General features: G+C 41.1%; 5 protein-coding genes across 8 annotated transcripts; 2 read left to right on the top strand and 3 right to left on the bottom strand.

Moving 5' to 3' along the window:
• Nucleotides 1-450: 450 nt before the first annotated feature.
• DHX16 (DEAH-box helicase 16) lies at nucleotides 451-24,483 on the top strand. Of its 2 annotated transcripts, XM_087708565.1 has the most exons (20): nucleotides 451-679; nucleotides 3,084-3,355; nucleotides 3,437-3,584; nucleotides 4,967-5,023; nucleotides 6,339-6,593; nucleotides 7,881-8,105; nucleotides 9,510-9,698; nucleotides 10,947-11,057; nucleotides 12,077-12,192; nucleotides 13,406-13,616; nucleotides 15,019-15,117; nucleotides 15,211-15,363; nucleotides 17,411-17,551; nucleotides 18,655-18,817; nucleotides 19,046-19,164; nucleotides 20,136-20,203; nucleotides 20,837-20,999; nucleotides 21,932-22,093; nucleotides 22,801-22,974; nucleotides 24,232-24,483. In XM_087708565.1, the coding sequence occupies exons 1-20, from the start codon at nucleotides 476-478 to the stop codon at nucleotides 24,358-24,360; spliced, it is 3,159 nt and encodes a 1,052-aa protein (XP_087564691.1). In that variant the 5' UTR covers nucleotides 451-475; the 3' UTR covers nucleotides 24,361-24,483. The 2 variants fall into 2 exon arrangements, with proteins under 2 accessions (XP_087564691.1, XP_087564693.1); XM_087708567.1 differs by lacking the exons at nucleotides 451-679; nucleotides 3,084-3,355; nucleotides 3,437-3,584; ... (1 more) ...; nucleotides 6,339-6,593; nucleotides 7,881-8,105 and adding an exon at nucleotides 10,351-10,417 and having other exon boundaries at nucleotides 9,558-9,698.
• Nucleotides 24,484-27,679: 3,196 nt separating this feature from the next.
• CUNH6orf136 (chromosome unknown C6orf136 homolog) lies at nucleotides 27,680-39,043 on the bottom strand. 2 transcript variants are annotated; one of them, XM_014058878.2, is made up of 6 exons: nucleotides 38,850-39,043; nucleotides 37,112-37,618; nucleotides 34,597-34,685; nucleotides 30,003-30,200; nucleotides 28,193-28,262; nucleotides 27,680-28,042 (listed from the first exon to the last, which is right to left on the bottom strand). In XM_014058878.2, exons 1-6 carry the CDS (start codon nucleotides 38,991-38,993, stop codon nucleotides 27,896-27,898), a joined length of 1,155 nt encoding a protein of 384 aa, XP_013914353.2. In that variant the 5' UTR covers nucleotides 38,994-39,043; the 3' UTR covers nucleotides 27,680-27,895. The 2 variants fall into 2 exon arrangements, with proteins under 2 accessions (XP_013914353.2, XP_087564694.1); XM_087708568.1 differs by lacking the exon at nucleotides 28,193-28,262.
• A 3,709-nt stretch (nucleotides 39,044-42,752) lies between these two features.
• ATAT1 (alpha tubulin acetyltransferase 1) lies at nucleotides 42,753-79,794 on the bottom strand. Its single transcript, XM_014067916.2, has 12 exons — nucleotides 79,478-79,794; nucleotides 77,636-77,696; nucleotides 76,165-76,256; nucleotides 75,154-75,214; nucleotides 71,954-72,067; nucleotides 70,428-70,529; nucleotides 69,853-69,898; nucleotides 66,282-66,353; nucleotides 63,888-64,107; nucleotides 47,603-47,700; nucleotides 44,721-44,775; nucleotides 42,753-43,355 (listed from the first exon to the last, which is right to left on the bottom strand). The coding sequence occupies exons 1-12, from the start codon at nucleotides 79,585-79,587 to the stop codon at nucleotides 42,995-42,997; spliced, it is 1,392 nt and encodes a 463-aa protein (XP_013923391.2). The 5' UTR covers nucleotides 79,588-79,794; the 3' UTR covers nucleotides 42,753-42,994.
• A 1,625-nt stretch (nucleotides 79,795-81,419) lies between these two features.
• On the bottom strand, nucleotides 81,420-91,634 carry MRPS18B (mitochondrial ribosomal protein S18B). Its single transcript, XM_014067918.2, is given in 8 exon segments — nucleotides 81,420-83,381; nucleotides 83,793-83,852; nucleotides 84,448-84,514; nucleotides 84,942-85,010; nucleotides 85,731-85,828; nucleotides 88,584-88,734; nucleotides 91,508-91,612; nucleotides 91,614-91,634. Coding segments are annotated over 8 exon segments (786 nt in total). The 3' UTR covers nucleotides 81,420-83,166.
• Nucleotides 91,635-92,252: 618 nt separating this feature from the next.
• Nucleotides 92,253-113,931, top strand: PPP1R10 (protein phosphatase 1 regulatory subunit 10). 2 transcript variants are annotated; one of them, XM_014067914.2, is made up of 20 exons: nucleotides 92,253-92,385; nucleotides 92,797-93,158; nucleotides 102,896-103,010; nucleotides 103,407-103,493; nucleotides 104,066-104,201; nucleotides 104,441-104,492; nucleotides 104,614-104,691; nucleotides 105,144-105,317; nucleotides 105,487-105,592; nucleotides 106,590-106,699; nucleotides 107,212-107,312; nucleotides 107,408-107,555; nucleotides 107,816-107,977; nucleotides 108,693-108,939; nucleotides 109,942-110,017; nucleotides 110,472-110,672; nucleotides 111,122-111,236; nucleotides 111,511-111,618; nucleotides 111,771-112,346; nucleotides 112,739-113,931. In XM_014067914.2, the coding sequence occupies exons 3-20, from the start codon at nucleotides 102,907-102,909 to the stop codon at nucleotides 112,846-112,848; spliced, it is 2,691 nt and encodes an 896-aa protein (XP_013923389.2). In that variant the 5' UTR covers nucleotides 92,253-92,385; nucleotides 92,797-93,158; nucleotides 102,896-102,906; the 3' UTR covers nucleotides 112,849-113,931. The 2 variants fall into 2 exon arrangements, with proteins under 2 accessions (XP_013923389.2, XP_013923390.2); XM_014067915.2 differs by lacking the exon at nucleotides 110,472-110,672.
• Nucleotides 113,932-114,395: the final 464 nt, after the last annotated feature.

Genomic DNA, 114,395 nt, shown 5'->3' with positions numbered 1-114,395 from the left:
ACTGCAGTCTAACACACAGAAAATGTATTCGGGAAGCAAAATCCCTGATTTCAAAACAGCTGCTCTTGAATGGAATTCAAGATTTCCCTATTTCCAAAGGAATATCTTTCTTCATCAGATAATAGCTCTCTCTCTCTCTCTTTCTCTCTCACAAACAGACACACACACACACGGGAATTCTGGGAGTTGAAGTCCTCCAGGCTTAAAGGTTGGAGACCTCTGGATTAGATTAGAACGTAAGATAGGCTGTTCCCTGGGCTACTGGACTTCAACTCCCATAGTTCCGTTATAGAGACGGACAAACCCGAGAGCAACGTAACGTAACCCTGCCTTTTTTAAAACGTCGCTTTAAGATGACGAAAGCTTTGCCTTTCTGAGCTTGCTGATTGGCTCCCAGCAGCACGAGCCCGGAAATACTATCACGTAGTTCGAAAAGCCGGGGGGGGGAATTGGGGGGGTTCAGCATCCCGCTGCAATGGCGGGAGAATTGGAGCGCTGGGTTTCGAACCAGCTCCATACCCTTCTGGGGCTGAGTGAGCGCCATGTCGTTGCTTTCATGGTGGGCCTGGCCCAGCGGAGCCGGACTCCCGAGGACTTGCTCGATCGCTTAGAGGAGACCGAGACGCTGCGGGTGACCGAGCCCACCGCGCGCGCCTTCGCCCAGCAACTCTGGGAGCGGGTGAGACGGTTTGGCAGTTGAGCGCGCGACCCACTTCCAATAGCGGGATTGAGGCATGGGAGTGGGGGGGAGGTTTGCTGTGAGAGGCGGGGCTAATCCAGGGGCGGGGCTGTCGAAAAAGGGGTGCAAGTGCACTATGGAGGCAAAAAGATAATAATATCCAAATTGGTATTAACATTTTACACAATAAAATGTAAAAGGAGATTCAACCGAGAAATAAGGAGGAACTTTCTGACAGTGAGAACAATCAACCAATAGAACAGCTTTGCCTTCAGAAGTTATGGGAGCTTCATCACTGGAAGTTTTCAATAAGAGATTGGATTGCCATTTGTCAGAAATGGCATAGGGCAGTGATGGCGAACCTTTTTGCACCGAGTGTCCAAACCAGAAGACACATGCATGCCTCAGAAACCCAAAGACCAGCTGGTCAGTGCGCATGTCGGTGCCAGCCAGCTGGTCTTTGTGTGTGACTGAGCACCGGAAACCCAAAGACCAGTGGCTGGCACATGCATGCCTATTTTTTGAATGTTTTGGGGACTGTTTTCAGAATGTTTTTGGCACGAAAACGACGCTGAAAACAGCCTGTTTTTTGAGCTGGTTTCTGGTGCTCCGGGGCCATGAAGACTAGCTGGCTGGCCAGAACTCAGAAGAGCAGCTGGCGACAGCACGCGTGCTGACAGAGGGGGCTCTGTGTGTTACCTGTGGCATGCATGCCATAGGCTCGCTATCACTGGTACAGGGTCTCTGGCTTGAGCAGGAGGGGTTAGACTATAAAGTCCCTTCCAACTCTATTAATCTGTTAAACGATAGATGTAAGCTTTTCTCCGAGTGGTCAACATTTTTTCCTCAGATAAAATGGGAGGAGTGGAAGAGAGAGTGGTTGAGCGTTTACACCAGATTCTATTTCTGGGGACATGATGGAGAGTCCCCAGATGTGCGTATCGGGGTCTTAACTGCTGCTGAGAGACGCAAAACTGCTTCTTTAAAGCTGCTAGGAAGACAAAGCAAAGGAATTGTTGATTCCCGTTTTTTCAATATGTTGGAACAAATTCTCTTTAGCTTTGTGGGCTAAAGCAGGAGTCACCAACCTTTCAGACCTCAGGGACCACCAAATTCATAATTTTAAATCCCACGGACCACTAATATGATTTTTTAATGAAGATAAATAGTATTTAGTGCGATATAAAAATGCAAATAATTTTTTTGCGGACCACCAAAATTTGGGATCCAAACCAGTTTGTCCTGAATTTTGTTTTGCGTTTGAAAGCTTGCAACAAAGCTTCAATAACCATCAAAACTACCAGTCATATGGGACACGGTTGTTATGTAATAGTAGTTGGTGTCCCCTTTCCCTCCCCTTTTCTAGTTTCTTCCTTGAGCATGACTTTCAAATTGTAGACCTTTTTTCACTGATTGTGCATGTATCACTCTGACACCTTTTCCACTGAGCATCAAACAAAGAAGCTTCAAAGAACAGTAATTATAGGTAATGATTAGAAGGAGCAAGAATGTGAAAGTATTGTATTTTGATTACTTGAATCCACTTACTAAATTATGTAGAGAGTAAGGAAGATGACCTTTAGAGATATACAGACAGTTGCCTAAGCATTGTTGGTGGTTACTCCCTGATTCATTGAATTTTAAGAAGGAGGTGATACAACACAATCATACTTCACAAGTTTCTGTTATTGTAGATCATCTAAATAAATAATTTTCTTTGTGTGGTCCACTTAGTGTGGTTGATACATTCCTTGAAAATTAGGAAATCTTAACCAGGAAATGCACTGATTAGATGGACACAAACTGATAGCTATCACCGTGCAGATGATGGGAGTTGAAATTCAAAATTTCAGAAGGGCACCAACATCACTTTTTACTGACTTCAAACTAGTAGTAATTCTCCAGCTGGAAATGGAATGTATTATTATTTTTTCTGCAAAAACTGATTCTTTGATGGTCCCGCTCTATAATAAGGGTGGATGCATCAGATTCCATTAATTTTACTTTCTTTAAGAATTCAATAAGAAATAAATGGAAGTGTGAAAATAATATATAGCATTTAGTAATTTTGTGTTTTCAAGTATTTCGCATGAAGTGCCTAAGGGTTATCTGTAGAATATCCCATCAAGTTGTCAACAATAAATGGATGGTAAAGACTTAATAAGGCATCCGATTAATGAAATCTTGGCAGAAGTAAGATGTGAACAGTCCTGTATTCAATATTTTACTCAAAATTAATTCAATATTACATATATACTTGGAAAAATTGGGAAAGCCATGTGTCTTCTAGGCTGGTGCTAAGGAATAAGAGCTACGTTCTCAAATGGTTTATGTTGGGTATGTGTAGAAATTATAATGTTTTGGAGTTTTAACTGATTTGTTCACTTTCCCCAATGGTTGATAGGTTCCACACCAGGTGCCGCAGGAGCGTCCAGCAAGATTAGCTGAGCAACAGGCCTTAGCCTTGCAGGAAAAGAATCGTTCATACACCCTGTTGGAGGACAGTGATGATGAAGAAACCGGTAAAGCAACAGCAGGCCGAAGCTCAAAGCGTCATCACCCCTCACAAGGTCCTGAGAGCAAGCAAAGGAAACGGCACAAACACCTGAGGCAGCGCAAGGAAGAAGAGGAAGACAAAGACTCTGATGAGAAGCCTAGTGGAGAGGACACGGGACGGTGAGCATCCATCTCTTGCAAAAAGCAGAGTTGTGAGAAAAATAAGGAAAGCTGCAGACATTCTTGCTTTTCTTGGCCTAGGATTCCAGAGGAGGATTCAGAGGATGAATGGGACCGGAGTGAACGAGAGCGGCTGCAGGACTTGGAAGAACGTGATGCTTTTGCGGAACGTGTGAAACGCAAGGACAAAGAGAAGACTCGCAATATCCTCGAACGATCAGACAAGAAGGTGTGGTCTCTGCCTTTGGATTTTGCTTTCGTAATGGGGCAGCCCTTCTTGGTTGCATTTGTCCTAACTGTTCTGCCCATTCTTTTCTTATATCCCCCATTTTTGCATTAGGAGCATTTCACCTGGGGCTGGAAAATTTAGGTAAAAAATGGATATTGGAGAGCTATATGCACCTGCAAATATATACACACACACATATCTGTACCTGCATATCATTATGAATATCACTGCATATATATATATGATGATTCTGTTCAGGCATAAACAATATACAGTTTTTTTAATACAACACTGCTTTTTTTTCTAGCCATTCTAGCCAAAAAGCAGACTTGAAAGAATGTAGACAATGTTTGGTAAAAGTGGAAAACCTAAAAAGATTCCTGAATATGTTTTTGGGAACAGGAATCAGACATAGTTCGCTTACATATCTTTGTAGATATCCTTTCCACTTTCTGGAGAAAGTGAGAATAGGAATTAAGGAAACTTGTGCAAAATTAGTGAACTGTCTGTGTTAATTTGCAGAAGTTTCAGAACTTTGTATACAATTTAGGGTTTTGATTTATTTTTAAACCATGGTATAGTTCTTATTCAACATTGTGCAAGACTAATGGCTAAAATTTTAATGCTGATTCATTGAGATATGGAATCTTTTATTTCAGTCCTGCTTTGCAAGGCCTTCATTCCCAATATGGAAACATGTGACTGACTCCTTTTCAATCACTTTCAAATCTCTGCTATGCCAGCTCCAGAGTTCTCATGTTTTGGCCTTTGGTGGTATTTTCTTCCTCTTCTCATACCTGAGAAATATACCTAATACTTATATTATTTAGAAGAGGAAGTTCCACTTTCTTGCTGAGATTATTCCCAACTTTTCTGTAAGTCTCTGATAACTGCTTTGTTGCATGTCTAAATCTATAGTCCTAAAAATACAGGTAGTCCTTGACATATGACTCCAATTGAACCCAAAATTTCTGCTGCTAAGTGAAACTTTGTTAGGTGAATTTTGCCCCATCTCTTGCCACAATTGTTAAGTGAATCACTGCAGTTAATAACACGGTTGTTAAGTGAATCTAGCTTCCCCATTGACTTTGCTTGTCAGAGGTTTGCAAAAGGTGATCACACGACTCCAGGACACTGCAACTGTCATAGATACTAGTCAGTTGCCAAATGTCTGAATTTTGATCACATGACCATGGGGATGCTGCAACGATTGTGTGAAAAACAGTCATAGGTTACTTTTTTCAGTGCTGTTGTAATTTTGAACAGTCACTAAATGAACTGTTGTAAATTGAGGACTACCTGTATTGCATCTAGCATTTGTTAACAAGTATTTTTGGAACTGCTGTGTTTTGAGTTATTATTGTATATTTGTTTCCTATTAGGCATATGAAGAAGCTCAAAAGCGCTTAAAGATGGTAGAAGAGGACAAGAAATTCATGGTAAGAGCTTGATTTTGTCATTGTTTTTAAAATAAAGAATAATTTGACAGTGAACTACAATGAGGCATTGATGGAATATGGGAGAGTATAAAAGAGACACGGGAAAAAAGTGAAGAGACATGGGAAAAAAGTGAACCAAATTGTGTGCTAGACTCCTGATCAGCAAGCCTGGTCTTTAAGCAAAGGAAACAGTAGAAAGTTTTTTTTTTAAATTATCTTTTTTGACAAGCCAACAAGACAATAATGAAAATGTTACAAGAAAATGTTGTTATATTTTTTCCATGTTATAAACTTTTAATCTACTTATGGCCAAAAAGCACAACTAGCAAATTAGAAATATAATCTAATATTTGACATTAGGTATACTAGTTTAAAAAGTAAAACTCATTGGTGTGGTGCTCAAAACCTAGTTTTTATAGCCATAGTCTGGCTATTATCTCTGTAGTTTTAGGTTTTTCAGATGTGAGTAAAATGTTAACATATTCAAAAGACTCTCTTCCTGTTTTTGATTTTAGAATAAGACAGATAATATCCTGCAGAAGACTCATACAATTCATAACACAATGAAATATGATCCACTGTGTCAAAATCAGTATCATTACAGGGGCAAATTTTTTTAGAGATCAGGATTTTAAAAAAAAAATATTTTGAAAAGGCTATTTTGTGCTTATTTAAATATAAACTATTAAGATATTTATGGACCTGAAAATTGTAATTTTTCAAAAGTTACAGGTGAACATAGAATTTTGACTTTGGCCATTAATTACCATGTTTAATTATCAAATCATCTTAGTTTTATACAGCAAAATATTTAGGTCATACCCCATGGAAAATAATCAGGATCAATGCCAATCTGACTAATCTTTGGATCATCTTATAAACTATATATCTGCAAAAGATTCATTTGAGTTTTCCCGAAGCAATCTTTGTTTTAAAAATGTATATATGCAACCAAAATATGCTTAGCCAAGCCTGCCTTTTCAGAGGGTATTCTTTAAAATTTCACTAGTAATTGGGCTACATTATTATCTGCAAAGGTAATCCAACTTGGAACTCCAAATAAAATTTGAGATGCAATGTTTGCATTAAAAACCGCTGCACAATGAAATCTGCCTCTTGAATAAAAAAATCATAGCCACCATAGTAAATTTTGCTTTCAGAAGTATTGCCTTGCAGTGATGTTGCCAGGACAGAGCATGATTAAATAAAATGCTCAAATAAGAAATGAAAATTGGGCTTTCAAATTTATTTTTAAAAACAAAATCATTCAGACTGTAACGAGGATAAAAACTCTTTTTCTCTTCCTATACGTCAGATTCCAGAACTACGTAAGAAATCCCGTTGGGAGTATTTAGCCAAACGAGAAAAGGATAAAATAGAAGACTTGGAAGCAGAAATAGCCGATGAGGAGTACCTCTTCTCTGAGCAAGAACTATCAGCCCTTGAGCAGCAGGAGCTGGAGTATAAACGCAAAGTGCGTGACTTGGCCAAACAGTACAAACAGGCTGGAGAACAGGAGAAGATGGAGAAGCACAATCGTTACTACATGCCAGAGGAGAGCCGCAGCAAGGTAAGGGGGGGGGGGGTGATGTGTGCAAAGTTTGGGGCCAGGGATGGGTGAGATGGCTACTTCCCTCTTATGAGTGGTAGATCGAAGAAAGGACATAAAGTATTGTTTTCGGGTTATTTGTTTGTTTGTTTGTTTATTTATTTATTTATTTATTTATTTATTTATTTGTCTTGTATGCCGCCCACTCCCGGAGGACTCCGGGCGGCTCACAAAAGACAAGGGAAAGGGGGGAACAAAACAAAGACAACATATTAAAAACAAAACCAACATTCACAATTTCTATGGAGGTAGATGCTTCTCAGCTCCCCCCAGCCTGCTGGAACAGCCAGGACTTGGTGGCTTTGCGGAAGGCCGGGAGGGTAGTAAGGATCCGGATCTCAACAGGGTTATCCCGGTGGTAATCTCCAGTTAAACATTTGCAATAATCAGGGGTAGGAAAGAACTCTACCTAAGATAATCTGCAGGTAACCAGAGACCAACATATGGGGCTAAATTGCATCTAGATACCTGTTGGCAACCATTGGAGGATCTGCATCACTGCTGTAGCATGTTTTCCATTGCTGAACATCAGTAAATACACAATTTGCTTCACTTGGAATCAGCTCAATAAACTGAACATGGAAGACCAAATGTTCGGTAAATTCTGGCTTTTGTCTTCACGAATATCCACCAGGGCAAATAGGGGACTCAGAACAATCCTTATCAGTCCCACTATCTGAAATACTTTATTAGCAGCAGCTTGTATTTTTTGCAATGTTTCTTGCTATCCTTTTATCATTTTTCTGGACTTTTTTGAAACTCAAAGTGTGCCTATATTAAGAGCAGCTTCTCTGTCTTTCTGCTTGTTGGTTTATTTTTTGATCCGATGTATTTTCAGATTTCATATCTTAGCCATTTTATATAACATTAAAAACAAAAACAAAAAGTTATGCATCAGAAAAAACAAAAGAAAAAAAATCTTCCAGAACGTAAAATCCAGTTCTTCTCTAAATATTTTTATTAGCTTTTACTTCTGCCGCATTAGATTAAACCTCTGTGTCTGAACCCAAGCACTGAAGTTCAGGCCTATTACTTGCTGTCCTTTTCACGGGATTCTGGTTCTTGGGTCAGTAGATAGAATGTACAAAAAGACAAGAGAGTTCTAATGCTTCCTGAAATTACACACACTTGGGGATATAACTTTATACTTCTGAAGAAAATGTGCAAAAAATACTGCACTGTTGAACTAAAACCTTGGCTATTGAGCTGCTGAATGCACTGGTGATTCTCTTTGATTTTGTCCTGCAGAAGATTCCTGATCGTTATGAGGAGCCCCAGGCAGAGGATCACATGGCTCCAAGAGATGAGCAGCGGCGTTGGGAGGAAGACCACATTGGGGCAGCTGCTCTCCGTTTTGGGGCCCGGGACGCCAATCAGCGCCATCCACGCAAAGACTATGAGTATGTGCTTGAGGAGGATGAGATGATCCAGTTTGTGAATGCTGTGCAAATGCGGGGCGCAAATCAGAACAAGGTAAGAAGGTGCAGGCTGGGAAATAGAGAAGATGAGACACTAACATAGCCAAGAACTCCTAGTGGAAATTCAGATCTTGTCCCTGAAAAATACTTATTTTTCTGGGATGTAACGATCAATTTTATTTATTTCATTTTATTTATTTATTCAATTTCTGTAGCTGCCCAACTCAATGAAGTGATTCTGGCCAATTGATTGGAGCAGAATTCACCAACATTTTCGGGTTGGTGGCCTGGAGTGTGTGGGGGGGGGGAGGAAAGTGGGATTATTTTGTGGGAGGGGCAAGCATGTATGTGTCCAATGTTCACAGTGACGCTCGCGCAAGTGGAGCCGTGACGAAACTTGCATAAGTGGGGCTGTGGCAAGTCTCACGTGGAGATGCGCGCAGTGTCAAAGCTAGTCACATGGCCCAATGGTGATTGGCCCACGGTCCAGTACTGGACAATGGCCTACAGATTGGGGACCCCTGGGTTAGAGATCTCATGGACAAATTAAGAGTCTTAGAAGCAAAAGCTGGGCAAATAGCTCTGCCTCAACAGAAGGAATTCTAGAAAATGGGAATTGATTTCGATGAGTTAGTAAAAGGAAGCTATTTATTAAATATTACAATAATGAGAACATAGATAAGGAATCTAGGATTTGACAGTAGGAGGGAAGTAGAAATAACAGAATCTTGTGTGTTTGCTTTCCTTTCCCCCTCCCTCTTAAATCCCAGTGAGTCAAGTAGGAGCCATCCTGAGTCTCTTCCTAATATTATATCCATCCCCATGGCTCAAGGCTTGCTTCTGTCCTTTTTGGTTTTGTAACAGCTTCTGAATATTTCCCCCAAGGCCATCACTCTCTGTATTAAAGTGCTGCTTAAATATGGGTGGCCAAAGGAAACTCTTGCAGCTGAGTCAGACTTACTAGCTTAATATCTCTATAGAATAAATTAAGGGAATCAAACAGGTGGGTTCCGGCTGCTGCTACTGCTGATTTGCTAAGGGATGCACTGCGTGCGCATGCACAATGTAACAAAAATTGTTCTGCACATGCGCAGAAGGCAAAAACAAGATGGCAGCACCTATGGTGCCGCTGAGAGAACCATTGATGGGTGTAGCAGGCCTGGATTGCTGCTGGTTCCAGTGACCCAGGCAGCCAAGTTTCTACCAGTTCGGCCGAACCAGTAGGAATCCACCTCTGGAATCAAATAGATTGTTTCTGGGTTGTTATCAAGCATTACGAAGGATTGCGCCTGACAGCTTTGACAGGTAAACAAAGGTAAATGCCATTGACCTACAGTGCCTCCCACATTCTGCTTGCAGTATCAGTTTTGTCCAGGGATAGGAAATATAGAAGCAAAGAGACTCCAACAGTTCTTGTTGATCCAGGGAAACTTGTCTATCTCTGTTTCCTTGGTGCCAGGAGGAGAAGCCAGAACTGTCCCAGGCTGAACTCAAGAAGTTGTCTATCCAGGAGGTGCGCCGCAGCCTTCCTATTTTCCCATACCGTGAAGACTTACTGGCCGCCATTGCTGAACATCAGATGCTGATTATCGAAGGGGAAACTGGCTCTGGCAAGACTACTCAAATCCCACAGTATTTGTGCGAAGAGGTAACTCGATAGGGAAGGGGGAGAATAATTAAATACAGGAGTGAAGGAGATCCATGGTGAAGCCTACAGGAGGGAAATACTGCTTCTTTGGTCCCTACTTCATGCTAGGTATTGGTGTTCTAAAAGCAAGGGGGGCAAACACCTACTTCTGTAATCCTAGACCTGCATACAATATTAGGATTCGGTCTGCACTGCAATTTGGTTCTCCAGAAATGCTCACTGTGCTGCGGTTGTCTTTGGCTGGACTTCAGCTGTCCTGTTCTCTCTCTCTCTCTGCCCCAGTGCCTTTATCTGGAAATCATGGTAGTCACTGGTCCATGGTTGCTCAGGCTTTGAATGGGGTATGTGGACATTGTTTTGAGCTACAAATAAAACTCAAGGAGATTCCAGCTTTTAAAAAAATTGATCCATAAAGATTTTTTCCTCATTTCTGCCCTCGATTCCAAATGAAACTTAGGATTTTAAAACTGTTACGATTGCAACAGTGGGGCAAGAATCAAGATGAAAAAATGCACATTAAAAAACAACAACATCCCCTCAAATAGGTATTTATTTTATAAACTGCTCCAGTTGTTCAAGCTTTGGACAGTGTATTTATAAGTAAATAAATGAACCAAAAAGTTAACATTAAAAATGAAATTATCTTTCACAGCCTTCACGGCAAGCCAAAACCCCACTGAAAAACAACACTGTTAAGTGCCATCCAGAACTTTAGAAGGGTAGGTAGTATTTTCTACAGCGCCTGTGTTCTGATTTGACCACATCTTGCCTTTTGACACATTCTACAAAACCCACATTTTGCTGCCCACTCAATACAAGTTGAGTATTTACATTTCCAGAGTTGCCTTTGAAAAACGGTTTTAGATTTTAGGAATATTTAAAATGTGCATGTACTAAAACTTTTGAATCAGTGCTTTGGGATGATTTACACAGAGGAAACAAGTCAATTTTTCATACTTGACAAACCCCAGGTGTTCCATTGTCTGCTTATTAGTATACCCATAAACAATTGAGTGTATAATCCAATGACCCCAGCAGGAAGAGGTTTTAGCAGTGACACAAATAATTCTATGCACACCCATAAATTATTGAGTGCGGCTATGAACTGCTGAGTTTATAATCCACTGTCCCCAGCATGCATAGTATTTTAGCTCCTACACAAACCATTTTATGCACATAACAGCTTTGGTATTGAGATCTTGAATCATGGAGATTCGCTCTCTCTCTCTCTCTGTCTCTTCCTAACAGGGTTACACCAAGAAAGGAATGAAGATTGGCTGTACTCAACCCAGGCGAGTCGCAGCTATGAGTGTTGCTGCCCGTGTTTCCCAGGAAATGAATGTCAAGCTTGGAAATGAAGTATGTTTTGAAGAGGGAGAGGGGAAGGAACAAATTTGTATAGTTTATATTAACAATCATTTTAGCCAGTTTATAATCCCTGATCTAATTTTGGGATGGCCAGTAATGATTTTAATGGCAGCCAATATCGGTGGAGAAAAAGTTGATTCTCTGGCCTGAAAACATTCACACTCAAATAGAGCATGCATTATTCACCTATAGAATTCAGTGCCACAAAATGTAGTGATGGGTACATTGAAGGACAGGTGTATTAAGGGCTTTTGGTTTTGAGATTTCAGTTTTATTTCTGGATTGGAGGCAGCATATCTCCAAATACTAGTTGTAGATGTACAGTGGTGGAGGAGGGATATACCTTTCTCCATCTTCTTCTCTACAGAAGCATCAAGTTGGCTGATCCAGCAGGGCTACTTATAAATATAAGCATTATCCCAAACTTTCAGATAAAAATCAATGTGTCCCTTGTTCACCCTTATTTGCCATGGACCTGAAGGCAGTGATGTGTTGGCCATCATAATACTCATTAGCCTCATAACAGTATCTATTTCTCAAGGTAATACAAGCATTACTATTTCCTTGGAGAGGAGATTGATTTCTGGTGACTTCTTGGATATATCTATTTAGTTTTCTTAGCAACAGTATGAAAGTGGTTCACCAATGCCATGGTATATGCTCAAAATTCAGATGCTTGCAACCGGTTCATATTTATGACGGTTGCAGTGTCCTGGGGTCATGTGATCACCCTTTGCAATCTTCTCACAAGCAAAGTCAATAGGCAAGCCAGATTCAACAGCCGTGTTACTAATTTACCAATGGCAGTGATTCACTTATCAACTATGGACAGAAAGCTAAATTATGGCAAAACTCCCTTGCTTGATAACATAAATTTTGAGCTCAATTGTGGTTGTAAGTTGGGGGGATATTTATATTTCTTTGGAGGCTGCCTTGATTTGAATTAAATAGAATTCCTGGACAAACGTTGCTCTGTGGGTAATAAAGACAGCTCTGTGCCTTTACCACAGGTAGGATATAGCATCCGTTTTGAAGATTGCACTTCAGAGCGGACAGTGTTGAAATACATGACAGATGGGATGCTGCTCAGAGAATTTCTCACTGAACCTGACCTGAGCAGCTACAGGTGAGTAACAGCAGTGGACACTTGCACTAGTGGCTTAATCACAGGGATGTTTGTTTGTTGTCAGATAAATAGCTGAAGTAGCTTTCCCATAGCAAATTAAATTGCACTACTCAGATCTATTTTAGCTCAAATCTTGCCTGGTAGTCAATGTGACTAACTATAAAAATAACTATTTCCAAATTCCACAGAATACAGCTAAATTTTAAAATGCTCACTGAATAAATTCTAATGAGAATGAGTGAGCAAAACCATACCTATGCTATGGTTTTTCAAACATGAATCTGAGTCCAGAGACCAATTTCAATTTCAATTTATTAGGTGATATTCAGCAGGTTCTGACCAGTTCTGGAGAACTGGTAGCGGAAATTTTGAGTAGTTTGGAAAACTGGGAAATATCACCTCTGGCCCTGCTCCCAGTTGTTCTCTGCCTCCCAAGCCCCAGCTGATTGGGAGGAAATGGGGATTTTGCAGTATCCTTCCCCTGGAGTCATGGGGAATGGGGATTTTGCAGTATCCTTCCCCTGGAGTCAGGTGGGAATGGAGATTTTACAGTATCCTTCCCCTGCCACACCCACCAAGCCATGCCCACAGAACCGACAGTAAAAAAAATTGAATCCCACCACTGCCAGAGATGTCCTTTTGGAATCTGTCCCCACCCGAATGAAGAATGAATGTTGTGTACTATTTTACTCTTATGTATTGTTTTATGTTTATTGTTTACACCCCCCCTCCCTATTTTATGTAAGCCGCCCTGAGTCCCCGCGGGGAAAAGGGCGGCCTATAAATATTAATAAAATACAAAAAATACAAATACAAAAATTTGCGTGGTAAGCTGGATCTAGGGCAATAAATGATATTTCATGTGAGGGTCTCATTTTAGAATTGCTGCAGAGTGCAGTCCATTTTAGAGCTTGCTTTAGGACAATAGTTGGAAAGATGGTCTCCGCAGTTCTGAGAGTGGTGTGCAGTGTGGGATCATAGTGATGAGTAATGATCATTTAATGAGTAAGCTATGGTTTTAAAAGAGCTAGATTCAAGGCTGATCTCCTGCTGATTCCTTAAAATTGTAGTCTCTGTAGTAGATTGTAAATTGTAGTCTTCCTTCCTTAGTTTTTTTTTTAAAAAGCCAACAGGGGCCTGATTTTAAACAGACCCAAGATTAAAAACTCCCTTGCAAATGATTAGAAATATTGCTTTCTGGCTTGCTTTCTAGCGTCATCATCATCGATGAGGCTCATGAGCGCACACTGCACACCGACATCCTGTTTGGCTTGATCAAGGACATTGCTCGTTTCCGGCCTGAACTGAAGGTGCTGATTGCTAGTGCCACCCTGGACACCGAGCGCTTTTCCACCTTCTTTGACGATGCTCCCATCTTCCGCATCCCAGGGCGCCGTTTTCCTGTTGACATTTTTTACACTAAGGTTAGCAAGCCCTAAGTGTTTTGTGTGTATATATGTGTAAAGGGCTGAGGAAACAAAGTGATCAACCTCGGTGGATGTGGATGTGAGGAGAGCATGTAAGATTTCTAGAATGCCAATTCCTACATCCAAACGTGTATTTATATGCTTGTAAGCTGAAGTTGTAGATTGTACCACTCTTCATTTTTATAGTCGTTGTGTGCTGCCGCATCACAGGCATCCATCATAACTGGATTTCATTCTGTTCAGGTTTCCTAACTTGGCTTATCTTTTGTACAGTCATTATTTCCTACAGGTAGTCCTTGCCTTACAACCACAATTGGGACTAGATTTTTTCCAATACCCTTGTCCTATAACAAGTCTTTCTAGTCTCACAAAATTAGAGCAAAATGAGAAAATCACCTATAGAAGAAGCATATCTATCTAATCTAGAGAAGAAAAACTGAATGAGGAACAAGGACAAGCAATAGTAGGAACCATTAAGGGAGATGAAGTTGTGTTTATTTAACTCAAGAAGAGTTACAGGTAATCCTCAGTCATCCTACTGCTCTACTGTCCTTGTCATCCTCCGTTGATCTTCGCCATCTTTCGCCTCCCACTGCTGCGAGGTCTGCCTAACTTGCTGTGCCAGACCTGCTTCCCAAAGCCATGTCCGGCCTTGTCCAAATCCTATGGAACCTCGTCCAAATTGCATGCAGCCTTCTTGCAAGGCTTTGGAAAGCTTAAAAGCCTCAAATCAAGGCCACACACAATTTGGAGAATGGTGCACACAGCCTTGAAAAGAAAGGCTGACGCAGCCAACAGCTGCCCCAAAAAGGTCAGGTCAGACATGCCTCATCAACAATGGGAGGAAGAAGATGGCAAAGGTCAGCTGGGGAGGGCAGGATCAGAGGAGTGCAGGTTGAGGCAGCGGAGTGCAGGGCACCAAAAGGACAGAGATGCAAAGGGAGATAAATGGGAGAGTTGAGGTGCCTTTGTGGGCAACCCACTAAACACTCAAATGTTGATCACATGCAGTTATAGCAATAGCACATAGACTTATATACCGCTTCACAGTGCTTTTATAGCCCTCTCTAAGCAGTTTACAGAGTCAGCCTATTGCACCCAACAATCTGGGTCCTCATTTTACCCACCTCGGAAAGTTGGGAGGCTGAGTCAACCTTCAGCCTGGTGAGAGTCAAACAGCCAAATTGCAGGCAGTTGGCAGTCAGCAGAAGTAGCCTGCAGTACTGCACTTTAACCACTGCGCCACCAAGGCTCATTATAGCTACTCACATGGTGTAACTTTGGGGATTAACTCTCATTTGTTCAGCACTGCCGTAACTTTGAATGGTTGCTAAACAAATGGTCACTAACTGAGGACTACCTCTAATTTGATTGTTCTCCCTCTGCCTCTTCCCTATAGGCACCAGAGGCTGATTATTTGGAAGCCTGTGTGGTATCGGTGCTTCAGATTCATGTAACTCAGCCCCGAGGGGACATCCTTGTGTTTCTTACGGGCCAGGTAAGCTCTTGTATGTTTTCTCCTAATTTACCACCATTACTTACCAGTATTGTAGTATAATAAACAGAGCTTCACTTCCATTTTTATTGACAGGAAGAAATTGAAGCCTGCTGTGAGATGTTACAAGATCGTTGCCGGCGCTTGGGCTCCAAAATTGCAGAACTTTTGGTCCTTCCAATTTATGCTAATCTGCCCTCCGACATGCAGGCCAAGATCTTTGAACCAACCCCACCAGGGGCCCGGAAGGTAAAAGCTGGTTTTATAAAGCAGCAAGGGCTAACCTGTGCAGCTTTCATTATTTAGAGCAGGGGTCTCCAAACTTGGCTTGGCTCCAAACTTTAAGACTTCAACTCCCAGAATTCCCCAGCCAGCATGTTGCCCAATTTGGAGACCCCTTATTTAGAGAGTTGCATTTGAGATGTTTGGAAAAGGACAGGGTGGAAAACTTTGGCCTAAGTGTTGTATTTGAGGAGATGCAATTTCAGACATCAGTTGTTTAGTATTCTATTTTGTTGCTTGAAGGGAATAAATATTGGGAGGACCTCTTTTTGATACTCATGTACTGTAGATAGTTGAAAGAAGATGAACATTAGGGGTGTGCACAAAGAGAAGAGATTTTGTTTTGAGAATGAGATAAAACAGCCAGGTTGGCAGTGGTAAAAGAACAAATTCTGAATTCCTCAAGTGTTATATGTTCCATTTGCTGAACAGTTCAAGTATTCACTGTAGAGACAATAGGAATGCAAAACAAGTATCTTCCTGTGGTGGAATAATAATGTCTGTTGACTGCTATCTAGTTAAATTGAAGTCTTTTAAAGCCTGCTTCCCTATGCCAACTATCACAGAAGCTTAACAAAGAGCAATACTCTATATCGCATTCAATAGAGACTACAAAAACAACAACGGGGAAAATCACACCTTTAGCTCTTGGCTTTAAACCAACTCTCTCTTCATATTGTCTATGAATAGTGCTAATCTCTGTATTTGCAGCCTGCAGGAATGCTAACAATAAGGAAACACATTGTGCAATTAACATGCAGAAAATTCAGCATCAACAGAACGTGTACAACACAGAAATAAAAGCAACATTGAATATGTATTTTACCAACTGCAGCCTGAAAGCTTGACAGCATGATTAATAATGCTTATGTAATGTACACAATGCATAATGTATTTTCATTTGCCTATTGGCTGCCTACCAACAAAAGAAAGCATAACACATGCACAACTCTTGCACAAAATAGAACCTCTAACCTCCCTAGAGGAAAGGATTTTTGAAAGAACCATACATTTGTCTACCAGGCAGCAAAATTTCAGCAGTACTGACATTTGACATTAGCCTTCCCAAATTGCCTTTGAATCTAGGTGCAACATCTTGTCTGACTTGGATAGATCAGGGATTGCCTTCCAGCAATAGCAACATTTGCTTCAGTATGTACTTAAACAACTTTCCCCTAACCCTCCCCCCTTCTTCTTTCATCTCCTCTCAAGTCACTAATACAGACATGTAATTGACCTAATACACTTTAGTGACTGTCCTGGTTTTAAAGAAGGAGTGGGAAATCAGAAACTCAATCACTACGTGAAAGAAAAGGACTCAAGACAATCAGATTTTTCGCCTCCATAGTAAATATATTTGAAGCTGCTTTACCAAGACCTACAGTATGCCATTTCTCTATATAGTATTGTTTATTTGTATTAGCTAATTCTTGGACAGAGATCTTTCAGAGACTTGTTTCCTAGGATGTTTTTAATGAAGAAATCAGGATTAGAGTTAGACCGCCTTAATCAGCGTGGTGTTCTACATTTTATTTATTTGTTTGAACAGTCAATTTGAATCATGGTGACTTAAAAAAGTGTAAAAACTGTCTGAAAACATCCATGGTAAAAAAAAAAAAAAAGACATGCACTATATAAATAAGCTACAAGAGATGTTACAGCAAATAAATTAGCTAAGATAATCACCTTCCAGCTAGCAGGTAGGCCTCCTTAAGGCCCTACAGAAAAGTAAGGTCTTTGCTATCTTCCAGAAGACCATCATCGAGCTTCTAGAACAGCGTTTCTCAACCGTGGCAGCTTGAAGATGTGTGGACTTCAACTCCCAGAATTCCCCAGCCTTCAAGCTGCCTTGGTTAAAACATCTTGTTCCATGGTGTTGATGCCATGGCTGAAAAATACTAACTTCTGTTTTGAGCTCCTTCATCTCATGGAATTAAGGTACTATAATTTATGATATTTATAGTATAAGTAGCTACTTTACACAATCATTTATGAGTATCTCTTCTCTCCTCAGGTTGTTGTGGCCACAAACATAGCAGAGACATCACTGACCATCGATGGTATAATTTACGTGATTGACCCTGGGTTTTGCAAACAGAAGAGTTACAATGCTCGCACGGGCATGGAGTCCCTCATTGTTACCCCCTGTTCTCGGGTATCTGGTATCAGTACTTTACTTCCCCATTCCCTTTCCCATCTAATCTATCTCATTTGCTGAACTTGAATGTCTTCAAAGTTATCTAAAGCTCTTATTTAATCTGGTTCTCTTATTTGTGTTGGTGCTAATTCGTTTGCAGGAAGTAATTTATTAAGAATGTAGTTAACCTGGAAACTGTTCATAAAAACCGCAGAACAATGAAAAATCATCAGGGATTTATGATCTCTGATTCTGTAAAGCTATGAAGTTGTGTAGAAATCCATTCTGTACTATCCATGTAATGGTATTCACCAACCCACCAATGCTGAAGCTCTAACCCTGCAGGGTCCTTAAGAACAATAGTTAGAATGTGTGCATAACATATAGATCAAAGCAAGGGGTAGTTCGGCAAGGATTGTTAAGAGAGTATTATGAGTGTCAAATAAATTATCTTGTTGAATCCTGTGATAGTGGAACATTAATAAAAAATGATTAGAGCATCTCTTCTAATTGCAGTCTCTGAATGTTGAGGAAAACTGGAATTTTCTGAAATGTAGATTTTTGAACTATACTTTATTCCTTGTGGACATTATAATATTACTAAGAACTTTTAGAAATGTATAGTGGTGGTGTGCTTGAGTAGATTTTAACAGGCTTACAGTTTATGCCAATCCAAATAAATACTGAGCGGCTTAACATTTCTGTCATATGTAAATGTTAAAATAACAAAAAAATAAACAAGTCAGAATATATCTAATTAAATCTAGATGACTCATTATCTTAATTTCACTGCAATAAAGATAAATGGTGAGAGAAACATATTTATTGCCATTTACACTGTGGAATTTAAGATTGTCTTAGTTGGGGAACCCAATAGGTGCTTTTTTCAAGAGGCAACCTGACTTTCTGGTTTTTCTTTGAAGACGTTTCACTTCTCATCCAAGAACAGCTTAGAGCTGAAGAAGCTTCTTGGATGAGAAGTGAAACGTCTTCAGAGAAAAACCAGAAAGTCCAGTTGCCTCTTGAAAAAAGCACCTTTGGGACAACCATGTCCTGGATGACTGGGAATAAGCAGTTTTCACCGATCTCAGTAAAAACACAGACTTCATATTCTCCATCAGGCTTCTGCCAACCAAAGAGCAGGCCGGGCAGGCCGTGTGGCTGCAGGGAAGTGCTTCCGTCTCTACACAGCCTGGGCGTACAAAAATGAGATGGAGGAAACCACAGTGCCAGAGATTCAGAGAACCAACCTTGGCAACGTAGTGCTTCTTCTCAAAAGCTTAGGTGTGTATTTTGGCAGTCCTGGGTAGCAAAATATGGGGATTGCATGCTCCATCCTAGAATATATTTACAAAGATTTCCCACAATGGAAGTTGGATCATTTTTAAGGGCTAAATTTCAGTAGATGCATCTTATGATGGAAGATGGAAATACCTAGGCTCAAGGTCTTGTAGAAACTAGAAACCTGTATATGCAATACTTAGTTGGATTGTATTTCTTCTCTTCCTTTAGGCATCAATGATTTGATTCACTTTGACTTCATGGATCCACCACCCCACGAGACTCTAGTATTGGCGTTGGAGCAGCTGTATGCCTTGGGGGCCCTCAATCATCTTGGAGAACTCACCAAAGTATGATTTCTTATTCAAGGCTATTTTGTCAGGGCAGGACAATTATTTTGAAAGCAAAGTGATTGTCTATCAGTGGGAGTGAAGTTAGAAGTTGGAAAAGAGACTGAAGCTTCAAATTTGTATTCAAATCCAACTATACTTTCTAGTTACTTCTTAGTTTAGGTTCCATGGAGACAAATTATTTTCATTGTGATCTTCAAGGATAGCATAAAAGAGGCCTTGTCATTATTGCATCAACAATAACAGGAAAAATTTCTGTTCAATTTGATTTGAGCACTAAAGTGTTCTATTTTAAGTAGGTGGGCCTGAATCAAGATTACTTTTTTGTTACAAAAGTCATCTAAATAAATAAATAATAGCAATAGCAATAGCAATAGCAGTTAGACTTATATACCACTTCATAGGGCTTTCAGCCCTCTCTAAGCAGTTTACAGAGTCAGCATATCGCCCCCACAGTCTGGGTCCTCATTTCACCCACCTCGGAAGGATGGAAGGCTGAGTCAACCTTGAGCCGGTGAGATTAGAACCGCTGAACTGCAGATAACAGTCAGCTGAAGTGGCCTGCAGTACTGCACCCTAACCACTGCGCCACCTCATAGATAGCTATATCTCAGCTCAGTGTACAGTTATTATGAGGATAAAAGACTGAGGATATATGAAGCTTTGAGGAATTTAGAAGGAGGTACCTGGTTGCAGAGAGGGGAAACAGAAGTGCAATGAAGAATGGAAGATATTTGAATGTATTGTACCTGCATGTCCCTTTCTATACTTAAAAAGGGAGGTCTGCTAGGATGGCTAGTGATCGGAACAGATGTCACAGATATCATTAATTTGTTGCACACATGACTTCAAAATATTTGGCTAATATACTTCAATCAGAAATGGTGTTTTAACTTGTGGGAGAAATATATTACACTTGTGAGTTTTTTTCTCCTTTAATTGAATTTATTAACTCTGCGTCTTGTATTTAGTTGGGCCGGAAGATGGCAGAATTGCCTGTTGATCCCATGCTCTCGAAGATGATTCTAGCTTCTGAACAGTGAGTCCTTATCTGCTGTGTCTGGCTCCCCCCCCCCCCCTTAATATGTTGATAGTGGCTTTGGCCTTGTTCACATTTGTTCAGGAATCACAAGGGCAGCATACTGTATCCATCTCCTATTTTTTAAATTGAATCCTTAATTCTCTATTACATTCCTCCCAGAAAATTCCAACATATTTGAACAACGGTGATTATGTAATTACAAAAATCCTACAGATCTAGAGTATTTCTAAAATTTAAATAATAAATTACAAGCGTAAAATCATTCCTGATTAAGTGTGGATAGAATTGAAAAGAAATTATTATATTAAAAATGCTTCCAATTCCTGAGTAAAATTTTAAATATTTTATCTTCTTTTTAAGAATCTATCTACCTACTTGATATTAATTGTAAATTGATGTGCTTCTAAAGTTTCATTTGATTAGAAGGTCTGATTTAAATTGTGATTTGAAATCATATTTTTGTTTAGCTTTTCATTAGTTTATTGTTAGTATGTCTCCTCCTCTCAATCTATCTGTTCCCCTTTTTTCTTCTGAAGTCTTCTGATTGCTTTTATTGCTTTTGTTCACTTTCACTTCATTTCTATCACAGTAAAACCCAACATTATTCTTTCTTTACTGGAAATTCCCCAGATACAAGTGCTCAGAGCAAATCCTGACCATTGCGGCTATGCTTTCAGTCAACAATGCCATTTTTTACCGCCCTAAGGACAAAGTAGTTCATGCTGACAATGCCCGCATGAATTTCTTCCTGCCTGGTGGAGACCATCTGGTTCTTCTCAATGTTTATACTCAGGTGAGGACAAAATGTCAAGGCCAGCCTGGCAACCTGCAGATTTTTAGAACTGCAATTCTTAGAATTCCGAGTAGGGAAGAATATTTCATATCCTGGATAGTAGAGGTGGGATTAGTGTATGATGAAAGTTTCAGTAGATGACTTTAAATCATGGCCAGCCTTGCATTTATTGTAGAGTTGTATATCAAAGATTCCTTTAAGAAAAAAAAGAGGATACAACAGTCTAATCAAAGAATTACTAAGGAGAAAACCATCCCACCATCAAAATTGGCAATCTACTGTATAAACAAGGAGCAAACCCCACTTCTGTCTAGAACTGATGATGCTACGTAGTTGAGAATACATATATTCTCTTCTATTGAATACTTTTTATTCCAGAGGTCATTCAGAAGGATGATAAATAATGTTTGCTTCTTCTCTGTGTTTTAATAGCAGTTCTAGGATATTAATGTGAGATTTTCCAAAGCTCATAGGGCATTAGGTTCTACTTTCAAGAGATACAAAATGGGTGTTTTCTGGGACTGAGGGCAATAACTGGTACAGATAGGTTATTAATAGTAGAGAAAATGTGGGACCTGCTATGGTGGTTAGAGATAGGGATAGGCCCTACCTACTGGGTGGAGGAGGCCTTAAGAGGCCTGGTTCAGGGCCTGCACTAGGCCTTCCTCACTCAAGGCATCCCATGCGCCACTTAACAACCTGTGCATAATTTAACCATCACATTGGGAGAATAGGGGTGGGGGTTGTTAAGTGACATGCTTTACTTAATGTCTGTCATGACTTCCGACTGTAATAGGCTGGCTCCATTACAGTCATAAATCAAAGATTACTTGTACTCAATACCGTGTAGTCAAGTCACTGAGAATATGGTATTCCTCACTTGAAATTCCAGCAAGCCTTTGATCTCTATTAATCCTCCCCTTCTCTCTTAGTGGGTAGAAAGCGGTTACTCCATGCAATGGTGCTATGAGAATTTCATCCAGTTTCGTTCTATGAGGCGGGCTCGAGATGTGCGAGAACAGCTGGAAGGGTTGATGGAACGCATTGAGGTGGATATTACTTCCACTGAAGGGGACTACATTCCTATCCGCAAGGTAAAAGCACTGTACACCTGTTATTTTCTTTTGCTTTGGGTTTCCAAAATTCCTTTAGACAAGCGTATATGTATTTGGCATATCCATCTAATTTAGAAACCATAACAATCACATTGTCAATCCTGAAGTGAACCTGGCTGGGCCCATCTTTTAGGCTTCAGGGCTGCCACTAGATCGGAGTGGGTGGAAAATAGCTGGGGTGTTGTAGTCAAAATAAGAAGTTTTCCTGTGGGAACCAAGGTCATTCCAACAAGTGGCTGGGAGAGGAGGAGCAAAGTAACCAAGCAACTGGCCAGCACCTCGATTGCACCATGTGACTGGTGACTTGGGGAAGCAGGGAAACTTTTTCTTTTAATTAGGTGAAAACCATGGGAACTTTCAGAGTCGGTTTTCCCCAGTTGTGCCAATATCTAATAAAATTGTCCTTTGAAGGATCCACCTGCCTCGGAGTTCTGCTTTCTGTGGGTGCATAACTTGGAACGCTTACACACACATTTTTTAAAAAGATTGATTTCTAAATTTGCAGAAGATACTTTTTAATGTTTGTTTATTAATATATTTTTAACTCTGTTTTTCATCAATTATTTAATCTACAGTCAAAATAGCTTATTTTGTGTTATTTAAATTACAATACAATGAGTTATATCCAGATACCATTTCTTTCATTGTCTACCTCACATTTGGCCCTTCCTACTCTGTTTCTATAGGCTATAACAGCCGGTTTCTTTTATCACACTGCCCGGCTAACCCGCAGTGGTTACAAAACGGTCAAGCATCAGCAGACAGTGTATATCCATCCCAACAGCTCCTTGTTTGAAGAGCAGCCCCGCTGGATCATTTATCATGAACTGGTTTTCACCACTAAGGAATTCATGAGACAGGTGAGTTAAAACCTTCTGAAGAAAAAGTTTCTCCTCAGAGACAAAATGTTATCTATGCTCAAAGGAAAACCGATATGTGAATATAGCAGGTGCTTTAGGTCAAATAAAAATGTTGCCTTTAAGCGTTAGAAAATATCCATTTTTGAGAATTGAAATAGAGGAAGAGCTGAATACTTTGTGAATTTGTAGCGTTTTATTGTAGGTTTCCTACTGAAGTGTCAAACAAGAGGTTTGTGTAATATGGAATCAATTAATTGATTCTGGCCTAACTCAATATTTTATATACAAGTCACTTCATGTTGCTGTTGCTGCAACGGTAAAGACAGAGGTGACTTCTCATTAGTGGATTAAATGATTAAAAGAGCTGGAGGATTCAATAATCGGGTATTAATGGGACTTTTGTGGAAGAGCAGTTCTGGATTTCCTTTACAGCCAGTTCAGTTAGCCTTATTCTTACATCCGACGCCTCACACTGGATCACCTTTCCATGGCCTTTTGACCTAGCTAATATGCAGGTCAAACTGGCTACGGAACCAGCTTCGCCCCATCCACATCAGCCCATCCTGCTCATTCAAACAGGGAAGGTATGCTAAAACCCTATCAGTCAAAGAATGTAAACTGGCAGAGCTAAGAAGAGGGCTTTCTCTGCCGCTGCCCCTGCATTGTGGAACACCCTGCCCTCAGATGTGAGGAAATGCCCCAATCATTTCACCTTCCACAAAGGGGTCAAAACTTGGCTGTGCAGCCTTAAGTGGGGAACACAAAGGCCCACACAACTATGGAGCTGACCGGCCCTATGAGAACTCCCCCCCACCCCTCACTTGTATTAACAACTACTAACTCCCCATCTTTGAGTTTTTCACCTTTGGAAACTTTTATAATGTTGCTTTTATAATTATAAAAAAAATAATTCCAAATTATTCTGATTTTAATGTTTAATTTTATTGATACTCCGCACCGCTCAGAGCCCTTTTTTGAGGGAAATGGGCAGTTAAGAAATATGAAATGTTTATCATTCATCCACCCACCATTCTCATCTACTGTATGTCTATATCTATCTGTCCATCCATCTCTATCATCCCTCTCATCTCTCTCCTATCTCTCTCCCTCTCTCTCTCTCTTTATCTATCCTAATCTAATCTAATTTAATCTAATTAATCTAAATTTATCTAACCGTCTATCTAAATATGTCTGTGTATCCAAGAGACAGTGCTGAAATCAGAAGCCTGGCTCGAGCTGCTTTTGTGTTTTCTGTAGGTGATTGAAATTGACAGTTCCTGGCTGCTGGAAGTGGCCCCTCACTACTACAAGGCCAAAGAACTGGAAGATGCCTCAACCAAGAAACTCCCCAAGAAATTGGGCAAGACACGAGAAGAGCTGGGATAAAAGAAAAACTTGTCTTCAGTCCTGACCATTCTGGTGCTGAATAGCACCTTTGGACACTTTTTTGTAGAGCTGTATAGTTTTGCTGTTACTCAGAGGCATAAAATAAACCCTTTTTTAAAATAAGCTCCCTTGTGTTATTTGCTTGCATTTTCCTTCTAGACAAATTTAATGTTTGTTTTAACAAATCAATTTCTTCTTTAAAAAGACGCATACAAGAATGCATACAAACAGAATTCAGTGTTCAAATCATCTTCAACATTTAAAGACAACATTATACCATTATTGTCTTTGTATCCTGCCTTTTTGTGGGATGTAAAGGCGGCATCCATGGAATTTTCTCTCATTTTATCCTTATTAATTGTAATTTTTGGACGTAATTATTACCATAAAGACCTGTAAGTTCAATGGCTGAATAGGCCCTTGAATCTCATTCTCCTATTTGGGGCACTTTGAACCTAGCATCAAGCTAAGACTTTTAATTCCACTAAAATAAGCAATTAAGTACTTTGATTTTTCTCTATTTTGTTGGATGAGGGGGTAATAAGCAATAACCAGTTATGCATGACATTGAGAAGCTGCATTCCCACACCTGCTAGAAATCTTAATAAATCTCAGTAGCATATCATATACTTTTCCATAATTCAATACCAGCAAGCAGAAAATCTTAGTAGTATGTAGTGTGTTTGATTCCATGCACCTCTCACAAAGCCCAAATTTGTGTGTTCAAAGATGCAAATACAACACACAGAAGAGCACACAGATATGTGTTACAGGTAGCATATTCTGAAAAAAAATGGAAATTTTGTGAGAATATGCTATCTGCAATACATATCACAAGTTCAGACTGAAGGAAATTTTCCATTCCAGACAGACATATGATTAGAGGGTATTATGCAACAAACCAAAATAAGCTCTGTTCTTCTGTTCTCCCCCCGCCAGGCTTTAAACACACGAATGTGACAGTCTCGTTCCTGTTGAAAAGTGAGCCTTGGGTTTATATTAAATATTAGATTTATAACACAGCAAAACTAACATGTTGGTAGCTTTCTCAAGGAATTGTACAATTTTGAATATAAAATTATCAGAATGTTGTAATGTTGAAAACAAAGCTGCCGTTAGTCCTCAACGTATGACGATAATTGTGCCTGAAATGTCTGTTGCTAAGCGAAGCAATTGTCAAAAGAATTGCAGCTCATTTTACGACCTATTTTGCTGCAGCTGTTTACATGAATCATGTGGTAATTCACCAAATCCCCTTTGACTCTGCTTGTCAGAGACTGGCTGGGAAGGTTAAAAGTGAGGACCATGGGACAGTGCAGCTGTCACAAACACATCAGTTGCCAAGTGTCAAATTTTGAGCATCTGACCATGGAGATGCTGGAACATTTGTTCAGCATGAAAACTTTTCTTTTAGTGCTGTTTTAACTTGGAATGGTCGCTAAATGAATGGTCGTAAGTCGAGGACTACATGTATATTTAACCGAGCAACACAGCATTCTGATTTGAAGTAGAGCAACATGGTCAACACCTTACCAGTAGAACCGAAGCATGGGAGAGGTTAGTAAAATACAGGTAGTCCTCGACTTACAACCACAATTCAACCCAAAATTTCTATTGCTAAGTGAGACATTTGTTAAGTAAATTTTGCCCCATTTTACGACCTACCATGCTGCAGTTAAGTGAATCACTGCAGCTGTTAAGGTCATAACACAGATGTTAAGCAAATCTGGCTTCCCCATTGACTTTGCTTGTCAGAAGGCCACAAAGGGGAATCACATAACCCCATGACACTGCAACCGTCATAAATGAGTCATTTACAAAGCCTCTGAATTTTGATCACATGACCACGGGGATGCTGCAGTGAAAAGTGTGAAAAATGGTTCTAAGTCACTTTTTTCAGTGCCATTGTAATTTGAACGGTCACTAAACAAACTCTTGTTAAGTCTGGGACAACCTGTACATCCTTTGTAGCTCTACTTCACCACCCATCCATACATGTGCCTCAGAGACTAGGAAGAAGGCGATGGCAAACCTATTCTGAAAAATCTGGCCAAAAAACTAGTCAAGCCTGACTCAAAGGCAGTAAGTTTTACATGGAGTTCAATCTTCAGAATTAAAGATTCTGGTGGAATAATGGGTTTTCTACTTTTTTAGAGTTCTAAGATCAGAGCTGCGAATAGCCATGTAACTATTGGACAAAGCAGCAAGACACACAAAACTTTGCTGTGCACAATAGCATTCATCTGGATTTTTGCAGTCTAAATAGAATAGAATAGAATAGAACAGAACAGAATTGGAAGGGATCTTGGAGGTGTTCTAGTCCAACCCCCTGCTTAGGCAGGAAACCCTACACTACTTCAGACAAATGGTTATCCAACATCTTCAAAACTTCCAGTGTTGGAGCATTCACAACTTTTGGAGGCAAGTTGTTCCACTGATTAATTGTTCTAATTGTCAGAAATTTTTTCCTTAGTTTTAAGTTGCATCACTCCTTGATTAGTTTCCACCCATTGCTTCGTCCTCCCCTCAGGTGCTTTGGAGAATAGCTTGACTCCCTCTTCTTTGTGGCAGCCTCTGAGATATTGGAACACTGCTATCATGTTTCATCTACTCTTTTTCATCAAACTACATAGACAGTTCCAGCAACTGTTCTTCGTGTTTTAGCCTCGTCCCCTAATCATCTTTATTGCTCTTCTCTGCACTCTTTCTAGAGTCTCCACATCTTTTCTACATCGTGGCGACCAAAACTGAATGCAGTATTCCAAGTGTGGCCTTACCAAGGCATTATAAAGTGGTATTAACACTTCACGTGATCTTGATTCTATCCCTCTGTTTATGCAGCCTAGAACTGTGTTGGCTTTTTTGGCAGCTGCTGCACACTGCTGGCTCATATTTAAATGGTTGCCCACTAGGACTCCAAGATCCCTCTCACAGTTTACTGCTACTACTACTACTACACTACTACTACTACTATTGAGCAAGGTACCTCAAATCATGTAGCCCTTTCAGTATGCTTTTACTCCTTTCGTTTTTCTTACTGACTTTTTAAAATTCCATTTAGCTTCTTCTTCTTCAAAGGTTCATTGTGACACTCATCCTCCATTTCTTTTTTCACGTCCCAAATAGCCTGAATAGCAGAGCTACCGCCGAAGGAAAGCAGCTGTGCTTACACATTTTTCACATCTATGAAGAAAGTTTTGGGGTGAGGGACTTCATCGTGATGTTTTATGGATAGCAGGCCTCTGATCTCATTACGGATGATCGGAGGTAAAATCAATTGCCTCCTGGCAGTATCTTTAGCCTAAGGCACAACTAGGCATTCTTCCAATGTAAACTTTTATTATTATTATTATTATGTACAATATTAGATTGCAATCATCTTTACAGCATTTACTAGTGCAATGAACAGCACCAACATGGGGCAACATCCACACTATACAGAAGAAACACAGACATACAATGAGTTGTTTAGTGGCATCCTCCCTATCAGACAGGTAGATGAACCAAGAGAGGTATTGACAGGAAGGCAAGGCTTTTAACTGCCCCCTATAGAATCTTGATGCCCCTTGCTGCTAACTAGCCACGGCAAAAGTGATGGCCTCTGGTCGGACAGTTCCAGGCCCAGCAAAGAGGCTACAGCAAGGTTCTTTAGCTTGTTCTGAAGTGGCTGGGAGGGCATGAGCTGAAAGGAAAGAAAACACAACATTAGTTTCCACATATTTGCTTTCTTGTCAAGATCCAAGCAAAGGTTTTGTTTCTGGAGTGGGGGAGCAGTTGGGAATCAGGCCAGTATCACCTTCTGCAAGCCTGTTCACCACGCTCAGGAACTCACCTTGCTTACTTTGTGACACTTAATTAACCCTTGTGGATTTAAGAAGAAAGTGGAATAGGCATCATAAACTCTGGAAGAGGAATGAAACGAAAATTAGCCAAGCAAGACCATTCTGCCGTCCTCTTAAGACAAATACTGAGGTAGAATTGTAATATGTTTTGAGTAATCGGTTTTACTCTGTCCTAAAGGGCTTGATTAATTTTAATTGCACTTACATCACCGGCCAATAAGTAGAGCAAATCAGCCCATATTAAGGAAGGACCAGCTCTGATGCCAAAAAGGGAATAGTAAATCAATAGAAAAGAATATTTGTAGCTCAGGGTTGAACGGTGGAGTCTCTTGAGCTTGGTTGTTCTCTTGCAGACATTACGCAACTAGGTAACATCATCAGTGTTACTGCATTTGCCCTGAAGATGTTACCTACTAGTTGAGTAATGAAATATCTGTAAGAAAACAACCAAGCTCAGAGAGCACCAAGGAGTCCACAGAGAAAGGACTAGATAGAAGCAAGACTAGGGCATTCTATGCCTACCACATTTTTTGGAGTATAAGACGCTCCGAAGTATAAGATGCACCTAGCTTTTGGGGAGGAAAACAAGGGGGGGGTGGAAATCTGCCTCTCCCTCCCAGCATTTTGCCTCCTTCAGGGGTGAGTTGCTGCCAGTTTTACTACCGGCTTGCAACCCGTGTGTGTGTGCTTTTCAATGTAAATTGTTCTTCGCACATGCGCAGAACAATTTACAGTGAACTGTGCACGTGCAGTCACTAAAAATCAAAATGGCAGCAGCCCAGAGGCAGCGAGGGAACCAGCTCGGGCATGGCAGGCCTGGGGCACTGCTGGTTCTGTGACCCAGGGCTGAATTCCACTACCGGTTCAACCGAAATGGGCTGAACCGGGAGCAACCCAACTCTGGCCTTCTTGCAGCAAACAGTACAGAAGATATACACTGTTTGTGGTGTTACATTTCAGACTATACTTGTACAGATGCTGTTAAAATTGATGTGGCTTTCTGGAAGTATCTTTTATTCTCCGATGTTTAAAAGAAGATACAATAGCACTGGACCTCTTCAGGTCAAGCATTTATTTTAAAAAGCTTCTTCATTTTGATAAGTTGTCTAGAACAACAATAAAGCCGTCTTTAAGAAATAAGTCTAATAATTTGAACATATATTTGAACATATATAACCCTAACCCTATAGGCATTTATAGTCATTGACATCGTATTTTTCAGAGTATGATACACTTTTCCCACACTAAAAGAGGGTGAACATTTGGGTGCTTTTTCGAAGATTTTTTTTAGCCCTAATGCCAAATGAATATCTGGTAGGCAGAATTCCCCCCCCCCCCCGAAAACTAAGGTGCGTCTTATACTCCAAAAAATACGGTACCTCCTTGCAGCAAACAGAAAGCAGCCTGTTCCAGTTTAGCCTGATTAGCACAAGAAAAAAAAAACTGCCTCTGCCTCCCAGCAATTTGCCTCCTTGCAGCAAACAGCCCATTGCATTTTCACTTTCAATTTCAGTTTCAGCAGGTAACTCCTGATGATCAGCTGTTTCAGGCTGCAGAGATTGCTGTAGTCTATTGCTGCCTCCGCGAACCCCATTTTCCCATTTGCTGCAAGGAGGTAAATTGCTGGGGGGCAGAGGCCAAAGGGTAGGGGCCGGTGGGTGGGCAGGGCTACATTTGGTGTATAAGACACACCCAAATTTTCACCGTCTTTTTGGGGGGGAAGTGTGTCTTATATTTTGAAAAATACGGTACTTTTCTATTTCAGCCTTAAGGTTTACTATCCCATCTGAGGTGCCTCACCTGTAAAATTCAGGTTTATTCCTGAAGAAACGCATCAGGAAGACATGGAAAGGCAGTCCTCTAATCCGCCACCGCACTTGGATGCTCCAGTTCTCAGGATGTTGCGTCACCTTCATCACCTCTAGGTGCATATGAATAAAATAGTTCCAGGCCACAAAACGGCACAAGATAACAGCCAGTTGATATAGCATTAGGCCACTGGTGGTAGAAGTAAGAAGAGAACAGTTCGAATTGGGATGGAATTGTATCACCTCACGGTGAAAAAGGCTACAGGGAGTCCTCAACTTATGAACATAACTGAGCCCAAACTCTCTCTTGCTAAATGAGACATTCGTTAAGCGAATTGCGCCCCGTTTTACGACCACTGTTTTTTGCCACCACTGTTAAGTGAATCGCTGCAATTGTTACTAACACGATTAAGAGAATCAGACTTCCCCGCTGTCAGAAGATCTCAAAAGATGCTCAAGTCATCTTGGGACACCGCTACCGTCACAAATATGAGTCAGCTGCCAAACATCTGAATTTTGATCACGTGGCCATGCAGATGCTGCAACAGTCGTAAGTGTGAAAAACGTCTGTAAGTCATTTTTTTCCTAGTGCCATTGTAACTTTGAATGGTCACTAAACGAACTGTTGTAAGTCGAGGACTGCCTCCACTTCCTTATCTGCACATCAATGCACCCTGCATGCATGTTTAAATAAGTCTCTCACTGTGGATTTCCCATATGCATCGAATTATGACTTATATATCTATTTCCTATCTTGTCCCATGTAAGACTGATAACTACAGCAGGGCTCCCCAACTTTTCCCACTTTGCGGATTGGGGGGGGGAGGGAGGGAGGGAGAGAGAAGATGGTTTGGCGCGAGTAGCGGGCAAGCCCACAACTCCATTTGCGTGAGCAGCATGCATGTGTGCTCCCACTCATGCAAATGGAGCACTTGTGCACGCACTCACCCACTGCTCGAGCCAAGTGGGGATGTGCATAACTTCGTGCGCATACGCTCTCTATTTCCACGGCCCAGTTGCAAACACCTGACGGCCCACCAGTGGGCTGCAGCTCACAGGTTGGGGAGCCCTGGATTGCAGGTAATCCTTGATTTACAACTGTAATTGAACCTAACCATTACTGTCATAAGTAGTAATGATTGTAGTCTTTTTTGCAGCGGTCCTAAAGCAAATGCAGCAGTCACTTGGTGATTTGATTGTTCGCTATGGGCCAGTTTTTAGTAAAAGCATAGTCAAACACCCCAGGGAGAGCGACATCTAATTTCGAACCATCACTAAGCAACCTGACTACCTAAATCAAAATAACACATCCTGAGTTCTTATCTCTGACTACAAAAAGATTCCTTCTAAGTATAGTAAAGGCAGTCCACATTGACAGAGTTGTTTAGCAAACATTCACAGTTATGACAGAGATGAAAAGGTATCTTTGTGACCAATCCTCATTTTTATAACTGCAGTTCTATGGTGCTGGAGAAGACTTCTGTGAGTCCCTTGGATCAAACCGCTCAGTCCCAGAGGAGATCAACCCTGACTGCTCTTTAGAAGGCCAGATCCTGAAGATGAAACTCAAGTACTTTGGCCACCTAATGAGAAGGAAGGACTCACTGAAGAAGAGCCTAATACTGGGAATGACTGAGGGCAAAAGAAGGAGGGGACGACAGAGAATGAGGTGGCTGGATGGAGTCACTGAAGCAGTAGGCATGAGCTTAAATGGACTCCAGAGGATGGTAGAGGACAGGAAGGCCTGGAGGAACGTTGTCCATAGGATCACGATGGGTTGGACACGACTTTGCAACTAACAACAGAGCTATAAAGAAAAGCTGAAGATGCTTGTCCCTGTAAAGGAAAGCACAGTTGCAGGTTCACCTAGCCATCAATCTGCTTAATGACCAAATTGTGGGTCCCAATCGGGTCACTAAATAAGGACTACTTGTATTTCCTTCTCAGAAATAAGAGTAGCATAGTTGCAGCTACAGCATTGGGAAAGGAAGACTGAATTTCCCCCTTCAACAGGCACTCACGACTATAATAAAAATTATATCTGTAGTACCGATTACAGTAGATTAAGAGCTGTGTTTTATTTTCCAGAAGATGCCTGGAAACACAAAGAGCATTTCTGTCTGCAACATCTTAAAGCAGCTTCATCTTTTCTTAGGATCATGTGACAAGTTGCAATTGAACTCAAGAAAAATCGTGGCTGCTTTAATAGGCGACTGGCTAGGCCCGAGGACTGCACTCCTATCTTCTCCAAAGCAGTTTGGGATACCGAATCTAAAATGCTGGATAGTCCACAAATCATTTACGTATTCTTAAACCACGGGTACCCAACCCCTGCTCTGTGGACAAGCACCGGGCGGCGGCATGCCAGAAACCAGTCCACACAAACAAGCGAAGACCCATCCGCAGGATGCAGACAGCATGCAAAGCTACGTCCACTCCGATTGCGGGAAAACCTCTCTATGGAACCAGTCCCTGGTGCCCAAAAGATTGCCGGGGGCGGGAGGGCAGGGACACTATTCTTAAACTTTAAAAATTAGTTATATTGGGGAAAGAAGCAGCAGCTTTAATGAATCAAGCAGATGACAATATACATCCTTACTATTAATGAAATAAGGGTTGCAGCAGCTTTTAAAAGTACTTACACTATTTGTCAGAAAAACTATAAAGCAGAGAGTTATTGTAGCAACTTACAAAATGGCACATCAGTAGGAAGTGATAGCCCAAGACTTTTTGTTATGCAGCTGCCTCCTACAATATACTCTTAGATGGTGAAAATTAGCAGGTTTTCTTCCAGCATCAGTGCTATTCATGAAATCTTTAATTGGATAAAGTAGTTGCTTTATTGGCTAGCGTTGCGAAGGATTCCGTTAGAACCACTCAGAATCTATGAAACCAATTCCAGATGCTTCCCTGATGGGTCTTTTGCCTTTCCTGTCATGCCAATTGCTAATAATCACATTTTACGTAGCAAAGAAAGTGTATAATTTGTTATTAAAAATTGCACACCTTCCTTGCTATGCAAAATGTGATTACTTATCATTGTCCCCATAAATGGGGAAAGGGCTAGGGCACGGGTGTCAAACTCGTCATGCCACGTTGCCGCCAGGTGATCTATCGCAATTTTTCCCCCCTCCATGGAGCTGGGGTAGGCGTGGCCTGAGCGTGCCAGTTTGACACCCCTGGGCTAGAAGAAGTCTCACCGACTCCCTCAACTATGGACAATGGGAGTAGGGGAGGATAATATTGTACACATTTAGCAAACAAAATACATGTACTGAAAAGAGGGCAAGTTCTTACCTCTCTCATGATTGATGTTTGTTTTATTTATTTGTTTATTAAATTTATATTGCCGCCTAGTCACCCATGTTGACTCAAGGCGCCTTAATTTAAAACCATATTAAATAACAATAAGACTAATAAAAGAATCAGATAATATAATAAAATCACACACACACACACACACACACACCCCTAGGGACAGCAGATTCCAGGAGCCATGTAATGGGCTGCATCCAGCTCTTGGTTCCCCAGGCCTGCTGGCAGAACCAGGTCTTCAGTGCCTTCCGGAAAAGTATGAGAGTGTGGGCCGTTCTAATCTCTGGGGGGATGATGTTCTAGAAAGAGGGAGCCACCACAGAGAAGGCTCTTCTTTTGGGTCCCACCAGGTGTATCTCCCTCAGGGATGGGACCTGCAGGATTCCCTGCCCCCCCGCTCTGATGGGTCAGGTAGATGTGACCAACAAGAGAGAGATAACCTGGTCCCAAGCCATGAAGGGCTTTAAAGGTGACAACAAGCATCTTAAATTGCACCCAGATGCAAATCGGCAGCCAATGCAGTTCCCGTAGAAGAGGTGATACATGTACACACTGGGGTCTGCCCAAAATCATGCGGGCCGCTGCATTTTGCACCAACTGGAGCTTCTGGAAGCTCTTCAAGGGCAGCCTCATGTAGACGTGTTGTAATAGTCAAGATGGGATGCCTTGCAATAGTTGTGTTCAATAGTGGGTTTCGGCTCCCGCTGCAATTGGTACGCTGCAACGGGAGCCGAGCGTGTACCCCGGACACGCACGCTGCGCATGCATGCACACCCACTGCCTGCGACGCTCCAACTGCTCAGCAGAACGTTGTGCAGGCGCTGTATACTGCCCATGCGTGCGCAGATGGCCCATTTCCTTCAAATACAGGTAAGAAACGAGGGAGGGTGGGCAGACCCTCCAAAGCACCTTTCCAGTACGGTGGCTGCTGCTTCCGGCAGGCACCGGTACACACATATCGGGGTGTACCGCCTGCAACCCCACCACTGGTCATGTTGCAATAGTCAAGATGTTTTGCAAAGATGGTTGTGGATCAGATACACTGGCCATAGTTTTCTGTTTTCTAAGATCAAGGCCCAACTATAAATTTTAGTTAGATCTGGGAAACTTTTCAAGGGAAAAAAATTCCCCAGCTCTTCCATAAATATAGACTGAATTTCTCTCTAAAATGCTATAGATATTATGGAACTTTTCACATTCAGTAAAAGACAGACAATCCAGCCATCAGATATTCTAACTTGCCACCCTCCTTCCCTGATTAAAAGACTGACCGTGTTTTCAGATGCAGAATCTCATTGATGAATTCTACGTCCCGGGAATACATTGCATAATTATGAGTCCTTGAAAAAAAGCCTGGTAACTGGAGGGATGGGAGAGAGAACAAGAAGAGCAAACCAAAGTGAGGAATTTATAGCTCAAAAATTTTCAGAAATCCATTGACAACATTTCGCTTTGAGAGTTTTATGCCTATGTTCTGTCTAGTATAGACAAAACTAATTCTAGTTAAATTCTAATGCCTCAACTTTCCATGAATAGGAATGCAGATTTCACAATCTTATTTTTTATTCATGAATGTGTGTTGTATCAAGCATTAGTTAATAAGGATGTTGGGATCCTACATGCTTACCTGAAGTGCCTGCATCAGCAGCTTGGACTGTACAAATAATTTTCCACTATTGTGGGTTTGGGGGGAATATAAATGTGCATAAATCGAGACCTTTGGGGGATATTTTTGGAAACCAAATCAAAGTTTCAACTGCTTGCAGAAAAGACTGATAATAAACTCTCCTTAAGATAAATTCTGTTTCTGCAAGCTTTCAAATTCAGTGCAATATATTTTAGACCACCTATTCCATCTATAAAATAATTTAGGTATTTAAGATAGACAAAACTATTTTGCAAACATTAGTCTATGAAGTCAAATATTCTTTAGATTAATAACCCACTTAATCATCTGCTATGTAATCATTTTACCTGCAGATTTAGTATGCTTTGAACTACACTGCCTCCTCAAATAATTGTCTTGTCATTTCCTATAAAATATTAGAATGAACAGCATTGTAGCTCCAATGACTCAGTGATATTTCTAATCACAAATATTAAACAAGCATATTGAGTCTTGTATAGGAGATGATTAAAGCAAAAACCATTATTCTTCCTCTGGTAATTAGGAAATGCAGGTGTGCTATGGCAGATAATTAAAAAAAACACACACATCAGTGCTAGCCTACAAATTGCAACAAAGGGTTAAACCAGTGGTGCAATTCAGCTGGTTCTATCTGGTTTGGGCTAACCAGTAGCGGTGATGGCGGGAGGCTCTGTCCACCTGCCCGGACCTCATCACGTCCTGTTTTTGACATACTGTGCATGCCCAATAAGGCTTACCAGTCCAAAGCAAAACATTAAGATAGCTAGTTGCTTTGAAGCGATCCAAAAGAATTTTGGGATCTTGGGATCTATTATAACTCACTCACAATTTGTATCTTGATATAGCAGAGTCATTGGCCAAGCCAGTAATCTATTTGAATACACCTCGTAGAAAGGAAGGATAATTTTATACTTTAAAAAAAACAACACTGAAGAGAAGGAATTTGTCATTAAGTACTGTACTTACAAGTTATTGAAGGCGTTTACCAGTTACTCTAAAAATCATATTTTATTGTATTGTACTATGTTTTCCTGAAAATAAGCCCTCTCTGGATAATAAGCCCAATTGAGCTTTTGAGCGCATATGCTAAAATAAGCCCTCCCCTAAAATATTTAAATGCATGTGCAGCCAGTCTCTGCCATTTCCTGGGGGGAAGGGAGGGGGAACATGCCCCACGCGCCCCACATGCACCTGCCATCCACGTGGAACGGTTTCACAGAGGCCATTCCCGCAAACCCTAGCTACCACACCCCTTCTCTTAATGGCGGCCCCAAAAAGAGCAGCAGGCTCAGCAATGCTAGGGCTGGCAAGTGTGTGCCAGAAACAGAGACAGCACCTCCGGCCCTCTCTGGATCAGCTGATCTGCCGTCCGCGGTTAAGGGGCCTCCTACACCTCAAAAATAATAAAGCCTCCCCAAAAATAAGGCCAAGGGCTTATTTTGGGAGGTAAAAAGAAAATAAGACCCTGTCTTATTTTGAGGGAAACACGGTACTTAAAATTATGTATATTTCTATTTCTGGCTGCTGACACAATTTATGTAAGGTGGGGATTAATGGTATGTATGAACAGATGAGGTTAGAAAAGATCACCTCTTTCTTAGGAATTGCTTGAACCTCAGAACTAACAATGAACCACAAACCATAACTCTCTCATTTGACAAAACTGTCTCTCTTATAACAGTCTTTAGGTAAAGGTTCCCCTCGCACATATGTGCTAGTCGTTCCTGACTCTAGGGGCGGTGCTCATCTCCATTTCAAAGCCGAAGAGCCAGCGCTGTCTGAAGACATCTCCGTGGTCATGTGGCTGGCATGACTAAACGCCAAAGGTGCACAGAACACTGTTACCTTCCCACCAAAGATGGTCCCTATTTTTTCTAATTGCATTTTTACATGCTTTCGAACTGCTACGTTGGCAGAAGCTGAGACAAGTAACAGGAGCTCACTCCGTTAGAACCGCTCAACTGCTGATGTTTCTGATCGACAGGCTCAGCGCCTTAGCCACTAAGCCACCGCATCCCGCTGATCACAGTCTTTATCTAATACCAAATTCATAATCAATAGTCTCCCAGCCGTCCTACCATTCTACAAAGGAGAAAAAAAATGTAGTTTTCTAAGCAGCAAAACAGCAACACTAGTACCTCTTCCCGTAATTTCTGATGCATGACTTCGAGGTGCTCCTCCATGTCGCGGTTACCGCTGGTAGGCGAAGTGACCGGGGAGGGAACCCTGGAGGTGGCTTGGAAAGGCGCAAGGGATGCAGGTGCTGCCTCCGATGTTGGATAAGGTAATTGCAAATGCCAGTCATGAAAGAGACTATACAAAGAATCTAAAGAAGCACTGTCCAGTCCTTCGCTAGGCCGTACACTTAGGTTACCCTCTTGCCTCCCATTCTCCAAAATGATGGCATCTTCCATGCTTTCAGGGGGGGAGGAAACAGCTGGATGGAAAAGGGGCCTGGTCTCCAGGCTGCTGAATTTCAGTCCATATTGGATTACAGTACAGTTTTCTGCAGAAGGGTGAGACAGAGCTGGAAGGTGAGGGGCAGCTTCTGACAGCTTCTTGGAGAATAAGGAGGGAAAAGTCAGTTTTATTGGCGTGGAAGAGATAAGCTCAGGGGATAATTTATCCCAGGAGGCAGCCACATCCTTAAAAAGAGAGAGAGAGAACGAAAGATTATTTCAGAATAATGAATCTAATCATCCAAAATGTTGTATTCTGTGCTTGGCAACTCTGGAAGGCATCTTATTTTCTACCTGGGCTGTTTGATCTCACCTGACAGGTCTAAACAGTGACAAGCCTTCTTCACAGGAAGTTTGCTTTTATCTGGGTAATGCATACAGTGCACAGAACTCATTATTTTGCAGAACAGAATTTTGGTAATTAAGGAAAAAAACTTTGATATTTAAATATATGCTCTATTTGGTTGCTTGTTTTTTTTTAAACTATTATTAAGGGCCAACCATAAGATACGCATTTGCCATAATTTATTCTATTTCGAGAGAGACAAATTATCTCAGATCATTGGGATGCCATAACATGAACGATTCTGCACCATACGGGGAAAAATAAAAATTTAAAACCGGCTGGTGAAAATGAAAGTCAAATCTAACATAAGGCAAGAACCCAGCAACCATTTTATAGGCAAAAAAATAATAATAATAACTTTAGTGAGCACAAAACAAGTACAGACAGAGTTCCTAGCATGGTAGGCTGATTTGACCAGAAACAGGAATGAAATACATTCCAATGCAAAGATCTGGTTTTACTTTTCCTTTACACTCTCTGATTTTTCAATGGTCTATAAGCAGTCGTACTGCAAGACTAAAACTAATTTCATTCAATGCAGCTAATCCTATATTATGCCGGGATTTAATCACTACCCCTCAGGGGGTCACATCCACCACCGAGGAGCAATTTTTGGGAAGGCTGCCAGCCACACCTCCTAAGGTTTTCCGCTTTTTTTACCCGCAGGTTACACATCTTTCCCTGCAATGTCAAAGCAGAGCTTCAACCGGATCAGCCGGGCGAGCTGTCACCGGAGAAGCACCGGAGGAGGATGTGTGAAGTCCCGGGCAAACCTTTAACCACGCTATAATCCTCCCTAGCTCAACCCCGACCCAAGCAAGGACCAGCCCGGCACCGCAAGGGAGATCTGCAAAGGGTGACCCATTAGCTCACAATCTTAGCCAATTTTTTTTTTTAATTTGCAAAGGATCCAATTGCTTCTGCCTTCTCCCCGGTCTGACGGTGTCCCCACCCCACCGCACCGCTTCTCTACAAGCTTGCTCCTTGCACATCCGCCCCTCCCTCTGCCCTTCTTTCCCGCGAGGATCGGGGATGCCCGGCCACGCCCGGGTCCCGCCGCCTTTCACTCACCCGCGGCCGCAACCGCGCCGGGTGGCAACAGCGCGCCGAGTCTCCCTGGCCCAGGCGGAACGGGCTGCTGCTGCTGCTGCCGTCCCACCTCCAGGAGCAGCGGGCGCCCACGCGCAGGGCCGCCTTAGGGCTCCGCTGGTACATGGCGCGCGAGCGCGAGGCAGGCGCCTTCCACGCGCTGGCAACCCTCCTCCTCCTCCTCCCCCACCCCCCCCAGCCCGCGAGCCCCTTGAGCAGCGAACCCCGCTGCTTCAGCCGGCTTAAAAAAGGCCACGACGCCTGCGCCAACTATTGCGCAGGCGCACGTCGCCAGTCTCCTTGACCGAAGGAGGAAATGATACGCCCGCCGCAGACCCGGCGTGAACTTGGCGAGGCGAGTCCGTACAAACCACGCCTGCGCACTGAGAAGGTCGGCGAGGGCTGCCGTTCAGACGTCCCCCGCTGCTTTTTCCCAAGCGAGACTTCCGGTTCTTGCCTGTAATTTGTGGGGAGCCTTCCGGGCGGGGAGAGTGAGAACTCTGAAGTTACACGTGCACCTTGCAAGGAGTGGACTAGAACAGAACTAGAAGGGACCTTGGAAGTCTTCTAGTCCAGCCCCTTGCTCAAGCAGGAGACCCTATACCATTGCAAATATCAGCGTGGAAAGGCATCCAGCGGTTTTCCTCATCATTTTTTAAAAAATTATTTAGTTTATCAAACATGTACAAGATAGCAGGCACAAGTATAAACATGGACATGAACAAAGGAAATGAGTACAAATAAATGAGGACAGTAAGACAGGGATGGAAGGCACGCTAGTGCGCTTATGCACACCCCCTTTACGGACCTCTAAGGCAGTGTTTCTCAACCTTGGCGACTTTTAAGTCCTATGGACTTCAACTCCCAGAATTCCCCAGCCAGCTGTGCTGGCTGGGGGATTCTGGGAGTTGAAGTCCATAGGACTTAAAGTGGCCAAGGTTGAGAAACACTGCTCTAAGGAACGGGGTGAGGTCCACGGTAGACAGTTTAAGGTTGAAGCTGTGGGGGTTTGAGGCTGTAACAACGGAGTCAAGTAGAGCATTCCAGCCGTTGACCACTTTGCTGCTGAAGTCGTATTTTCTGCAATCGAGTTTGGAGCGGTTTACCTTGAATTTGTATCTATTGTTTGCCCATGTAGTATTGAGGTTGAAGCTGAAGTAGTCATTGACAGGTAGGACATTGTAGCAGATAATTTTATGTACTACGCTTAGGTCAGACTGAAGGTGGCGTAGTTCTAGGTTGTCCAAGCCCAAAATTTAAAGTCTGGTGGCATCAGGTATTCTGTTGCGAGCGGAGGAGTGGAGGACTCTTCTTGTGAAATACTTCTGGACCCGCTCGATTGTATTAATGTCCGATATACAGTGTGGATTCCAGGCAGATGCATTTGGCATTGTGAGACTGTGTCCTCTGTCAAAACCCAACGCTCCTAGCTGAAGTCATCTATCATTCTACACAAAAATCGTGGCTGATGAATTTGCCTCTTCTTTAAAAGAAAACACAACTTTCCTTTAAAAACCTAATTTTTTGATGATGTCAGGGCACGAGTCATTCTGGAAATTAAGTAGTGAGACCTTGACTTGGAGCTGCAAAGAGTTAGCAGCAATGGTGATCTTTGTGATAGACCTCTCTCCATACTTAATTATAATATCCTTTCTGTCCCACAAAAAAGAACATTCCCATTATTTAGATGAAGTGCCTCCTTGCCACTGATAGTTAATATACTGCCCCATGATTGCCTGGGCTACTGTCCAGATGGCATGCACAAGAGAGTTTTGCATATACTATTGCATTGTTATTTTTATCAGTGGTTGCAACTTATTAATTTTCCATCGTGACTGATCTGGTGAGAACACTCTATTTTTATTACCAGAAAAAAAGCCTACTTATTTATTCATTTAGCACAGGGGTGTCAAACTCGATTTCATTGAGGGCCGCATCAGGGTTGTGTTTGACCTTGGGGGTTCCGGGATGGGTGTGGCCAGTTTGACACCACTCATGTCAGGGGTGCCAATGGTGGCCTGAGTGCTCTGCCAGTGAAAATGGGCTCCCGTTGCTGGTTGCGATGGCCGCCTACAACCCTCTGCCAGGAAAAACAGAGACCGTGCGGGCTGCATGCCCTGCCAGCTCTGTTTTCGCTGGCAGAGGCACCACGGGCCAGTCCTTTGCTGTTTCCAGGGCAATCCCATGGGCCAGATCTAAGCACCCCGCGGGCCGTATCCAGTCCCCGGGCCTTGTTTGACACCCCTGATTTAGCACATTTCTATGACTTCCCACTTTTCAAATGATTCTGAGCAGTTTAAAAGCAATAAAACAAACATCAACAAGGTAACCAAACTGAGATAGTTGTAGTTCCACTAAAGAAAATATCTAGGCAGGTCACCAAATTTTGTTTATGATTATCTTGAGAAGGATTTGGATTTACTAATGGTAATCTCTGTTGACTGATTTACTTCTGCTCAGACAGTCTGCGAATTCTATTAATTCTCTGTTCTTTTCGCCTTTGTTTTGATTTGGCTGAAATGTAGTGTTTTCAATATTTTGGTCTTCAAAATAAGTTTAACTGCATACAAAAATGTGTGTGTGTGCGTGCATGTATGTATGTAGACAGAGAGACATTGATGACCCTAACACATCTCTAATATTATTACAGGTATTCCTAATACATCCACCCATTAATACATAAAACAACTAAGAGGCATTACACTTCCTAATTTTAGTCCTGTTTTTTATACAGGCACAATTAAGAGTGTTTTACTAAACTACATCGCTGTTTCGTTTGGTGTCAGCAGCAGTGCCTCAGATAGAAAGTCCATACAGAGAGTGGTAAGGAAAGCCGAGATTATAGGAAGCTCATTTCCTGTTATTCAGGATCCTGCACTCGGATCCAGCACATAAGCGCTATGTGCTTAGAACTCAAAGCCCTGTTAAGATACCCCACACACCCACTTTAGGGTCTGTTTCTGTTGCTCCTCCCACTTCCCCCCATAAGCGTATTTTGTCATATCATATTCTATTAAACCTCGTTACTTAAAGGGATTTAACAAGGATCAACAAAGAATGAGAAATGCCGGTTTTATTTCAATCAGCCTTTTCCAATTACATCATGTAAATTGATGTAGAGCAATTAGAAATTAAAATAAACCGAACTAGAATGAGATCTGAATTTAGATCCCAAAGTGCTAAATCCATTTTGATTAAATTGGATATTTTTATTGCACAAATCCCTTCCAACATTTTCTTATTAAGTCAAGACAAAAGCACAGAACTCTAGCCTGTCCTTCCTTAACATTTAAATAAATTCAACATGGCACACTATCTCCAAGTGAGATAACTTAATTCAATTCTATCACATTTTAAACAATATGTTTTAAATCTGCATTCAAGTTTCCATGTGGGTTAAATCCCCAAGTTTACAGCATATGCTAGTCTATAAATCTGTTTTGCTTCATTCTCATTTGGAGACCTATATTTGGCTCACAAATTTTGAAAGAAAGGGGGAGAAAGGAATTTGAAATGCGATTTCAAATATAGTAACAGCTAACTAAACAAACTTCCATTTGCAAAGAAGAAATTAGAAGGATTTCAAAATGGAAAAAAAAAACTAGCATAAACAAGACCATATCCTTAAAATACAGGCAGGTGTGAGGAGGTCTCTGAATTACAACTTCTGTACCCTTCATCATTGACCATGTCAGCTGGAGCTGCTGTCAGTTGTACTTTAGCATTGTCTAGAGCAGGAGGTCCCAAACTTGGCAACTTTAAGATGTGTGGACTTCAACTCCCAGAATTGCCCAGCCAGAATTGCCCAGCTTGGAAATTCTGGGAATTGGAAGTGCACACATTTTAATTTGCCAAGTGTGGGAACTACTATTCTAGAGGGCCAGATTCACTTCACCCCCCCCCCCCCAGTGTATGGAATGAGCAGCAAACAATACTAAATGGCTTCTACTCTGATCTAAGAAAGCACACCTAAGAAAGGTTATGCTGCTACTTTAGTCAGATCTAGTGACAGAAAACAGGAAGACTTCAATAACTAATACTTCAACAATGCTGCTGGCAATGTTGTCTTACTTCCTATAGACAACATTATCTGTTAACTCAACAGCCATGATTTTGGTCCATTTCCCTTACCAAGGTCTAGTATTGCAATACAGATACTTGTGGTGGATCCACTTGGCTTCATGAGGACTTCCTGCTACTATCCACAGTGGCTTCCCCTGGCATGAGTTTGGGGCCAGATTGTACTTCCCCTTACTCTGCTTCAGAAGAATCCTGGGAACCTGCTGGTTACTTTTGCAAATGGCATTCTTGTAAGGGACTGTGAAAGCATTGGAGTTCTTCGTCATTTCCCAAAAGGCTGAATCACCAAGACTTTGAGCATCCATCATGAGAGGTGAAGATTCTTCAGGAACATGGGCTGACTCTTCCATCTGCCTAATGATCACAGGTTCTGGATCATGGGGATGGCTCAGAGCAGGGTCTTTAAGTCTAAGGGAGAGAAAGATCAGTTATCTAGATAGATCAGGGAAGATTAAAAAAACAGGTAGGTAATTATACAGGTAGGTAAGTATAATTGTGGGTGTCCTGTATAAAACTGCCCCACCAGAGCAGGAAGGTAAGACATGTTGAACATCTCAACTATTAGAGAAGTACATCTTGTGGGAACAAGAAAAAGGGCTCTCTCTGTAGAATATCATTTTCCTGGAGCAGGGGTCAGCAATCTTAAACACTTAAAGAACCATTTGGACCCATTTCCCACAGAAAAGAAAAAACCTGGAACCACAAAACCCTTCCAATGCCTATTAACTGAGCGCCCACAAAACTAGCATATGTAGTTGAATTAAACGTTCTGTTTTCTTCTGAAACTTTTCTTGGATTTATCCATGGTTGGCCTACCGGGGTTGAAAAGCTCAATAAATTGCGTGCCAATGGGTGTCGCACATTGGCAGTTGTGACACATATTTTGAGCGACAGCTGCAGCAGAGGGATGAAAGAGCCACATGCAGCTCCAGAGCAGTGGGTTGCTGACCCTGCCCTGGAGATGGGACGACTGACTCTCATCCTGATATTGTTCTGAAAGGCCCTAAAGACCAGCAGGCTTGAAGATCAGAAATTGATGTGAAACCAATCAAGTGGCTGATTTGATTATATTTGTCATCCGGTGCATGTTGGATTGTGGATTAGTAATGTTGCAAGCTGCCTAGAGTGCACCATGTTTGAACTGAGTGGGTATATAAATTTGTTTAATCAATCAGGTTTATAGCTTTTACAGTGCTTTTCTACCTCAACATCCATCGGCTAAAGTGTATTCGTTTTCTTATTCCCATAGTAGGAACTGCTGAAGGGGAGAAAAATCCAGAAACTGTCATGCAGAACATGAATGAGAGTTGCCCCAGAAGACTGTACAAGAAACAATCGGTTCACATAACAAGGGGACAGATGTTGGTATCGTTTCCTAATGGTAAGAGCTGTTCAGCATGGAACTGCCTGACTTAGGAGGTTGTGAACTCTCCTTCATTGGAGATGTTTAAATAAAAGTTGGGTTGTCCTGATTTGGATGTTATGTTAGTGGATTCCTGAACTGCTTTACAAGAGTACTAATTGGTGTAAATGTAGTTGTAGCTCCACATATTTGGAAGGTACTGAACTGGGTTGGGGAAGGCACTGTAATTTTCCAATTCCGATCCAACTGTCGCTTCATAGTCGGTCTCTTTAGTTCATTTCCCGTTATTTATTATAGTGTTGTGCTTATAGTATCACTGCAGGCTGAGCTATCAGTCAAGCTTTTGGACCTTCCGTGATTCTCTGGAAATGAAGATGAAAAGAACTACAAAGAGAAAGGGAAAGACTTACTTGCTGTCTGGTCTCAGAGTTGCTTTTGGTGAATCAGAGTTATTCGTTATATCCCCTAAAAAAGTAGGTAGAAGCCAGGTTCAGATATCATTTTACGAATGCATGCTAATATATTGTAGGCTCTTTGTTCTGTTCTGAAAAGGCCGTTTAGTGTGCAAAAATTAAAGAATGTTCCAGATGAGATTTTAATTATATACCGTATTTTTCGGAGTATAAGATGCACCAAGATTTTGAAGAGGCAATTTTTTAAAAGAAGTTTTTGCACTCTGCAGACCTCGCGAAAACAGGCCCGTTTTTTTTGTCCAAAAAAAGGGCACGCATAGCCTTTAGGAGGCTTATAGAGTGCTTCTGAGGGCTCCCCCCCCCAAAAAAAAATTGAGCAAAAAACAGCCCGTTTTTCACCGAAAGAAAGGGGCATAGCCTTTAGGAGGCTTATAGAGTGCTCCTGGGAGCTGGTGGGGGGGGCAAAAACAAGCAAAAAACAGCCTGTTTGCTCCTAAAGGCTATGCACGGCCATTTTGGTGAAGGGGGCAGGGTTTCGGGAGGCCAAAAATGCTGTATTCAGTGTATAAGATGCACCCAGATTTTCACCCTCTTTTTTGAGGGAAAAATGTGCATCTTGTACTCCAAAAAATACGGTAATCATTTAATTGTATAATCAATCAGCTGCTTGATGAATGATCAATGGGGAATAGTGTTCTCCCCTCAATGCGTTTGCGGGGTCCGGCTTCAAACTGTAGATTGCATCGTGACTGTCTGTAAGCAGAGGGCATATATCGGCCCAGTATTTGATTTTTTAAAATATAAATGATGCTGTGCTTCAATGTTTAGATGGCTAGAGCCCTAGACATAATGCACTCCTGATACATACTGTAGTCATACATGCAATTGGCCCTTTGAGGACCGCCATAATGCTGATGACGCCCTCCATGTAATTGAGTTTGACACCCCTGGCCTAGATATTGATATTTAAACCTGTCTTTTTAACATATTTTATTGGGTTCTACTAATTTAGTTGAAATGCTAATATGTATTGCTAGTCCGTGGATGATATGCCATATGCTAAATAAATAAATTTGCTGCTTCATTAGAAGGCCAAATCCTGAAAAGGAAACTCAAGTACTTTGGCCACCTAATGAGAAGGAAGGACTCACTGGAGAAGAGCCTGATGCTGGGAAAGATGGAGGGCAAAAAAAGAAGGGGACGACAGAGAATGAAGTGGCTGGATGGAGTCACCGAAGGAATAGGCGTGAGCTTAAATGGACTCTGGGGGATGGTAGAGGACAGGAAGGCCTGGAGGAACGTTGTCCTTGGGGTCGCGATGTGTCAGACACGACTTCGCAACTAACAACAAATCTTCTCCTGCTGTAATCTTTCCATCTTTCCTACTTTTTTCCTTACAGAAAGCTGGTGAGTATCATTAACAATCCTCTGCCTAAGCTGGCCAAACTGGTTTTATGGCAGGAAAACTACAAGCTCAAATACATGCGTTTGAACGCCATTAAATAATCTAACTCGCAAAGTGGACCTTCCACACACAAAGGAAAAGTTTGAAACATTCAAGAGCAATGTTCAGTATCTTGAGAATCCTAAAATCTGCATTTTTGTTTTGAATGAGCATCCAGGATATTGTTTTCTAAATGAGCAGCGACTACTTTAAACACAGGTCAGTGTACCTGTCCCATCTATGTCAGTACAGGTAGTCCTCGACTTACAAACACGATTGAGCTCAAAATTACTGTTGCTAAGTGAAACATTTGTTAAGTGAGCTTTGCCCCATTTTACGACCTTTCTTGCCACAGTTGTTAAGTGATTCCCTGAAGTAACACAGTTTTTAAATGAATCTGGATCGCATGACCCCAGGACACCACAACCATCGTAAATATGAGTCACTTGCCAAGTGTCTGAATTTTGATCATATGACCATGAGCATGTTGTAATAGTGCCCTTGTAACTTTGGTCATTAAATGAACTGTTGTAAGTTGGGGACTACCTGTATTATACGATAGAAGGATAAAGAGCCACATTTTCCACATAGACGTTCCATCTTTCATTCTCAGTTAATGAATCTACTTAACAGAAGATATAATGCTGCCTTGGCTAGATGGACCAAAAAGATGATCCAGAATAAAGAAAATTCTTGTTTTTTAACAAACAGGCAAGCATGATAAACATCTTTACAGGCTTGAGGATACTTTGCAAGTATTTGTTTTAAAGTGAATCCTTTGCAATAGCCAGGGGCAACCTCTGGCCCATGGCCCTAGTCATTGGATGAGTGCATGTTTCATTGAAGTCATTTTGTTGTGGGCGTTTCACGTTTTAGGGATTGTTGTTTTTCCTACCTGTTGTTTGAATGTGGCCCCAGGCAAAATGCAGACTTCACTCCCCAAAGCATTCACATCAGTGCTTTACGTTTTCCCAGACTGTTAGGTAAACGGCTAAGTCTAAATGTGAAAATTTCGGTGGTCCTCGAGTTATGACAGTAAAAAGGAGCCTACTCATCACGGTCGTAACTCATGATGGATATAAAGCAAGTTGTTTGAACCTATTTTGCAACCTTTTTTGTGGCGGGTTATTAAGCAAATGGAGTGGTCATTAAGCAAACCAATGGTTTGCCATAGGTGCAGCTTTGCCCCAAAAATGGAAGTAAATGCCAGTTTTTGGCAAAACCATTGTAAAATGTGGCTATGTGATTGCGGGATACTGCAAACAGCCATAAATGTGGTCCAAGTTACCAAGTAATCCAAAATGCAGTCATGTGATCCAGGCGGAGGAGGACTGAAAGTTGGAATTTCGAACTCAAAGTGGATTGGTCAGAACTTTAAACACTTGCTAAACAACCTTTCTTCTCCCCCCCCCCTACCTCATCAGCTGTCACTCACTTGTTCTTTTCTCTGGCTCTTCTGCACTTTCAGTTGAGTTGTTGAAGCGGCTGTAGGACCACTTCTTAGCTATCAGGCTGTCCTTTTCAGAGCTCCCCCTGGAGGATGGGAGGGGAAAAACAAGCAGGGGGTGGAGATGATGAGGCAAGCAGGAAGCAACGGGTGGGACAGGAGCATCAAGCCAAAATGCAAGAGGACAAAAGATGTGCTGCAGGAGAAAGACGCATGAAATGGAATCAAGACGGTAGGCCACAGCTTCCTTTGCTCAGGAAAGTCTTATGGTATTTTTATACCTCACATCAGCACATCTGAAAACTTCATCCATTAAAAAAAAAACATCGTCCACTAGTACTATCCGTCCATCTAAAAGTACATGTATATTATGCTACAGCCTTGAAAAAGAAGTACCAAAATATGTACCATTAGCACAACAGATGCGGGATATGTCTGGGCATAAGGGAGCAGAGAGAGAATCTCAAGGATTTGGGAAGACTCCTTTTAAGGTTATAACTGTTGGAAGTAGAACCCACCATCATTTTTGGACGCACCATGCAAAGTTAAGAGTGGGGGGAGGGGGCTTGGTGCTCTCTGAACTTGATGGTTTTCTTGCAGACATTTCATTACCCAAACGAGGTGCTAATTAGGGTACTGAAACATCTGCAAGAAAACCATCAAGCCAGGGGTGAAAACCAGCAGGTTCTAACAGGTTCTGGAGAACCTGCAGCGGAAATTTTTAGTAGTTTGGAGAACCGGCAAATGCCACCTCTAGCTGGCCCCAGAGTGGGGTGGGAATGGAGATTTTGCAGTATCCTTCCCCTGCCACACCCACCACGCCACACCACTCCCACCAAGCCATGCCCACAGAACGGGTAGTAAAAAAAAATTGAATTTCACCATTGCATCAAGCTCAGAGAGTACCAAGTACCTCTCATTTCAACCAGAAATATGCTCCTTTAAAGAATCATTGGGGAAGACCCTGGTGCTTTGAAAATCAAAAGTGATTGGAAAAAGACACTGACAGCAGACAAGGTGTGAGGTAACTCTTGTTCATGACAAAGCCATCAGCTAACAAGAACCTTACGAAGCAGTTACAACAGACAATCCTGGCAAAATGATATCACAAAGAACGAGGAGTGACTGAGCATCATCGGTCTCACATCGGTCGGTCAACCCAGGCTGATACTAGGTATTGTAGACTTCTGTTAACCCAATGCAGGTAGTCCTTGCTTACTGAAAGTAACTGGGATCAGGAACTCCGTTGCTAAGCAAGCAGTCGTAAGACACATCATGCAAGTGCACCAACTAATGATGGCAGTTCCACCAATCTCACTTGCTACTGTTAAGGCAAACTCTTAGCAGCATCCCACGGTCACATGATCATCATTTGCAACCTCATCCTGGCTTTCCCATTGACGTTGCTTATTGTGGAAGCCAGCAGTGAAGGTTGCAAATGGTAACCCATGTGACTGTGGAATCTTATGAAGTTGTAACTGGTTGCAAAGTGCCTTAATTGTGATCATTGTGGGGAGAACAATAACACTTAGACTTACATACCGCTTTACAGTGCTCTACAGCCCTCTCTAAGTGGTTTACACATTGCCCCCAAAACCTGGGTCCTCATTTTACCCACCTCGGAAAGATGGAAGGCTGAGTCAACCTTGAGCCTATTGAGATTTGAACTGCCAAATCATAGGCAGCCAGCAGTTAGCAGAAGTAGCCTGCAGTACTGCACTCTAACCACTGTGCCACTGTGGCTCATGCTGCAAGAGCCACAACTGTAAGAATCTTAGAGGCCCAGCAGGTATTTTGCTTGCAGCAAGCTACAAGTCAGCTGATTAGCTGGAAAATTTCTAGTGTTTTATGGGACTACAACTATATGTAAGGTGGTTGTTTTTTGCTTTTTCACTGATAAGTAGGGTGAAAACTGTCATGAATAGGCACAAAGGCTATTAACCCTTACCTACACACACAAACACAAACACCACTTAATGTCCACCGCCCTACTTCAGGTGGCTTTACCTGCTGTGCTTACAGCTAAAAAAAGGCCTAATTCTGCTCCACAGGTTTAATCCATGACACCTTCAATCCAAACATTGGGAAAGTGAACTCTACCACTGTTGACTACAATGACTGGAAGGAAGGTAGCGGTAATCCAATTCAATGGAAGGGGAAATATCTAAGTAATGGACTAAAATCTCAGGATTCATTACCATGTACTTCCCTTCTGTATTCTGAATCTGTCATACATAACAATCTATTTTTACCAGTACAGCAGATTATAAGGTAGCATTTTATAAATCGAATGCTTCTGCTTACAAAAATGCATACTGCATATCCCCGATTGCAGTGCAAACAATTCCTGAGGCTCTATTTTTTTTTCTACCCAAAATTGCCTTGCCGCGGAGAAAGAATGCAAGATATCAGGAGATAAATTAGAGTCACATCTTAATCTGTTTCTTCCCCCACTTTTCCCCCTTTCATACTATATCTCTTCAATCATTCTGAGTGAAGGTATCTAATGAGTGATTAGAACATCTCAGTTTTAAGAGCGACTTTTGTGGTTTTGGGCACAACGAGCCCTATGGCGCCGGGGTTAGAGTGCAATATTGTAGGTGTTAGTAATATAATCTAACAGTTGGGTTGGCAATATATAAATCATGTAACAATGTTGTACCTGTTTCTTTAACTCATACTGTAAAATGTGAGTGATTGCTCTTTTCCTCAATCGGCCATAAGAGGGAGCCAGAATGACAGTTCTCTTTTTGTTAGATGCTGGGCTGATCTGATCTGAGTGTTTTGGAAGCTGGCTGTTAGAAAGTGCCGTGAGCTATTGTAAGCTTTGCAACTGCTAGCAAACTTTGAATACTGAACTGATTATATGATACTGGACTATGTTATTTGGATTATCCCTTAACTGAAAGACATTGATGACTGACTGTCTTATCTGTGTATGACTTGGACTGTTTGATGGACTCTGATACCTCTATTTCCACGAAAGTAAAAGCCTATTTAAACTGCAGTGTCTCTGTATGCTGGTTTGTTGTGTTCTCCAACACAACTCTCACAATGCTTCACTGAACGTACTTGCTCTCCCAACGGGGAGCTTACCTAACAGTAGGCAAACTCTGCCCACAGCCTGGAGTTTGATCCTAATAGGGCGCAAGGTTGAATTATGTTTCTATCTGTCCGAGGTTAGTAAAATGAGGGCCAAGTTTGTTGGGGGCAATAAGCAAACAATACTGACATTGTAAACCTCCCACAGAGGATTGTAAAGTGCTATGGGGGCAGGAGCAGCATATAAGCCTAAATGCTATTGGCATTGCAATATCTGTAGCTCTGGTGTAGGATGAGGATTCGTTCTCTAAGCTGGTGGGTTGGTTTCCGTTTTGTTACCAGGCTAGGGAACATCTTCAGTAGAGTTTAGGGGATGCCCTAAGTCAGTGATGGCGAACCTTTTTCTTACGGCGGCATGCCAAAATTGTGCCCGTGCGTACTATCGTGCATGCGGGTGCATCCATTCAAATCTCCCCACCTCCGTGCATGCACGTGTGACCCCCCCCCCATGCTTGTGTGCGACCTCCCCCCCACGCATGTGTGCATGAACTGCTCCCCAGCCTCCAGAGGCTTTCCTGAAGCCTGGGGAGGGCGAAAACCGCCTCTGCCGGCCTCCCAAAAGCCCTCCAGAAGCTAGACATGGATTGTTTCTGAACTTCCGGTTGGGTCGTTGGGGGCATTTTTCGCCCTCCCAAGGCTTTGGGAATGGCTCCGGAGGCTGGGAAGGGCAAAATACAGCCCCAACAGGCCAACCGGAAGTTCGTTCCCGAAGCTCGTTCCCGAAGGCTGGGGAGGGCAAAAATGGCCTCCTCTGAACTTCTGGAAGGGTGAAAAATCAGCTGACAGCTGATGTGCCACCAAATATGGCTCTGTGTGCCACCTGTGGCACATGCGCCATAGGTTCACCATCACTGCCCTAAGCTTTTGGCATTGCTAGCAATTTCTTGAGTTTGCCTTCCTGTAGTGTCCCAAGAGATCTCCATCTGTGTTTGTCCTTCCGTGACTCTGCAACAAGTGTTACACAAAAGACCATCCCAAGGGGGCGCATTTTATAAGAAAGCAAACCCAGAAAGGTTGCTGATGACCACCGAACAATACAAAGCTTCTAATGGTCCATCTCCTCCAATTCTTCAATGGGCCCGTGTTCATGTGTTGGAAGGGTGGGCCTCGGAGAAGTGGGCCACAGAAGTATAGCAACCGTTTACCCCAGAAGATAATTGACAAAAAAAATACAAAGCCACACGTTGTAATGTTTAAAAAAATCCAAACTTTTATTATTATTGAAATGTAAACAAAAGTTCATTATTTGTTCATGCCACACACTGAACAGCCGAAGGCAAGTCAGGATCTTGGCTGTTTTGATCAGAAGGGATGGGGGACCAAGAAGGTAGAGTGGAAAACAAAAGGCTGCTGGAAAACTGCTGGACCAAAAGGGGGGAAGGGGAAGCGTGAGAGAGAGAAAGAGTTCTCCACAAATGAACAGAGTTGACATCCAATACAGCCTTCCCACATGGGGAATCATGGGAACTGGGTTAACACCTGTGGGGGTGTTGGGGAACCTCAGCCTATGATGTTCTATAAAGAAGCTTTCCTTCTCAAGGGGCTGCGAGGTTGGCTTCCAAGCTTCTTCCATCGGGAAAATGGAAGGCAGGAGAAATGCAATACTGGATCAAATGGGTTTGTTGGAGGGCCCAGTTAGATGCTTTGAAAATGGAGAAACCAGCAAGGTTTCAACAGCAGCTTTCTCGTTGTGCTTCGTTCTCAGCACCAAGTCTTCTGACTTTTGAGTATCGTACCCTGTCCTTGGCGGACTAGTTCTCCGGGTTTCTAGTATAGAACAGGGGTGTCAAACACATGGCGTCATGTTGTCATGTGACATATCACGACTCCCTCCCCTTCGCTAAACCAGGGGTGGGCGTGGCCACCACATGACACATCCGGCCTGCGGGCAGCAAGTTTGACACCCCTGGTATAGATGGCGAAGCTCAGTCTCACTCAGGTGCCTGATCTCAGAGGAAGTGATGGTCAATTCAAAAGGAGGGGGAGGCGGCGGCATTTGGCTTCAGATTAATCATTCAGAGCCCCCAGGATTTTGTTAAATAAGTAGCGGGAGCAAATATATTGGCATTGGGGCAATAAACAGGCCTAAAAATGAACTCTGGTGAAAAAAAATATCTGAAGATGTAAGAACACAGAGAACAAATTAGTACTGTTCAAAGGCAAGAAGGATTTTACTATCCTGATTTCAAATCAGTTACTTTTTTAGTCTAACCTTTCCCCAAACTGCTTGGAAAGATCCCAGAGCACAGATCTCCCAGCTTGTTTCATCCTTGCAGGATGAGGAAAACTGGCTAACGGAGAAATAACTTGATCCAGGTTATCCAACAGGCACCATAACTGAAAGGGAATTCAGCCTAAATCTTCTCCCATCCTGTTACCAATATCCCCCCCTCCCCCCCAATATTCCTAACTGGTTCCATAATGCAATTCTTTTCAAACCTTTTGTTCTTCAGAATCTCAAGCCAACACAACTACTCTCACAATCTAACACATCCTGATGTGTTAGTTGGCGTCTTGGTTGTTCTTCCACCTGACACCATCTGGCCTTAGACTACAGTGGCCACTGCAGTAGTCCTAGCTGGCACAGCAAACACATCTGTGGAATTATACAACTGGACAGGATAGGGAGGGTTAGTACAAGTACCAACCACACAGAGAAAGCTAACCATTTGTTAGACTAATTTTTCCTCCCCTGGCACAGTGTTTGAATGAACTTGGCACACATTTGCTTCCCCGCTTTCCTTTCCTTATAACAGAACATTTGATTATAATATAACAATTCTGTTTTCCGCACCTGACTCCTAACAGCTTCCTCTTGACACTGCCTACCAATTCTCCCTTCCGTATTTAGAAATCTGGACTCTTAATCTCTGTTCCTAATTTTTCATTTCCTTCTCCGAATTCCCAAAATCTCTTTCCATTTTCAGATCTGAAAATGACGCTCAGCGTTTCAGCTTCTCCTGCTTTTGAGGAGCATGGCAACTGTTCTAGGTTGAAAACACCAAACACATCCTTTTGACCTACAAAGCAAACACCTCAACCGTGTTGGGGCTGACCAAAGGGCAATAACCTATCACAGGCAGAATAACATTGAAAAGACAACATATAAGCACAAGCAACTGACCACACAACAGAGAAAGTCAAAGAAAATGGCACTGGGCTGAAACAGCAAAGGATTTAGCACTTGTATTTCCTCCTGGAGTTTATGGATTAGATTACTGGCTAAGGCTTCATTCTGTACAAGCTATAATAGGATCCACATGGTTCAAAGCTTACCTTTTACAGGTAGTACTTGACTTACGACATTTTGTTTGGTGACCATTTCAAGTTACAATGGCACTGAAAAAAGTGGCATGATTGTTTTTCACTTACAACCTTTGCAGCATCCCCATGGTCACCTGATCAAAATTTGATCGCTTGGCAACGGGCTCATATTTATGATGGTTGCAGAGTCCCAGGGTCACAAGCTAAGTCAATGGAAAACCCAGATTTACTTTACAACCGTGTTACTAACTTAACAGCTGCAGTGATTCACTTAACAACTGAAGCAATAAAAGTCACCAAATGGAGCAAAACTTGCATCGTTCCGTATCTCAGTTAGCAATGGAAGTTTTGGGGTTAATTGTGGTCATAAGTCGAGAACTACCTGTGTTCTATCATTCTTCCCAAGCCGTGGCAACTTCAGTGGCACGTGAAAGGAAATACGCACGTTAAGCTTCCAACAAGCTTAACATGCACTGTTAAATCCACCGTGTTTCCCCGAAATAAGACAGGGTCTTATTTTCTTTTGACCCCCAAAACAAGCATTTGGCCTTATTTTCGGGGAGGTCTTGTTTTTGAAGGGCAAGAGGTGGCGAGCATGGTCACCTCATGGCTGCTGTTGTGTTGCAATATTTTTGGGGAGGGCTTAATTTGGGGGGAGGACTTATTTTAGCGCATGTGCTCAAAAGCTCGATTGGGCTTATTATCTGGGGTCTTATTTTCAAGAGAACAGGGTGATAGAATTGCAAATTAAAGCAAAAATTCCGGCCTTCTGGGACCACCATAATGTTGTTGTTATTGTTATTAGTTTTACCCCCTTTTTAACATACTTCAGTCAACTCAAGGCAGCGAGCATACCCTCTTGCCTATTTTATTCACAACAACCCTGTGACGTGGGTTGGGCTGAAAGAGGACGACCAGCCCAAAATCACCTAGCCGATTTTCATGCCTAAGGGAAAACTAAAATTCACATTCCCCCGACTTTTAGGTCAACACCTTTACCACTACCCCAAACTGACTCTCTAAGTCATCTCCAAGTGACCAAGTCATCGCCCAGAATTACGGAAGGAATGTTTGACTCTACTGACCTTTGGTGATGCATTGGTTAGAGTGCAGTACTGCAGGCTACTTTTGCTGACTGCTGGCTAACTGCAATTTGCTAGTTCAAAACTCACCAGCTCAAGGTTGATTCAGCCTTCCATCCTTCTGAGGTGGGTAAAATGAGGACCCAGATTGTTGGGGGCAATAGGCTGACTCTGTAAACCACTTAGAGAGCGCTGTAAAAGCACTGTAAAGCGGTATATAAGTCTAAGTGCTATTGCTATTGCTACTCTGCAAAGGTTTTTGCACGACTCTCAAAGAAATGGATCTATATTCAAAACAAAAGCGAAGGTAGTAAATAATTAGATTCATGGGCCTGTAACTTCCATCAACAAAAGGGTCATACCTGACTACATGGGTCATGAAGGGACAAATTACCTAAGTAAGAGCCTCATTTTGTGAGGTGGGTGTTAAGAGGAGAACATGATACCTTAGTTCCCTTAAAGTACTCACGTGGTCCTCAGCTTCCTCTAATCCCAGCAAAATGCCCAAAGGGTCAAATTCTTTGGCTCCCCCAATCTGGAAGGCTCTGGGGCCAAAGGAATGACCTGTACACAAACCACAGTTATGCAACCCTGTCATAGATTTCATGTCAGTTTTAGTAAATCCTATTTTGGCTCCTCTCTCTTTCCCATCTCCTATTACAACAAAGGAAGCCTCCCTAAATACTGATGTGAAGAACAGCGCAGTATTTCTGAACCTCAGCAATTTTTAAATTGTATGGATTTCAACTCCCACAGCTCTCCACCAGAATTATGGGAGTTGTAGTCCTCACAGCTTAAAGTTGCCGAGGTTGAGAAGCACTGCTCTAGTTGAAGAGGAGCCTTCCTAAGCTCCTAGGCCAGGAGTCAGCAACCTGCGGCTCTGCAGCCACATGTGGCTCTTTCATCCCTCTACTGCGGCTTCCTGTTGCCGATCGGCTCTACAATTGATAGGGCTTTCGGTTAGGACAAGTAGAGGAAAAAGGATGCCGTGCTAGGAGGAGACTCTATGGTGGGAGAACCGGACTTCTGGTCAGCTCCAGAATTGAACGGGGAGCTTCCATTTAGGACCCTTTTTGGTCTTTGAGTGTTTAAGATTGCTGACCCCTGCCCTAGGCCATCTAGTTAAATGTATCTAATCTCGAGAATTGCTGGCTATCAACGTAGTAACTCAAGAAAATGGACTTGCTCTAGAGTGTTTCATGTACTTCCTCTTCCTCTCACTTCCATCCCATCCCTACAGTGGGGCAAAAAAGTATTTAGTCAGCCACCAATTGTGCAAGTTCTCCCACTTAAAAAGATGAGAGAGGCCTGTAATTGACATCATAGGTAGACCTCAACTATGAGAGACAAAATGAGAAAACAAATCCAGACAATCACGTTGTCTGATTTGGAAAGAATTTATTTGCAAATTATGGTGGAAAATAAGTATTTGGTCACCTACAAACAAGCAAGATTTCTGGCTCTCACAGACCTGTAACTTCTTCTTTAAGAGGCTCCTCTGTCCTCCACTCATTACCTGTATTAATGGCACCTGTTTGAACTTGTTAGCAGTATAAAAGACACCTGTCCACAACCTCAAACAGTCACACTCCAAACTCCACTATGGTGAAGACCAAAGAGCTGTCGAAGGACACCAGAAACAAAATTGTAGACCTGCACAAGGCTGGGAAGACTGAATCTGCAATAGGCAAGCAGCTTGGTGTGAAGAAATCAACTGTGGGAGCAATAATTAGAAAATGGAAGACATACAAGACCACTGATAATCTCCCTTGTTCTGGGGCTCCACACAAGATCTCACCCCGTGGGTTACCACATGGGGGGACCTAGTGAATGACCTGCAAAGAGCTTGGAAATATGTAACAAAGGCTACCATCAGTAACACACTATGCTGCCAGGGACTCAGATCCTGCAGTGCCAGACGTGTCCCCCTGCTTAAGCCAGTACACGTCCGGGCCCGTCTGAAGTTTGCTAGAGAGCATTTGGATGATCCAGAAGAGGATTGGGAGAATGTCATATGGTCAGATGAAACCAAAGTAGAACTGTTTGGTAGAAACACAACTTGTCTGTTTGGAGGAGAGAGAATGCTGAGTTGCATCCAAAGGACACCATACCTACTGTGAAGCATGGTGGTGGCAACATCATGCTTTGGGGCTGTTTTTCTGCAAAGGGACCAGGACGATTGATCCTTGTACAGGAAATAATGAATGGGGCCATGTATCGTGAGATTTTAAGAGCAAACCTCTTCCATCAGCAAGGGCATTGAAGATGAAACGTGGCTGGGTCTTTCAGCAGGACAATGATCCCAAACACACCGCCTGGGCAATGAAGGAGTGGCTTCATAAGAAGCATTTCAATGTCCTGGAGTGGCCTAGCCAGTCTCCAGATCTCAACCCCATAGAAAATCTGTGATTCCGTGTTGCCCAGCGACAGCCCCAAAACATCACTGTTCTAGAGATCTGCATGGAGGAATGGGCCAACATACCAGCAACAGTGTGTGCCAACCTTGTGAAGACTTACAGAAAACATTTGACCTCTGTCATTGCCAACAAAGGATATATAACAAAGTATTGAGATGAACTTTTGATATTGACCAAATACTTATTTTCCACCATAATTTGCAAAAAAAATTCTTTCCAAATCAGACAATGTGATTGTCTGGATTTGTTTTCTCATTTTGTCTCTCATAGTTGAGGTCTACCTATGATGTCAATTACAGGCCTCTCTCATCTTTTTAAGTGGGAGAACTTGCACAATTGGTGGCTGACTAAATACTTTTTTGCCCCACTGTATGTTGCCACTGGCACATTCTGGATCCCAGGAGAGCCTTAGTATGTATTTCAATGCAGCCCTCCTAACTCTGACCCTCCTAGCATTGGATCAGAACTGAGAGATCTATTTTGGCTTTCCAACTATATCCAGCCTATGTTAAGTATTACATTGCAATGGCACTGATTTTTAATGATTCTTGCAGCGTTTGGCAGGTTTAAAAAACAGAGTTCGCATGTGGCTTGTGAGGAATCAAGGCTGCCCATTCAGACCTTGGCACATGCTTGGTCTTTCCACCAGATCCTAAGATAATGACCATGATTTATTATCACCATTAGTCTTTTAAAATGACAGAGAACTCAATGGTAAATTTTGGTACCAAAATCCAATGTACCAAGTCCAAGAGAAAGCCTTACAGTACTTAAATACAACCAGGTTTTATAATAAATAGTAAACTTTGCTGCAGAGCTAATGAAAAGAGTAAACTTCTGCTTCTTTCTTAAAAAAAGACTACCAGCCACGTGCTTTAACTCAGCCCTATTTAAAGGGTTCAAAGGTACTTTCAAGACCGACCAAGACAAGCTTGTCAAAGAATATTTCTCATTAGATTACATGTAATCTCAATATGTGTGTTTGAAAGTGAGTGAGACGGGGAGAAAGAGAATAATATGATTATAGGGAAAGACAGTATCTAGCAGTTTTTCTTTCCCTTGGTCAGGAACTGTGTATCTAAATTTAAAGTAAATTTAAACTGACAGCTGAACACTGTCCTCTTATACATGGGTTTTTTTCTCATTTCCATGGTTCATTTCTGAATCCGAGATCCTATGGAGAATCATTTTTACATCTTTTCGTAAACAGAATGTCTTTTAGGTTGAAATAGATTACTTGCCAAACACCAGTATATAAATAAACCTCAGTGAAATATTAATAGTATAGTAGCTCAATGACAGTTTGTAAAGCTTTCAATTACGCTCTTAATTTTTTTTCATTCAAAATCTGATGAGAAATATTCCTTTGTGATCTTACTTAAGATTTATCTACACTTTCTATTAACAACCAAGTAAATAAAAGGCAGGTTTCCGACCTGCTACAAACTCTCTGAAACCATTTACTAGAGCCAACAACACATGTACCAATGCCTCTACTAACTCACATTCAACTCTCTGAAAAAACAACATACATTATCTTCAAGATCTAAAGCCAATACTAGAAATGGCCCTCATCCACAAAGTAGCAATAGTATCAGTACTAATTAAATAAAATAAAACCTTTACTGTAAAAACCATCTGGCCCACATCTGATACAGTATAAGAGTTACTCCTTTGGCTATCAGGCCCCCCAAAAAGAGAATCCTTATGTAGTTCAACAATAATTTATGGCTGACAACTAATTTACCCTTTCCATCTTTAGGTTCCAGATTTCCCTTCTGGACGCTTGTATTCTGTTTCTTTTTTATTGTTCTTGCTCTCTCTTTTTTTAATCTAAGGTACCCAGAATCATCTGGACTTGGGTGCCCTCTAGTTTAATCTAATTTAGATTAAATTAAATTAATTTAGGCATAGTGCGGGTCATTGGCAAAATCCATGCTGTAGCAGGCATCCATTTATATTACCGTAATGCCAGGTAACAAATCAGCACTAATCATTTCCAGGCTGTAAACTTAAACCAGTTAGAACTAAAGGATTTCTTCATAAATAGTTGGATCTAAAAGACAAAAGAATCAAGTGGGAGAATCCACTCATCCCAATCACAATAATGTTCCACTTAAGCACTTTTGGAAATTGGGATGTTAAAAAAGTGAAACTTTTAGGCACACCTAATGTTATATAAATAAACCTACTTCTTTATAGGCTTGTGCCCATCCATATAGGCTGTACCTATAAAGCTTATTAAAAAGAAGAGAATGAAGAAACTGGATGAAATTCAAATCTTGCTGCTAGAAAGTGCTCAAGACACAAGTAGAGGCCCAATGGTTGGGGAGACATAGCAGAAACCGGCGATCAGTGGCTGTTTTCAGAGCGGTTCAGGGAGCTGGCAGCGGGAGATGGAGGGTGGGGAGAGAGAGAGAGAAAAGAAAGGAAGGAAGGGAGAGAGGGGGTGGGGGTATTAAGAAAGAAAAAAGGAGACAGGTTAGATCCCAGACTGAAGAAAACCATCCGTCCAATTAAAGATAATAATAATTTCTCTGTTGAGAACAATGACACTACCTATAAATTACAGAATCGTTACAGATAGTCGTCAACTTACAACCATGAGCCGCAGTGGCGCAGTGGTTAGAGTGCAATACTGTAAGCTACTTCTGACTGCAATTTGGCAGTTAAAATCCCACCAGGCCAGGGGTGAAATCCAGCAGGTTCTGACAGGTTCTGGAGAACCAGTAACAGAAATTTTGAGTAGTTCAGAGAACCGCTGGTGGAAATTTTGAGTAGTTCAGAGAACCGACAAATGCCACCTCTGGCTGGCCCCAGAGTAGGGTGAGAATGGAGATTGTGCTGTATTTTCCCCCTGGAATGGGGTGGGAATGGAAATTTTGCAGTATCCTTCTCCTGTCACGCCCACCAAGCCACACCACGCCCACCAAGCCACGCCCACAGAACTGGTAGTAAAAAAAAAATGTGAATTTCACCACTGCACCAGACTCAAGGTTGACTTGGCCTTCCATCCTTTCAAGATGGATAAAATGAGGACCCAGAGTGTTGGAGGTGGGGCACAATATGCTGGCTCTGTAAAACTGCTTAGGGAGTCTAAATGCTATTGCTCTTGCTTATTGAATAATTTATTCAATAAGCCAAACATAAGAGCAATGTGTGAATGAAGTCAATGAGTTCTCAACAGAAGCAACTGCATGATAAAAACCCCACAAAATTATGTGGAAGCAGATTTAGGTCAGCCTGTAAAATAGGTTTTTGTTTAACCAGATTAATAAATCTGGGTCACCAAAATGGCCAAAGTGGTATTGCATATTAGACAAATACACACAAATGAGTGATTTCCAATCCAGGATTTTCCAAATGCGACAAGAAAATATATTTGCAACTTGGTATCCTCCAAAAACATGGGCTGACATGTCCCATCATTCCCAGCCAGACCAGCTAAATGTCCCTACAGCTGAGGATTATGAAAATGGTAGTCTGACACTTCTGAAGGACGTCAACTTGGACTTTGGTGAAAGTATTTCTCCTAAAGCTCCTTCCACATCTTGCTTCCCAACATGCTTCTTCCCAGCATCAAAGTCATCACAACATGCCACTGCAAGCTGACTGCCAATCCAGCCTTCTAAATCTCTGTTTAAAAAAATCCTTGGAATATTTTCAAGTGAAAGTGTTGGCATTCAGCCTTCACTGCCTTCACATGGTTAAGTAAATCATTAACAGCCACAGAGGACAGAATGTAAACAGTAAAGGAAAGTGTCAGCTGCCACCTTCTGCTTTACTGCTATATAGTGATAGACTGCCATGAAGTATGAGGAGGGGGGAATAAAAGGAGAAAGGCTTAGGGGAAAATGAAATTAAGTGCTGTATCTCCTCCAGATGCTGCCTCAAGGGTCACCCAACTGGAAGAAGGAGGGGGCCACCTATGCCATTAAGTAAACATCTTGCCTGAATCGGATTGATTACACTGGGAATGGACAATGGGAGGTAGCTAAGGGAGGGAATAGTTGAACTTAGGAATTTTGGTGAACAATATTCGCTTCTGCCTTTGCATTACTGCAATATACTTGACTTCTTATAAAACTATAAGAGCCGAGGTGGCGCAGTGGTGAAAGTGCAGTACTGCAGGCCACTTTGGCTGACTGTGATCTGCAGTTCAGCGGTTCAAATCTCACCGGCTCAAGGTCGACTCAGCCTTCCATCCTTCCGAGGTGGGTGAAATGAGGACCCGGACTGTGGGGGCAAGTTGCTGACTCAATTTGCTAAAAAAATTTGTAAACCGCTTAAGAGAGGGCTGAAAGCCCTATGAAGCGGTATATAAGTCTAATAAATAAATAAATAAATAAATATACCTTTCTCCACAAATGGAGCCAAGGATCGTTTCTATTTAGAGGTTTAAGTGATGGCAGGTCTGACAGAAAGTTTTTAGTATCGGTTAAGAATTGTAACAAAATATGCAAAATAACACATGCAATGCAACATGGACAGCTAGAAGATATACAGGAGGAAAACGGAATAACAGAATAACAGAGTTGGAAGGGACCTTGGAGGTCTTCTAGTCCACCCCCTGCCTAGGCAGGAAACCCTACACCATTTCAGACAAATGGCTTTCCAACATCTTCTTAAAGACTTCCAGTGTTGGGGCATTCACAACTTCTGGATGCAAATTGTTCCACTGATTAATTGTTCTAACTGTCAGGAAATTTCTCCTTTGTTCTAAGTTGCTTCTCTCCTTGATTACTTTCCAGTCATTGCTTCTTGACCTGCCTTTAGGTGATTTGGAGAATATCTTGACTCTCTCTTCTTTGGGGCAACCCCTCAAATATTGGAACATTGCTTTCATGTCTCCCCTAGTCCTTCTTTTCATTAAACTAGACATACACAGTTCCTGCAACCGTTCTTCATATGTTTTAGCTGTCAGTCCCCGAATCATCTTTGTTGTCCTTCTCTGCACTCTTTCTAGAGTCTCCACATCTTTTCTACATTGTGGTGACCAAAACTGAATGCAGTATTCCAAGTGTGGCCTTACCAAGGCATTATAAAGTGGTATTAACACTTCACGTGATCTTGATTCTATCCCTCTGTTTATGCACTGTGTTGGCTTTTTTGGCAGCTGCCGCACACGGCTGGCTCAAAACAATGAGTCCAAATTCTGTGCTCAAAATTACAGTTATTGAATAAGCCACTGTATATTCCCCCCCTTTTTTTTCTTCAACTAAACAATTTTAGAACATTTGAAAAGAAAATGAAAAGATCTAAGATTCTGTGGCATTGATTCCACTTCTTTTAAGCCAAAGATTCTCCATGGGACCTCCATTGAGCCGAGGTGGCCGAGGTGGCGCAGTGGTTAGGGTGCAGTACTGCAGGCCACTTCAGCTGACTGTTATCTGCAGTTCAGCGGTTCAAATCTCACCGGCTCAAGGTTGACTCAGCCTTCCATCCTTCCGAGGTGGGTAAAATGAGGACCCGGATTGTTGGGGGCAATATGCTGACTCTGTAAACCGCTTAGAGAGGGCTGAAAGCCCTATGAAGCGGTATATAAGTCTAACTGCTATTGCTATTGCTATTATATTTGCTGCCACTCTGGTTCACAGATTACCTAAGCCAGAGGTACCCAACTCCGGGGCCACGGCCCACAACTGGGCTGCAGCCTGTTTGGAATCGGGCCATAGAAGTGGCGAGCGAGCTCTACTTATGAAAGCAGCGGATGCACCCGTGTGCCCATTGCTCATGCAAACGGAGTTGCGCATGCGTGCTTTCCTGTCACTCATGCCAAACAATCCCCTCTCCTCTCCCCACCAGTCCTCAAAGCCGGAAAGGTTGGGGACTGATGACCTGAGCAATCAAGTTTTAGTTCCACTATGCTGTGATCATGTGATTTCAGGAGAGGAAGCGGCTTTATGATTAGTAGGCAGCAGTAGGAATACATTAGGCAACAAGAAGGAACTGAACCAGAAAGATAATTCAAGTGTTGCTTGGCCATTAAAAGTTCATCCTTCCTCTTTGTGCTTTTAAGAGTTGAAGGACTTCTGTATGTGACTGGAAGCAAAAGGAGTAAACGTAGCCCATGTCCATAGCATTTAAAAGCCGAGGTGGCACAGTGGTTAGGGTGCAGTACTGCAGGCCACTTCAGCTGACTGTTATCTGCAGTTCAGCGGTTCTAATCTCACTGGCTCAAAGTTGACTCAGCCTTCCATCCTTCAGAGGTGGGTGAAATGAGGACCCAGACTGTGGGGGCGATATGCTGACTCTTTAAACCGCTTAGAGAGGGCTGAAAGCCCTATGAAGCGGTATAGAAGTCTAACTGCTATTGCTATTTAAGTGCCTACTGCAGGATTGGGGTTGCAACCTCCCATTAGCCCTGTGAGCAAAGCAGAAAGTTGCAAAGTGCCTCTCCCTTCCTACCTGGTTCTCCGCCTCTGTGAAAGCAAGTTGCCCGGATCACCATTCATCAAGTGTTGGGCAGCTGCATGTGGGGGACAGAGGCGCAGGTTCTTCAGCAACTCTTGCTCGTTGAGAAAAGGTTTGAGGCAGCCTCGCACTGGAGAATTCCCCACACTGCTAGAGCGGGTCAGTGCCCGAGACTGGTTGAAGGGCCAAGGTGGTTCAGTCTCTTCCTTCAAGACTACAAGAAAGAGGAAACAAACAAAAGGGAAAATACAATTCAGTTCTTAACCAGATTTAATATAACTTATCAGACAGGAGAAGAGCAGACAGAAATTTACAGAAATAAGATTACTGCCTAAGCAGGCTTACGCTTAGCCGACTTAACATAACCCAGTAGTACACAGAAGATGAATCTGTCTGCTAATCTAAATCTTACTGTCTACTAATTAGTTGTGGTAGAATAAAGAGTCACAAGAGGGAAGGGTTCCTTCCCAGAGGACAAAGAGACTTTCTGGTAGGCAGGAAAAGTGTGAAGGCAGAGCCTCTCTGGCAGTTCACAGAGTGTATGTAATAGTTATACAGATAGTTGATTTAGTCTGGCAAAATTCTGTCTATAGGTGAACAACAAAGAAATCTTTCTACTAATCTCATCTTACTAGTCTTACAGTTTAATTAAAACACAGAAATCACAATCTTTATTTCCCAGATTTTTGCTTCCAGACCCAGATCAGCAGCAAAAGAGGCCTAAAGAACCCAGCCTGCTTTTCTTCATTATTGGAAGACTGTCTTTCTTAAAAAGAACTCAAGTTAAGAATAAGTTGAAAAATCCCTTTCCCTCTGCTCCACTGTTTCTCACCTTCCTCACATAATGAGAATAACATGAAGCTGGCGCGTTTTAAAGTTGATAATGAAGTCTAGGAAGAATAGTTTTCATACAAGAGCTCTTCCTAGAAAATGCCAATTCAGATCCCTCTGATTCCTGCAGAATCAAATTTCAGGATTTCGATTCTTCCTGATTGGAAGAAGTTTTAGATTTTTCTCGGACACCAAATATTGTTCCTATCCCAATCAAGCTAAGTTCATCTAACAGAACCAGAATGCAGATTTGCAAGCAATTTTGGGCATCCCAAGAATGGCACATACAACACTTTTGCTACGGAAGCTGCACTGGATGTTGGTTTACTTTCAGGTCCAATTCAAGGTGTTATTACCTTCAAAGTGCTATAAGACATGGGGCCAGGCTACCTGAGGAACCATCTCATCCCCATTATGTCAGCCCATCCCACCGGGTCAGACAGAGAGGATATGTTATGGACTCCGTTAGTTAAAAGAATTTTCACTGGCGGAATCCAGGAAGGAAGCCTTCTCTGCCATTGTCCTGGCCCTGTGGAACATTCTCTTTCCAGAGGTCAGGTGGGCCCCCCGCTCTCCTGGTCTTTCAAAGGAGTTTGAAGACCTGGCTCTGCCAACTCACATGGGACACAATGAACAGCATGCAACCCTGGGGGTGGTTGGCATCTTGATGCCCCTCTCCCTACCTTTTAACTATTTTATCATTGTTTTTATCTGGCTCCTTACAAAGCCACGCATGTAGGCTCTGTTGTGGCCCGCCAGCAGCCAGCAGAGCTGGTAGCAGAGTCAGACAGTGAGGAGATTGGGGAAGAACATGGGCCAGTCCTGGAGTCTGGGGAAGGCTCTGATGAGGGCTCTGTGTCGGAGGCAGAGACGAGGTTGAGGCCATCTGGCAGTGATCAGGTGCCTACGGAGCTGGACAGCAGTGAGGCTGAGGAACAGCTGGAGCTTGTTCCCAGTGTGTGCATGCACAGAGCTGCCAGAAGAAAAGAACAGCTAAGAAATCAGGGTCGACTTGGGAGTAAAGTCACAGGTGGAAAGTGATTGGCCCCTCCCATTGAAATAAAAGAGGAGCGGAAGGGGACTGGGCTTTTGCAGGAAACAGTTTGTTTGTTTGTTTGTTTCAGATGTGTGAAGATCCCAGAGACTCTGTGCCAAGTTTCCTTGCACAGCACTGCCTTTGGAAAATATTTATATGGCAGCTTTCCAAGCTAGATAATGTCTGTGGTCATAAATTCACCTTTGAAAGACTGTGCCAGGCCTTTGCTGAATGTGAATGAGAGGAATTCACATTCGTTTAATAAAAGGGGTTTTGTCGTGGCCAGGAATCTGCTTTGTGATTTTCGGGGAAGCCTAGGTCAGAACAGGCTTCTGTCTTATGAACTGAGTGCCCCCCACCTCCCAAAAGCAGACCAAATTGGGTGCTAAAATGGGAGGAGATGACCAAACTGGAACCATTTCCACAAAGCTGTAATCTAGATATCACCTCAGTTTAGGCACCGATTCACCTGAAAAAAAAAACTCAAGCTCATTTTCCGGTTAGGATTGGACACTGCTTACATTCTCGATCTGACAGCGAATATGGTTTTATGTCTCCCTCAGAGCGCTTTGGAGGCAGTTTTCTTGCTGGAGCTGCAACAAGAGGGTAAATAAAACAAATGAGCATTTGGTTGTGGTAGGAAAGTATTATCCAAAATACCTCCAGTAATATTAAGTTTCCATTCTTATGAGAGAATATGTTTCAAAAACCACAGTGTGGCCATTCAAAATTATGTGGGGGTGCGAGAAGACAAATCTCAATAAATTAGTCTAAAATTGCAGTGTGACGATTATGAACAGCTGAGTGAAAGAGCAGAAACAATGTCAGTCGTTGAAAGATTTCCATAACTCCAGCTAGGTAATTCATTCCGCAAACTGCAGAATGTTGTCATTAAGTCAAGGATTGGTCCCGACCAACTGCAGTATATGTTATCTACTGCAACATTTCTGGATATCGAAAATTTATTTAAGCACAGAAAGCCTAAACCTAATTGACAGAGAATTTCTGAGGATGAGGTAGAAAGAATATAAAAGGCTTCTTATAACTGCTTTTGCCTGGCACTATTTTTAATCGTTTATCAAAAGGGAATAAGACAAATTCTAGAGGAGGGCCCCCCAACTTCCGGGCCACAGTTGATTGGGAACTGGGCCACGTAAGCAGTGGACAAGCAGTGAAGCTTTATTTGCACAGACAAAGGATTAGGTTTGCTGGCTGGGGAATTCTGGGAGTTGAAGTCCACCAAAGTTGCCAAAGTTGGGGACCCCTGTTCTAGAGGATCCAGTGACTGTAATAGTCTGTTGGTTGTTTTGAGAAGTTTTTGACTATGACAATGTCATTCTTTTCATAGCTTGAGCGGTGAGGCACTTTTTGATAGTTGCATGGGTATGCATTTTGTTGGAAGATGTTGTGTAGATGGAGGTCTGATTCCTTTTTCTGGCGTTCTGGGCTGCCGCAATGTATTTGCACTCATCTGAATAATATTCTCACCCAGCTCTCGTGTGGGAAGCTGGGTTGTTATTTTGATAATGCAGCACTTGGCTAGTGTGGATTGTTTTTCAACAGACACGTGCTTCTAACTTGCCATTGTTTTCTATGCTGAGGAGGAGATCTAGAAAGGATACTGCGTTCTTGCTGTCTTCTTATCTGGTGATTTTGATTCCTTTAAAGATGTTAGTTTACGTGGTCTTCTCTAGCTGTTCTTTTTATTTTGACAAAGATGTTGTCTACATACAGAATGGCAGCCATACTTCTGGTTGTACGTGTGGGACTCTTGTAGCGTCTGGATCAATAGTTCCCAATGTTGGGCCCATGCCCCACAGGGGGGCAATTTGATTTTTAATGGAGGCAATTTGAATCTTGTTGAAACCAGGTTAATGGCCTTTTAGGCTTCCTCCGCGTGAGTAGAGTTCGCTTTTTGAGCAAAGTAAGAATTATATTGTTAGGAATATAATTCTAACAGTTGGGTTGGCAATGTATAAATCATGTAACAATGCTGTACCTGTTTCTTTAAATCATACTGTAAAATGTGATTGGTTGCTGTTTTCCTCAATCGGCCATAAGAGGGAGCCAGAATGATTGTTAGCTCTCTGTTCGTTAGATGCTGGGCTGATCTGATCTGAGTGCCGTGAGCTATTGTAAGTTTTGCAACTGCTAGCAAACTTTGAGTTCTGAACTGATTATATGATACTGGACTATGTTATTTGGATTATCCCTTAACTGAAAGACATTGATGACTGACTTACTTATCCGTGTATGACTTGGACTGTTTGATGGACCCTGATGCCTCTATTTCCACGAAAGTAAAAGCCTATTTAAACTGCATTGTCTCTGTATGCTGGTTTGGGTGTTCTCCAACAGAACTCTCACAATGCTTCTCTGAACGTACTCGTTCTCCCAACGGGGAGCTTACCTAACATATATGTCACCGAGGGGGGGGGGGGGCAATCAGGATTTTAGAGATGTTTATGTGGGGTGTGCCCCCCCCCAAAGGTTGGGAACCATTGCTCTAGAGGCTGCATTATAGTCTCTGATAGGAGTCGAACAGCCATAACAAGTCAGCCAATGTGAACTGTTTGGTGACTAAAAAACAGTATCTGTTGCTGCTATGTCAGATGGCTCAGAGCCTGGGTGTGGCTTAGCTTAATTGATTTGTTTTAAATTTAAGTTCGGTGCTCATAGCTTCTGTAAAATGTGTGCTTCTGAATTCTGGGTCTGCTTCTCCTACCACGTTGAAAGAGCTGCATGGGTATTGCATACATGCATCATGTTTTATATTGTTGTATATAAACAACTTTCTTCTATAAATGAATCCTGCTGAATTATTTACTTGTGTGCTGGATGAAAGCTGCAAACTCTAACAGTCTTCACTAGTTGTTCTTTTAATTTTGACAAAGGTGCTGCCTACACACAGAATTGGATCCCTACTTCTGGTTTTATGTGTGGGATTGTTATAGCGTCTAGAGATGCTGCATTATATTCTCTGCTAGAGGTCCTCAGAGTAGTGTTCCCATCGGTGTTCCTCTGATTGGTTGATGTATTTGTCCATTTGTTTTCAGGTTTTAAGGTTTTGAAGAGGCAAATTTTTTTTAAAAAGGGTTTTGCACTCTGCAAACCTCCCAAAAACAGCCCATATTTTTTTCCAAAAAAAAAAGGGCATTAGGAAGCTTATAGAGTGCTCCTAGGGACTGGGGCAAAATTGAGCAAAAAAAGGCCCATTTTGTGCTCATTTGTGCCCTCCCCAGCCCCCAGCTCTCTGAAAGCCTCCTACAAGCTATGCATGGCCATTTTGGGGAAGGGGCAGAGTTTCAGGAGGCAAAAAAATTGCTGTATTCAGTGTATAAGACTCACCCAGATTTTTTGAGGGAAAAAGGTGCGTCTTATAGTCCAAAAAATACGGTGTGTCAATAAAAGGCACTTCTGTTCTGGTTGTTCTGTTATTATTCCTTGCCATCTAATATCCCTTTTCATTACTTTCTTTTCTTTTTTTTTTAAAGGTTGACAGAAAGAAAAAAATGCTGTATTCAGTGTATAAGACGCATCCAGATTTTCAGCCTCTTTTTTGAAGGAAAAAGCTACGTCTTATACTCCGAAAAATACGGTAATGGTTGTAAAAGAATTTGATTTTGTGATTGTGGAATGCAGCAAACAGCCATATATGCAGCTGTCTAACTGAGTGCCCAAAGTCTGGTCACATGACTGTAAGGTGGGGAGGGGGGCATGACTGAGGAAACTATGGATCTGTATAGTAAGTCCCCTTTTTCAGGCAGGTCGTAACTCTGAATGCTTGCTAAGTGACCAGTCATAAATTGAGACCACAGGTACCGCCTCAACTTTCTCAAGCGCTACATATCTCATTCCAGTAGATCTATTTATTTGCTATATAGACTGTTTATAAGACAGCAATATAATCCAATTTCTCCTGTAAAGTGCCCTGCAAATGTATTGGATATCGTCTTTCAGCATTTCTAAGCCAACAGCTGTCGCAGTATGTCTTCATAACTCTGAAATCAGAAATCTTACTGTTTAAAACACTTTGTGCTGGATCAGACAACTTCAAATTAATATAGCTAGGTATTTATATCACTGACTCACCATGCTGGTGGCTGAAAAAGCCCTGGAAAATTACAAAATTATTCACCTGAAACAAAAATAATAATAAAAGCATTAAATTAACCAAGCTGATCACAAAGAGAAAAGGACAGAGTTCAGAGATAGGCCTTATGCTATGCATGCAGAAGATGCCGGGTTAAATTCTCAGCATATGTATTGTAGAATCTTTGCCAGGTCACAGTACAAGCCTGCAGAGTGCTTCTAGGGGCTGGGGAAGGCAAAAACATGACGCACAGAGGCCAAAAACTATTTTGTTCTTGCTTTCCTCCTGTAAATTTAGGTGCGTCTTATAATCCAGTGGGTCTTATAGTCTGAAAAATATGGTATTTTCATTGTCCCTTATTAAGGTATTAGCCAGTAAAGTCACTTTTTCCACAGCTCATGTCATGGTTTTTAAAATGTGGAAAATCAGCATTACAAAAATCACACATAAGCATGCAGAATGACCCAGCTCTATGTTTTTCTGGTTCTGGTTCAAAAGGATGGCAAAAGGATGACAGATGACAAAACAATACTATTAAGTGAGAGCTAGCTTTGTTTTCAAGCAGACGGCTTACCTGGGGAATTGTGTCAGTGAGGCTATAGTGTTTACGTAGGAAGCACAGAAGTTTTTCGGATGGCCGGTCGATTGCCAATTGATAGGGTTCTACTCGCTCTCGCTGAGTGAATAAAAAGAGAAAGAATTTCTCTGCAATTTACTTCTCAGGGGGGAAAATAAGATTTAGAGACAGATATCATTATTTTATCTTTCACAATCAGGCCAGGTTGTATCTGATCTGAAAAGAGAAGGGGCGGGTGTTTACCTCAGAAAGAAATAATCATACAAAAAGATATCTGAGGTTCTTATTCCCTTTTTTTTTTGAATTTTTTATTTACAGGTAGCCCTTGACTTACCATCACAATTGAGCCCAAAATTTCCATTGCTAAGCAAGACAGTTGTTAAGTGAGTTTTATGACCTTATTTGCCACAATTGTTAAGTGAATCACTGCAGTTGTTAAGTTGGTAACACAATTAAGTGAATCCGGCTTCCCCATTGACTTTGCTTGTCACGAAAGGTGATCACATGTCCCCAGGACACTGCAACCATCATAAATACATGCCAGTTGCCAAGCAACTAAATTTTGATCACGTGACTATGGGGATGCTGCAATGGTCATAAGTGTGAAAAACCTTTTTGAGTGCAACTAGCGGTATAATTTCAAACTGTCACTAAACAAATTATTGTTAGTCAAGGACTACTTGTATTAAAATGTACAATGTCCAGGTACAAGAAGCTCTTTATTAATTAACCTTCCTAAAATCAATTTCCCTCCCAAATAAAAGTAAAAAAAAATTATAGTAGCCATTATTTAGAGAATAGTGAAAACACATCTTTACTAAAAGAGCTACGCTATGAAGCAAATTTTTATTCAAAATAAGAGTCCCTGTGCTGCACAAAGCTTTTGTCAGTCCCATTCATGGCCTTCAACCTGGCTAGTTGAAGAATCCATTTCCTATTAAAGAGTTCCTTCCAACTTTGGGACTTCTAGATACATTGGAATTTCAAGTCCCCAAATTCCCAGCCATCACATAAATTAAGTATTTCCTGAAGATCTGGACGAGAGCAAGCTACGGAATATTCTACTGGAACCCCACTAATTCTTGTTTGATAGAGCTTTAGGATTTCAGAAATAGCAATAGCACTTAGACTTATATACCACTTCACAATGCTTTACAGCCCTGTCTGAGCGGTCCACAGAGTCAGCATATGGCCCCCAACAATCTGGGTCCTTATTTTACTGATCTTGGAAGGCTGGAAGGCTTAGTCAACCTTGAGCCTGGTGAGATTTGAACTGCCAAATTGCAGACAGCCGGCAGTCAGCAGAAGTAACCTGCAGTACTGCGCCCTAAGCACTGTCTCTCTTCAAATCATTCTTGGATTATGATAGCTCTTATGTCCACGCCTCGGTTCTGCAGGTTTAACGAGCAAAGAGGAGGTTTTGCGTTTTCTAAGAAACAAGGGGTAACGACGAAATACAGTGGCCTAATCCAAGTCAGGACATTATTTCTTGGATTACGCAACTCCGAAAAAGAGGGCTGCACCTGCAGCATGTAATGGAAGAGCTCCTTGCCGTAGCCGTGCCGCTGAAGAGACTCGTGAATGTAGAAATCCAGCACACACAGCGGTTCCACTTCATTGTGAGCGCCATGACGGTCCTGAAAAGAAAAATAGACAGGCTTCCATGTTAAAACAGCTCAGAGCTCTCTGAACCAGGCATTCTGCTGCAGGCTAACTTTTTGTTGTGACCCAGCAGCAGTCAGTGGAGCCAGCAGCAGATTCAGACAGTAAGGGAGTTGGGGAGGAACATGGGCCAGTCCTGGAGTCTGGGGAAGGCTCTGATAAGGGCTCTGTGTCGGAGGCAGAGAGGGAGCCAGAGTCGTATGCCAGTTATCAGCTGCCTTCAGAGTCAGATATCAGTGAAGGAAAGGAATAACTGGAAACTGTTCCCAGTGTGCGTATGCGCAGAGTTGCCAGATGACGAGAACAGCTAAAGAACAGGGGTCGACTTGGGAGTAAGGCCACAGGCGGACGATAAATTTCCCCCCCCCCCGGAAATTAAAAGAGGAGCGAAAGAGGAGACAATTAGTTCACTTAATTGGTTCGTGACTCTCCGAGACTCCTTGTCAAGTTTTGCAGATATCGGCCTGGCAGCTCTCTATGCCAGATAAGGTCTGTGACTGTAAATCCTCCCTTGAAAGACTGCATGTGAATGAGCAGAATTCACAGTAAATTAACAAAGGGTTTTTTTTGTCAGTACCAGGAGTTTGCTTCAAGCTTTTGGGAATCCTCGGTCAGAACACTTTTCCTGCACTTTTCAAAAGTCCAGCCTTGCTTATCAATGGAGACAGAGTGGAGCAAGTGACCAGTTTTAAGTTTCTGGGTGTTATCTTAAAAGAGGACCTGACTTGGGGCACTCACATTGCAGCACTGCTCAAAAGGGCCCAGCAGAGATTATACTACCTGAGATTTCTCAGGAAACAACAACTGAATGAAAAAATGCTGGTGACCTTCTACTGCTACACCCTAGAGAATATTTTAACTTACTGCACCTGTCTATAGTTTGCCAATTGCACAGTGGCAGATAGGACAGCGCTCCAGAGAGTTAACGTCATCGCCCAGAGGATCATTGGTTGCCCTCTCCCCTCCTGGGAAGAGCTTTATAACTCCCGTTGCCTTAAGAAAGTTCAAAACATTCTTAAAGATCCATCGCATTCTGGGCACCCTTTTTTTTAACGATTATCATCTGGCAGATAGTACAGTACAATAAAAATAAGGACAAATAGGCTGAAAAACAGCTTCTATCCCAGAGAAGTATATTGAATTCGGTTCCACCACAAAACCGTGGTAGACTAAAGCGCGCTCGACGAAAGCGCGTACGTGACATCATCACAGCGCGACGAAAACAGCACGCTGTGAACGGTAAACTTAAAATTAACGCGTAAATCTAAACCTAACCCCCCCAAACCTAACCCTAAACCTAACCCTAACCTAACCCTAAATCTAACCCTTAACCTAACCCTAAACCTAATGCTAACCCTTAACCTAACCCTAACCCTAACGCTTAACGTAACCCTAAACCTAACCCTAACCCTAACCCTTATCCTAACCCTAACCCTAACCCTTACCTTTATGTGAATCGGCTTGCTTTAATTTTATTTTAATTTTAATTTAATTTATTTTTAATTTTATTTGTCACGCTACTGATGACGTCAGGTACGCGCTTTAATCAGGCGCGCTTTAGTGGACCGCGGTTTTGTCGTGCCACGATTGAATTCTACTGTATAGTGCAATATTAATGCAATATCAGGGGTTTTCAATTCAATTGTATAGAATGTGAAGGCTGTTTGTTTGTGTTTTATTTTTATAGTTACAATGTATGCTGAGATGGCATTTAATTTCGTTGTACGAGGTACAATGATAATAAAGTAAACTAAAAGAACCTCCAGTTTGAATCCGTCTATGGACTCTCTGCTCAAATCAGTAATTTATACATGCTGGTTAGTGTTAAAGAGCATTAGGCCTGGTGAGCTGCCATTTTATTCTGCTCCAATTCACCAGCTGCTTAGTTTCCAAGGGTCATTGGCTCTGCCCCCGCAAAACCATTTTAAAGCTTTTTCTTGGAGATATTCTTAATAATTTTTGGGTATTACTAGATTTCTAAAAACATAGATAATAATACCACAAACAGAGGTATAATAAAACCAAAGACAATAGTTCTTTGTTTCCAAATACTGAAATAAAGCAGTTTAATTTGTATGTTAATAATCCATAATAGCTATGGTAAGCAGAACACAGTGCAAAAAAAATCTAAGGATGAAGCATTCAGAGGATACAAATTGTGAAAGCCTTGTTTAAAAGCAAACAGAACCACTCATGAAATTTTTCATTTCGCACAAATAGAAGATTGTTAAAGGGGCACGGGTGGGATTTATTCTGCGAACAAGAAAAAGGATTGTTTCACCTTCTGTGCCTCAAGTTGGAGCAGAAACAATAACTGCAGCCGTGTTTTTACAGCCTCTCCATATCAAATTAGGCTAAATAGCAAAACTGAAATTGTGTTGAATCAGAATCAGTACAAGAATGACTACTTAACATACTACTGTATGATTCATTTTTTTAAAAGCATTTCAGCTGATCCTTCACTGATTTCAAACAAACACTACAGTATTCACCAAGATGCATCATTTGATTTTCTTATTGTTGAGATTAGTTTGAGCATAACAGGAAGCGATGGCTCAGTGAATAAAGTTTTGTCCCTGAACCCCTAAACCATCTTTCTTTCTCTTTACTTTACAAGAGGGCATTCAGCATGTCTGTAAAAAACATGGCAATGATGTTTAACTCAGAGTACACAATGGATGTTTTCAATCTTCTTTTTTTTTCCATTTGTGATAAAAGGGGGCAACTCCAAGATCACAATCTTGTTCGTGTGGCTAAGAAATAGTGCATCACAACCAACTATAAACTTTGTCAGACTTCTTTTCAGCTTTCACCAAGTTTTAAAAAAAGATTCTCCTTGCAATAGAGAATTTATACTTTGAGAATATGACTTAAATACCTCAGTGTGGAAATATATCAGTATAATTTAAAACTTCTTGGATCAAAGGGATGGAAGAGATCTTGGAGATCTCACCTAACTTCCTGATCAGAACTTTGCACCCATCCTGTTTGGGAACCAAGCACCCTTTTCCACTAGTGGCAAAAATTCCATGTATCAAGGGTGATTTTCCGCTGTACTTACCAATACAAAGAGTTTTTTGTAACCAACTTTGAGGAAGCCAATTATAATCCCTTTGCCAGCCCTGAAATCAGTAAAAGAAGAAGATAAAAAGCTTTATTTTATTTATTTATCAATCAAGTTTATATAGCTACCCATCTTACAAAAAGTGAGGTTTTCTTCAGGGAAGGATTAAAAGTGGTAAATATTCAGCAAATAAATAAATAAATAGAGTAGAGTAGAGTAGAGTAGAGTAGAGTAGAGTAGAGTAGAGTAGAGTAGAGTAGAGTAGAGTAGAGTAGAGTAGAGTAGAACAGAGCAGAGAATAGACTAACAAAAAGAAAATAGAACAGAATAATCCAGATCTGATAAATTTAGATTAAACTTGACCAAAGATTGATCCTAACACAAAGGATTGTGACACCACCAGTTTGTCAAAAGCTTTTTGGCATATGGCTATAGCAAAAAGGAAGAACGATATTGCAAGGGGCACTGACATAAAGAGTCCCATTGCAGCTGAACAAAGGTTTTTGCAGAAGCTGCAATGCAACTCTGTACACCAGTACTCTTTGCAATATCAAGCTTCATTCCAGTGATAACAAAAAAACATTCAAGAAACTAGGATTACATATGCAGTATAGGCTCCCTTCTCAAAAGCAACCTTTGGCTGCAATGCAACTCTAATGTGTCAGTGCTTCTTGCAGTACCTTGCACCATTAAAACCATAAATGAAATCATGTGAATTTAAGCTACAGAGAGGATTCTACCCACTGTAAGCTTCTACAAGCAAAATGAGATGAAGCAGGAGTGAGTTTTGAAAACATTTCCATTTTGTCTTCATACGCCTGACCAGATTTTCCCAAAACAATAACAAAAAACATTGTTTCACTACTCAAAGTTGCTTATGACCCACACTTTGAAAATCTCTGCCCTATGCATTTATCTGGAAATCAATCCTTCCGAACTAAAGCAAATGTTATTTCCAGACAGGTAGACTTCACATAGAATCCAAATTCTTTTTGCTATGACACTTACATTTTTGCTTCACTGTCTTTCAGGATGTAGAGCACATGGTGGTTGGTTTGCATCCTTGAGGCACTGGTGATTGGAGTTGGCAGATTCTGGGCCTGAAATCAATGAGATTTTGAGTTTCACCAAAATGATGGCAGAAGGCAGGATGGAAGAGAAGATGGAATTATGTGACGGGCATCTTAACTAATGCTTAGAGCAGGGGTGTCAAACACAAGGCTCGTGGGTCGGATCCGGTCTGCGATGTGGTCAGATCTGGCCCATGGGGCTGTCCTGGTAAATGTAAGGGGCTGGCCCATGTCTCTTCGGCCTAGTCTACCCAATGCAAAGAAGAAACATGCCAGCAGTTTGGGGAGTGGCATCAAGCTGGCCACATCAACTCAGTTGCCACACACATACCGGTCAACCACAGCCCCGATGCAGCCCTCAATGAAATTGAGTTCAACACTGGTGGCTTAGAGAGAAAAATATACCCTTTGCTTCCCATATTCTTTATCTTTTAGCCTGCGTATCCTGAGACCTGCACACCAATCACAGCACTCTGAACAAAAAGCAATGCAAGTAATCCTCAACTTACAGCCCTTCGTTTAATGCCCAAAGTTACAATGGCACTGAAAAAAAGTGTTTTACGACAGTTTTTCACACTTAAAACCAATGCGGATTCCCCATGGTCACATGATCAGAATTTGGATGGATGCTTGGCAACTATTTCATCTTTGATGGTTGCAGTGTCCCAGAGTCATGTGATTCCTTTTTGTAACCTTCTGACAAGCAAAGTTGGAAGCCAGATTTACTTAACAACTGATATTAACTTAACAACTGCAGTGATTCACTTAATAAATGTGGCAAATAAGGTCATAAAACGGGGCAACCTAATGACTATTGCAGCATCTCCACAGTCACATGATTGAAATCCAGATGCTTGGCAACTGGCATGTATTTATGATGGTTGCAGTGTCCTGGGGACATGTGAACACCTTTCATGAACTGTTGACAAGCAAAGTCAATGGGGAAGCCACATTCATTTAACTGTTTACTAACTTAATAACTGCAGTGATTCACTTAGCAACTGTGGCAAATACAGTCATAAACTCACTTAACAACTGTCTTGCTTAGCAATGGAAATTTTGGGCTCAATTGTGATTGTAAGTCATGGACTACCTGTAAATAAAAATTTAAAATAAAAACAAATCCAAGGAAGTCTTGAAGCTTGTTTATTTCTTAAGTTCTTTTTTGGATCCAGATGTGGCAGCTTCCTGGTTCAAAAGGATGTGTGTGTTAATTATTTCTTAATGTTTGGACCAGATGAGCAGAATCACATTTGGCAAGGCAATGGCGCCTCCTTCAATCTAACAGTTGGTTGGATTTGTACTCTAGCTCAATGAGTGAGCTTGTTCAGAAAATTTAGCCCAATAGTTTGTTGCTATCTCTACTTCCTCTAAAAGTATAACTGATTCTTTAACAAACGTTAACATACCTTGGCAGAGGCTTTGCCCATCTCATCTATGATCTTCATGAGTTGCTGCTTCATATCAGCTCTGGTAAAGCAAACATGGAGTAGTAACAATTAGAAAAGCAAAAATAAAACAAGAACAAAATACTTTACATTTAAAAAAAAACAGATAATTTGATGCATCAGATACAAGCCAACCAAGGACTGATAATTTCTATATATACTCTGTGTGTGTGTGTGTGTGTGTGTGTGTGTGTGTGTGTGCGTGCGCATGTACGTACAGAGAGAGGGGGGAGGGAGGGGTGTAGGTAGGTAGGTAGGTAGGTAGGTAGGTAGGTAGGTAGGTAGGTATGCAGTGGCTAAGACAAGGTTGGCAGTTTGGCGGTTCAAATCCTTAGTGCCGTGTAACAGAGTGAGCTCCCGTTACTTGTCTCAGCTTCTGCCAACCTAGCAGTTCGAAAGCACATAAAAATGCATGTAGAAAAATAGGAACCACCATATATATATATATACACACACACACATATTCAACCTTCCAGATAGAAGGGGTTAAACTCACTTTTGGATTCAACACAAGATGGCTTCAAGTGATCATCCTATCTGACACATGACCTGAGTTTATGTGCCACAGCAAAACAGACTTCACATACAGATATCGATATACAGTATAACCAAAAAAAAACCCCAAGCAACTTAATTTCTTAATGAGACTGATGGAAAAGAGGATTTTGACCTCTGAATCTTTTTCTTCCTTTACCAGCAGCAGTGAACTGCAGCCATGCTTACCTAACCTCCTGCAGCATTTTGCTGGGCTGGAAGAGGAGGAGGTTGTAGCTTAGTTTTAAAGATACAACACATCAAGTTAAAATTCAGCTGGAGGCTTAAGACTTAGGAATATCTATAAGGTGCGAAATAGATCTATCTATGTGGTCTTTTAGAGGGTATAGCGGTTAAGACATCAATCTAGAACCCAGAAACCTGTGAGTTCTATTCCCACCTGAGGAACAAAGCCAGCTGGGTGACCTTGGGCCAGTCACTTCCTTTCAACCTTAGGAAGAAGGTGGCAATGGCAAACCACTCCTGAATTCCTGCTGAGAAACCTTGCAAGGAACTGATTCAGGCAGACGCCAGGAAGTAACAAAGCCACACACATTACATTCACAAGCTGTGGTCCTAAAAGATTCACTGTTCTGAAGGTGGCAGAATCAATCAACCAATAATACAAACACTGCATGGAGACAGTTCCAAATCCTTTATTTTCATTCGTTTTCACTCTTTCATTCACCCATTCTTTATTTTTCGTAGGATCACCAGAGGGATAGGAGGGGCGAGTCCCCAACCTAACGCACACCACTGCCCTTTCTACCCATCTACTCTACCTTTAGCCAGTTTGACACCTTTGCTCTACAACAGATTCTGTGTGTGTGTGTGCGCGAGCACCTGTGTTTGTGTGTATAGAAAATCAGAGGCCAAAAGGGACCCAGGATTTCTTACGTTACAGTCTATGTAACATAAGAAATTATGTTCGTCTTGTGTTATGTACCTCCTGAACCCCAAGCTGCCCTTCATCGGCCTTCTTGTTTAGTGAGGGGCGGCCTCAGAACGACACACACACACACACACATACGCCGGTCGTCCCCCCCCCCCAATCTCACACACACACCCCCGCCGCCTTTGAAGGTCGCCCAGCTGCTCGGGTTCTTTGTGCGGCTCCGCCCGCCGCGAGGGAGACCGGAGGAGGGCGTAACTCGCGCGCCGGCGAGACGGGAGTCGGGAGGGGGGGCATTCCCCATGATGCCCCGGGGACAATGCCTAGGAATGCCCGGGGTTCTCGGAGGCTTACATTGCCGCCAAGATCTCTCCTACCTGTGAGTGGCGGCGAGCCCGGCTCCCTTCCTGCCCGACGGCTGCAAGTTCTGATCCACCGTCGCGATCCGCTCGCCGAAGAGCAGGTCCACGTCGAAAGGGAACTCCATACTTTAGGCATCCGGGTCTCTTTCTTTCTTTCTCCCTTCTCCTTCTTAGGCCGGGGGTTGCGCCGCGGACTTCCGCCTAACAACGCAAAAACCCCGGGCTCATCTCGGAGCGACGTGCCGGGTTCGGCTCCGCCTTTAGCAACCGGGCCGCCAAACTCGCCTATAGCAACCGGGGGCTCGGCTCCCGCCGGCCGCGCCTCCCCTCCCCGATCTGAAAGGCGGGAGCGCGCGCGCGCGTGCGTGTGAACAGCGCTGGGGACTTCGGAGGCGGTTAGCGGGTTGGAGGTGCGTGGAACCCGGGGACCTTCGGAACGGCCGTTGGCTGGATTGTTAAAATGCGTGGCAAGTTCCGAAGGAAGCCGGGAGTGGAATCTGGAAGAGGGTGGAACGCAGGAGGGGTCTGTGTGTGTGTAAGTGAGGATGAGGCGGCTCGATTCTATACATTGAGCGATAAAAGAATATGGACAGTACCGGCTTTTGTGCCATCCTTTCTTCTCATCTTTTAAAAGTGGAAGTTTTATTGAATCTATTTCCTTTGTTCCCGCGATTTCTGTCTCTCAGCGTTCCAGACTGTGGGCAGCCACGCCCCACAACGGTTGTCAACGTTCCACTGAAAAGTTCTATTTTGCCGCTTAGCGAAATGAGCCCTTTTTTGTTTCTAACCCACCTTTATTATTATTGTTTTTTATAAATAACTCAAGGGAGAGAACGTATCTAATACTCCTTCCTCTTTTCCCCACAACAACCCTGTAGGGAGGGTTGGGCAGAGAGGGAGAGGAGAGGGAGAGAGAAGTGTGAAGAGAGGAGAGGGAGAGAGATTCAGTTGAATGTCTGTGGAGATTCTCTGTCATCCAGAGCTGAAGAAGCTTCTGGGATGTGAAATGTCTTCAAAGAAAAAAACAGGAAAGTCCAGTTGCCTCTTGAAAAAGCACATTTGCTGGCTTTCATGTCTAAGAAAACTCATTTAAGATTAGAGTTCTCATGATGTCTTGGTGTCAGCCTGATGCCTTAACCCTTACAACCAATCTAGTTCTAACACTAACATGCTTCCCAACTTGAGGATGGTTGCAAAGTAGAGCCAGATATGGATTCATGACAAGCAACTGTTATCCATTTACACCACCAACTGATCTGTCTCCATTAAAAGACTGAGTTATGCTTTCCTTTTATATGTAATTAAAATTGCAAGGCTAGATGTGTTTTGAGAAAGGGCAGAGGTCAGATAATCACTGAGGAAGTCCGTTCCTAGCAGGAATTTTTAAAGTGCCATCAATTTATTGGTTAAATATGCAAGATTACATTGTTAGAACTTGCTCTGCCTTATTAGAGAATCTACATGTTTTATCCTGTTCGCTGACTTTTTAAGGGAATAAATTCTTGACCGCATTCTCATATTTCCACTGCTGAATAAGAGTAACAGTTTCTCAGCATATGAATGCTGTTACTGTATCTACAGTATAAATATAAGAAAAATGTGCACACTTATCATCCTACATTTGTCCTTAATCTGTATTTATAAAAATGGCTGTGTGTATGTTCCAGCATAACTCTGGAACATCTTGAGCAATTTCAACCAAACTTGGTACACAAGTGACTTACCCTCTGGAGAAAAATAGTAGGGGTAAAGCACCCCTAGGTTGTGTGTGTTCTGTTAAGATACAGCCTGTTGTGCCTTAAAATGGCTTCTACTGTATAGCTCAGTGGAGTTGCCATGGTAATGGCTTCAGAGTACTCCACAAGGGGGCCTCCTCTAGTAAGTGGGAAAATCTAACATTAGAAATTATGTTTGATCCAGACATTTCTCCCTATAAATAAATACCCAGGCAACGCAATGTTATCGGCTAGTATATTATGTAATTTAAAAAGTTTCCTTAAAATTGAAATATCCTATGGGAAAAAAATCATCAACATTATTAATAAATTCTCACTTTTGTGTCTGATTCAGTCTCGATTCCTGGCAATTCAGTTTTCTTGGCAATATTTTTATCAGAAGCTTGTCATTTTTCCTAGGGCTGAGAGAGACTGGCTCAAAGTTGAGTTTGCGCCAAGACAGGCCTAGAATTCAGTTTTGGTTTCTAGCTGGTACTTTTAACCAGTAGATCAAATCATCATCACTAGATTGAATATATTTTACTAAGATGAAGGCCCATAAGAACATAAGCATGTTCTTTGATCATTTCATATTTTAACAATCTGCAGAATATGCACCCTGCATTTATTGACTTTTCAGATTGTTAGAGAAGCCTTCATATTTTTTTAATATATTTCTAAATTGAACTGAAATCCTATGACTCTTTTAAGTATTTAAACACTAACTTCACAACATTCATCAAAGCGATAAATTCTCCATTTGGAATCCCGAATTTGAGATTTTCAGGGATTTCATTCAATCCTTGAATTAAGACTCCTGGCCCATGTAATTCAGTTTTTCTCTCACAAGGAATAACCAACTATTTAAGGAAATCCACTAGTCTTCCAGCAGGTGGCCTCAACAGGCAATCACACTGCTATCAATATAGACAACGGCCACCTCCATGACTTATGTGATTTGCATCCTTTTTTGTGATCCAATCCTTTTTTGGAGTCAGCCCAAGCTAGCAATTCATCTTGTGGCAGTGAATGTCAAAGCTGAATTTTGCTTCAGATAAAAAATATTTTCTTTAGTTTGTCCTGATTCTTCTAGGATTCCATCTCATTGCTTGACTGTGGATTCTAGTATTGTCAAAAGGGCAAAATAGCTTCCTGTCTATCTCCACTATGTATAATTTTGTAAACTTCAAATGGGTCTCCTCATCCAACTCCTTTCTAGACCAAAAAGGGCCACATGTTCCAACCTTTCCTCATCAGGAAGCCCTCCACCATCCTAGCTGCCTTCCTCTGAACTTTGTCTAGCTCCTCCATATCGTTTTTGAGGCGTGGGGACTAGAACTGTGCACAATATTCTAGATGTGGTTATACAAATGGGTTACTACCTTTAGGCATTAGGATAATTGAATCTATTTTAACACCATTTATTATTCCTAACATGCTATTGGCCTTTTAAAAAACAGTTGCACACAGTCAGCACCTTCACTGAACCCAGCATTTTTACAATTGCTAAAATTGCAAATACTTGTTGGATTCAGAACAACTGCCACACAAAGTTACCTTGAAGCTTCTGCATTGTCTCTAGTTTGGAGACTCCTGTACTAAACCATGGTGTGGTGTGGTGAGCAAATCTGTTTGTTTTGTCTGAATCCAGCCAACAGCAGCCTATTTTAACAAAATCATGATTTACTGTAAAATGAAAAACCCATCACACTGTAGATACACACATCAAATAGCTTTTCATTGTATTTTTGTTTTGCTTTACCACTGTCCTATACTTCCTCTCCCGCCCCTCATTCAGTCACTTGTTTCCAGGAAAGTTCAATCACCAAAATCATCAGTAATCCCATTCAATTTACTGACACTAGAAGTCCTTCTGGAGGAAACAATAGATAGCAGTCCTGTAACAGTTGGACGATATACTTCAGAGGCTTTTAAAGGATCAGTTACAGGCTTCCTTGGGAATGTTATAATTGCTTTTTTTTGCTTGGTTTATGAAAGCTTGCTCTCTTCTTTCAGGTAATCTTTGTAAATCCTCCTGAAGAGTTTAATTTTTTTTTCTGGAGGTTGCTGCCAGTCATACCAAGGATACCATGATGTCTTGCTACATAAAGCCGGGGATGGAGGAGTCTTGGAAACAGCTGGATGCTGGTTGCTCCAATCCACATCTGGGAAGGAGATCAAGGGAGTGCTAACTGGTAGAAGTCCTGACAACGGAGACACAAGAGAAAACATATCAGAAAGACGACCATGATTGATCTGGGTTCACACCTTCTATCTAATGGAAGGTTGGGGGAGAACCTGGCTTAGCATATCCTATAATTGAGTGAGCTTATAAACCATGGCATAGGGTGGATAACTTATGGCTTGTATGGAGCAGGCAGGATTCCTGTCTACAACCTCCAAAGCACTCCAAGACCATGGTGCTGAAATTTGGCAGCAAAATGGCAAATTGTATGGGGAAAGTAAAGCAATAGTAAATATGGGAGTGCAAGCTTTCTGTGAGCCACTCCCATCCTCACCCTTGATGCTCTGAAAACTCCAAAACCTATCATACAAGCACTTGTCACCTTCCACTCAACTCTGCCTTATTTTCCAGACCCATTTATGCTACTCACCATTGTCTTGAGCTTGATCAATGGCTTTAACTAGCTCCTTTTGCTTCTTTACACACACACCTGCAAAGCAAGACAAAACGTGTTTCCAAGACATAATAAGAGATCATGGTGGTAGGAAAAACAAAAAACCTATACCTGAAATACAGTTATTCCTCATTTAGCTACAACTCTGCAACTTTCTGTACTGCTGAAAAAATCCCTGGCCTCTCAGTCTAACCTGCTTTGTTCACACATGCTCAAATAAGAGGACAAATACATTATACGTTCCAAAGGTTACATAAGTACTGTGTGAATTCTAGACTGATTTGCATTCAGAGACTTGATTCTGTGTGCTATTTATTCCCACCAGAAAAGAGGTAGCACACATCCTGTGGTTTTGAATTGAGGTCCTTAGATGTTGTACTAAAATGCTGTCGCTCTAAAGCCCTGGCATCTTGCTTGGAGAGCAGCAAACCAACTGGAAGAGTTTCTAAAATAAGATTTTGGAAAATAGGGTGGTTGCTGCAAATGTGGCCAGCAGCAACATTGTGTATGGAGTGGAGGGAGAAAAGAAGGAACAAGAATATTTACATAAGGGAGAGGGAAAGGGAGAGAAAGAGAATACCTGGGACAGGGAATTAAATGGAGCAGGCATGAAATGCAATAGCTGTGTTACCTGTTTGGGTTGCATCAAGGATTATATTCGAGTGAGGGCAGATAAACTGTTCAAGAAGCTTCACATTCTGTAAGATAAAGGGCATGCCCTATTTTACTCATTGGTTAGAAAAGGAAACATGGCTTATACAACCAATGCAACTGTTTTTATTTATTAAATTCCTAACTGTTTTGTTACTGCCTGAATACCACTGATGGCAAGATAGACCAGAATTGTTTCTGTAGTGGCATTGGTCTTTCAAACTTCCTGTTAAAAGTTCATCCAGTTAGGTTGTGGGGGGTAAGGCAATTGTGGGGGCTAAGGCCATTAACATTTCAATGCTGCCCCTATAGTTCTTATGTCCAGCTGTTCCAGAACTGCCTAGATTTTATATTGTTTATATTATTATCTATGTTTAATCAATGGAACATGTTTGTATCTCTACTCTGGAGACTTTCAGGTAAGTTAGGTACATTTAAACAAAAATATAAGAAAAAAAAATCCCATATACTTACCCTATAATCCAAAACAAGATGTTGATCTCTACAGATGGGACAAGGATTCCCACAGACATGACCTTTTCTCTTTAAGTACAGACAGAACAAAACAATTTATTATGTAAAAAATTAGGAGAGGAAAACCCTATAAATGTCCCATTCATCATAGATTACTTAAAATAATGTGCCTAATGTTAGGCACCCTACTCTAAGAAACATTTAGACACCTGGAACAAGTTCGAGGGTCAGTAGGAAACTGGGAATTGTCTCATGAGCAGAAATTGACAAAAGTGTAAATGTTTAGCATAGAAGAAACCAAGGTAAAATATTAAAATACTGTACTATATAATGTCACATAATCTAGAATGAAGACTGATCATCCCGGAATGCAACTGTTGTTTGTCTTATAAACAAAAGTCCATAATTCTGCATTCTGGGACAAGTCTCACTGAAACAATAAGTAGGTGGTTTGACAATAATTGGCCTCCCCACGGATTCATCCTGATTGGTTCAAGCAAAAACCAGAAAGGATATATTAATTAGGATTCTCACACTGAAGAGGAATTTGGACTCAATGGTCTTATGAACACCTACAATTTTTAGAGTAAGAATCTGCCCCTCCCTTCCCAAATACTCAGATTAGCCAATTCAAAGAGAAAACATTCCAGAAGTAAGCCATGTTATATTGCATAGTTAATAAAAATACAATTGATCCCTTAAACATGAAATATCCCTTCAAATACAAATTACAGATATGCTGCATCTTATCCAACCATCCATACATATTCATAAACAGAATGTACTCACAATGCACATCTTCCGGGTTTTCTGTGGTGGAACCTGACCCTTGAAATTACGCCTGTATCCAAGCCAGACGGGATCGTTGCCATATTTAGTTATGTATTCTAAAGGGGAAAGGAAAAGAAAATTATGGCCTGTATCTAACATTTTACAAATGTGCTCAGGATACATAAAGCAATAAGTTACCATCTCATATACCCTGTCAACCCTTTCAAGAAAGTCAGGTCAGGAAACAGCTCAAAAATTCCAGGAATGCTATTTTATAGTTGTATGGTATGATAACAGAAATCTTGAAAGCCCAGCAGTGTGTCCCTTTGTCCCCTCTTGTACCAAACAGAATCAAAGTGAGTTATTTTAACTTTCTTTCTCCTGCTTCTCCTTTCCCAGGACTAACTAATCAACTCTCAAATTATTTAAAAAATAATTTTGGTAATTACCCCAGACTGTTGATAAGAAATATATAGTAATTCAAGCTCATTAAATGAATGTATCTTAATGGAAAGAATAATAAAGAAATGGAATTTTGCTTTTATAGCCAGACCTGATGTGTGACCTTATCTATATGCATTGAAAAATTGACAAAGGAGTGGCCACCACTGAAAAGACCATGGCTCGAGTTTACCAAATGAATCCATTTTGTAGGTAATCCTATATATGTAGTTTTAGGAAATAGAAAACATTATATGAGAGTAGGCAATTTTCCTGGCTGTGTGACTTGCACACTAAAGCAACAGAAGGAATTATTTTATACTAAACAAGACCACTTGTCCATTTAGAGCTCTGCTGTGTTCTGATTAGCAGTATCCCTTGCCATATTTTGAACTAGGCATAAGTCTTCCCTTTTTCCAGTCTCACCTGGAAGGAAGCCAAGGAGAAAAGAATAGGCCCAGGCCAGAAAAGATGAAAGCAAATCTAGGAAACTGGGAAAAGCAAACTAGGGCACTAGGAAAATATGATGAAACAGGACAGGTTTGAGAACCACCTCAAAATTCTTTTAAATACTGTTCCAGAAAGGAAAAGCAAACTTGCAAAGAGTAAAATTGACAAATGTGGAACTTTTGTCCCATAAAACAAAGACTCTTCATACAGGACCATCTGTATGTCCATCTCTCCATCTTTCATGAATACAGCATTCCACAGCAGCAGCTTTCAGCTTATAAACATGTAAACATGAGCAATGAAGCCGCCTGAGGATTTATTACATGACACAATCCTACATTTACCTGCTTACTCACAATTACTGGGCTTCCTAAGCCAAACAAAACACTCACATCACAGGTAGTCCATAACTTACAACTCTTGGTATAATGACTGTTCAAAGTTAAAACGGCACAGGTTCATTGATGGCTGTTTTTCCACACAACTGCTGGTCACATGATCAAAATCCGTACATTTGGCAACGGGCATGCATTTATGATGATTGCAGTGTCCCAGTGTCATGTGATCACCATTTGTGACCTTCTAACAAGCAAAGTCAATGGGAAAGCCAGATTCCCTTAACAATTGGGTTACTAACTCACCAATTGCAATAATTCACAACTGTGGCAAGAAAAGTCATATAATACCTATACTGTAGGACTGTGCAAAATGTTCTATAGTATGTATTAATTATTCTATGCATGGGATAATTGACCAGTGATTTATATTCTAAGCACTCAGGATCCTTCCAGGTTTTGTGTAAAACCTAGTATTAACCAAAAGGTACCAGGTTTTGTTTCTCCCACACTGTGCCTCACCCAAAAGGGTTCGACAAAACATCCAGATTACTATGGCTCATTCCAGATTCAAAGTGAAATATGTTTTGTACTGCGTGCATCACACACACACAAATGAGTTTTGTACTCCCATAAGGCATTACGTATCCTGATTCCCTGCCATTGCCTCAAGAAAAATAAGGTAGCATGAATGATTCTCTCATTCACATTCTTTGTCTCTCTGGAAGAACAAGTACTTGGGCTCCTACCTCAGGCTAAGTGAGGAGTTTCGGTTTAGATGTGAACCCAGTTATTTATAGTGCTGCTATTCGAGATTGAAGAGTTTGCAGAAATGAACTCTGGTGAGGGCAAAGGTACAATTGCAGTGATCTTTACAGTCACTAAGTAGAAATGAACATATATAACTATATAATGGTTTGTTTGCTCATTTTTATTTTTTATGAAGGTAGTCAACTTAAAACTGTAAAGAAGTGTGCCCATTAATCGTACTCTGTGATGGTCATAAAGCAGGTTATCTTTACCCAATATTTTTTTGCCGATGGACAGATCCACCACATGTAATAATAAGATCCTTGTGTTTGTTTGCATTTCCAACATTCTGGTGACATATCTGAAACATTTTTGCCAATCTTGCTGCCATGAGTGACCAAATTTTATCTTTTTTGCAATGGTCATTAAGTGAATCACTATGGTTGTTAAATAAATCTGCAGTCTTTAAGCAAATGCCCTGGATGTTAAATGAAAAACACAAATTTTCAGCAAATGTGTTATAAAGCATGGTCATGTGATTGCAAAAGGATATAAATGCCAACTGGTGAGTGTCCACAAAGTAGTCATGAACCAGGACAGGGCACAGCTGAGTGACTGTTGTAAGCTAAAGTCTACCTGTTATTTTACTATCATATTGTCTGAGTACATGTAACATCTTAAGAAATCTCATTGTCGATCTTTGTTGCTGTAGGCATTTTGTAAACACAGAGACACTTATTTCACACACTATGATAAGCCACAGTTATTCAATCATGGTTTGTTATGTAACCAAAACTAGCTAAATTTACACAAAAAACACCTACCAAATAAATAACATTTTCCACCAGATTCTAGACTCACAAAATTCTTCCAGTCTACCTTTATTCATGCATACCTTCACTCTCCAAGTATTTCCATGGCATTTCTTTGTAACGTGAATCTATCTCATGACCACCTGGCTTTGTGGGTTCTTCTTGGTTGACCTCTGTGCAGTATGTACGAAAGGCCAATTGCTCGGGCAACAGGAGGGAAGTTGTGGGTATATGCTAGGAAACAAAGCAAGGCAAGGCAAGTAGTAAATACAGGTACCAGCATAGCTAGCAGTGACATAATAGGAGAAAAAAAATCAAAAGTAAAAAAAAGCATTTTTAATCAAATATTCAGAAATTAAGTGCAGAATCTCTAATGGGTAGGCAACAGTTACCCTCTATTTGCAGTAAAGGGATTATGAAAACTAAAATTCAAAATGTCAAGTTATCACTTCTTGTTTAGTTGATTGCCTTAGTCAATACCAATATATATTTTCTTATTCTTATTGATTCTACTTTGCTGTAATTGCTTTATCATCCAGGAAGTATGGAATTCTACAAGTCAGTATGGCTTAGTAATTAATGTGCAAAAGAGCACACAGCCCACCTCCAAATTCACCAAAAGCCAGCCACGTTGACCACGAGGAAGCAGTATGGGACTAGTGACATCTCTATTAGGAATCATGAGGTCCTTGATGCTCTGAGCCTGGTTGTTTTCTTACAGATGTTTCATTATCCACCTAGGTAACATAATCAGTGCTAGAAGGTAGTGGGGTTTGCTTTCTTTTTATATGCTGGTGGCTTGCGCTGTCAGTGTTGATGGGAATGTTCTTGGGGGTTCCATGACAGGGCAAGCCACTGGTAATGAAAAAGAGAGCAAAACACACTCCCTTCTTGTTAACTATTTGGGTAATGAAACATTTGCAAGAAAAAATGTATTTTTAAAATGAGAACAGCTGGGAAGAAATAAGTGCATTCAGTCTCTTCAACAGTCTCAGAATCAACTCACTGGAATCCCCAGAATTCTGGAAGGGAAGTCTTTTAATAAAATGGTCGGAAATGGCGCTACCACATTCCTCCTGATTTTTATTTTTGCTTATTATACAGGCTGTTCTCATTCACTGTTTCAGGAAAACTGTCTCTGAAAAACAGATATAGTATGTGCTTATGCCTTAGCTTTTGTTTCTGGTTTTATTCTCTCTGTACAAGCTCAGTAACTATGTTGCTTTTGAATTGGAAACAGACCAATCCTTTTTTCTGTAGGAAATTGGAACAATTTTATATTTTTATTGCTTTGCTACTGAATGTTTTGCATGGGATTATTTTAAGATAAAAGGGATTTGCTCTTTTAAAAATATTTTTTTCCTCTGAGGAAGTCTTGATTCTATTAGTCATACATCTCAAGTCTATCCAGCCTTTCAACACTGCAAGGTTGCCTAAAGGAAACAAAATCATGAGTAATATTACCCTTAATGCAAAGTTACTGTGACAAAATCTTGGAAGTCTGAGAGGTCTTCTCTTGTCTTTACTTTCTAGAGAACTAGGGAGCATCCCTTCTGAGACTCTTACCCCACCTACATTCCTCCTTTTGACTCAGACCATTTGGGATCTAGGCTGACTCCAAAGGTTATTCTCACGCCCCATATATCCAGGGGTTATAAAATGTATTCTTTTTTTTAATTTGCTAGTAATGGCAGGAGGGTGGTGGGAGCCTTATCTTTCTCAAACACTTAAGGTTGGAGAGGAGGATGTGCCAGCTGAAAACTCCCTTAGAAGATAGCGATACAAGTGAAAATTACCAACAGAGATATTACAATAAGACAAGAATCCCAGACCCAAAGGCCATTTGAAACAGTCCTCCGAGGATCCCAGCTTCCCAACTTGTCATTCAAAAGGTCAATGGAGGAAATTTATGCTGTAACTAAAAGAACCAAAGTTCTCTATTACACTGTGGAACATATGTGTATTTAAGAATCTACTCTAGACAATTTAAAAATGTAGGCTCTGGGAAGAAAGCAAAACTGTATAGCTTATTTCAATAAATATAAGATAGGAAAAACGGAGGAACTGTGATGGTGAACCTATGGCACGCACGCCACAGATGGAACGCAGAGCCCTCTCTGTGGGCATGTGCGCTGTCACCAGCTGGTCTTCTGGTTTCAGGCATGCACTTGCGCGCTGGCCAGCTGGTCTTCACCAGTGCCCGAGCACCGGAAAACAGCCTGAAAATGGTTTAAAAAAACAGGCATGCACTCGCTGGCCAGATGGTCTTCGGGTTTCCAGCACTTCAGTGTGCATACATGCACGCACATTCCAGTTTAGGCACTCAGTTGCAAAAAGGTTCACCATCACTGCTCTAGAAAAAAGATCTTTTTAACAGCAGGAAACAGCCAACAATATCTGTTCTATCATGAACATTAGAACATTTGTTCTTATTGAACAGAAAACAAGCTATGAACTTACAGCTTACTTACAGCTCTTTTAAAGAAAAGAAGAATAATCAATTATGAGAAAAGGGAAGAAAACCGAGAGATTTTAGAAATAGCAAAGTCCACATAGATTAAACGGGGTCCCCCAAACTCATCGATCTCTTCATGAAGTTTCAGATTGTTCATCGGCCCCCTCTAAATATTTATGATCTGAAAGTAATTGAATGCTACTTTAATAGCAGCTAAATTGTTACTTAAACAGTTTATTACTCGCTTACTTAATAACTACGAATAACAACATCGACCGGTAGTCCATATTGATCATCTTGGGGCATCCTGCAACTAAGACGATATGCAAGACATACAGTTCTATATTTACTATCTTAAGAGTAAACTTTAGAGAATACTTCATATAATTTATATTAGGAGATAAGCATGGTTAAATCCTCAGGTAAACTAATGATAAAGCAAAATAAACACACCATGGATTTTTTTGGGGAAAAAACTATTAGACTGCTTTTTAAAAAAATTAATCTACCACATAGGAATCTAATTATTAAAAAACACAAGCGTCTTCTTACCCGTAGCCCGCAAGACCTATTAAAAGCCATGCGGGCGGCTAAAGAGGCCAAGTTCCCATACAGCAACATGGCTCGACTGGAAGCCGCCATCTTGTAAGGGGCACAAATACCGTTGCGCATGCGCCATTGCGCTTCATTTTTTTCAAGGTCACCTTGAGAAACCCTGAGGCATTTCCTCCCGCCCTTATTTTCAAGGACAGGTCATTTCAGTTAGTTATTACCTCCAGTTCACTCCAGGAGAAGCGACCATACATGTATTGCAAACAAACTTCACCATCAATTTTTAAAAGATTTCTATTTTTTTGGCTTCGATATCTTTTGTCACGGGTTGATTTGCCCTTCCCTCTCCCTACAATAAAACCCCCACCGGAAGCCATCGAAGCCAACGGCGCTGGGTCCTTACTGCGCATGACCAGAATTGTTTAACTCTCGGGAGGATGCTCGGCGTTCAAGCGGCCAAACTACGCGCATGCTCAGTTCCCGAAACCATCTCCCTTGTCTGATTCCCAGCCTCCACGGCGGAGCAATCCCGTGGCTGTGCGCGTGCACGCAACTCTTTACGACGGCAAGCCTGGCGGCCGCTCGCGCATGCGCATTCCTGATTTCCTAACTGCGTCACGAGCTTAACCCAGATTATTTTTTAATTTTTCGCAGACCGTTGAACTGCTTTTCAAAATTGAATTCGAACCGTGTGCGTCGATATAAATTTTATCCCGTATTTAGGCAAACGGGAGGCTCAGCTGGGCGGGGCAGGCGGCCAAGGCTTTGTTCTTTGGACGCCGCGCACGACGGTGGGAGGAGGCGTTGAGTGGAGGGAGTGCCGCCGTATAAAAGCCTCCGCGCGCGCTCCCATCGGCCATTCTGGGGTCTGTTTAAAGGTGAGTACTGTGTTTCTGCCAACGTTATTATGGGAGCGGCTTGGGAGGGGGACAAAAAGGGCATTACGGTCTGATAATTTTATTTCCTATTCCCCCCCTCCCTCCCCCCATTATAGGGTTATTGACATTTGAAAATCCTATATCTTTTCTTGAAACTTGAACCTTCAAAGAAAGCCCTAAGCTCAGTTTTCCCTAACAACAGCAAAATAATAATAATAATCCCAAGCCACTCAAAAATGAGCCGCCAAAACGTTAAATTAACATCCGATAAATTATTTCCTCTCCTCTGGTTCTTTTAACCCGATAGAAACGTAGATTTACGAAAGGGCAATTTTGTAGCCAAATGCTGTATTTTATCTGCTTTTTAAAAATTACATTTTTTGAAATTAATTGTAATTATTCATTTTCTAGGTTTCCTTTGAGCTTGAGACACCGTTGAACATCGTGAAACAAAGAAAAATTGCCCCACAGTTGAGCCTCTGAGACGACACAAAAAAGCCATCTACATTTCTGATCGTCTGTATTGGGAAGCTGTTAAAATTCTTTATGATCTGAAGGAGAACAACTGCCACTAAAACATAAAACCAAAATTAATATTTAGCAACAACTTTCCCTGATGTTTTTTTTTTATCAAGCAGCTTTTTATTGCAAAAAGTTGCTTATTTTTTAAAAAAATGAGCAAAACCAAATTCATTTTTTTTCTTTAAAAAACACAGCTTAATCCAAAAAAAGCTAAACCTTGAGGCGCTGTCGACGAGAAAATTAATTGGATAGTAAGTGTCGCATTTTCAACCAACTGACCAAAAAAATTCATCCGTGTCGAAGTGAGCTAATGGCACGAAGAAAAGACAAAAAATTGGGAAAGTGGGTTTTGTTTGAGGTGTTAACCCTTAAGACGCAGGCATTTTGCCACCAAAAATGTATATATAAGGAGAACGATGGTCTCTTTAGAAAATCCACCGTCTCCAGGACTGTCAAGGGTTAATGAGCTCCCACATAACAGATGGTGGTGTCTGAACTATAAAGTGCTGCTTCTTTGTGTGGGAGACAAGAAGTGCTTGAATTAAATAAGCAATCTGTACATAAAGATTGCAGGGCAAGAGTTGGGACAAAGAAAGCAACTAGTAGCCAGATGGAGTCATTTTTTAGGATGGGTTTTTGTGTCAGCACCTATATTTCTAAGGATGTCTTAAGGGGTTTGTGTTTTTTAAAAACGAAGGTTTTCCAATGTGTATGTAGGCTTGTAATGTGAAAAAGCAATCTAGGAATAAAGATTGCAAAATGAGTTTGGAAAATCATTTTAAACTTGATATTTTTTTAAAAGGACTGTAATAGAAAAATAGAAACCAATTGGATTCAAATGAGATCTTAATTTGCTTTTTAAATGTTTTCATCTATTTTTCCTCACTCCCCTCGCTGCAGTACGGCAGTGTTTACTTTTAATCTTTCTGTCCCTGATGAGCAGCATTACAATTTTCCTTTACAGGATGTTTCCATTTTTATTTCATCTACTGAAAAAACGAGGGGGCAGGAGGAGGTACTGACCTTACAATGGTGAATAATGAGAGGTTCTTTGAGTCTCCGGCACTCACCAAACAAGGGATCCCCTTTTTTGAACTGTGTTAAATAGGTTCTAGTTGGTAGAACTGATATAAAATGGTAGAATTTGTGCATGTGATGGGGTTGTATTGCTATATAGTTTCCTCTCAATAGATTCTGGAGGCTCTTGCTTTTATTTCCTTAATCGCCTATGCTTCTAAAATGGCCGCCCCTTCTCTCTCCTATACAAGAACCCACGAGGCTTTCAAGAGCTGATGTAAGCAGCTTGTAGTTAGCTCCTCCCCTTCACTTATGTTTGGAGCCCTGAGCAAGCAGTTGGGGGAGGGCAGAACTGGCTAACCGGTTTGTCACTTTTCCAAAATGATTAACAAACTTCCGCTACTGCTTCATCTTTGGGAAATCTCTAGGTACAGCTTGCTAGGAGTGCAAAGTATTATCATGAATCCACCGAGTTATTTTTTTAAGGTTTCAACATCACATGAGAACTTTGGGTTTTTGTGATACCTGCGTGTTTGTGATATTTGTTTTGGGACAAATTTATTAAGTGGCTATATTTGTGATAGACCGACAACCTTTTTTGTGTCTCTTCCCCCTTCCTCTTTTTCATCTTGAGGTCTCTGAAATGAGATATGGGTCAGGGAAGCATGTTTTCTAGTTTTGTCAGATTTAACTGTTAAGAAAGATGAAATGCTACCACTGGATCCCAAATATTTAGTGTCATTGACACTTGCTGAAATTACCAAAAAAGGGGAGGGGTATTGTATTTTCATTTTCTTTGGCCATATGTACACAAAGGAAATGGGGGGGGGAATCTTGTATTAATTTGCCACATTCCACCGTTCCTGTACAATGTACTAGGAAAGAAGTGCTCATTAGGAAAAAAAATGGGAATCCAGCTACTTGTATTACCTCACCAAAGGGAGGGGAACAGCCACAATTCCACCTGGTAAGCAAAATCTTTATGGTATTAATTACATTTCACAACCTTCATTTCTGTTCCAGACCACTTTGGTTTTTATTCATTTATTTTTGCTGCTGTTCTCTTCCATGTCAACACCATGAAATGACTCCTGATGCATGCAGGCTATAATGGGTTTTAAATGTTTTCCAATCTATTGAGGCTGCTCAAATTACTCCCTCCCAGCTTGGTTAATTCCGTAAAAGTTTCTTAAATGGGTCTGCATGAGCATCAGATAGCATTTAAGAAATGCTGCCTTTGTGATTTTTCCTCATGTAAGTAATGATTATTTAGTACTGTGGGGAAACATTTCACAAAGCTGAAATTATTGCCTCCATCTATGCCTCCGGTGGTAGCATTTCATATGTAAACATCCCTCTTCCCCCTTTCTAAATCAGTGACAGTTCTGGCTATAAAATTTGATGATTGGTTCACCTCATGGCATCTCAAGATGCTCTGCAATACAAAGTCAATTTAATTGGGGGGGGGGGGGGAATAGGTAAGCTGCTGCATAAGGAAGGCTTGAGTGTAAACCTGGCAGAAAATAATAGTTCCCTCAAGTATTTTTAGTAAAAATGTGTATTCAAAAGCACTTGATTATGAAGTTGTCTCAGACTAGAACAGCCTACAACAGAATAAGGAACAATGTAAATTAGCAAAATAGGACAAAGGTTAATACTGTCATAGTCTTGAGGGCTAACATAAATATTATTTGCATTGTGAAATGGGCTATTCTGAAGTTAAGATTCATTTTTTTATACAATTATTGGTTTGAATAACAGCACAGCAGCTTGCCAGGAAATTAATTAAAAGATACATAGGGAAATACAAAGCTTTCCCCCAAATCCATTATTTAGAGGATTCCCATATATGGATAATAAACAATGCTTTTAGAATCTTGGTTTGTTTAGGATTCTTAAATGTTAATTCTGGAAGGTCAAGCTCTAGTTTCAACAGAATTGTGCTGCCACAGATTTCAGCCTTAACTACTATTGTGCCTTAGCTGCTGTATCAGATACTGAGCTACATTATTATGTCAGTTAGATGAGGCAATGACATGTCATAACACTGAACAACCTGGGTGAAATTCCTTCTGTGATGTAAAAACACATGTGGAAAGCCAACCCTGTTTGCTTGCTCTTTTTATATAAGACAAAATTGGTCTTTTTTTAAAACATCTACTGAAGGAAATCAGGACTGAACTAGAACTTGAGCATAACATTGATAATAGTTCAACATGGCAATATATTCCCCTACTTACTGAGCACTAAGTAAATGGAGAAAATTTTCTCTTAGGAGAAAATACTCATTTTTATATGGACAAAGAATATAATCTTCATTCCTGAACATACTTACTGGAAATTTCTCAGGCTAATTTCCATGTAAGTATAATTTGGATGGAAACTCAACCCTAAATGAATCCACTTAAGAGGGCTTTAAATGTATGTCCAATTTAATGGGGAATTCTTGGTGTTCAGCAGCATAAGAGTATTGCCACTTTTCTCCCTAAACTGATCCTTAAAAGGATATGTTTCTAAGTATGCCTGAAGATGTATTTTAAACAACGTTACTGATTCAAAGACTACTGTAATAAGTGGCTCATTTAGCCTCTTAACGCAGAATGTCCTTAGGCTGTTTTGATACAAGCTCAGTTTTATGGTTGAAAATGAAAGCTGATCAATCCAGAAATTCTGACTTCAAATGGAATTGATTTATTTACTTATGTCTAGCAAATATCTCTACAACTGATGGATTGACATGACATTCTTGGAGTAGGGGCTTTTAGCACGGTACAGTAATGAACTGAGTACTTGTAATAGCTAGTAAATCAACAGGAATTGTAACTATAGTAATTCCCTTGGGAACACATTTTAAAGCACTTTGCTAACTAATAGAATTGTAGGATATAAAAGTGTCTCTTGGATTAAAATCCTGATATTAGTCTATGAGTACAAAATGAATGATTCTCTGGAGTCAAATCCTGGATAATTTTCAGGTCAATTGGAGTACTTTGGAGAGAGAAATGCAACTTAGATAATGTTTCTAATACCTATACCTTGCCTCTCCTCCCCTTCAATATCCTTCATTTTTCTGCTTTTCATCCAGGCTTCGAGAATTTAAATGTTAACTTGTTTTTGCTCTAGCAAATCCAAGCTCTAAGATTCTGGGAAAGCTGTCTAGGATTTTTTTTTTCATGATAACCGAAAGAACATAATGGCGAGGACCTGACTGGCTTGCGTCTGACAACAGTTAACAACCTGCTTTTTGTTACCTTTTTCATGGGAATATCTTAGTGGGATATGCTGGACATCCCCCACATTACAATTCCTATCAAATTACGTTTTTTAGTCAGATAATTTATTTTGTTGCATTGTACAATGTACAAAAATTACAGTATCTGCATTGCAAGTTGGATATAAAGTTACTGTGCAGTTGTCCGACAATTTGGAGTGATGGTAACCGCTAAATATTTAGTATTTGCCCATCTTTGTGAAGGTTAATCTTTGGAAAGATTAAAGTACTATTATGCTTTGTTCTATTGAGGTTCCTATGTGATCAAGGTAACTTATTTAAACATAATGAACTGTCTACCATATTACTGGGTATAAAATGTAGACATAATATTAAATACTAAGAAAAAATAAGACATTAATTTCAAATTAACATAGCTTCTAAAATTTTGGATTAGAAAAACATTTAAAGTCTGTTGTCACTTGAGAGCTGTAGATAATTTGTTAGATGAGTTTCTGTACTGAACTATATCAATTATAACAACTATAAGAAATTTATAATTTAACAAGTTTCTGTGAGACTGAATTTTTATTTTTAGAGCATTTATCAAATTGAGAATTTCATGAAATAGTAAAGTTTCCTTTAATTTTAAACATACCAAGTACGAAGCATCTGGAAACCAACAATTTAGGATACAAGTAGAATGTATCTAAAATTTGTTAGATATTTGATAGCTCAGCCATGTGCTTCATAATAAAATTAGTTCCATATACATTATTAAAATGAAATTTAAAAACAGAATGAGGACAAAGATGCATTTACTTTTTCTTATGTACATTTAGGATTAGGCTGCTGTGTAAAACTTAAATTCACATGTTCTTGTAGATTTTTTTCATGCTAAACTAATAAAAATAGGATGACAGACACTACTAATAATGCAAAAGTTGTAAAGTTTAATGATTAAGAAATAGAATGGGAACTTTAATTTATCAAGCCCTCCCCCCCAACAATGAATGACTTGCATATATTTTACTTGAGATTTAGCTAAATGCAGAATTATTAACAAAGCATGATGTCACAGTCTCCCAAGAGTTCAGATTTGAGCCAAAAAGTTTGGTGTTTTTTTTAATCCACTCACATTTCAGATATGAGATAAAATAGCATAAGTTTAATTATGAACATTTTCAATGAATCCTATGTCAACCCGAGTAGAAATTCATAGAAAGCCCTGTTCCAAATTGCAATTATGAATAAATAAATGTCTAATTTAGCTGGTATAAATTACATTAGAAAACTATTTGCTCTAGTGTGTTTGTGTGTGTATAATTGCTTTTTTACTTAACCTTCCAAGTTTTGATTATTTTCAAAACAGCTGGTAATTCTTGAATTTTAATTTTGTTCAATTGTAGTTTTGCTCATTTGTATACTTGAAAGCAGATTTAGTGAGAGGTGCTTCCAAGTGAACGTATATCATTACTAACTGGCTTTAGTTATAAGAAAACATGTTTTCAGAATGTTTCTGAAACACAGCTGTTGATAAATCTGGAATGAAACTTATGCTCAGATATGATAACTATATTTTAAACAAGTTAATGGAGGTGCTAAAAATGGAATCAGTTGAAGAAAAAGTTATTTGCTGCTAATATACTAATCAACCTAATTTGATTAATATGTCTTAAAACAATACCTTTTTCATAGCTTTATAGTTTTAGAACCTGATTCAAATTGGAGGTTTTAATAGTTTTATAATTCAAATAATTAACTGCCATAAAACTGCCTGTTTAGTCTTGCAGTTTTTAAAACATACATGTAAGTTTAAAAATTGCAGCTGGATTGCCACTTCAGTTTTTCAAATTAAAACCTAATCTAACAACTCTTGAAATAGGGACCAAGATTAAAACAAAATTTTGTTGAAAGAATGAGCAGTTTTGCTGAAATGTACCTAAACAACACTCGTCCTTTTAGTTCAAATGCTCTTGTATTGCAACTCATTTTACTTCTTTTATGTATACTTAAGAAATTATGTAGTAATATTTCCAAAGTATAGTTTTTGTCTTTTTGTTAAATTGCCTTTAATTCCTACCAAAATTTTGATAACAGAAGCTTAAGATTGGTTCTTCAAACATTTTTAAATGATTCCCCCCCCCAAAAAAAAATCTTAACTTTTGATCAGGCAGAACTATCTTTTGTGAGAAGTTTACTCATTACTTGAGTTAAAAATGTTTTACTTTTGTTTATACACAAGGGAGGGGGGGAACGAACTCAGAATTTTAGAAGCTTTTGCTTGGGGATAACATTGTGAAACAAATTGGTTTTGAATTAGTTGATATATTGTGGGCCACTTGTCTTAAAACTTTTTAAAAAGAGGGGAAACTAAAAAGCTTATATTCTTGAATATCTTTTGAATAGTTTGAATATATCCTTTGCTACATGTCCCAATACTATCTGAAAGTATATTTGCCTTATATTTATTAGTCTTTTCAGGTGCTGCTGGATTCTTTGTTTCTTAAAAGTGAAGCTTTATCCTGTAAAACTTGATTAAATTCAAGATGATGGCCACACTAATTTCTTAAGTATTTACTTCTTTTAAAAAACATTACATTATAAAGTTCTCAAATTATGTAGGAGTTCCTTACTTACATAAAGATAAAACTTTTGTAGTAACCTAATCATAATCTGTTAATCTGCTAAGGAAGGTTAAGTTTAGAACAGCCTGGAATCTCACATGATCTGTAATGCGCCCATCCCTCGGAATGACTTCAGTTATAGAGCTGCAGAGCCTCAATCGTTAATGCCAGTTCAAATGGAGCAGAAATATGAAAGCCTGCCTTGTTCTATCTCAAAAAATAAAATTACAGCATCATTATGTAATAATGTTTTTGAAATGTAGTTTGCAACTAAAAACTTCAGTTAGCAATCAGAACTTCAGTCTTTAATCAGGCAATCGCAATCAAGGGCAGAATGAATGAAAAGAATGCTTTCCCCGGTTACTGGAGTAGGTGTCAAAATACTATTGGCAAAACCAACCACTACAGATGTGGGGGTTTAGAAACTGAAATGGCATAAATGATAAGTAACATTTTTATTTTTAATTCTCTCCTGGGGTTGTAGTGCTGAAAAAGTGCCAGAATGACAGCTCTGGAGACTGAGGTCCTCTTCACCAAAGCAGGCTGAGCCAAAGTTTCATCAGTGCAAGTTTTCCTCAACAATGTATTGCTGTCTTGCATATGGAAGGCCATGTTGTGGGGTGAAAGGGGAGTTCAGTCTCCAAAGCCCACCTCATTTGGTCTTTCCATTACTGGGTGAATTCATGATACAGACCTTCAATAGCAATTCTTCAGAACTGGACTGAAGCCGCACAAGGACTCTACAAGTCACAGGCTGGTAACAACTTTACAGTCCCACTCCACTATCATCTATACCTGGATAGTATTTTCCTCCATGTGAAAATACAACTGGATATTGATTTCTTCCGGCCATCAACTTTTTAGAATTACTCTATCCAAAACATAGGAGTACACTTGGGCCTGGGCCCTCCTGCTTTAGGGGAAAATAATTTCTACACAAATACCTAACTTACATGGCTTTGGAAAAGTAGGGTATCTGCTTAGTCCAATTTGCTATATTAAAAGAACTGAAGATGCTTTATCTGGAAAAGAAAGAAGACTGCTCCATTGACTATTGGTCATTGCTTCTACCACAGAGATGTAGTTACTTAATGCTGTGGAAAGTTTTTAAAAAATATTTGGCATATTAATGGGGAAGGCCAAAACTTAGCATACTTAATTTTGCAAACGTGTGCTGCAAGATGACATAAAATAATAGGTTATTTCATTAAGGTATATTTATTGTGCTTCATTTTGAATTCAAAATGGAATATTCCTGAACAAATTTATTTCTTTTAAGACAGACAGTTTTCACTGCATTAAACCTACAAGAATTTAATCAGATGCACCTGATTACGCTGTCTACTTCTAAATGCAATTACAGTTTGCAATTGGAAGCCCAGTAATATAATTGCAAGCCCATTACCGATATGTCCATATCTAATCCAGTAGAATGAAGATGGTTAAAACTACAGGCTACAATGATTTCAACAAGAACACCTTTAGTGCAAAGGGGTGATGAACAATGCTCCATTTACCATGAAATTTATAAACATACCACAGTATAGGCCTTATTTACAGAACTTAATGAGCTGACCAAAATGGCAGTATGTTTTCACACCTTAAAAAGTTTTTAGATGAGCCACATTTGGAATTAAATAGCTGCTTTAAGATATAGTTAAAAGTTGAAATTAAGAACCAATCTGTCAGTACCTGTCAGCCATGTGTGGCCCAAATGTTACTGGAGCAGATAAATTTAATTTACATAATTTTAAAAATTTTAAATTATGTTCCTTGAACATATCTATATAAAGCTCTGACAACAAAAGATCAAGTACATTCAATACAAATTTATTACGCATCTTGATACTACCATCAGATGGTTTGTCTTTCAAACAATGCTCTTTAATCAGAATTGTGGCAGATTTCTGAACTACATAATATAGTCTCATAGCCATATTAAACTTAAGCATAAACAACAAACCCTGTGATTAAGATGAGCACTTGGCTGTAATTTGCAGTTCAGCTAATTGATTCCCACTTACGCACTAAGACCTGAGGGCAAATGGAAAATGTATACAGTATATCAGGGTGCTTGAAATACTTTTCATTTGAATTACTACCAAATTACTTTTGGCACCCACTCAGCAAGTACTATGTGAATCCAGAATCAAATGAGTTTTAGAGGCCACCAGTATAGGGTAATACTCTAAATACTCTAATAGAAATGTAACACAAACAGAACCTTATTACTATGCTTGATCAATTGGATGTCAGGCAAATGAGACCCCATAAACGCCCTAGGGAGTTTCACTGGGATATAGTTATCATTTGTAACACTTGGGTAGTATCTTGAGTGTTTTTGGCTGGTATTTGTATGCAATAGTCTGCTACAAGACAAATAGTGGGGGGTTGGGGGTATCTTCAACAATTACATTCTGATCTTAAAGAAGAATATGGTCTTGGATACTTTAGCAGGGAATACATTGAATTCAGTGAGACTTTGTAAATACATTTGCACTTAGAAATCCATATTTGATACCTTGGCCTGGCTTTTTAAAGCTGAAGACAAATGGCAATTCTGGGGATAGGAGAAACACTATCTTATTTGGAAAATAAGACAGATGGGCAGTGCTCTGGAATTTGGACTGGATAGGTGCTGTGGACTTTAGATAAATGGACTTAACTCAATTTTAGTTGAATCAACAAAATGTTTGCGTATTTTACATATTTTAGAAATGGACTCTAGTTTTAAGGCCAAATGAACATGAATTTTCATGAAGGAATGGGGCTCTTTGTTTTTCCTTTACTCAACACTTACTCAATATTTACCAAAATATTCATAGATGTTAAAGCGAAATATTGGATTTCCAAAACTTCAAGAATCCCCATTGAAGGACTTGCTGATTAGGAGATACATGATAATTCTTTGCACCTAGTAAGAGAGAGACACTTTCCCATGTGTTTTTGCATTTTGTTTGCTATACTACAATAACAAATCTTGCTAACTTTTGAAAAGTTTTATTTTTGAAAACATTTTAAAAATTTTGTTGATTTTTTTATCCTCCCGAAGAATTTAATAGTATAGTCTTTATTGTCATTGTACAAAATAAATACAATGAAATTGGTTAATATCCTCTCCTGTTTTTGACAGAATTTGCAAACATGGGTAGACCCATAGATCCAAAAGAGCTCCTCAAGGGACTGGATTGCTTCCTTGGCAAAGAAGGAGAAGTCAAAACTCATGAAGGCATCACTAAAATTTTTAAGTAAGTGTCAAGTGTTAAGAATCCATTAATGGCCTATAACTGCAAATTATTGGCATACTGAAATACTGTACCACTTTTAATACTTTGTTGAGACCAAATTTTATTTTTCTTTGTACTGATATTAATTGAATAAGGCCATTTAGGTGGGAAAATATGAAATATTGATAGACCTAATTTTTTTAAAAGTTTGTCAGCATTTTGCAGTTTCTTACAGTTACATTAACACATGATGTTCAAGAATGGAGTAATGGAGTGATTTCATTTCCTTCCCCCTCCTCCCCCGATTATTTCTCTTAATCTTAACTGGCTTTTACATACTTGGCAGACTAATTCTTCATTCATTTTATCTGCAACCAAATTGAAAGTTTCCATTCCTGGCTTTTTTTTTCATTTCAGTTTAATGAAAGACGCCCAAAAGATGGTCAGTCGTTGCATCTACTTGAACATTCTGTTGCAGACCCGAGCACAAGATGTACTCTCAAAGTAAGTTCTGCTGAATGCTTGTAGGGAATGAAGTTAGGTCTGCTAGTTTCAAGAGCAAGATGTTCAGTGTATTAAAAGCAAGTGGGTTTTTAAATTAAATTCTGATAACAGTACCATTAAGTTATGTTATTTTATTTTAATTTGATCCCATGGACTTTATTATGGATTTTGGGCATTTTTCTCACCGCTGTTCATCTTGCTTTGCTTTCAGTCAGATTCCGATACACTGGTAATTTATTAATGGAATGGAATGAAAGAGTATGAATGTGAGTCTAGATGGGGGCAGTGATGATAGCGAGAGCGGAAGACATAATACTTGTTCTAATTCTGTATTCCTGGAAATTCTAATAATACACTTATCTATTATGAAACAAATAAAATGTAAACTATGCTATTTAAGCGTGTGAGTTTGTATACACTACGCATATTCTTTGCAGCCATTACAGTAATGTGATCCTCGCTTGACTTAAAAGTGTGTATCCAGCTACTCGTAATTATTCTGCAACCTATATTTAAGCAAGCTGTAATATCATTCTACCTATGAACCATGACTTTGTCTCCTCGTTCTACAGATTCATCAAAGTTGGTGGCTATAAGCTCCTTAACACGTGGCTAACAAGCTCAAAAGCTTCCAGTAACGTACCCCTTCTCCAGCAGATTCTACTCACACTCCAACACTTACCTCTGACCGTGGATCATCTAAAACAAGTTAGTTAACTGCACAATAGTGGAAATTATCCTTTTAATTTGACCTTTTCAAAATCAAAGCAAAAAATGTTTTGTCCCAAATTGGAGGGAAGAAGACTGGGGTTTAACTTCTCTTCAGTTTCATATATTTCAGTACTCAAAACAATATTCCCAGTTTTAGGGGTGATAATCTGCGATGATACACCCTGTAGATTGTAACAGTCATTTAACAGACTGTTCCTTTTGCTTTTTTTTTTCAGAACAATACTGCCAAATTGGTGAAGCAGCTCAGCAAAACAAGTGAAGATGAAGGTAATTGTCACTTTACCATATACAGATCTCTGATATTGGACACCATTCTGGATTTGTAGGGTCATACTTGAGAAAACATTTTTTAATTAATTGAGTGCTTTATACATTCTTTCCTTATTAGAACTTCGTCGACTGGCTTCCATACTGGTGAGCGACTGGATGGGTGTGATCCGCTCTCAAAGTAGCTCCCAGCCTACAGGTTAGTAGCTTTGTATTTCCACAGAAGCACAGATTATGAAAGCTTTTTTATAGTGAAATCAGATTCTCACTACAATAATCTGGGACCACAGTGTTGCTTAAAGTGTATCATATACTTTGTATTCCAGGTGTAATGGAATAAGTGGATAACCTTGGGGATGAGGGAAAGAGATGCTATTTAGGAAACAATCCGCACAAGAGAGAGAGAGAATATTTTAAACATTCCCAGTTAACTCATAAGCTGCCTCCCCAGTCTATTGCTTACATTTTTGATCTTAGCGAAAAGGCCAAGAAATATATATTGTCAGACATTCTAACGTTAGACTTTTAAAGTATCTCTGTAAGGCAAAAATGCGATTGGATGTTGTGTGGTAAAAGGGGTGCTTTCAGAAAGACTAAAAAGCATCAGTCCTTTAGCCCTCCTAAGCCACTGGTTTTGTTTGTCCTTTGCAGAACGAGAAAAGAAAAAACGAAAGGAAGAAAACAGAAGCAAAGCACCTTCCATTCAGGAAAAACCTCAGGAAACCAAATCAGAAGTGAAGCCTGAGGAGGCTCCTGAAAAGAAGAAAGAAAAACCAAAATCTCTCCGCACCACAGCACCTAGCCATGCCAAATTTCGTTCCACAGGTAAATGCAGTTAAGAGTTTTTAATGGCTGTACTTAGGTTAGACTTATCTTAATGGTAGCCTAGCTAGAATTCCATTAGTTTTGTACAAACGGCTCAATCCATACTTATAGAATGTTCCTGGGATTTTTAAATTATTCTGCTACTTAACTGTTGCTTGCTTGCTTGTAGGTTTGGAAATGGAAACGCCATCACTAATTCCTGTGAAAAAGAACATAAACACTGCAGTAGCCCCTGATAAATACAGTTTCAAGCCAATACCATTGAAAAGACAGATGTAAGTAATATGATCTTAAAGGGGAAAGAAAATCACTTTGTCCCTTAATTTATCATATGTGGGACTGAATCTGGTAATATAATTTGTTCAAATGATTTAAGCCTGCACCTTTCTAGTTTGTAACCCAAACTTGATGGTTACATTAGTGGGGAGAATTTCTTGCTTCTTGTGCATAACAAAAGAAATGTAGTATTTGGAGACTAGACATTCAGGAAAGTTTGTTCACTAATAAAGGAGAATATTTGTAGCTCAGGGTTGAAATTCGGAGTCCTTGGTGTTCTCTGAGCTTGGTGGTTTTCTTGCAAACATTTCATTACTGAAACTAGTGTGCATCCTTGTCAGGGCAGTGAAAGGTTTATAAGAAAACAACCAAGTTCAGTGAGCACCAAGGACCCCTAGAGTTTATTCAGTTTGCATTTTTATAAATACTTTATATTCTCCAATTAATCTATGAACTGGAATGCTTTAGTATTCAAACAATTAAAGAACTTAATTTTAAAGTCATAACTAGATGTAAACATTAAAGTATTTAGGAAGTGCTCTGAGAAATCTAATCCGGGCTTTAAAAAGAAAACAGGTTGCAAGGAGAATATCAGTTAGGTTTATCATTTGTGTTAAATTTGATAACAAATAAACAAGCTCTTCCCAAACCTTCCCATGACATCCTCTTAAAATTCCAAATATTCCATCATCCCACACACAAATGAAGAATATTTGGTCTGCCTTGGCTGCACCCAAAGACACCTGTGTTGCTTTAGATAGGCTTAGAATAGATTAAAGAAGTAGAGCAACATATTCACAAAATGGCATACAATGCAGCAACTGCTTTTTCTTCTACCTTGGGGTTTATTTTTGTTTTTGTATTTTTGTTAAAGAGAGTTGATCAAACATTTACCTAGAAGTGGGAATCTTGTTTGACATGAAAGATATTATTCAACTTTGTGAACTATTCAGCGTCTTCTCTGTTGAGTGACTCGAGGACTGTTTTTCTCCATAGTGTACCAAACCCATTGGGAGATAACCCACCTGTTGAGAAGAAATACAAACCCCTCAACACCACGCCCAATGCTACCAAGGAAATTAAAGTGAAGATCATCCCCGCACAACGTAAGGCATTCTCCTTTTTCATAGCCATGGAGTTAAGGAGCAACCTGGGCTAGGATAAAAGCAGTGAAAACAGAAGACCAGTGTTTTGATCTTGCTTGTTAATTGATTGCTGAGTTTCCCCAACTAAAATCTTTTCATGTTGAATAGGAATGTGCAAATATTCAATGCACAAAATGTTCCATGCTTCTTAGTCGGGTTTTGAACAATTTTATGCTCAGATTGTGCACCTTGGATATGTTTGATGGATAAGCAAAACAGGGCCATTTTGTTTCAATATAGAGAAAGAAAATAGTTATTTTACACAGAAGTGATTTGGGGTGATGGTTGGGAGCAAAAGTGGGTAAAAGCTGAGAATGTTGGTGGCACTGACTGAGAAGGGGCAGTGAAAGGCCACACGAGGGACATCAATAGAGTAGTAGTGGCTCGGGAGAGAAGGAAAGGAAGGCTGTTTATATCATTAGGAAACTTTTAGTGCAGAATGATTCTTAAGCCCTTCTCAATTTACTCTCCAGCTATGGAAGGATTAGGCTTCTTGGATGCCCTAAACTCTGCCCCTGTCCCAGAAATCAAGATTAAAAAGAAAAAGAAAGTCCTGTCTCCAACTGCAGCTAAGGTAGGAAACATGCAGAGCCAGCAATCCTCCTTTTTACAGAGATGGCTTTAAATTTAGAAATCAACTAAATTTGTTTTGTTTCTCACGGTTCACAGCCAAGTCCTTTTGAAGGGAAGCCAGCTCCAGAAACCACTGCTGCCAAGCCATCTTCACCAGAGCTGAACCCAGCTTCGGAACCAATGGATGTGGATCGACCTGGTACCCCCGTGCCAGCTGTAGAGGTGCCTGAACCTATGGAGACAAGTAAGTGAAGGGAGAATAATGCCTTCCACATTACAAAATGCGCTGAATCTATAGCGTGATACGTTTTCCACCATACTTGCCTAGGTTAGCAGCCTTTTCCTAGGTGATTAACCAGCCAGTCACTGGTGTTCATTTATGCAAGTGGTATCTGGAACACCATGGCAGCCTAAGGTGCTTTGAGTGATGGTGGTTTATCTCTCTTTTGTTATTCCAAGTACTTGACGCATTTGGCATGCTTTAAAGTATTGTTGCTTTTTCAGATTCCTCAGAGCATGGAGGTTTATTGGATTCAAAGCCGACTGAGAGTCCAGCTGATTCAACCCAGTTGACAAAGAAGGGCAAAAAGAAGAAAACAGTGAGCTGGCCTGAGGAGAATAAACTGCGGGAGTATTTCTACTTTGAATTGGACGAGACAGAAAGAGGTGGGTGTTTTTTTTCTCCCCCTTTTCCCAAAAAGAAAATTGCCAAGATCCTAGGAAGTCTCACAGAACAGAGTTATGCCTGTCATCTATCTAGAGCAGGGACTTTCAACTTTAATTTGCTCATGACCCCCATTTTACCTTTCTGATCTCCCTCATGGTTAGCTGTAAAGATATTTATTGTAAACTAGTAATTGTTTAATATTTATGCTTCTGAAACTAATCTAGAGATTGTGATGTGAGGGCTATAATAAATTGGTCAAAGGCTGACAAATATTTAAGTTTGGGTGTTCCCCTGAGAGATGCACACGTTTCCTATGTTCAGAACAAAAAGTTAATGGCAAAGATCTTTAAAATATTGTAATTGAAGTGAGTGGAATAGGATAATCTTTATTTAAAAGATTTAACGCGTTTTGTGTCATAGAAAGTTTTGTCCATTAGCTAATCTTAGATATTTATTACATTCCATGGAGGCATGGAGCCCGTTAAATGGTTATGCTGTGCATGAGTTAAACTTATTTTCCCCTGTCTTTTTGCCATTGTGTTTTTTTAACCATGGCTTTTAACTGTTTTAATGAGTTTCAGTGGTTGAAGTTTTTAATTGTGTTTTCATTCTGTACACCTCCCAGAATCACATGCAAATAAGATAGGCAGCTGGATTAAATGAACAAACAAACAAATAAAATGCTGAATATAATTTCTTTTCAATCTCCTACAGTCAATGTAAATAAGATCAAGGACTTTGGTGAGGCTGCCAAGCGAGAAATAATGTTGGATCGCCATGCCTTTGAGACAGCCCGTCGACTTAGCCATGATGCGATGGAAGAGAAGGTCCCCTGGGTCTACCCAAAGCCTATTGATTTGCCTGCCCCACTGGTTCAGCCAGGAAGTGGGAGTCAGGAGAAATTCACTCAAGCTGAGCGCGAGAAAGGCATTTTACAGGAGATCTTTCTCTCAAAAGAGAGGTGAGTAAACTATTGAGCACATTTGAAATGTATCTGTATAGGGGTGAGAGTACATACTCAAGATTCTAAGCTATTCCTTAACTGGAAAATACGTACGCACAATTGACTTACTAATAAATTAAATATAAAAAGGTCAATTCACAAACACACTCGGGAAGAGAGCAATGATGACTTATTGCTGAGAAATAAAAAAAAATGCTGAAAGATATGATACAGCTAGTCCAATTTTGAGCAGTGCTGGCTGTGCTTTCCCCATTGGCATTGTGAGAAAAACAATAATATAGTCTTTGGCTCTTAGATGAAGGCTTACTGACCTATGCTTTCTGGTCATGGATATTTGTAAGGCCTGAAGAGCCCAAGATGGATATAATATTATTCTGTCTGTTGAAATTGTAATCTGCAGTATATGTTTCAATGTGTGGATCCGCTTTCCCCACCCACAGCTTGTTTGACAGGATGTGGTGATCTGGGATGTGGGAAATGGGGAACTAAATGCTAACGATACTTGCTGAAGTAACAATGTTGAAAAACTGGTAGAAGAGAAGGGAAATTGCCCCCGTTATCATGGCAACGTGGCAAAATCCCAAAAGTCATGTGCTTGGGGGTTTGAGCTATATAATGTTGACAGTAGTTCGGAGCCAACTGGTCTCAAGGCGTCCCTTTTGACTGTCAGATAGATCCTCCTTGCCATGTGGTTATGAGACAAGTGTTTGCGATGCTCTAAATCCCAATAAGCCTATGGATCCTAAAGTTGAGATGCTTTGTGGTGGGTTGTCTGTTCAATTTCTATTAAATGCAGTTTTGTTGCTAATAATTTGAATTTTTCTCCTGATAGTGTTTTCTGTGGGAGGAGGAAGAAGATTTTAATTCATATATTGTCCAGAGATTTAAACCACCTTTTAACATTCCAGGCTCAGTTATCTCAGCCAATATAAATTGACCTTTTTCCCCTGTCATCTTTTATTTAACATCAAGCTGATGTTTTTGTCTTTTTTCCTTCAGTGTTCCTGACAGCCCTCATGAACCAGACCCAGAGTCCTATGAGCCAGTGCCACCCAAGCTGATTCCTTTAGATGAGGTAAATATGCTTGGTCCCTTTTTTATTCCACCCTCTATTTTAAACAGACAAAACTATGTGGGCTATAGTAGAGTGGGAATGAGAGGTCAGAGCGTGCCTTTAAATGTTAAAATAGGACAACTATTCTTTTAGCTCAGGGTACTTAACAGATAAGGCTCCCAAGTTCCATTATATTTAGCAGAGAACTTTCTAAAAGGGTACTGGAAGTCCTATGTGCTGTAACCTATCTCCCTCTCTTAACATTTCTGCTTCCTTTTGAGCGTAACAGAAACAGAGTGGAGATGGGGAACATTTCTTAACGTAGCTGCTCTGCCCTAGGGTCCTCCAGCCCCTCCAGCCTTTTGTATGCCCCCAAGTTCTGCTTGCCAGTCTCACCCACCTCGGGTTTGAGCACTCAGCTCCCCAGCAGCCAATCCCTCCTGACTCCTTGTGTCTCCTCTGTCACCTCTCTCAGGAATGCTCCATGGATGAGGCCACCTACGATGAAAGACTCAACCCATCCACCGCCTCGCAGTCTCCGGACGGAGCTGGGGGCTCCAAGCTCCCCCCGGTCCTGGCCAACCTCATGGGCAGCATGGGGGCAGGCAAGAATCCACAGGGCCCCAACCCCAGCTCTTCTTCCATCAACATGCAGGAGATTCTCACCTCCATCATGGTAACTAGAAGCGTCGTAGGCTAGTTGTTGTTGTTTAAATAGTGGAAAGGATGCCTGATTGAGAAAGCGTGAAACGTGGCCTTTGATTCCCACGTGCCATCTGCCTTGAAGATAGCACAGAACCCTAAACTATTCCCCAGCTTGTGCCCAAACACCTCCAAAAAACATAGGTTCCAGAAAATAAGACTAGGATAGTTAACAATAGTAATGAGAGTTTCCAAGTTAGCAGTAAGTGAAACTGATGAATGGGATTCTTTCTTGAAACCCATTTTCTGCTCCAAGTGAGACCCTTGTGCAAAGGGTTCAAGATTGAATCTCTATTCACTTGGGGCATAGCATTTCTAAGCAGGTTTATGTATAGGTTCAGAGAAGTAATGGGAAGACAGGGCAGGAGGGGTAAGATACAACACATGTTCTAATTTCTTCCATTTCTCTCTTATTTTGTGCAGGGCGGCTCAAACAATCACAAAACAGAAGAGTTGATGAAGCAGCCAGATTACTCGGACAAGATTAAGCACTTGCTTGGCAATTTGCAGGGCCAGCCTGGACCAAGTCCTTCAGGAGGTAAAAAGAATAGTCGAGATCAATGGGCTGTTTCTCCTTAGCTTTTAACTCGCCTTCAGCTGGATTCATTTCATTTCCCATAAGCCCATTTGATGTGTCAGGCTTTGTATTCCCCTTTATAGATTTGAAAACGGGAGATGCAAGTCTACTTAGTGCCCTTAAAAGAAAAAAAAAAGATACCTTAAGCCGGTCTGAATATTAGTCTAGCTACTAGTGGTGTTTTTTTTTTTTAATGCTACCGGTTTAATTAACAGCTTCCTTGTTTTTGTTACAGTTCCACATGGGCTGCTTGGACCAGGACCTGGCCCGGTTGCCAACGGATTCCCACCAGGGCCCAAAAATATGCAGCACTTCCCTCCTGGAGGGCCAGGGCCTATGCCTGGTAAGCAGAGACCTGTTATTAAGGGAAGGGAACAGTTCAAGGTGGGGTGGAAAGAGAAGAGGGCGGGGTCTATAGAAGGCTGCGAAGATGGCGGCTGGAGGTCTTAACAGGTCTGAAGCTAACTTACCTCACACCTCTTCTCCTTTCCTTAGGACCACATGGAGGCCCAGGCGGTCCTAACATGCCCCCAGGCCCTGGTGTGCCCAATGGACCGCGGATGATGGGCCCACCTCCCCCCCAGTGTAATGATGGATACTGGGATCCTCCCGATGGTGGCATGCGTGGTGGGCCCCACGGAGGCATGAGAGGTGGCAGTCCTGGCCCAGGACCCGGCCCTGGACCTTTCCATCGTGGCCGTGGCAGCAGAGGTGGAGAGCCTCCTTTCCGAGGGCGAGGCGGACGGAGTGGTGGTCCCCCCAATGGTAGGGGGGGCCCTCCCAACAACAGCATGGGCGGTGGCCATGGAGGGGGACACGGCAGCGGTGGCCATGGAGGGGGACACGGCGGTGGTGGCCACGGAGGTCACGGAGGAGGGGGCCACCCAGGGGACCACGGCAGGGGACATCCAGGCGGTCATCCAGGGGACCACAACCGGGGACATCCAGGTGGTCATCCAGGGGACCACGGACGGGGATATCCAGGGGACCACAGCAGGGGACATCCAGGGGACCATGGCAGAGGTCACCCAGGGGACCACGGCTGGGGGCACGGAGGCGGCCATGGTGGAGGTAAATATTAATTCCTGCGCCCACGGGGGATGGGGATTTCTAAGAGGGATTGGTGCTGGCATTCTGAGTTGCATGGGGAAGCAGGCAGCCGATAAAAGTTTTAAGAGTGGCATTTTATTACAGTGACGGGGTGGGGATGGGAGGGTTCTTCTAAAAAGCAAATACTTCAGAGTGCAGGAATGTCGAGCTGGGTTTTAAAATAAACCTATTTTATTTTAAAGCCAGGCGATTAGCCTTTTTCAAATTGTGATTTTGTGCCGTGCATGTTGGGCTCTGGGCTGGAGTTGCGCTAAGATGAGAGAGCGGTAGGCTTGCTTGGGGGAAGTGAATACCGTGTGGAGTTCCTGCTTCTGCGGCTGACCCACTCCTGTTTGTTCCCTTCTGCCCTCCAGATAGGTCAAAGCGTCCTGTATGTCGCCACTTCACCATGAAAGGCAGCTGCAGATACGAGAACAACTGTGCCTTTTACCACCCGGGTGTGAATGGGCCCCCCTTGCCCTAGCATATCAGGAGCCTGCATTCCTCTCACCTATCCTGACTGTGGCATCTGGCGCACATTCCCATTGACCTTGAACTCGGCCTCGGTTTCCCCTTTCTGACTGATGCTGCACCTGCTTTTTATGGCTTCTGTGAGGCCCCTTTAAATGCTTGGAGCAAGGGAACGTGACGACTTCCTCCTTCGGCATCTGCTGCTACTGACAAACTGACACACCCTCAAAAGGGAGACTGTTGGGAGGCATCTTCCCCCTCCCCATCCGGGGAGGGGAGGCAACCAATGACTTTGAAAGCACAAAGAGACTTGAAAGAGGGCGGTTGTGTGTTTTTGTTTTTTTGTTTTTGTTTTAAAAGCAATTTATATAAATATTCCTGTGGAACCAGCAAAAAAGGAAGAGGGGAATGTACTTGCTTGCAGCCTTGATTTAACTGGGCAGTGTTGTTGAATTTCCCAGGAACCAGACCAGTACTGTTGAACTTGCTTTGGTCTGGAGGAAGAGCTGGCATCATCATCGGCAGGAAAACTCTCCTTTTTAGGAACGTGTGTGTGGGTTGAGGCAGGGGAGAGGGTGCAGCAACTGCTTGTGCATCATTCTGGGAGATCCAAGGGCCGAAATCCATTTGATGCTGCCTCAAAGGGCCCAATGGGAGAACGGGGAATTCCAGCCACCGCCACTTGCACAATAATACCCTCTCGAACCAGGATGCCCCATCCGCCCCTTTGTAACATACCCCCTTGCAGTGCTCTATGTTGAACTGCACAGATGTGGTTTCCCTTGGTGCTAAGTCTGCCATTGGGGGAAACCTACAAACTGTTTTCTGTGAAAACTCAATCCGGAGACTTAATGGTTTAAAAGGGGTAACTTTTGTTTTCCTGATTTACATGGTTGGTTGTGTTTTTTTTTTTTAATTTAAAAAAAACAGTCTCGTAAGATGTGGACTCTCACAGCATCTTTCATCTCCCCTCATCCTGAAGTGGGTGCAGCAATCTCTCTCCTGAGGGGGAACAAAATGTCTCGCTCTGAGTTTTGTATATTTTGTACATTAGTAATAAACATGGTGAAAAAGAAATATCTAATTTAACAATTGATAGTGTGGACGTGTTCATTGTTGAGCTTGGGAATTGCATTCTGTTGGCAAAAAGCGAATATAATTTCCCAGGTCTTTAAAATGTACATTAACCAGCCAGTTAGGTAGAGCTTGAAGATGCTAGCACTATCAATTTTTAGATAAATAATGATATTCTTCGGATGGGAGGAGGGAAGGGAATCCACATACTCAGTTCTGAGCTGTTTTCTATTATCCTGAGTAGAAAGCAAATACTGTATTTGCTTGGATGGGCTCATGTATTGGTCAAGCCAGCGCTTGACCCCATTTCCCTGGGTTAAAAACCACACCAATAAAAGTTCGCTTCTTAGGGATTGCAGCATTTCTTTGGAAGAATTTTGGCAAAACACATTCTTTCAGAAAGCATTCCTAGGAAACATCAAAGGTTCCAATGTGTCTGTGTCTTTTACAAAATGTTTGAAAATGGTTTAAAAATTATCCTGAAGT

This window comes from Thamnophis sirtalis, unplaced genomic scaffold (genome assembly GCF_051295495.1).
Source record: "Thamnophis sirtalis isolate CommonGarterSnake01/CBP01778 unplaced genomic scaffold, rThaSir2_p1.2 scaffold_3, whole genome shotgun sequence".
NCBI lineage: Eukaryota > Metazoa > Chordata > Lepidosauria > Squamata > Natricidae > Thamnophis > Thamnophis sirtalis.
The sequence above is the reverse complement of the archived record's forward strand: the minus strand, read 5'-3'. Positions and strand labels throughout refer to the sequence as shown.

Excerpts from the sequence above, each read along its gene's own strand:
- DHX16 (XM_087708565.1), top strand. The coding sequence starts at position 476 with ATGGCGGGAGAATTGGAGCGCTGGGTTTCGAACCAGCTCCATACCCTT. Across the intron at positions 9,699-10,946 it reads CACAGTATTTGTGCGAAGAG|GGTTACACCAAGAAAGGAAT; the intron begins GTAACTCGATAG and ends TCTTCCTAACAG. Across the intron at positions 15,364-17,410 it reads CCCCACCAGGGGCCCGGAAG|GTTGTTGTGGCCACAAACAT; the intron begins GTAAAAGCTGGT and ends TTCTCTCCTCAG.
- CUNH6orf136 (XM_014058878.2), bottom strand. The coding sequence starts at position 38,993 with ATGTACCAGCGGAGCCCTAAGGCGGCCCTGCGCGTGGGCGCCCGCTGC. Across the intron at positions 34,686-37,111 it reads ATCAGAAATTACGGGAAGAG|TTACCAGGCTTTTTTTCAAG; the intron begins GTACTAGTGTTG and ends CCATCCCTCCAG. Across the intron at positions 28,043-28,192 it reads AGTGTCACAAAGTAAGCAAG|CTCATGCCCTCCCAGCCACT; the intron begins GTGAGTTCCTGA and ends CTTTCCTTTCAG.
- ATAT1 (XM_014067916.2), bottom strand. The coding sequence starts at position 79,587 with ATGGAGTTCCCTTTCGACGTGGACCTGCTCTTCGGCGAGCGGATCGCG. Across the intron at positions 77,697-79,477 it reads GGGCTCGCCGCCACTCACAG|AGCTGATATGAAGCAGCAAC; the intron begins GTAGGAGAGATC and ends TTGCTTTACCAG. Across the intron at positions 75,215-76,164 it reads AAAGACAGTGAAGCAAAAAT|GGCTGGCAAAGGGATTATAA; the intron begins GTAAGTGTCATA and ends TACTGATTTCAG.
- PPP1R10 (XM_014067914.2), top strand. The coding sequence starts at position 102,907 with ATGGGTAGACCCATAGATCCAAAAGAGCTCCTCAAGGGACTGGATTGC. Across the intron at positions 103,011-103,406 it reads GGCATCACTAAAATTTTTAA|TTTAATGAAAGACGCCCAAA; the intron begins GTAAGTGTCAAG and ends TTTTCATTTCAG. Across the intron at positions 112,347-112,738 it reads CGGAGGCGGCCATGGTGGAG|ATAGGTCAAAGCGTCCTGTA; the intron begins GTAAATATTAAT and ends TCTGCCCTCCAG.